This window comes from Homo sapiens, chromosome 13 (genome assembly GCF_000001405.40).
Source record: "Homo sapiens chromosome 13, GRCh38.p14 Primary Assembly".
Classification (NCBI taxonomy): Eukaryota; Metazoa; Chordata; class Mammalia; order Primates; family Hominidae; genus Homo; species Homo sapiens.
In genome coordinates, this window is record NC_000013.11 from 63,973,676 (window position 1) to 64,117,854 (window position 144,179).

Here is a 144,179-nt window from a genome sequence, read left to right on the forward strand (position 1 = left end):
CTTTATTTATTTTTTTATTTTTTGTCTACAAACTACAAACCACATCTATGATGTGCTCTTTGTATTAAAAATCTGATTTTTCTTCTTAAATTTTTTGATAATACTCTGGAACCTCAGCAAATGTCTTAAGTTCCATGGAATAAGCATCCCAAGCTTTTCATGCTATTTCTCATGAACTCCTGAGGTGCCTCCTTTTCCCATATAGTATACCTTAAAATTAAAACTCCAGAATTAATGATCTAGATCATAAGAGGTAGGGAAAGACATGTGACAAGATGGTGCTAATATGGTTAGGAGTAAAGAAAGGCCCTTCTGATACAGTGGCAATGAGCAAGAAAACGGAATAATGTGCAGGTGGGGGACAGGGAATAATTCATTCACATATCCACTGGCACAATGTTCTAGGCATTGCAAATGTCCATGTTTGGAGTGGCCTCTGTGTATTCCTGTTTTCAGAGGGTTAATACAGATAGAAATAGAGGGTGCCCTGATAGAGAGGGAGATAACTAGATCAAAAATAAGAACTCTTAATGAAATCAGAGAACACAAATAATGAATTGGAAGACAAAGAAAAAAAGAACAAGAAGAGTATGTGCTCAGAATGTGAAATAGTAAAAGTGATGATTTCACAGAGCAAATATGCTGCAATAACCAGTAGCTGCAATATTGTATATATACACAATATTGTGTGAGTGTGTATATATATATACACACACACACACATATATATACACACACACGAAGGGAAAACACTAGTCCTATATAAAAATCTGATCAAATATCACTTTAATTATTTTTACCAAAAAATTTTAATTAACAAAATGTCATTCCTTTTACATGTATATGACCAAATTAGCATCATATAGATCCATATTGTATTCTATAAGAAAGAATTAAATCTTAACATATTCTCCAAAGCATATTTCACAGAAAAGTTGGTTTCATGAGATTGTTGAAATGAATACATTGATTTTATGGTTAAATAATTTTGACAAATGTTGCACTCTATCTCTCTCTCTAAGATTCACAAAGCTTAAATATAACAGAAGATTTGATAAGTCCTAGAGTATTAGAAACCTGCTTGAGTTTGCAACATATTTACCAAAATTACTGGCCAAAGGACTCCTCTGCTATAAAGTAACAACTCTTTATATATAACTGAGGTTTCTTAAAGCGATTTTTGAAAATCACTGCTTTAAGATAAACAATTCATGTATGTATGTATTTATTGTATCTCAGAGGACTTATTGTTTTCATGTCTGAAGACAAACTTCCTCTTCTGGAAGTCATCTCTAAATATTAAATGCCTGTGCAGTTTGGTAGACTGAGCTACCCAACCAGAAAGAGAGATGCCCTCTAACCACATTTCTGTGGGAAGGTGTGGACTGTAGCTTCCCTGACTGTGGTTTAGGTTGAAAAGGTTACTCTCTCCTGCTGAGATGGATGGTCGGCTTCACCCATCAGCAAAAGTGCTTATGTGGTACTCCTTGGCTGGCATGGGTTCTTTGATTTATCCTAATCTAAGAACTGTCAATATTATCTACAGTATGAAATAGGCACAGAACTGAAAAGAAAAGACAAACGCATACAATTTCACTTTTCTAGATGTTTCTACAATTATAATATTGAGCCTGTCATTAAAAACTAAGTGGTTGCTGTCCTGCAGAAAAGAGCAGAATATGATCATGGGTGTCCTTTTGGAAGAGCTGATCAATTTCCTTGAGTAGTGGAACACAGTCACAAATAATACATCCCTATCATGTGGCCTGGTTTGAGAACACTCAAATTCTGCATGCCATTGCTGCTGCATTTACTTGGTCTGCAACCTGCATATGGAGACTATTCTTTTATTTTGGGAAAAAAAAACATTCAACTCTGCCACACTTTTATGCCATACCACGAATTATGCAGATATATATATATATATATATATATATATATATATTTTTTTTTTTTTTTCCCTTAGGAATGTTCCTTGTACCTCTAGTTCAGCCCAGGCTTACATCCTCTTAACAAAGATGATGTCACTAGTTGTTATCCACATTCACATTGGGAGGCTGTCTTTCTATCTCTGTTCCAGGTGAGAGATTCTTTGGGTGGCAGTCACAGAGACAGCCCAGGCACCATCATGACTGTCTCTCCTTAAGTGACCACATAATCTGCCACTGGTAGTGTTACAGTGATGGTTCCTTGCCCACTGCTGGTTGTGTTGGTATTGGCTTGCTGTCTGAAAAGTCTATGCCACTGTCAAAGTGGCTGCTGAGATGGTGGCTGTGACTCGCTGGAGAATGTTGCCATCTGCATTAACTGGCTGGTAGACCATGATCTGTCCTACTTGCTGCCCTTGGATAGCAATCTGCTTCTTTGTGTGTCTGGCTGGTGGTGAGGGCTGTCTGCACGTGCTGGATGACAATCTTCTGAGTCTGGTCTTGTTGGCCCTGAACCTGTAAAGTCTTTCCCTCTGTATCTCTATCCTCCACTTTTTTTCCCCCAGACCTCGATCTATTTCCACAAGACCAACTATATCTGCTACAAGGCTGTGTCCCAAACATAGATACTTGTAGGATGGTTTAGCCTTGTCCCTCAGGGACAGCTTGGACAATGATTTGTTGTCATTTGGTGTGATTTAACAGGCCTCTACTGACTTGAAACATCAAGGCATAACCCCTTTCCTGCTGCAGAATCTGTCCACTCTCTAAACCAGTATTCTGTGGTGAGGTATTGCTGTTTACTGCATGTCGCTCCATGTTCCAACTAAGTTGGAAGATCACCCACAGTGAGCCCCACAGAGATCCTAGAAGACTATGTAGTATAGGGGGAGTCTATGGCAGGCAAGCCCACTCTGGGCCTCAGCCTTGAAAATTTGGGCCTAAGGTTGGGGAGGAGGGGATGCGTTTTCCCCTGGCACTGACATATTGCAAGGGTTAAGACCTCTCAAGGTGCCTGCTCCAGTGGTGCCATTCCTGGGTGGGACTGGCCCCTCTAGGACTCAGACTAGAGTGCCCATAGGTGCTCAAAGGCTTTGGGCCACAACCACCAGCTATGCCAATCAGCCAGCTAGACTCAGCTCAATTCTAACAATTTATTTATATTCAACAAATATTCATGGGCATACTCATGTGTACACTGATGTGTACACTCATGTGTATTACTTTCTGATGGAGGTAGAGAGATGTTTGCCCAAGAATCTTGCACAAAAACCATGTGTTATGCAATAGAAAAGATAAGAAAAGTACAAAACTCAATGACAAGGCAAACTAAGAAATAATTAAAAGAGAGGTAGAAATAAATTTCTGGGGCATCACAATATCTCTGAGAATCAGTAAATACAGCAAAAAAGAGTGATATTTGAGCATGATCTTTGACAATTTTGACAATAAAAAAGTGGTGAATTTCTGGCAAACACACAGGGGTAGTGTCTTTCGAAAAAGTGGAACGCAGCCCAATTTGACAATAGCATAAGACACATATAATGGAGTTGAAATCTAAATCTTGTTTCTGTATTCTCTAAGTTTTGACTTTGTTTTCCTTCATTCTACCCCTCTGTATGCTACTTTTGTCTAGTATGAACTTCTCATTGCGACCCTTTAAGTCAGCATTTCCCAGGTATCTGGCCTTGAACTTCTCAATTTACACACTCAACCTTACTGCTGACATTCACAGAAATGACTTCATGAAAAACGTAAAGGCTGATGACTCCTATCCTAAACCAGTCTCCTAAACTCCAGATCATTTCACCAAATGCCTTCTAGAAATCTCCCAATGAATGCCCCATAATAATTTTAAAGCATCATGTTCATCATTTTCTCACAAATCTATGTTGCCCCTGAGTTTCCTAACTTAATTTATAGCAATAAAACACTTGAGAAAAACAATAAGGAGGAATCCCTAGGCAGCAACAATAATCATATAATGCCACATCTGTAGACATTTTAGAATATCCCTCAGAAATTTTCCACAAAGAGGAAATGAGAGAGAGAGTAATAGTGATTCATCCTAAAGATAGTTTTACTGGCAATAGAATTTTCCTTAGATGTGCCTCTGTGGGGAAGTGGAAAAAGAGAGCAAAATAGATTTTTAACTTTGAAGGAAAGCATGCATGACCGGCTGCATAATTTGCAGAGCCCAGTGCACAGCGAAAATGTGGGGTCCCTTGTTCAAAAATTAAGAATTTCCACCGAGCAATAGCAGAGCATTAACTCAGGTATGGGCCCTTTCCAACTGTAAGTCCAGGGGTACTGTACAGCCCCCAAACTCACGAAGTGTTTTCCAGATGCAAGTCTTAACAGCATGATGACACTGGTAAGTTATAAAGTACTTGGGTTCACATTCAAGGTTCACAAAGTTATATTAAAACTGAAAAAAAGTATTCATAAAACTGTTTTTGAAAAGAATTAAAAGAGAGAAGTGAGCTCTTAATGAGGAAAAATGTCACAGAAATTTTCACTGTCCTGCACATATTCTGTTCAGCTCCACATGTAATTACTACAGGGATGATGATATGAAATATTTTGTAAATATTTATACCAATTAAGGACTTGTGCTTTTACTTTATCAACTCACTGCCATCTGCATTCATAACTTTTCTGAAAACTGTGTTTGACTTTGATTTATGTATTTCATGATCAAGAAGTCCTTATTGTGTCCATCAGCATTTGTCTTAAACTGCATGTGTTTATTTTAAAGAAAATATTCATGCTGCTTCTTTGAAGCTTTCTTTTTAATCCAGACATCTTGTCTGCAATTTTCTTCATGATAACCTCAGAAAGAAACTTATTATTTTTCTACATATTCTATTCTGTTATTATTTAACTTCTTTCATTATCCCCTGGTTGTCCAGAGTCTTCTATTATGGATCATATTATCTTTCAAGAAATAGTGAAAGAATCTTCTGTTGTTTTATTCGCTTTCAGTACAGTACATCATCTACCATCAACTGTGCTTTTTTAGTCAATGTATTTTACTCTTTCAGTTTTACTTCATTATTTACTCTTTTCAGTGCATGAAATATTTTCCCAGATTTAAGCAAATTAGGCATTGATGCAAAATATATGCCTAGTAAAACATATATAAAGAAATTCTATGCATCTCTGGGATATGTTTGTGCACCTTCTTTGACATGTAATGCCCCTGCTGGTCCAGTTTTGATCCCTCCTCATTGGAGCCTGTCAATCACTCTAAATTGTATGTGGATTTTATAATATGAGGATATTTCCCAGAGGCTACAACAACTGAAAGCCTTGGATAAGTTGAAAAACAAACTAATAAATAATGAAGAAATTCAGCAAAAGGCATAATAGAATAAGCCATTCTGTAAATTTTTACTATTTGGATTTTTAATACTGCCATACAGAAAAGATGAAAAATTATCTTCCTAAAATTCCTATGGTAAAATGGTTTGTAATTTCACTCTCTTTTAAGGAAATATATAAGGTAAATAAAATATCCTGGGTGATGTCAGAGAGAGAAACCTATTTCATACTATCAATTTTGTATAGCTGGTAGGCTTTTATGTTTTCGATAAAGGAGGCACATAAATATTTTGATATACAATTTTAATGACATCTATAGCAAATGAGTGTTTCTATAATTTTAACCTTTTTAAAATTTTCTCCTATTTGAGTCATCTGCCACTTTCCTTTTCAGTTTAGTTACATCCAGTCTCTCTTTCTGTCCCATTTAATGGTAATGAAAGAGGAAAAGCTTACAGAACGTGTGTTTAAAATTGTTATAAAAGGAGAAAAGCTTTAGAGAATATGTTTTGAAAATCTAAAGACAAGTTTGTAAATATCCACAGGTAATTTTCCTTTTTTTAAATAAATTAATTCTTGTTAGGTGTCTAGTGTCTACTATCACATTACAAATTTCATAATGGGGCAAACTATTCAGTTCTACATCATATACACAGTTTGTGCATAGTTCACAATATTTTAACAGTTCAACCCATAAGTTCCAAATTCACATTTATTTTGTGTTGTCAAAGAAATAAACCTGCAGAGTTTTGTAGTAACAAGTGCAATCCAAATTATAAAATATAGGAGTATTTGTATGAGTTTATTATTATTGTGTTGTTTTTGCTTGTTCTTAGTTTTTGAGAGTGAAATCACATATAAAGTCTTATTTATTTAATATTCTGAGATTCATGGTTCACTGAAAAATGAACAAGGTCGGAGATGTGATGTGCCAATCACATTTCCTGCACAATCAAATTTTTACCACAGGGACTGGTCTTCAAAATGATAGTTTCTCCTCCTCCCATACCTTTGATAATATGTGTGCTTATCATGCTGTTTGGGAATATTTGTGTAAGATTTGGCATAATCATGTCAGTGAAAAGCAGACAACTTGCATTTACCTAAAGAATACAACCTCAGAGGATGATTCATTGAATAGTGGGGGGATTCTTACATTTCTGATACTTTGAATTGAACTTTAGCATGAGGGTAAGATATTAATTGCCAAAATATCAAGAAAATAAACAGATAAGGAAATTCAAAAACAATACTGATTTTACCCTGAGAGGAAGCTGCATTCTTACTAAGAGGAAGATAAACAGTAAGAGGAAGATAAACACTAAGAGAAGTCCAAATTTCAAGATATACAATGCAATTTTATCTACTTCACAAGCATGAAAAATGAACACTGTTAAAAAAATTTGGCATGCCAGTAGACTATTATGATTTAATGGAATATATTTTATAGGTTGGATATTAAGTTATATTTACTTGGGGGTTACATTAATTAAAGTCAAGGGTAATTAATTTGTGGAGAATCTCCCAAGCTAGAGTATGTTACAAGTCAGATTTCCATTTGCTTATATCTTTGGATCCAAATTACTGTATACTTCTGAAAATAGCTATTAAACTGACCAGAATAAGGCTATAGAGATGTGCATTAAATGGAACTGGACTGTAGTTTAGGCCTATTAAAGCAAAGATTTTCAACCTTGGAAAGCACATTAATAGTAGATCCAATACTACTCATACATTTGAGGGAAAAAAATAGAAAAAATATCAGTTATATTTGTCTATATTTTGGAAGAGAGTAGAAACTGAAAGGAAATATGAAAAGGCTTCTGAGAGTTTTGATCTAGGATGCTAGTTACACAACACAGTCAGTGTTTTAAAATTATTTGACCTACACTCTGATTTACTTGCAAGTATTTATATTATACTTCAGTAAACAGCTTTAAAGGCAAATTTAAAAAATCTCAAAAATAAGGCCGGGCATGGTAGCTCTTGCCTGTAATCACAGCACTTTGGGAGGCCGAGGCTAGTAAAAATACAAAAAATTAGCCGGGCATGGTGGCAGACACTTGTAATCCCAGCTACTCGGGAGGCTGAGGCAGGAGAATTGCTTGAACCTGGGAGGTGGAGGTTGCAGTGAGCCGAGATCACGCCACTGCACTCCAGCCTGGGCAACAGAGTGAGACTCCATCTCAAAAACAAAAACAAAAACAAAAAATCAGATACAATTTATACTCAAAAGTACATGCTGAGCATATTTTCTTTCCTTCAAATAGAACCACAAACAGAGAGGGAACTGCTAGAGAAAAGAAATCAAATAGATTGTTCTTCTATTTTAAGTGGTAGTAGGGGTCAGAGGTTGGGAGGCAATATAAGTACAAACGCAGCGATTTCATCTTTCCATGTTCCGTTTTTTTGTTGCATGATTGGGACTACTTTTGGTTACATTAGGGTAGGCATGGCCACGTCTACCATCACATTTTTCCTATATTAGAAGGCATCAGGAAAACTTTTCACCCTGCTTGCAATGATTCCACTAATTTTACTGTTGTCCTTAATAATTCTTTATGTCAAGAGGCATTAGCCTCACCCCATATTGACACTAACCCCAGAACACTTGCGTCCTCTATAGAATATAGAATGGCTTAATAGGTGGGGGTGGCCCTCATGTTCAGCTATTGTCAGGCATATGTGCTCTGGTATAGCATTTGCTACAGTATCTGGGCTCAAGGGATAGATTAAAGTATGCCTGAGAAATGACCTAGATACCTTCCCTCTTTTTCATTTCCTGCAACTACCATATGGACTGATTGCATTTGAACAGAGTGAAATCTCCCTTCCAAAATTCAGTGCTCCACTTGTGACTAATTATGTAGGTAATAGGATTATAAATCAATGATAAGTGGCAGACATAGAAGACTCAGATGAAAGTAACCAAGCTACAGTGTCCCCCTCAGGTGTCCCAAATTATAGTACAGATGAAGAGTCATAGTCTCCTAACCTGTACAAATCATAAGCCATCTGTTAGTTAGGCAGCAGCTGAGGCAGGATGCTGCAAGGAGTGTTGAGGAAAGAGTGAATGCAGGAGCAAGGAGGGACCACACCTGGGGAGATCTATCAGTAGAACCCAGCCCACCTCCAGAGTTCCTAATTCTGAAACCTTCCAGAGTCCAAAGCTTCAAACCCTCCCTTGGGTTTGAATCCTAAACCTTCTTCAAATTGCATGTTGTGCTCAAGAGAAGATCCTAGAGACCTGGCTGGCTTTCTTCCAGAGGCCCCCCTGCTAGAGGTCTGTCAGAATGCTCATTTATTCCTTAAAACAAAACAAGAGGGGATTGTGCCTCATATTTGTTTTGATCTTTCTTTTCTCATTTAAGCCACTAGGCTATTTTCTCAATCTTCTACAGCTATTTCAAAGTCTACAGAGTACATTTATAAAACAAAAATATTGGTCATGGCTTTTTGTGTATGTGTGTACATGCACATGGGTTAGTAGGGATATAAAAAATAAAATCAAGTGATCTTTTACTAGAAACTAGATCAACAAAATGTGGAGGAGATACTATGTAATAATAAATAACATTCAGAAAAGTCATCATAAGCAGTCCAGAAGGTCATTAAAACTCTGCCCTGATGCCTCACTTTTTCTCTAAGAGGATGGCAAAGGGCTTGCCTCAATTTTATAGGGCAGCATTAAAATAGAAGAGTGCCTCTTTTGAACTTGAAGTGTCTTCTTTAACAAGGAAGACTGTTATATCTCCTGCCCTACATAAGTATTTGTTTACATGGATACAGATATGTGCAATAAGTTGTTCTATGTAAAAATAACTTGTACAGCTGGACAGTGTCTCCACATCTGGCTGTTCAACCTACGCCTGTGATTACAGGTGTGAGCCACCATGCCTGGCCTAAATTAAATATTATAATAAAGTGAGTCACACAATTTTTTTGGTCTACCAGTGTATATAAAAGTTATGTTTATATTTTAGTGTAATTTATTGTGTGCAGTATCATTATGTTTAAACACAATTTACATAACTTAATTTAAAATACTGCTAAAAAATGCGAGTGATCATCTAAGCCTTTAGCACGTTGTAATCCTTTTGCTTATGGAGGGTCTTTCCTCAATATTGATGGCCGCTGAATGATCAAGGCGGTGGTTTCTAAAGGTTGGGATGGCTGTGTGAATTTCTTAAAATAAAAGAACAATGAGGTTTGCCACAATGATTGACTCTTCCTTATTTAAAAGTTTTCTCTGTAGCATGTGGTGCTGTCTGATGGCATTTTATCCACAAGAATGTTTTTTCAAATTTAGAGTCAGTCCTCTCAAACCCCACCATTGCTTTATCAATATCCCAAGTATTATGGAATACTCTAAATCCTTTGGTGGCATTAAAACAATATTCACAGCATCTTCACCAGAATTAAATTCCATCTAAAGAAACCACTTTCTTTCTTCATTCATAAGAAGCAGCCCCTCATCCATCATGAGATTGGAGCAATGCAGTCACTTCTGCAGGCTCCACTTCTAATTCCAGTTCATTTGTTATTTCTACCATATCTTCAGTTCCTTCCTCCACTGAAGTCTTGAGTTCCTCAAAGTTATTCATGAGGATTAGAATTAACTTCTTCCAAATTCTTGTTAATGTTGATGTTTTGACTTTCTCAATGAATCATGAATGTTTTTATTGGCATCTATAGTAGTGAACCCTTTCCAGAAAATTGGATTTACTTTGCCTAGATCCATCAGAATAATCACTAGCTTTGAGAGATATGCCCTTACAAAATACATTTTTTAAACAATAAGACACGAAAGTCAAAATTGTTCATTGGCCCACAAGCTGGAGAAAGAATGTTGTGTTTGCAGGTATGAAAACATTAATTTCCTTATACTTCCCATATAAGCTCTTGGATGACCAGGCACATTGTCAATGAGTAGTAATACTCTGAAAGGGATCTTTTCTTCTTAGCAGTAGATCTCAACAATAGGTTCCAAGTATTCAGTGATCCATGTTGTAAATAGATGTGCTGCTACCCAGGCTTTAATGATCCATTTATAGAGCATAGGCAGAGTAGATTTCATGTATATCTCAAGGGCCCTAAGATTTTTTGAAAGATAAAAATGGTAAATAAGAACTGTCTTCAATTTAAAATTACCAGCTGCATTAGCCCCTAATAAGAGTCAACCTGTTTTTTGAAGTTTTGAAGCCAGACATTGACTCCACTGCATCTACAAAAGTCCGAGATGGTGTTTTATTCCAATAGAAAGCTCTTTCATCTACACTGAAAATCTTGTTTAATGTAGCCACATTTATTAATTATCCTATCTAGATCTTCTGTATACTTGGCTGTAGCTTCTATGTCAGCACTTGCTACTTCAGCTTGCATTTCTATGTTATGGAGACAGCTTCTTTCTCTCAACCTCCTGAACCAACCTCTGCTAGCTTCAACCTTTTCTTCTGAAGTTTTCTCATCTCTCTCAATCTTTGTAGTATTGAAGATAGTTAGGGCCTTGTTCTGAATTAGGCTTTGAGTTTTCTGGCTTGCAGAACAGGCAAGGCTTATAACTCTTAGGCTTTGTGGCTGGTTTGATCGTCTATCTGGACCACTCAAACTTTCTCCATATCAGCAATAAGGTTGTTTCATTCTCTTATCATCTTTGTGTTCACAGGAGTAGCACTTTTAGTTTCCTTCAATAATTTTGCCTTTTCATACACAACTTGGCTGTTTTGTACAAAAGCCTAGCTTTTGACCTGTCTTTGCTTTCAACATGCCTTCCTTACTTAGCTTAATTATTTCCAGCTTTTGATTTAAAGTGAGAGACCTGTGACTATTCACTTGAATGTCTAAAGGGCATTATAAGGTTATTAATTGGCCTAATTTCAATATTGTTGTATGTCTGTGAATAGGGAGGTCTGAAAAAAGGGGTAACAGCCAGTTGCTTAAACAGTCAGAACACACACAACATTTATCAATTAGGTTTATCATCTTATATGGATCCAGTTTATGATACCCAAAAGAATTACAATCATAACATCCAAGATCACTGATCACAGATCACCATAACAGATAAAATAATATTTAAAAAGCTTGAAATATTGCAGGAATTACCAAAATGTGACACAGAGACAGGAAGTGAGCACATGCTATTGGAAAAAGGCACCAATCCGCTAGCACGACACAAGGTTACAACGAACTTTCAATTTATATAAAACACGCAGTATCTAAAAAAGCACAATAAAGCGAAACAAAAATGAGGTATGCCTGTATATATGTGTGTGTATGTATATATATATATAAACAATTATGTCTCACTTAACGATGGCGGTACATTCTGAGAAATGGGTCATTAGACTCTTCAGCATTTTTTGAACATCATAGAGTGTACTTACACCAACATAGGTGGGATATCCTACTATGTACCTAAACTATGCGGTTTAGCCTATTGTTCCTGGCCTACAAACCCATATAACATGTTACTTTACTGAATGCTAAAGGCATTTGTAACACATTCATAGGTATCTGTGTTTCTAAGCATAGATAAGGTAGAGTAAAAATATGGTATTTTAATCTAATGGGACCACTGTTAAATATGTGGTTCATTGTAAATGGAAGCATTGTTACGTGGTACATGACTCTGTGTGTGTGTGTGTGTGTGTGTGTGTGTGTGTATTACATATAATAATTTTTACATTCTAGCTCCAGTTAAGCATCCTAGCTATACCTATGTATTTTAATTCATACCTTATTATTTGATAATCATGTATGAAACCTCATACTTGTAAACTTTCTTTTATTATGCTAAAATACATTCAGAAACCATAGATTAAGGAACTTGTAAGATTAGAATTGTGGAAGAAATTATCTCTATTTCTTTTCTATACTGGTTGCAAAGAAATATTATACTGACCTGATCCCAAAAGTTAGCATTCCTGTATGATTTTTGACCAAGAAAATATGAGTGGAAATAATATATGTTGTCTCTGGGTGAAAGAATTTAGCTAGTGCTTGAGTCTTTCATTCACTCATTCTCTGGCCCACAGAAGTAGAAAGTTCTATATTCAGATATATGTCTACAAGATGGTTAAGCCTCTTTTGGTGTGGCTTGTAAAGGATAATTGCTCTGACGACCACCTAGATTTGCAAGGAAATTTACTTAAATCTTAACTTAGATTATCCTAAATCTTAACTGATATGGGAGACTTGTTTGTTGTCACAGCAAAACATCATCTAACCCGACTGACACAGAATCTTTCTCACTTCATTATGTTTTATTATCCCCTGCCTATTCCCTGTGGCAATGAATATTTCCTTTAAAACTAAAAGAACTTGCAGGTTTATTTGTAGACATTAAGGGAAAGAGCTAGCTAGTCCTGTTGACCATTACTGCAAAAAGATCCACCAGCAAAAGAGTGGGCATAGAAAGCGGGTAGACAATCATTTTTTCTTGGTCTATTCAGCTATTGATACTTTATGAAACATGTACAATAGTTACATTCTTTCAAAGTAAAAACTATAAATCAAGTTACACATAAAAAAATAGTAGAGTGGGTAGAATTTCTTGGACTTGTAACTAAGGTTTCCATTCCTTATTCTGCTCCTTCTTCAGTGGGCTCTACCTCTTCTGGCAGGCAGGAAGAGGGAAGGATGGCAACTCATGGACCGTTCTTCCTCAACTGCTTATATCCTATTCCTCCTCATACAAGCCAGAGCAGAGTGAGTTCTATTTTCCTCAGGAAAGGAATTGCTTCACCTAGCTTCATCCATGTCCCTACAAAGGACATGAACTCATCATTTTTTATGGCTGCATAGTATTCCATGGTGTATATGTGCCACATTTTCTTAATCCAGTCTATCGTTGTTGGACATTTGGGTTGATTCCATGTCTTTGCTGTTGTGAATAGTGCCACAATAAACATACGTGTGTATGTGTCTTTATAGCAGCATGATTTATAATCCTTTGGGTACATACCCAGTAATGGGATGGCTGGGTCAAATGGTATTTCTAGTTCTACATCTCTGAGGAATCGCCACACTGACTTCCACAATGGTTGAACTAGTTTACAGTCCCACCAACAGTGTAAAAGTGTTCCTATTTCTCCACATCCTCTCCAGCACCTGTTGTTGGACAAAAAAACCAAACACCACATGTTCTCACTCATAGGTGGGAATTGAACAATGAGAACACACGGACACAAGAAGGGGAACATCACACACCGAGGACTGTTGTGGGGTGGGCGGGGGAGGGATAGCATTAGGAGATATACCTAATGTTAAATGAAGAGTTAATGGGTTCAGCACACCAACATGGCACATGTATACATATGTAACAAAGCTGCACGTTGTGCACATGTACCCTAAAACTTAAAGTATAATAATAATAAAATAAAATAAAGAAGTGCTTCACCTAGTGGTGTAGATAGCATAGTTGTGAGCCAAATTATATTAGTCAAATGTGGTTCAGTGAGACTAATTGTGAATATGCCTGTGAAGCTTACCTCAGGCAGTTACCAAAAGCAAGATGCATTCAAGCATGACATTTCATTGCAGTCCTGTTTTGCTCCAACACAAATCCTCCAATATCCTAACTCACTCAATATCTGCCCCAGGGACTCCACTTTTCTTCTCCTTTCTCTTTAATTGTGCAAGAACATCAAAACTGTACTCTATTTTTCTTATAATTGACAAGAATTATATATATTTATGGTGATCAGCATGATGTTTTGATGTTTATGTACATTGTGTAATAACTAAATTAAGCTATTTAACATATACATGAACTCTTATTATTCTTTTGTGATGAGAACAACGAAAATCTACATTCTAAAACGCAATGTTCAAGGGTACAATATATTGTTATTAACTATAGTCACCATGGTGTATAATAGATCTCTTGTATATTATTCCTGAATTTTTGTTTTGCCAAATAAGTTGTTATGTATGCTGAATGGGATAGGGCAACTTTTGCATACATATATGTGCCCATTTAGTTAAAACACAAAAAATTACATACCTTTATGTAGTAAATATTAAGCTAATCAATGAATAAGTATCTTCTAATTGATATTAATGGGACAGTTTAATGAATGAAATTTTTAATGATCTTTGCTCATATTGATCATTTAGTACTTGTAAACTAGTGACCCACACTCTGTTTTGGTAAATAATCAACTTTGAGAGCAAAAGTTATTTAAATAAGTTTAATCTATGTGAAGTTTTTTGAGTTTTAGGCTCATGTTTAACATTTTTTCTGGGCATTAGAAACTTGATATTTTTCATGTCATTTCTATTCATCACTTTATTCTCAATATGCCATTTATAGGGCATTCTATAACATACATTTTTTGATACTGAAGATGGAAATGTTGCAAAAACATAGCTGAGCAGAGTAAGTGAGAATAGGATAGGTCAGGCTCACTCTGGCAAGAAATTGGATGTTAAAATGGATCCAAATTTATTTTGGGAATTTGTTATAAACCATGAGATGAAAAACACTATGAAGTTAAGGAAATGGTCTGTGAAATAAAAAGAGCCTGTGATAAAGGGGAAGGGAACTGATGAAGGATTTTAATTACCTAGTATATAGCCAAAATATGAAAAAAAAATTGCTTCAGTACTACCTAATATTGCTTCATATTCAATCATATTGCTTTCATTATTTTTTTACACAAATTGAGAGGATTTCTCTATAATTTCAAACTATACACGTTTTCAAATTATCTGTTTAGTTTTGCATTACTAAAACTTGTTACTTTTACTTATTTGATATGTTCTTAAATTTTTATTAATTTGGTTATTCACTAACAAAAGTAGAGAAGATGATTAATAATGATTAGACAGACATAAAATCAATTTGTCACTTTTGTAATGTTTTTCCTGCATATAATCCAGATTGAAGTTGATTTTGTAGCTTTTTTTGACTTAAAGTAACATTTTTATTATGACTAAAAAGCAGATAACAAAACAGACAAGAAGCATGTTATTTTTCATAAGAAAAATGAAATTGAAAATATATTAATATGTGTAATTCAAAAAGGAACCATGAAGGTTCTGCACATTTAGAATGCAGAAAGCACTGGGAATCTTTCTAGATATATTTTGGAATACCTACATAGTTGCGTGCTGAAAGAAAAAACAAAACAATAAAATGTCCAAGATATATTGTTGAATTTTAATGAAAGCACTCCACCTAACATGATCAACTGAACTTGAACTGAATATAAAATTATCACCAGTATGTTCTTTACCTGAATTTATTGCTGTGCCACTTTATTTTCAAGGCCAAAGAAATGAAAAGGAAGAGTCAAAGAAAGTGCTTACAACCAACCAGATTTCCATAATTCTAGATTGTATCGGCTAATTGGTATGACTACCTGGATAGGTACGTTTTATTATTATATGTTGAAACCTTTTTTATGTAAGAAGATTTTTCTTTAGGTCACTGAGTATCTGGACTTCTATAGGAAAAGTTCTAATCTGCATGGTAAGAGATATTATTTTCACTAATTATTATGTTTCAATAGTAACTTTATAGCATTTTTGATACATGCATGAGAAATAAAGGGCCTCTTAGTGTGTTAGGTTATACAATAAATGGTTTGTAGGTGAAGTCAAGCGTACTACTTTCTCATCTTCTACAAGTGTGACAACCTAGGTTCTAGAAAATAGAGTTATTTTACTTTATCATAAAATATAGCAAAAGAGCTACAATATTATTGTTTTGTTTTTTAATTCATCACTTGAGACCTGACGTACAGTGTGGCAACAAGAAGATAGGACATTATTCTTGAAAACTTGCTCCAGAAATGTCGTTTTTTTCTTTTTCTTTTTTTTTTTTTTTTTGAAATCGAGTCTCACTCTGTCGCCCAGGCTGGAGTGCAGTGGTGCGATCTCTGCTCACTGCAAGCTCCGCCTCCCGGGTGGATGCCATTCTCCTGCCTCAGCCTCCCAAGTAGCTGGGACTACAGGCACCCGCCACCACTCCCGGCTAATTTTTTGTATTTTTAGCAGAGACGGGGTTTCACCGTGTTAGCCAGGATGGTCTCCATCTCCTGACCTCATGATCCGCCCGCCTTGGCCTCCCAAAGTGCTGGGATTACAGGCGTGAGCCACCGTGCCCGGACAATGTCGTTTTTTTCTGATAAGATTAGCATAATCTATTGTTTAAAACTCACTTTTCCGGAAGGTTGAGTGGTTGGGTTCATTGTCCAACCCTGTCACTTATTAGTCTAACACTTTGGGCAGCGTTTCTTATCTGATGGATGTCCCAGTCTTCTCATCTGGAAAATGAGGAGAATAATGAAACTTACCTACCTTATACGTTGATTGAAAGAGTCAAATGAGGTAGTATGAAATACTTAGAACAATGCCTAGCACTTGGCAATGTGAAAATTGCCACATAAAAGTGAGCTTTCCTTACCTTCATGCTGCTATTTTAGTTTGAAAGAGACAAATGTTTCCATTTAAGAGTGCATATTGTTTCACTGAAAAATTTAACATGACCCCTTGGGACTGGAAAAGAAATAATATAATTGGTTTTCTCTTGGGTTATTATTATGTGGAAGGTCTGGTGCTTCTAATTGTATAAATTTATATCCAGGGACTTAGTAGAAAATCTGTGTAACTCAGCTATTATTTTGGCATTTCATGGTGATTCAAACACCGTATCTTTTTCCTGGATGGTGTGTATAACAATGTTTTCTCCTTGATACAAAGTTGAGGAAGATTAAAAAAAAGATAGAACTAACACTAACTTTATGATATAGTCTCAGGATTAAAATATCCCCTGTGTTTAATATGCAGATACTTTTTGTTTTGGAAAATTAACCTTGCCAGAAATAATAGTAATATTTATTTTATTTTGACAAACATCATGAAAAAATGATATTTCTCAAGCATTTGTTATCAATTATAATCCAGATAAACTAATCACAGCTAACCTTATTCTTTACGATTACCATGGTTGAGGAGTAACATATAAACCAAGACAGAGAGCAATGAACATAGAATATAAAAATATATATTCTTCCTGAATATTTCCTACACCATGTAAATCAGGATCCATATCAACCCTATTCCATGTTTGCAGATTTCAAAGTATTCCTTAAAATTCTTCAATTACAAGAACTTCCAAAGTTGACTTGTGTAAATGTCACTTCCCTTAGAAAAAAACACTATGAGCTTAACCACGTCTATTTGGGATGATGGAATTGGCAGGCGAACTTAAGAAATAGACTGCTACTAACAGCATTGTCTTTTTGTATTGGAATGCCTCTGACCTGAACCCATCCTTTGAGCTCTTGGAAATATAAGCTCTTTGTGAAATGCATACGTCTTGAAAAAATTGAGATGTTTTGACACCCTGGGACCTACAACAAACTCCAGAATTACTAAATATATATTTCAGATTTGTTTGAGAGTAGTTGTGGGTGAGACTTAAATGAGCCATGAGCCTCAAGTCCCAATTTCCTGATATAGAATATCACACACATTTAAAGCCAATCTACTTTAAGTAATTGCGAACATTTTTGTTCCAATATTTTGATCTCCTTCTAAATAACATTATGGCAAAAGCCCATAATTTCCTCAAGTTCAGATAAGATGATAGTTATAAGCATCTTATGTTCTCTCCCTTCGATACATATAAAAGAAACATATTTCTTAATTAGACATAAGTGTTGTCTAAATTTTGTTCTTGAATATTACACTTGGGAATTGCAAAAGTTATCAACAATTGCAGAAAGACACTTATGACCTTTAGCCACCAGTTCAATTGGTGATTTCACTGTGGACCCCTAAGATAATCATAAAAATGGTTCTTCTACTTGGGTAGAGATATAATTCACAGAACAATTCAAGAAAATATTTGGATCTTTCTTTCTCTAGTATTGAGAGTCGGAGATGTAAGGCTGTGAAATGGCAACACAAAAGTGAAACATTTATAATATAGAAAATAATTGCATATAATTAAGCACACAGCAATTTCATCAGAATAGAGGTAATTATCTAGATTCTTCATTGTAAATCCCAAAGGTAATTTTCATCTGTCTTGTAAAAACATGTGAGGCCACAGTTTATTTCGGAAAATGAATGCCTTTATTTTTGCATTTTACCTAAGGATGATTAAAATACTTTTTAAACATACGACCCTAACTTCCGTGAGCAATCACAGTATATGTACTATTAACTTGAAATATTTACAGTCATATGAGAGGACTCAAAATATTTAAGAAAAGTTTAGAAAAAGGATACAATATTTTGGATATATAATTAATATTTTGCTATTGAAAATTCCTCCTATTAAATCTATTATAATTTTGTCCTAATACTTCAGTTTCAAAATGGTTAATCTAATAAAATTGCATAACAAATTGTTTAAATATTAATAAATAACAATACAAGAAGTATAATATTGCTTATTTTCATAATATATGTAAGATAAAAAATAAAAGGAAACAAAATGTATGGACTAAGATTCTAGGGCAGTTTTTTTTTTTAAAAAAACAGATCTAACGCTAACTATTATGATAGATTCTCAGTAATAAGAATCTTCTTTTGTTTGACTTGATAGGAGTATCTTCTAACAAAAGCATATAATGTTCAAGGGTACCAATTATTTTCTTAACAGAATAAATAATGTGCATTAAGAATATTTTGTCTCAGATAGCAAAATATAAAACCACAGAAGAACATTCAATCATTTTCTGGGTGTTAAGAGATCAATTTGTGAAATCACTTTTGAGAAAACTTCAGTTTCTGCCATGAGCAATACAGTAGTTTCCTTCTACCTGCATGTCGCATAATCTTAAATTTCACAGGAGATATGAAAGAAAAAATATTGTTAGATCAGATGAAACTCTGGAATAGGAAAAGTTATATAATTACAAAATAGCCTTAAAAAGCTTTTTTGTATGATTTTCACAAACTTAAAATGTAATTTGAAATAATATGTGCACATTTCCCCTAGGAATTGTTTTACATTTATGATTATTTTATGCCTAACACTATTCTCTCTTTCAAATATGAACATAGGATTTGATCCTCAGCAAGCATCTCATGAGTACATGGTCTTAAATATTTGGGATAAATGTAATGTTTAAATTTAATACATTATAACTACAAATATTAAAAATCAAAAGATAATTTTAATGAGAAAAAAGTTCATTATTGTTATTATCCCTATTGTTTTTGCCAAAGCAGAATTTAACTTTTTAATAAGATCAATACAAACAATGCATTATCAATATTTATTAAGTAATTAGAGACCTGAGCTATTCTATGTAGGATGAAATCATTTCTTTTTTCTCCTCAAGAACTTTCAAAGGATAATGTTATTTATTATTCATTATTTAACTAAAAATGTTTGACCTATTAAAGTCTAAATATTTTGTCAAAGATCACAAAGACAAAATGACAATGTCTAATTTTTAGTGTAGGTCTTATCTCTGATTCTAGTCCTTGAGTATTAAATAATATATTTAAAACATCTACCTCAATATTCTCAATAATAAACGCTGTCATATTATTATTTTTAATTTTTATTGTATAATATTTCATACACAGGAAGAGGATAAGTAGCATACATACTGATAATTGTAAGACGACAAATACCACTGAAATTAAAAATAAATTTTACACATTTTTCTGTGACACAGAAGAAATCAATATCCTGGCTCTTATGTAGACCATGACCTTACTTTATGCACACACTCACATAAACATACACATACACACATGCACAGAAGTCACAACTGCAGAAATTCCTAAAAGAACAAAATACGCTACTGAGTTTTAGTTGACTTTATAAGGAAGATGTCATGCTGTATGCACTTTTTGGGATTTACTTCTTTGAGCATTTTATTACTAGGATTCATTCATTTCTTTTGACTATTGTGTGATCTCTGATTATATAAGTATGGCAATCATGGTGGTAACAAATCTACTCATCAGATTTTTTTCTTAAATATTTTATCATTTTTATTAGGTATAACTTAATACAACAACACTGACCATTTTTAGCGCACAGTTCTACAAGTTTTGAAAAATACTCAGTTGTGTACCCATCAGCACAAGCAAGACAAAAAACAGTTCAGTCACTCCAAAACCTCTCCATGTCAACTTCATATTAGTTTATAGTCAACATCTCCTCAACCAACAGCCTTTGGCAGCACTGATGGTTCCTGTCCTTATTGTTTTTAGTTTTCCACAAAGCCATATCGATGGAATCATAATATGCATACACTCTGGAAGTTGGGTATTTTCACATAGCATCATGCATGAGATTCATCCATATTATTTCTCTTTAACATGTAAATATGCTACAGTTTATTGATTGATCAGTTAAATGACATTTGAATGTTTTCCAGTTTTAGGTGATTATAAATAAAGCCATTATGAACATTCACTTACTGGGTTTTATTTGAACATAATTATTTTATTTCATTGAGTAAATATATAGAAGTGAGATTTCTGGAATTTAAGGGTTACTTATCATTGAGCTTATAAAGATGCTGCCAAACTGTTTTCCAAAATGACTGTACTATTTTACATTGCCACCAGAAATATATTACAGATCCAGCTGTTCTTCATTCTAGCCAAAACTTGGGATGGTCAGTGTTGTTTTTGTTGTTCTTATTTTTTTTAATCTTAATATTTGTGGAATGATATCTTACTATGGTTTTAATTTGCAGTTCCCTTTTGACTAATAAAGTTGATAATCTTTTAAGTGATTTTCTAGTTTCTAATCCATACATGGTGCATTATAGGCATTCAAAAAACATTTTAAATTAAAAAAATACTATTTATGTACTGAAATCATATTGTACCCCAGAAACATATGCTATTATTATTTGTGCATTAAAAGTTAAACTTAAAAATAATATTCTCACAATTTTTAGAACATTTTTCTCAACTTTACCTATTATAAGAAAGTAGTATTTTTTCCATTTTCTCCACAGTGAGTCAACACTTTTCACAGTTTTGTACTAAAATGAATACCAAAATGCCATTAGTCAACTGTAGTGAATGTTGAAATAGTAGATCTCACCGTAGGAAGTATTCTAATGATATTCTACCAAATGTATTATTAAATACTTTAATTCCTAAAATTGCTATTTATGAGAGAAATGATTCATTCATTGATTAGAGAAAAATACCACAAATAATCAAGAAATAGAAAATATCTTAATAAACCTGAAACTTAGAATACTTATTCAAAATCAACAAATTATGTTCGTTGAGCTATGGTAACATAGGGAGCATTGTAAAAATTGAATTTGTTTGAATTACACTGCTGTTGAAATTTTAGTATCTAGTGTTAATCTCCAGTTGGTAACTATAGCTATATCTGATATTTTCAAGTTGTTTACAGCCTGGAACATAAAATAATGCCCTATAGACTAATTGCATCAGAAGAACATTTAAATGCTATAAGTTCTGCTAGTTCAAGTTTGACCTACATTTAGCCCAGCAAAACTAATCAGCCACAGAAACTTAATCAGTGAATCTAAACAGCAAAGAACTAGGCTATGCTTCTACACACTAGACTCTTTCACCAGAAATATGAAGTCATATTTTAAGTGAGTTATAATCAAAAACAATAAAATCTTTTAATAAAACTTAATCTAGTATTAGCCCATCCTCTAGAGTCTGACACCCATCAGATAAGAGTCAACCATATTAATACATTTTAAAAGACGTTACAAACTATTCTGTTTATATTACACATTTAATGTATACACTATCAACCTGAGATGTTTTGAGAAAAACAGTGTTATTATGGAAATAAAGTGGTATTTGTTTTGTTGCTTTTTCTTGAAATATATATCTCCTCAGCCACAATGCATTGCATAAATCAAGTGAAGTAATTGAATTACAAAAGAATATTTTTGCTTCATTTCCCCTCAATTTCATTCAACTCTAGTCAAAAAAAAGTCTCTTGAAACTAAATGATGAATTATTTGAGGGTATAGAGATAAATTAGTATTTAACAAGGTAGAAAACTACTAGGTTTTAGATAAAACAATGTCAGAGTTTCACTCTTTATGTTCATAGAAAAATCATGTACATATAAGCATACTTAAATGCAAAGATTGGCCACATCATCATAAATTCAAGGTAAAAATATTTCTTCCATATTTATCATGAACATGAAAGTGTATATGCAGCCACAGTACTTGTTATAACTCATAAGCCAATGGAGTCCTAGATAGTGAATGGGTCTAGTATAGAAAAGTACATAGTACAGTGATATATGCAGCAATATCACAAACTTAACAGCTTCATGTTGTCTATTATTTAGTTCATTTTGCCTCCTAAACTTCAAAGGGCAGATGCTACATTACAAAAATTAGATTTAAATATATAGTTTTACTAGTCACTGCACAGTTTGAAACATAGCTGGCACAATAATTTGCAGAGTATTTGCTGAAATCAGTGGTAACATCTATTGGCCCAGAAAATGTATAAACAGAGGGAAGCTGCTGAAAGTCTGTAAGTGTCAGAATTCAAGTGCACACAGTTTACCACGTTTCTGTGAATTGACACTTAATAAAGTCCTCTTGTGTATATCAATATATGACAAAATATTTCCAGCAAATACTGCTTATTTAAATCATAAATCTTCTGACATATCTTGCCAAAAATGTCTATTTACTATGGAGCCATTTCAACAAACACTACATCCCTAGAAACATATTAACCACATCATATATGATGAATAAGTTCAGGTCTCAATAGAATTATATTAGAGATTTTTTTCAATTTTCAATTACACAAGTTGTAGTTATTTATCTGCTTGCACATAATACTGAGTGACAAATATAGTCATTGATTCCAGGTAAATCCGATTACCAAAATCTGTGATTTTCTTACTATGCTACAATATCTTATTTTAGCCTACTATCTTCAAACACAGTGATGAAAGAAGTTTTTGTGCAACTTGAAAAGCATGAGGTTGCAGAGTATGAAAAAAAATTTTGAGTCATAGTGCCTGGATATATTAGGATTTCTCAGAAAAACCAAATAAATACCAACAATGTGCGTGTGTGTGTGTGTGTGTGTGTGTGTGTGTATAAATTTATTATAGGAAATTAGCTCACTGGTTATGGAAGCTGAGAAGTCCCCTGATCTGCCATTTGCAAGCTAGAAACCCAGGGAAGTCAGTGGTTCCAATCTGTGTCAAAGGTCTAAAAATCAAGAGAATAATGGTATACATTCTAGTTCAAGCCAAAAGGCATGAGAGTTAGTAGCATCTATGATGTAAATCCCATGTCCCAATAAGACCAATGTCCCAGCTGAGTCATCAGGGAGAAAGACAGAATTCATCGTTTGTTGGTCTTTGTGTTCTATTCAGTCCCTCCGTGAATTGGATGATACCCACCCCACGGAGGAGGGTAATGCTCAACGAACTCAAATACTAATCTCTTCCAAAAACACCCTCACTGACACCCTCATAAATAATGTTTAACCAAATATCTGGGTATGTTGTAACTCATTAAAGTTAACACATAAAATTAACCATCACATTAGGTTAAAATCCTGCTTCTGCTTCTTTTTATTTGTGCAAGTTATAAATATGTAGATAGTGAATTAAAAAGAAATTTCTTAACTTGTTTGCACCTTACATTTTTCATACGTAAAATGGAAGTGATAATGAAAATAACCTACCACAAAGTGTTGTTGTAAAGAATGGTTAATATTTAAGTAATTAAAACTGCTTTATGAGAGACAGATTTAAGTATGGTAGTTTGAGTAGCTCTGTGGACATATTTCTCTGATAAACTGATAAAATTTATATATACTTTAAAAAAACTAAAGTCTCTGGAAATTTTCCTTAGTATATACAACAAACAAAGAAGCATTTATTCAAGAATATTTACTGCAGTTTGATAAAGACAACAAGAGTCTGTGCTACTTGAACTGAGACCTCTCCTCCTTCCCCTCCCACTCAGTGAGACAGAAACTCCACTCCATACTGATGCAGATCCCTCTCCCCCAAGTAACAATAAAAAGACTATCTTTCCAGGAGAGACAGAATTTCAGAAGTTTTCATCCTGGCCATACCTACCTGTTGCTGAAGCTATATATACAAATAATAAGGAGTATTGTAGTTACAAATTAATTTTTATTTTTAAATTTATTTTTAAGAGACAGAGTCTCTCTCTGTCACCTAGGTTGGAATGATCATAGCTCACTGAAGTCTTCAACTTGTGGGCTCAAGTGACATTGCTGCCTCAGCCTGCCAAGTGGCTGGGACTACAGGTGCACACAACCACACCTGGATATTTTATTTATTTTTTATTTTCTTTAGAGACAGGGTTTCGCTATATTGTCCAGGCTAGTCTTGAACACCTGGCTTCAAACGATCCTCCTCCCTCAGCCTCCCAAAGTGCTGGGATTACAGGTGTGGGCCACTGTGCCTGGACCAAAATAAATTAAATAATATAAATGTAACAGAGAAAGTTATTTTTGTATTTTTTTAAAAAAAGCTAGTCCTTTGAGACACACAAAAAATTGACAAACTAGATTAACCAAGGAAAAAAGAGAGAAAACATAAATGACTGGAAAGAGAAATAAAAGACAGGCCATTACTCCTGACTTTGGAGAAATAAAAGTAATAATAAAGCAATAGTGTGAATAATTATATGTCTCAGCTTAAAAAGTATAGATAAACAAATTTCTAAAAAGATAGACATTATCAAAATTAAGAAAAAGTAGAAAATCTGAATATAAGTGTGACAAATAAAAAGGCTATATGATTAAACAAAAACAACACACAAAGAAAAGCTCAAGCCCAGATGGCTTCACTCCTGAATTCTACCATATGTTTACAGAAGAAATAATACCAATTCTTCATAAACTCCTATACAAAATAAAAGAGACTAGTATCACACTGATCAACAGAGACATCATTAGAAATGTATAGTCAAATATATCTTATGAATATGGATGCCAAAAAAATTAAATACCAGCAAATGGAATCCAGAAACATATACATAATTATATATCAAGATCAATTGTTTATCCCAGGAATGCAATTCAATATACAAAAATCAATTGTATTTGTATACACTTTCAATGAACAATCTAAAAACAAAACTAAGAGAAAAATTCCATTTACAGTAGCATCAAAAAAAGACAAATAACCCAATTAAAAATGGGCAAAGGATCTTAACTGACAGTTTTCCAAAGAAGATATACAAATGACCATTGAGTACATGAAAATGCAACATCTGCATTTATCATTATAATGTAAATCAAAGCTACAGTGAATTATCACTTCACATCCACTTAAATGGCTAGATTTACAAAGTCAGATGAAAACGAGTTCTGGCAAGATTACGGGGAAATCACAACTTTGCCATGCTGTTGGTGGGAATATAAAATGGTGCAGGCCCTTTGGTGAACAGTTTGGCAGTTTCTGAAACAATTATGCATAGAGTTACCATATGTCTCAGTAATTCCACTCCTAGGTATATGCCCAATGGAAATGAAAACATATGCCCACACAAAGGGTGTACATGAGTATTTATAGTAGCATTATTTATAATAGCCAAAATGTGGAAACAATCCCAATGTTCAGTAATAAATAAAGAAAATAAACAAAATATAGTATATCCAAACGATGTAATATCATTTGGTCATAAAAAGGAATAAAGTACAGAGACACATTACATGCCTTTGATGCTTACAAACTTATGCTAAGTAATAGACATTGGTCACAGAAAACACACATTATATAAAATATTCAGAATAGACAAATCTGTAGTGATGGAAACTAAATTAGTAGTTCCTTAGGATGGAGGGGAAAGAATGGGGGGATATGGGGGTGATAGCAAAAGGGTATGGGTTTTGTTTATATGATTAAAATGTTCTAATATTGACTGGGATGATGGATTTACATATGCACAAATATGCTAAAGACCATTTAATTGCATATTTTATTATATGAATTTTATGATATGTGAATACCATATCAATAACTATTTAAAAAAATAAAACTGCTTGACTGCCAGCAAAACATCTACAAGCATTAGCTTTTGTTATTATCTGTTCCTTCTGAGATGTAGCACTTGACACCAACCATTAAATCCTATATCCAAGTCTTCTTTGAATTAAAACCATATGCCGAGAGTTTTCCCTCTTTGGGATTTTGCCTGTTTAGTAGAGTCTATTAAAAAAAATTCAGCACAGCATATAACAAAAAAGTAAGTGTAGCTTTTCTCTGCCATGTGGAAAGGCAATTCAAGGTATCTAGGTTGCAGTTTTTGAATAAAACAATGCAATATGTACAGACCTGGCTTTTGAATTATGTAATACATACGCTAAATGTTTCAGTTTCGTCAGGTGGAAAATAATTTCCAGAAACTATGATCCATAAAACCATTATGGGTTTTATGTTTGTCTAAAAAGGCAGATTTCCTCTGGGAAGTGAAGTGCAAGTACACATACTAAAAGTTTACCTTGTATAATAGGACACGGACTTGCTTATCTCTACCAGCTCTTCCACTTATAGACTATTACTCCTAGAGAGGAAGTGGTGCTAAGTAAAAATACAGCCGTTATTTGGATTTATTCATAAAAACTGAGTGGGCAAGTTGACAATCAATGTGCTCACAGATAGTTGAAATAATCTTTTTTTTCTCCCTTAGAGCAAAATAGACACTTCTTGAAACTACACAAAGATTTTCAAGCCATTTGACTTAAAAGCTACAACCTAAGAAGTCGTAGCTGATCTATTTGGAAACAAATCACAGTAATTTCAGTATTTACGTGGAAATTGCTGGATTACTGCATATGAGCATTTTTAACATGACTGTATTTATGTATAGCTATGAGAAAAGGGAATAAAAAATAGAGGAAACAGAAAGCAAGGTGGTTATTACACAACCCCGGTTGTCCAACAATCACCATTCAAGTGTTTGCGAGAATGGCTATCATTGGGCTGGCTACAATTTGTTACCATTTTCCTTGTCTTCCTTTTCATTTACTCTTTTATTTTCTCATCGATATACTCAAAATTTAGATTCTTTAAAAAACACTACTTCATTCTCCTGCCAATATTTTTTGTTATATTCATTTACATTTTTGATGAGTTGCTCTGAATAAATGCTTGCTCCTTATTCTGTGTTTAGATTTCTGTTCTATTCCCATTGCCTTTCCTTCCCATGCTTCTGTTGTAGACAAGCTGACAGTAACTCTGCAGTCTTTACAACACAAACTTGAAATTCCCATAAATTGTATCTCTACCTCTGATTTTCTACTCTCACCAAATTACATTTTCTCACATACTCAAGATTATACTCTCCTACTCATATATAATAATTGTCCCGACCTTTTCAAGTTTGTTTTGTCTCTACACGCCTTTATTTTTATTTTCAATGGTTTTATTATTTTTCTCTTTTTTAACTACATTTAAATGTTAACTTTTGTTGTCTTTCAATATGTGCAGATTAGTATTCCATAACAACTACCTGGATAAATTCTAATTGTTCTTCTGTAATACAGGTAGTTTTGAGTTTTGATGAACAAACTTATAAAATTGAATTGATTTAAATGTAAATTTCACACAGCTGTTTTATCAATATGAATCCTGGTAAATTTTTTTAAAAACTTTTTCACCCAATTACGCACACAACAGAATATCAAGACTGTCATTCAATCCTTAACTGTTACACTGATTAACTGATCCTCTTTACACCTACAAAAGTTTATTTGTATTAAATAAAACACAAATATCACTGAAGGGAGAATTACTTTACATTAAATTGAGAAATGATTGTTTAGTATGGGAATAAGACATTGTAATTCAGGTCTTTGTATTTTCTCTTTATTAATGTGTTAAAATAATCAACTGAGGATAATCAGGAACTCCAGAAAGAGTAAAAGTATCCAGATTCTAAACATGGAATTTATTTTTCTGTTAGGGAATCTTATTCAGTAAGAAAATATATTTAAGTATAAAATTAAAAGAATATACATTTTGGAGCTTTGAGAAAAAAAAGAATTTCAATTTGTGGTGACCAACCCAGTAGCAATGAGCATCTTTCAGTATCCAGTCCAGATCTGATAGAAAATAAGCATGGTATCAAACTTATCACACTCTGATGTCATGTCAAAAGGATTTAAAAGTCAAATTTAAGTGAGGTCTGCTAGCAAAAGAAGTAATTTGAGCTTCAGGAAGAACTACAATGGATTGAAACTCACTCAACAAAAAATGTTAAAATTTATAATTTTGTAATAATATTAAGAGAATAACAAAACCAATTGGTCACTTTCTGAGATAATATGGAACAAATCAACTATCTGGAAAATTTAAAAAATAAAAAAAAATCAAATATTTTTTCCTTTCCTATTTCAACTTTATCACTGGGTAATGAAATAATAGAAGAAAATAATTATCTTATAATAATATTCAAGCTAAAAAAGAAAAGAAACCAATAAATTGATGAATAAAGGACTTACGTTTGAGCATCAGTGACTGCTAACACTATAAAAAAGAAAGGAAACCATACGTTACATATCACCAGATAAAAGACTAAAACATGACCAATGGTCTTGTTAAATAAATACAATTATATCAATCACAACTCTAAAGCCAGCTTCCAATTTTCATTAAAGATAGAAAACAAAGAAGCATGAAAAATTCTACACTGAGGCCAGGTGTGGTGGCTCACATCTGTAATCCCAGCACTTTGGGAGGCTGAGGTAGGCGGATCACTCGAGGTCAGGAGTTTGAGACCAGTTTCTATTAAAAACACAAAATTAACCTGTAATCCCCCAGCTGCTCAGGAGGCTGTGACAGGAGAATCGCTTGAACCCAGGAGGTAGAGGTTGCAGTGAGGCAAGATCACGCCTGTGCACTCCAGCCTGGATGACAGAGTGAGACTTCATGTCAAAAAAAAAAAAAAAAAAAAAAAAAGAATTCTACATTGAGTAATCTGCAAACTCCAGACTGTGGAACATTCTAAAAATCAAATAACCTGGATGTTTCAATAACTATATTATCCCCTGCAGAAATTAATTTTGTGACGGCTTTTGCTTTATGTTCCAAAAGGGGCTGCTGATCTTTAAAGCCCAATAATTCCCCTAGTATAGAGTAGCAACCCCCCTTATCCATAAGGAATATATTTCATGATCCCCCACTGGATGCCTGAAACCACACATGGTACCAAACTATATACAATATGTTATTTTTTTCCTATATATACATATCTGTAATAAAGCTAATTAATAAATTAGGTTTAGCAAAACATTAATAAAATAGCCTGTGGTTTGTGGGGTGGCAAACTCCTGTAATTCCAGCACTTTGGGAGGCCAAGGCTGGTTAGATGGCTTGAGGCAAGGAGTTTGAACCAGCCTGGTCAACATGGTGAAACCCCGTCTCTAATAAATATACAAAAATTAGCCAGGTGTGGTGGCACACACCTGTAATTCCAGCTACACCAGAGGCTGAGGCAGAAAAATCGCTTGAACCTGAGACGCAGACGTTTCAGTAAGCTGTGATCACGCCACTGTACTCCAGCCTGGGTGACAAAGCAAGACTCTGCTTCAAAAAAACAAACAAACAAAAAACATTAACAATGATAATAAAATAGGATAATTAGAACAATATTATATTTAAAAGTTATGTAACTATAGTCTGTCTCTTTCTCAAAATATCTTATTATTACACACGCAAATTTAATACCTTTCCACTTAACTAAGCACTTGTCATATACTGTGGCCACAACTTAACTTTTGTAGTTTGAGTTGTGACAGCAAAGCTAGCAAGAATTTATTTTTCCTTCTTCACAATTTTTGAGATAGAAGATTCATGCATACTGTAGATCTTAGCAACCACGCCATACATTTTTTTCTTTGCTTATTAGGTAATGAACTTTCACCTTTTCAATTGAAGGAAGCATTTTATGGCTTATCTTTGGCATATCAGAATTGCCAGCATCACTACTCTTGCATTTTGGGGCCATTATTAAGTAAAACAAGGGTTACTTGAATACAAGTGCTGTGATATTGTGACAGCTGGTAACCAACATGTCTATTAAGTGACTAATGGACAGGCAGCCTAGATAGCATGAATATGCTGGACAAAGGAATAAGTCACGTCCTGCGAAGGATGGAGCAGAATGGCAGCAAAATATTTCATTACAATACTCAGATTGGTGTGCAATTTAAAGCTACAAATTTTTTGGTAATTTTTATTTAATATTTTGGGAACAAGGTTGACTGAAGGTAACTGAAACCATGGAAAGCAAAACCTCAGATAAGAGGGGGGTTTAGCAAAAGGGGTTCCAGCAATATCCTTCATGAAGACAGCCAGGACAGTACCTGGTGCAAGACTCCCCCTTAGCCACATCCTTATTCCCTCCTCAATCTCGGGGTGGGTGTCTTTTGATTCCAGAGCTCATTGTTGAAATCACTTATGTGCTGTTACTAGAGGTATACAGATGGTCGAAGTATAACCACAGGTGATTTGTAAGGCATAGTACAGTTGACCCTTGAACAGTATGAGTTGTGCAGGTCTACTTACATGCAGATTTTTTTTCAATAAATACAGGTAGGTCTCCATGTCTGTATTCTGCATCAGCAACAAAAGGCAGATCAAAAATACAATACGATAGGATGTAAAACTTACAGATAAGAGGGCCTACTTTTCCCATATGTGAGTTCAACACGGCCAGTTGTGGGACATAAGTATGCCCAGATTTTTGTATATGAGGAGGAAGGGGGAGTAGGGATCAGGAACAAATCCTCCCTCCATGAATACTGAGGACCTAATTTAGTAAGTGTCTCTAAAAGATGGCAAAATTTGCATTCAGTTGCACTAGGCCAACATTCTGGAAATTATTTTTGCTTTTCTTTTCTGTCTTGAAGAAAATGCTTACATCCATATCTATAAGACAAAAAGAAGAGTGGTATTTTTCACAATGTCTGTTATTTATGACTTTATGCAAAATTATTTTTTTTCTGGAAATCTCTCTATTTACTGACACTTCTATTCTTGCTTCCAATTCCACGCTTGTGGAATGGCATACAATTGACTGAATGACACGCATTAGATCTCCTTGAATTGGTTCCTGCACCCCTGCTCTCCCAGAAATCTAGAGTTGTGTGTTGCATGTCTTACAGTCTAGTTTGTCCACCAACCAGACTGAAACCAGGAATTGAAACAAGCTCTCAAATTGGATGACTGGGAGTTCCTCTGCTTACTCTTTGGCTAAAAGTCTGTCTGTCTTGTGTCCCCTTCTGTCTAATGAGTGGAAAATTTTATAGAGGTTGCTGACTTCAGACAGCACCAACTAAAACCAAGTTAAGGCTGCAGGAGGCAGCATGGTTGTGTGGTGACATGGGTTAGGGCGTATGTATGATTACTTTTCAAGTTGTGCTATTGTTTAGGAAAATATCCTGATGAGTAGTAGTGCTTCAAATAATAATAACAAAATGTTTCACAACATAAGACAAAAGACAGGTCTTATTAAATACTCAGGCAAGATAGTCAAATTTTGGAGATGGTGATTCTCTGTGGTTTATGGTTCATATTATTGGGGACTGAGCCCCAAGTAAAAATTTAACTCTATTACATAGTTTAAATTACAGAAAAATTCAGCATAATAGAATTAGAGTGAGAGGATATATCTCACTATTCCATATGTGTTGTTTATTAAAGCACTAGTCTAGAGAGATTGTAGGTCAAGATAAAGTTTAATATTTTTGGAGACAGAATGTCATTGTAAACATTTTACTTAGACTTTGTGTATTTCTATGAGAGTCTTATTTTTCTTTTCAATGAAAGGAATAATCCTGCAGTTGGAACTCTTCTGAAATCTAAAGCAGGCAAAGAGCACTTCACAAGCCAGAAGTACTGCTCATTTCATGTGCATTTGATTCTGACATTAATTAAGACTCATTCATATAATTTTCATTCAAACAAAAAAAAGCCATGTTTTAGTCAGTGCTCTCTGCTCTCTAATTCATGCAAAAATAGTTTCAATATTTTAAACTTTGCATACATTTCACCCCTTTGATGGTGGATCTGTTCCATTTAGATTACTCTATAGTGCACACAAATAAAAGATTTATATGGCCAATTAATCTTCAAAAGTTTTTAAAAGGAGCCAGGCATAGACACAAAAGTGGTATAATTGAAAGTTAACTGTTGTAAATCTTCCTTTTTATCTTCTTTCTTAAAGAAGAGAAAGGCTTCAAAAAATTAGTCACACACACACAAACCACAGAGAGCCATCTGCCTTAGTTTATCAACTTCAGCCACTGATTAAATGTACATATAGGAACAATTGTCTGCATCTCAACAAAATTCACCAGTCAGTTGCAGCAGTTTCACGGTGGGAAGGTTAGGGAGACATGAATAAGTTTCTTGAGACGTTTCTTGAACCAATAGCTAATTTTCATTTCAGAAATAATTTTCTTTTTAAAATTTAGCCCTTTTTAGGTGATTTGAGTTCACAGGAGTGTGCAAACAACACAAACATTAAGAGTTTTAGAAAATAGGTTACACACAGTGGTTGGATATGTAATATGAGCACTTTGTCATCTTTGCATTAGGTAGAGATCACAGCCACATATCTTACTAAATTATGTCCTTATGATATGGGGTCATAGGGAAGGTTATCTAAAATATCAGGAGATATTAGAATTCTTAAGATGAACAAACTGAGAGGATAAACACAAAGATACAACCAGTGTTGCTGCCACTTGAAAAAAGCCCACATGGTCAGATAATATAATAAAAACCAGCCTGTCAACATTGCTCATAAAAAACCAAAAATCAAAATGATGCACATTTACAAAATAAAAACAGACTTGGCTGGGAAACAAAACAGCTTCAGAAACAATCAACAAGAATAAATGATCTTCATTGCTTGACTAGATATACTACAGGAGCCAAGAAAAGTGGATCTAGGTGTGAGACATAAAAATTGCATTTTAGAAGCAACACAATTTGTTTTGTTTTATTGGGTAGATCTGCCAGGAAATTTTAATATTACCTCTATCAATGAAGGAAAAATCTAGACAGAAAAATGTATTTTTATTTGCAAAGTTTTGCAGGAATGTTCAAAATACTATGAAAACAAAAAAAAAATCTTAAAACTTTAAAAGGAATGAAAAACACTGTAATGAATGAACATATAAATATTTTCATATTTATAATTATTTCAAGGGCAGTTGATTGATAGAGCAAAAATAATAGCAGTGCAATGTAGGATTTATAACTTTTAGAAGTAAAACATATGACAGCAATTATACAAAGCATGCGTAGGAGTGAAAGGAATTACACTATGGTAAGCTTCCTACAAATTTGAAAAGTGATATACTATTTAGTAAAGGATTACTATGAGAAGTTCAGGATACATATTATAATATCCAGATCCACCAAAATTTCTAATTTAAAAATTCATTAGAAGATATTATAGAGAATTCCAAAAATATTCAATTAATCTCAAAGACAATGGGAAAAGAGGAAGAACAAAAACAAAACCATAAGAATAAAATAGAAAACAAATGCAACATGGTAGACATAGGTTTTAAGGTTATCCCTGAATGCAAAGCATATTTTTTTCTCTTACTGAGGTATGTGATGTGTTTAGCCATAGTGGTTGCAGGAAAGTTCCAGTTTTGTTTTTTAAATGAGAAGAATGTATGAATCATTGCCTATCTGAAAAGCCAAAATAATTCTTTATCTCTTTCTCACACGTCATGTTTTATCTCTCATAATAGATTTATATTTTAGTTAAATGTAAACTTGAGAATCCAAAATAATTTTCTCTTGGAAATGAAAAGACAATACTTGCCAGGCACAGTGGCTTATACCTGTAATCTCAGCTATTCAGGAGGTTGAGGCAAGAGGATCACTTGAGCCCAGGAATTTCAGGCTGCAGTGAGCCATAGTTATGCCACTGCACTCCAACCTGGACAGCAGGGTGAGACCCCATCTTTACAAATAAATAAATAAATAGACGGTGCTTAATTATTTTCTACTTTACAGATGTGCCAGTCTAATGACCACCTGCTACTTGTTTTATGGAACAAGTTCATAGATATTTTCAACCAGAAGACTGATGACTATCATCAGTTAACAAAAAGTTTCTTCTATTGTTTTGGATGATTTATTTCTTTCCACTTTTTTCTTTCCTATACCACTGGACATTTTATTATAAAGATGTGGGTATGGCTCTTTCATCTGATATTTTCTGTTTTCGTACATTGTGCTTTACATTCTAGAAGATCTCCGCAGCCTTACACGCTAAATCAGTACATAATGTACATTTTTAGCTGCGAGAATAATTATTATTAGAAAGGCCAGGTGGAAATTTTTGGAAGTGTGCTTCACTATCAAAAAAGTAAACCAAAGACCAGCAAAAATAGAAGTACTTATTATATTACTACAGCGCCTAGAATATTTTAAAAGCCAAGTAAGAAAGTTCTTCTACATTCCCACTTAATCATCTTTTGGATTTTTGCTGTGCATCTTAAAGAACTGCCATAAATTAATGTAGGCAAAATTAGGTAGTGACTCCAATTTCAACTTATGTTTCATATACAGACTCTTTGGTGGGATAAATCAATAAAGCTAAGTATCTGGCAAATAACCAATGATTTTGTAAATGACTTCTGTCTATAAAAATACACAGGAGAAAATAGAGGCAATCTCTTTTCTCATGGACAATGACAACAAAGTACCTTCATTCAAAGCTATAACTTTGCTCTGGCCTTTATCACTTTTCCAGCTCTGCTTTATGTGCAAGGGTCTTCATTATGCTGACCCACAGCACTGGTGATCTAAAGATGAAAGTATCATACATAAAAATTTAAAGCCCCCCCACCTCATTGAAACGTCTGAGCTGCAGGTTTCTGAGGCATGTTAACATAGCTCCTTCAAAGTGAATAACAAATTGATTTGTCCTGAGCCCAGTATCAATAAGAAAGTGTTACAAGACAAGTCTCTGTATTTTGAGTCAACATGTACCGAATTTGCATGTATTGCTCTAGTTCATTCATATAATGACCATTAATAGTCTCAGCATAAAGAGATACCTAGAGCAAGAAAGTGTTCTCCAGCTTTTCTGGGATGCAGTGCTAACAGAGTTTTAATTTAGCCTGGAACCAACTGTGCTTGAAGTGTCTATTGCAGACGGTATGCTTTATGTAACCTTAGGCACACACTAATAGAAGAAACATAGAGTAGGTTCTGATAGTTTTAGAGCAAAGCAAACAATATCATCTTAGAAAATGAATATTTCCTTTTAATTAGGTAGTGAATTCTGGTAATTTGAAATTGCTTCCAGAAGTTAAGACTAGAGCCTGCACTTCCAGCTATTCCAAAAAAGTTTTAATCACCTGATGCTTGCTTATGTATCCCTGTCTTTCCAAATTATCTATTCTGTTATATACCATGAAATCTGAACCAAGAAACCATGTCTTTATGGTGCAGCTCAAATTCCCACTCCTATAAAAGGCACATCTGAATTGACTCAATTGGAAATTTTATCTTCCTTGGTCAGCTATCACATAGTACTTAAATTCTACCTTTCAAAAACACTTATTATATTATTCTCATGCGTGTTAGTGTTCTTATTTTATTGAGATGGTGAGCACTGCTCCTAATAGAATCTCCTACATAAACGTAGTCATATTAGTTCAGCATAATGATACCCAATACTGTATCAAAATATGTCTAATTTCATATATATGAATTCCCAATTCAGTAAGTAATGTTAATAAGCTTTCTTTTAATATCCTAAATTGTTTACCACCAATTAGATGATGAAATAAGTTTTCAAATAAAACTACATTTTTTAGGAAGGGGAGAAAGAGAAATCCAAATGTTCTCCCCAAAATGCCTATCTCGTCAATAAAATTAGATATAGTGAGCCTATTTTCCATATTAAGCATTATTTATTTTTTTAGTTTAGTAAAGATAAAGGAGCGTGATAAACATTATATAATATTTATCTTCCTGAAAACATCAATTCATTGATGTTAAGGTATAATACTGAAGTGTGGTATATGTTGAAAAATTAACATGCTTGGATAAGCATCCAAATATTTTATGTTTAAAAGTCTCTACCATAAGATGTTTTTGCTATTAAACAATAGAAATAATGAAAGAAAATTTTGTGAGTTACTTGATTCTAAATTCTTAAAATAAAACAATTTGTCTGCATATTTTGCACATTCATTCTAAATCTACCACTGTAGTTCACACATAGAAGTATTCATAGTAGTGGTGAGAGAATGGGTCTCAGGATTGCAGAACCAGTGTCTTGAGTAAGAATGATAAAACCTGGAAAAACAAAAGGATTAGACATTTTTAGATGTGCTCATTAATTTGCAACCCATTCTGCTCAGGAATTTTAGAATAGCTCTTGATATTTAGTGAATGGTGAAGTTATGTAAGAAAAAAAATGCTGATCAAAATCGACCCTACTAGAATTTATTTTTATTGCTCTCTCTTCTGCCACTTGCTATAGATGCTGAGCTTGGAACAGGCACATCATCTTGAGTATGGAAAAATGGCTGCTAAAGCAGACATATTCCAGGATTATTTTAAATTTTATTGTCTTTGTGAAGGATGTACAAAATATGAAGCTTTAACATCAAATAAGTCACTTATTATATTAATATTGAATAATAATTTTCAAAGGACCATAAGATATTGATGACATCCTCCTGTTAAAAAGGCTTTTGTGATTCAAAACACTGAAATTTTACCATTCATCACTTTGAGATGCCAACTTCAAAGATTAAGAAATCCTCCTCATTGCCCTTAAGTATGGGATAAAAATACTATTTAAAAATAGAAATGTATAATTTTTATACTGTGAAAATTTAGAAGTACATATTCTGAGCTAATAATTGGTAGCATTTTATGTACCATTACCTACAAGACATTATAGGAAACACTTTGTGAATCACTATTTTGATTGCTTGGATGTTGTCACAGATAGGATAAACTGAAATAAACATTGAGCAATTTATGAGGACTAGTGAAAAAAATATCTTTTTGGAATTAATAGAAAGAAATAAGAGTATTTACCAAATGATCTTGCAGTCAACTTTGTGGTTATAGGATGCTTAAAATCTACATCTGAAAAGCATATTAAAATTGAGTGCTCTCATTTTGTGTACTAAGCCCTTCTGCTTCATTTAATTATTTGTACTTACATTTTAACTTTGAAATTATTCTTTCATTCATTCATTAGATTTCATGTATCATTGAATGCTCCAATTATTTCTTCTTCACTTCGTCAAATGTCACTTAATGATTAACATATTGACCTAGTCAATGATAATACTTACTGACCACTATGTGGTAAAAACGTTAAAAATATAAAATTGGTCAAGAAGGTGTATCAAATATTACAAATGTACTACTTTCACTCAAATGCATGATATTGCTTTTACTGCACACTCTGGCATTTTTGTTGTCGTTGTTGTCCCTATACTGGATATCTACAGGAACTAGTCCAGACATTCTGACACATCTGCAAACCTGAATGTGGAAAGAGTTAACAGCCCATGAGGATCTCATGTTTTAATCTCTTGCCACTTTTAAGTTCTTGAATAAATGATCATTTATTTTAAGCTTATTTTAAATGGAAAACAATCTGTATTTCAATTCATATTCTTAACTCCTGCTTAATTTATTACGATTGTCAAACTCATAATCTAGTTATTTATCTTATCTGTATTCCCACCAGACCTCATATGGAAATAAACTCCAAGGTGGCAAGATATTAGTCTTTTTGTTAATTTTTGTCTCCTTACTGCACAGAAAATTTCCTGGTATATAAATATTCAATAACTATTTGTTGAATGAATTAATAGAATAATATTGAAATGGCAAACACAGGAGGCATAAGTATTTGAATGTGAAGACAGGGGATATGAATGAGATAAAATGTTGAGTTTTTGGCCTGATGTAAGATGCTAATGGGAAGGTGGTTCTGAGTATGAGCAATCATATCTGGACGCAAGATAAATATTTCAAAATTCATACCTTAGAAATATTCATTAAAGTCATTGGAACAAAGTAGATAATTAACCATAGCGCTACAATGGGGAAGAAAGGGAAATGAGCTTCGAACTCTGAAGAATGCTATTATTTGAAAAATCCATTGAAAAACTGCTTACAACTTTTCCACAAAGGAAGATAGCACGATATTATAAAATTCAATTAAAAAAGCAATAAAAGTCTATCAAAAGCTAAGAAGCAGCATCACCAATGCTGTTTGTCAAAAAAGATAGATTGTGAACAGTCAAGTATTTTGTAAAATGTTCACCAATGGGGAATTTTCTGATATTTTTCCTAAAATTAGACTTGGGTTATGGGTTTTTTGGAGGAACAGCATTGAGGTCAAACACTAGTCTCATCACCATCCTATCAAATGTACGTTATGTAAACATTACTTGTCACTGTTGACGTTAACCCTGATCTCCTATTTGAAATAGTGAGTGTCATATTTCACTACAATAAGCTATGTTTTTCCCCTTTTCCAAACAATACTCTTTGGAAGAAAGTCATTATGTGTAGCCCACAGTTAAGAGTAGGAAGTTATGCTCCACTTCTTTGAAAATAGAATGTCCTCATAAATTACTTGGAATTCTTCATGGATGATTTCTATATTCTGCTTCATTTATTTTTTATTCTATCATTTATTTATATGAGTATGGACTTATGGATATTTATTTTATACTTTTGGTACAATCTAATACTTCTATATTTATTTTGCTGCTCACATTTTTCCACCATTGACCATGGGTAGCACTTTTACTTAGCCCTTACATCCCTTCGACATGCACTCATCATTGTTTTGTAGTTGTTCCTGCTGTCACTATTTATTTTAGTGTCTGCTACAAGATCTTTATGTTTATTTTCTATATTATCTTGTATATTTTCTGTTCTTGTCCTATAATCAACCATGTATCCAAGGAATTTTTTTTTTAATTGAAGAATGGTATTAGGGACTAAGATCTTCATCCTCTTTGCTACTGAGGTGGCTTTGTTTCTAGGCCTTCTCAGCTGACACAACAAGGAAATATATAAATGTAAATGTATATATAAATATAATTGTGTGTGTATATGTGTGTATATATAGATAGAGAGATACATCTATATCTATGTTAAGCAAAATATGAGTTTAAACTAATGTGTTCAGCTCTAATTCATTACAATATGGATCATTCTGGACTCTTCTCCTTGCTTATGTGTAACCTCCAACTGTCTACTAGTGAGAAACCTAGCTCCTGCTATCTGCCATTCTTTTACTTAATTGTTCAAAACCAGCAAGTATCTATAGCGGTCTCACAGTTGTTTACTGCACTCCCATTGGAAATAACTTTATCAATTAGAGTACACTGTTTAAGAAGAGTTTCTTATGACTTTAGTCACAGACTCAGTCCATTTCTAAAGTTGCTTAGTTCAGCATCTCTTCTTTCTATCCTGTTCAGCCTGTTCAGTGAGATTATTTCAAGTGTATTTAATACAGTTAGATTGTTTTGTCACATTCTGCATTTAACTCTGCAATCTACCCCCGATTTTAAATGATATTTTAATATTGCATAAAATGTCTACTCTTTGTGTAGTAAAGGTCTATAAGTTTTGGTATATGCATAATATCAGCTATTCAAAATTACTGTAGCATACAAAATAGTTTCATCACCCTAAACAATCTTCTGTGCCTCGCTTCTGTTGTTTTCCCCACCCTAAACAGCTTTCAGCCACAGATTGGTTTATCATCTCTATGGTCCCTAGCTGTTTTTTAATAAAATAATATTTTTGCATTTTTGTTTATTCTTTCATAACATAAATTCTCTAAATCTACAGCAGCAGGAGCCAAAATGCCATTTCTGAAATATATTTTACACAATATCCCTTTATGATGTAACATATTTTCTACAAATAACACAAATTTAAAACAAATCAGGGATTTGCCAATGAAAAGTACCCCACTTATTTTTAAATTATTCACAGGCCTTTTACAGCCTCTGAACTACATACAAATCACGAGTCATCAGGAATACAGATTAAAATACTGAGAAATGTAGGAGTGACATATAGCTATAGCACATAATTATAAAAATTGGGCCAGGCATGGACTAATTTCTGTAATCTCAGCAATTTGGGAGGCTAAGGCAGAAGAATTGCTTCAGGCCAGGAGCTCAATACCGGCCTGGGCAACATAGTGACATCCCCATCTTTTTAGCAAATTTAAAAAAAATTATCCACGCATGGTGGCGTACGCCTGCAGCACCAGCTACTCAGAAGGCTGAAGCAGAAGAATTGCTTGAGCCCAGGAGTTTGAAGTTGCAGTGAACTATGCTCGTGCCACTGCAATCCAGTCTGGATGACAGAGCAAATCCCTGCCTCTAAAATTAAAAATAATAATTATTATAAAAGTTAGAAGAAAGACACTAATACTGGGACTGTGTGGTTTTTAATATCCAAAACCAGGAAATATTGGACTATATACAAGACATACAGGATTTTATCCAAATATGAAATATCAAATATTCAGAGTTAACATGAATATGACATTAGTATAAACAAAGAATAGTTTTAACAATAGAAGATTGTAGCAAATTTGATATATGAAAGTCAGGAAGCAAAATTCCAGAGCATTATGTCAAATACTTATGGCTCAAAAGTAGGATATAATCTTTGTTTATTTATAAAGGCATCATTCCCAAAACAGGGCATTTGTGATGCTCCAAGTGAAGAAAAGATGGAAGAATTAATAGAACTTTGCAAGGGTTTTCTAAGGCACTACCCAATTCTAAACTTATTTCAGTCTTTTTCTTTCTGGGTTAATTGTCTTTAAGAGGAAGCCTCAATATCCTTGAATCAATTGGCATGCCAATGAAGATTCCTGGGATAATAAAAAATTCTTTGTTTTATATGGAGTAAAGAGGAGAGAGTACCAATCATGCATAGACAAAAAGTTACTGATTATCAAAAAAGTGCCATGAATTTTGCTAGGCACAATCCAGATTTAAAAGACATATTTTCTGCTTTTAAGAAATCACACACAAATTGTTATGGCAGGAAAATAAATTAACAGTTACAAAATAACATAATAAATACCATGCAAAAAGTACAGTGAGAGCACTTAGCTTAGATAGACCTTAATCTAGGAAGGTTGGATACCTTTAAATCTGAATTCGATATTTTTCATACTGGAGGATATCTATGTTTCAAACATGCATGCTACATTGGATTTTCCAGGAAGCAGAATAACTACCTCAACCATAATTCATGCTTCCTGATTTAACTGAGGCTGTTGGGATGAGGCTGAGGAAAAACAAGAACAGTCTTTATTATTATTGCACCAGGTGATTATAACTGATGATTAACTATTGGATCATATGTAGGAGATCAGAGAGAGAAAAAAAGCGTGTGAATATTAGCTCAGAGTTATTCTGACCATAAAATGAGGCAATTCTGAAAGCAAGTTGAAATACAATGAAATATAAAGTACTATTTTGTAAAAGTTTACATTATGCATTCACAAAATTTCTGTTACCTGACACTTAAAGGGAGTGGAAATGAGTGCTAATGAATAATTTAATATTTCTACAGTTAATTAATGTGTCTCAGGTGTTCTGCCTAATATCTTTTTCCTAGTTCTCCTTCTTATGATGTACAAAAAAGAAAGTATAAAATATTGTTCATGTAGTCTCCCACTACCTGTAAAAGCTTTCGCCAAAAAAATACTCTGTAAGAAAAATTGAATTATCTTTTTTCTCTATTAAGAAATGGAATTATTTCTGATGTTTAGTAATGAGTTACACTACTTGCCTTTATGTGGACTAAATATTGTTATTTTTATGTATATTTAAAAGTTGGACTAGGAAAGATTTGCAATGAAAGTTTAGGGTTGATGCTTCTAACAATTTTGTACTACTGTTTTAGTTATATATATATATATATATATATATATATATATATATATATATATATATACCATTAACAACTGTGGTGTCAATTTATTCATGTCAGTATTTATTTTAAATAATAAAATTTCATGTTTGTTTGTAAGTGAAATAACTGAGATAATAAAAATACAAGATTATAACACCAAAAAAAAAAAAGAAAAAAGATAAATTGTAGGGACATTTTTTGAAAGAAAGCCTTTTAAGGGGAGAAGATGGGAGCCAAATAAGGGCTGAAAAATAAACTAGAGGTATAATGTTTGCTATTTAGGTGATGGGTACACTAGAAGCTCAAACCTAGTCATTATGCAATATACCCATGTAACAAACCTGCACATGAATCTACAAAAATTAAAAAAAAATCTTATGGCCCACATAACCTTGATTTTCTCTGCTTTGAACATTTGAATTGAGTAATTTAGCAATATTAGACTCCACTCTAATGTTGATAAATGTCAGAACTTCACTGTTTTGTTTATACTCAAAAATGGTTTGTGCCATATTTCCACATATATTCTGATTTTGCCCCACATTTAATTGGGTACTTTTTGTTGCCCTGTTCTTTAAGAAGACCAAAAACAACATGACTGCCCTGACTGTAAAAGTGTTAGTAACCTTGACAGTTATAAAATATCTCTGTGCTCTTGTGTCAGGTAGAAGTCCAAGGTTTCTTTCCAGTTTTATACATTTCAGCAAGAAACAGTGCTCAAGTAAAATTGCAGAGAAATGGTGTAATTTATTATATTCCTGCCGGACGTTAATGATGTGCTAGCAAGTAATAGCACTTTTACTCATGGCAGATGAAGATACCAGTCTAAGATTACCGGTGGGAAGAAAACATGATGAAAAGGTCTATTTCAAAATAACATATCCAAATTAGAAATCCTTTCAGTGATATATAAGGCTGATAGTATAATGGTAGAATCTTTGGTTTTTTTTTTCCTTTTCAGTTATGAGATTCAGTTACTGAAAGAGCCTTGGTAAGATTCTGAAATTTTAGAGTTGTTGACTTATCAGAGAACCACAGCTTATCATGTAAATGTAATGCATGCAAATTTATAAAGATAAGAGACAGGCACTTTTATAATCTTACTGAAAGAGATACTTGCTAGGTAAAATGAGAGCACCCTGAAACTTGTTTCTATTTATCGACTCACAGTGAATGTAAAGAATACAAATAAACTTTACTTGGAAATGAAGCAAATAAATAGGAACTGAAGATTTTTCAATCCTGCAGGAAGGAAAATTCTCTTCAGATTTAAGAAAAAAAATATCCTAGAGGGGCTGGTAAAGAGAACAAAAGGAATAAGAAAGTAGATGTCATATAATTTTAGGCCCTTTTCTGTCAGAGGAAAAGTTAAATGAATTAATCACGCAGAATTGAAACTGTCACTTGCTCATCTTTGACTATTGACCTGGCCAGGTATTCTTAGATCTGTTTCCTAAATTGTGCATCCTCCATTTCAGCAAACTTCATCTCCATTTCAACAACTAATTCCCCACTTTAGACCTTGTTATCAATATGAACTCTTCGAGGGTTGAAATATAAAACTCCATACTTCTCTTGTCCTTGGATAGGCTTACGTATCTCTCAGTTTCACTATTTTTGTGCTCATATATTATTATGCTCTTCTAGTCCCTTAGCTTTTCTTTCCCCTTGCTCTTATGTTTCTATTCCCTCTGCCCTTTTCTTTCTTTTCTCCCGACGTGTACACTTTGAGGCATTGCTTTAACTAAGATCCTCAGCTCTGACTGTCAACTCTCCACTCACACATCTGAAAAAATAATATTGTCCACATTTGTGATTATTTCCCTGTTCTGTTGTAAAGTATTCCTAATGGTTAGCATTCTTTAATTTCAAAATCTACCTCTAAAAAACTATTCTCAAGGACTATTTCCTTGGGGAAATAATGATCATCTCTCATGACACTAATCAATTAACTTTCTTTTAGATATTGAATTACTTTACATCTTTGTTCACAATTATCTGTTTTCTTATGCAGAAAGGACTACCTCTTTCCAAGGACATCTTTCTAGACAGCTCTCCAGAACTTATCTCGATTTAGATGCTAAGAGACTTCTTAAACTTATTGTGTTTAATGCTGAACTTCTGATTTTCAGCTATCCTCACCCAAAATCTCCTCCACCCACAGTTTTCTTATTCTCACTAATATCAATGCTATTTTTCCATCTGTTTAGATAAAAAAATGCTGGTGTCATTTTTGACTCCTTTCTTTTACTCATAATCAGTTTTAATTTGGCAAGAAATCCTGTTGACTCTACCTCTTCAATATATCCAGAGATGAAATTAATACGGTATCAAATACAATTTCATGATTTTGATTATTAAGCCCTGATTATGTAAGAAAATGACTTTGTGTTTTGGAAAAACACATGGAAGTATGTAAGGCACAGTGTCATTATATCTACAAATTATTCCCAAATCATACAAAAAGAATAATGATAACATTTGTATGCACATGTAGATCAAAACAGATATAGATACAGAAAAAAGAGGAAGAGAGGGAGAATGAAAGAAAATAAGAGATGAAGAAAGCCCAGTAAAGTGTTAACATTTGAGGAATTTTGCTGAAGTTTCAGGGCAATTTTTGTACTATTTTTAGAACTTTGAAAGTCTGAAATTATTTCAAAATAAATATTTGAAAAATAAAATATATTATCTTAAGGAAACAACAAAAATGTGTATATATAAATATATCCAGAATCCATATTTTTTCTTAGTCTATTCACTGCTAACCGTCTTGACTAAGCAATCATCACTCTCACAATTATAGCAATGGTTTTCTTACTTGTTTCTTCAGACCTGTTTATCCTTCCCCGACAATTGCTACAGTTTATTATCAACATAGCTACCATAATGATCTTTCAAAAGTATAATTGACAGCATGTCAACCCTCTGCAATAAACTGCAATGATTCCCCCATTTCATTCGGGTGAAATTCAAAGGGTTACAATGACTTAAACCATCCTGCATAATCTCATTCCTCATTCTCTCTCTGATTCCATCTTCTTCTGTTTTGTGTTTCTCTGAATCTATAGGAAGCTCAGTGGTATTGCACATAGAAGTGGGCTGCTGGGATGGCAATAGCTATGTATCTTCTAAAACTATCTTACATATCCTAGTGCGAGTAGTATCACGCTGTAAGAAAAACTACATAAAATTGTTACGCAGGTGGATATCCACATTTGGTATGGCCAAATAAACTAATATATATTCCTTGAGTACCCTGTATTTCCCAAATCATGTTATTTATTACACTTTTGTGTATTTTTAAAATTTATGTGTCTACTCTTAATTTGTAAGGTCTTCGATACCAGGGGTCTAGGAAAGTATTGTACATTACAAGGATCAAAATGTTAGTTTACCTAATATCCCACTGTTTTACACTCATATTCTTTCTTCTAAACTTCTTCAGACTAATGAATACTTTTTAAGGGCTCTTCTTGAATTTAGATTTTTTTTAGACATCTAAGACTACCTTCATAAGCCCCTATTTACAAGACTCTGAGCACAAATAATAACATCCTCTCCTCTACTTGAAACACTGCAATAGATACCACAACCAATCTAGGTTTCACTTATTCAGTCCTAAGTGATTTAGAAATAAATATTACATCTACTTGTTTAGGTTCCATACACAAATATCCAACTATTTCTATGTATTTCACATTGAATAAAACACCAACAAAAACAAAAAGTGAGTATCATGGGATGTGGCTGATGAGAATAAGAATTTTAAGTGTTATTAAGAACGGTAGATATTATATAAAAAAGATAAATTATTTAACGGGGTTTCATGCTGTAACTGCAATGTGGGAAAGTATTGTTGGAAATCAAAATTTGAGGCAAATGTGCTATATGGGAAGTTAAAATGCAGTAGTTTACACAAGAATTTATTGTAACCTGAACCAGGTTTTTGGGATTTAAAAAATGAATAAATAAATGTGAGAGATACTTAGTATATAGTATTGAGACATTGCCATAATTAGTCATAGGGATGAGAGAGAAGTTAAAGATGGATTTCAGTTCTCTAACTTTGTGCACGTTTGCATTCAATGAAGAGTGAAGATGGAGCGAATAGCAAAGTTTTTGTCATGAGTGATGATATCTGCTTTTATTATTTTCTTTAATATTAGGCCAGTGAAAACAATATCTAAAAGACAATTTTAACAATATATCTGTGGCTCAAATATATGATCTGTGACTAATATATTAGATTATGGAATTCTAACACACATATGGGATCTTAAGCAGTGAGAATGAATGAGATGTTTGGGGAAAAGTGTAAATTGAAGTTCACAAAGCCAGATGACTACCCTGGTTGTTCAGATAATGAAAACAAGCTTCCCAGATGTAAAAGTAATAGGGACGGTTTGAAAGCAAAGACCACATGCCTCATTTAATGAAGCCAGCTGGTCTTTAACACTAGGGAGTTACCAGAGCATCAAATTTTGAAGGGAAGCCAGGAGTCTATATTTTTTACATAAACTGTTGTACGTTGTAGTCATTCTTTCAACAGCAATATAAATGGTCTCTGAATGTCTTACATGAACAGAAAAGTTTTTGTAATTGTATATATCTTCACATAACTTATGAGAGACTAAAAAGTGTTTCATCTTAGAAAGTAGACAGGAATCAAGGGGTCTAAGGAGGTTTGGCCAAATTGTGTGTCAGGACAAACTTCATACACAATTTGCTTAAAACATCTTCAACATACTGTTGACTACAGCTTAGATCCATTTCTACTCACCCAAATCTGTATTCAAAGTTCCAAAAAGGGAGAGAGACTGATTAGGGCCAATATCCTCTGTCTCATATGCTGTGAGCAAGAATAAAGTGGATTCACCTACTTATGATTGTCCCCGTTACTTTGCTGCAATTTACATGTCTCCTTTCTGGATGGTGCCAAAAGCACTGCATCCTCTTACCACTACATAGTAGGGAAAGTCCCTCCAAGAAGAGTGGAGAATCTGCCCTGGACAGCTAAATATCTTTTCTACAAGAAAAATTCAAGCTTTATTTTAAAAAATGTGTGTCAAACACATATTTCTGGCCCAGTTATGATTCACAGGCCACATTTTGTAGCATTTTATATTAGAGGGAAAGAGAGATACAGAGAGAGAGAGAGAGAGAGAGTCAGAGAGAGAAAGAGGGGGAGAGTGAGCGACTGTGTGTGCGCCTTGGACTGATAAAAACCAAGATTGAAGAAATATGTCTAATAAAAAGCCTTCACATCAGACTACTATTCCTTGCAAAATTTAAAGAAAAATATCTGGTATTAGGAAGCCTAACGTGTTACTCAGTTGGAAGAGGTAGACCACAATATGCTGAAATGAATGATTACCTTAGATCAAAATGTGTGTTTTGGATTTAGTAACGTGGCGATTATTATCATAGTTCCAGGTGTACAAATCAAAATGAAGGAAGGTAAAAAAAATTAAAAATATGAAAATATGTGGAGGACAAATATAGACAACTTTCGGAAATATTTGTCTGTAAAGTGAAATAAAAAGATAAAGTAAATGCAGAATAGGTTATCGACCTCATTCTCAAATGTGAGAGATTTGGACAAGTTTAAATGATAAGATGGCACATTTAGAAAGGGATAGATTAACAATATAGAAGTAAGGAAAAAATTATTAAACTGTAAGGCAAGCAAAGGAATGGCCCAATGGTGTAGGTAAAGAGATTAGACCTAGGTAGGAGGGTCAATGACAGTTTTGGTCAACTGGTGACGGAAAGCCAATAGTGTTTCTTCCAACAAAGTGACAATCTGAAATAAAAGCGAATGTCGCCTCCTGAGAGTTAGGAGATGGAGACTAAATCCAAGTTTTGAGGAGATTAAATAATATTTAAAATAGTTGTGAGAAAGAAAGGATTTCTCTTTTTTAACATTTAATAATATGCATTGTCTCGGCTGTCAATAAAAATTGGGAATCTTGTTCATGATTATAAGTTTTCTCATCACTCTCTTCCAATTTGTGTCCTTGGTTTCTAAATTCTGTCAATACCACCAAACAAATATCTCTCAAATCCACATCTTTGCATATTTCATACCATAATATTATTTCACAGCATTCTCTCATGTGGGCTTTTACAATATCTTGCCAACTGAAATCATCTACCATTTCTTTAACCCTTGCAATAACTTTTCATAATGTTTTCAGTTATCTGTTAACAAAACTTATCTAATTGGTCCATATGATAAAGTAGAAAAGTATTAGCATGAGAAAGCCTATGACTGGTACCTAACTAGATTTCTATTCTAATCTTCCCCATACTCAAATAGCGTGCACAAACTGAAGCTCTCAAGATTTCCTTAATTGAAATCAAGATGCCCACTTAATTGTTAGTTCATTTGTTGTTTATATTTTACAATGTACTTATTTTCTGTCTTTATTAGTGAATTTCCGTTCTTTAAGGTCTTGGTAAAATATCTTCTCTTTGGTCAAACATACTCCTTTCTTCCTTTATTTCTTATGTTTCCAAGAATTTTCCCTTATGTTTCCAAAATAATTTGTACATATATATTATATTGTGCTTATCCTACTAAATGTTGCTTAAAATGTTTAAGTGTCTATCATTTTTATTCCAATGCCTGTTACTTGACCACAGTCATTAACTTCTGAGTAGATATGTTATTTTCCAGTAAATATTGTAATATACATAAAAAACATAACAGTAAATATTGTTATATATATATAAAAAACATAACACCTTATATATGTGTGTGTTTGTGTGTGTGTATAAAATGAAATGTAAGATTTCATTATTCTGATTTTGATTTTTTTAATTCATTAATTAATTTATTTTTTTGAGACGGAGTCTCATTCTGTTGCCCAGTCTGAAGTGCAGTGGTGCGATCTTGGCTCACCGCAACCTCCACCTCCTGGATTCAAGTGATTCTCCTGCCTCAACCTCCCGAGTAGCTGGGATTACAGGCGTACACCACCATGCCTCACTAATTTTTGTATTTTTAGTAGAAATGGGGTTTCACCATGTTGGTCAGGCTTGTCTCGAACTCCTGACCTCGTGATCTGCCTGCCTCAGCCTCCCAAAGTGCTGGAATTACAGTTGTGAGCCACTGCACCCGACCTATTTATTTTTGAGACAGAGTCTCACTCTGTCTCCAGGCTGGAGGCTTGTCTTGAACTCCTGACCTGGTGATCTGCCTGCCTCGGTCTCCCAAAGTGCTGGGATTACAGGCATGAGCCACTGCGCCCGACCTATTTATTTATTTTTGAGACAGAGCCTCACTCTGTCTCCAGGCTGGAGTGCAGTGGCACGATCTCGGCTCACTGCAGTCTCCACCTCCCAGGTTTAAGAGATTCTTCTGCCTCAGCCTCCCAAGTAGCAGGGGCTACAGGTGTGCACCACCATGCCCAGCTAATTTTTGTATCTTTAGTAGAGAAGGGGTTTCACCATGTTGGCCAGGATGGTCTTAATCTCTTGATCTCGTGAGATTTTTAAAATATTATTAGAAAACAGCATAAGTTTAGCTTTATCCTATCTGTGGCCTATAGGGCAAAGAAAGATTCTTTCACGTTAGTATTGGTTTTCTTTTCTGGAAAATTGATGTCAGGGTAGAATACCCTAATCCATTACAGGTCAGCATATAGGTTGTGAATGCACAGTTTTTCTACAAATGTTTTTACCCAAAATATTTAGATATTTGAGCAGCCCTGGGGTATATTTATTCAGGTAGAATCATTATTCCTAAAATCTCATTCAAAAGTGTATTTACAGACCCTGAGAAACATGTAGAAAAGTGTCAATGTCAGCAGTGGGATTAGCTGCTAGGTACAGTTTGGAAATTCTTTAAATGGGGCAAAAGCTCTTGAGTAGAGAAAAATAATGTTTTCCCGTTTGCTTTCTTAGAGTTAGTTCTCATGGAGAAAATATTAGTCTAGACATGGTTAGATAAATTTTAAAATCATTCTGGATAAATAATAAATTGATTATTTTATACAGCTAAGTGGAAGCTAAAAATCAATCTGTAATATTTAGTGTTACCAAATGTTTCAGAATTTTAAAAATAGTAATTTATAGATTAATATTTATTATAAATAATAAAAATTATGCTTATTCATTCAAACCATTCGATACTACGTTTCTGTTATTTAAGATCAACTTATAATCTTAATGATATCAGAAAAAGGAAATAATAAAAATTATATTAATATCAAATACAGTATTTACTCACACTTACATTGCTTCAATAAAGGTTTTGCTTTGACATATAGTAGCTAATTGATAAGTCCATAGAAGTGTGTAATAGTGAGTTAGACAAATGAGTCACAGGGTACAGCTTCATCTTCACTCCGTGCCTGTTTTTAGACACTTTCCCCTGTGAAACAGTCTAGTCCAAATGTAACAACTTCTTCAATTTTCTCAAGTATTAAAGAATCCTCTGGTCATTTTCAGTTAGAAGACTATTTGCCATCTAATAAATAGGTCTAGTCCAATACAATAACTAAACTCCAAGCTTTATTCCAAGTTAAATCTTTGCGCCTTGTCCAGCATGAGCACAGTGCTAGTCAAACCTTTTGGAAGGAAAGGGATCTGGACCAGTTTCTTCTCTGTCAACCTATTTAATATCCTATTCCTCCTTCCTTATTCACTAGGCTGCTTCTGGTGATCTCGGAGTTGAAAGAAGAGAGCAAAGCTGAAGAGGTCAGATGCAAAATGGTCCTCCTTTCCTGGCATCAATGTAGTTAGGCTTTGTTACCTCTGGTCTTGAAGTCACTAGGCTAACGCACCCTTGGTTTGGCAGATAATAAAATCAAGCTCCTTTTTTTGGTCATGGGGTTATGCGGAGGAGCTTATTTGTGAGTTCCTCAGAGATACCCACTGGGGATATTTGACTAGACTTTCTTTGACATGCCCATTATATTTTCTTCCTGGTGATCACTTACAAATCTCCTTTCAGCCCTGAAAAATTTGGCATTCTAGCCACCTTCTTATGTATTTGTTTAGGGGTTGACGGGTATTCCCTCTCTAAGCAATATTATGGGAATCATTTAAGATGCCTATAGGTTCCCATTCTCTGATAAGTGACATGTATTTGGCAAGCAAAGCAAATAAACAAACCAGGAAGAATAGAAAAGAGAAAAAAATAAGAAAATGTATGCATTTTTTTCTCCATAGTCAGTGAAAATATAAGCTGGAAAGGGTTGACTCTAATGCAAAATTTAAATATAGAAACCCTTGCTTTGAAAAAAATAAAAAGATTCTGTTAGAGGTAACAAATTAATTTTTTAAAAAAGAATCTCCTCTTCCACAGTCTCTCTACCTGTCATTTTTTTAAAAAATTGCTGTTTAACATTGAGCTCCCTCACACATGGGGATACTTATGGAATGCATGCAGATCCTCACAGGTACCTGGGGGCCTGCAACACAACTCAAGGAAAAGCCCACTGCCTGCTGGCTTTCCTCTCTTCAAGCTTTTAGTCAGATACACAGTGTGCTGGGTTGGGATGGACCCACCACACTACCCAAGGCTGACAAGCAAACCACCAAGGAATTGCAATCTCTATACCAAGCTGTAATAAAACCTTGGATCAGGGGTAGATAACAACTTGCCCCTTCAAGTCAATGTCTGAATGCACTTTGGCACTGACAGCCCAGAGCAGGGATAACTGCAGCATGCCTCATCCCAAGATGTCACAGTATGTGTCCACCAAACCCTGCAAATTTCCATGAATGTGTTCAAGTTACCTATTAAGGCAGACAGCAGTGGAAGACCACAGGGCTTCCCGTGTCAATACAAGCTGGAGTTCATTCTGAGCAGTCAGTGACAGTGGAAGCTGGGCAGAGGTGAAAAGTGGTAGGTAAAAAGCTAGCTACCAAGAACCCATCTCAAGCAGGCATTGGAAGGCAGGGCCACATGTGAAGCTCCAGAACCGCTTTCCTAGGGACTTACCTTTAAAAACATAAATGTCACTATTAAGAGTTTCAATATGTCAGTCTCACAGCATTAAGCCCCTGGTAGTTCAGGTATCTCTTGAATGTGGAGCCCTGTCAGACTGCGCTGGTTGTCACCCATGAAGAGGCCCCTGACTATGGGTATCTCTCTCTCACGCATGCTCTCAGTCTCTTTCTCTTACTCTCTTCTCACTCGCTTTCACTCTCTTGCTCTTTCTCATTCATTTTTCTAAATTTCTTCTGACGCCTGAAGATGAGTTTCTTGTCTTTAGATTGCCTAAGCAGGTATAAGTTCCTAATCCAGTACATCCCCTGCCAACACTATAGGGTTTAACACTTTACCTCAATAAGGGATTTGCTTAAGCCGCTCTTAAAACACCTATGGGAAGGAAAGAAGCAGGATTAGTACTCACCATCCTTCCCTCATGAGAATGGACTGAGATGGTGGATAGACAATAGACTCAGTGAACAAAGTGAGTACGATGCAACATTGAGTCCAGTGAGGGCAACACACTGAAAAATCTCCCCAAATAAATTCCTCCCTTTAATTTCCAAATTGCTCTTCCAATTGTAGATCATTGATGTGTAGTCAAATGAGTGATCATACTATTAAAAAGCACCTCCTTTCTAAGACTACAATGGTCATCGCCTATGAAGTGGCCTGTGACTGCAGGACACCTCTCTGTCTGTCTCTGAAGTCACTTCATACAAAATGGATATACTTTTACAGGTGGACACATATATAAGCAATCATAAAGTAAATATAGATATGTGTGTGCTGCATGTTTTATAACCATAAGCTAAATTCTGCAATTTAAATAATAATCTCCTCTGGAAAAACCACTGAAGTTTGCAGGCACATTCTTGAAAATTCAAATAGTTTTTGTGAGGCTATACTCAGAAAAGCTAACAAGCTTACCGATTTTCCTAATTAACCTTAAATTATCAAATCAAACATCAATGGCTGAAATAACTTAGAGAAATTCGTTAGTGTGTATATTTTGTTCTATTTTATTTCTAATGGCAGAAGTTATTAGACATTTGTTTAGTCTGTGTTTTTGGTTTTTGGTTTGGGTTTTTATTTTATAGATGGGTTCTCATTCTGTCGCCCAGGCTGGAGTACAGTAGTGTGATCATAGCTTACTGTAGCCTGGAACTCCTGGTCTCAAGTGATCCTCCTGCCTCAGCCTCTCAAGTAGTTGGAATTACAGGGTCGAGTCAAAGGCACACCCAGCGCATTTAGTCTGTTTTAAAATGAGTGGCTGTTTCAACTTATCTTGATAGGAGGGCTTCAATAATTCATTATTTCCATACACCTTATACATCTGTTTTTCTGGCTTAAATTTTCCTCACCTAGTTCCCTATTTCTCACTTTCTAATAAAATTCATCTACTTTCAATAATTCAGTTTAAATCTCTTATTTTTTTTCCAAAATCTCTATTATCCTCTCATTGTGTTCATTGTGTAGTATTTCCTTCCATAAGAATTCCTAAAAATACCAATATCTAAAACTATCATTTAGTACACAATAATTGTGTTGTGGACCCACTTGAATCACTGTCTTAATTTTATTTTATTCTTAAGAAATGTGAGGCTGTAAAATATTTTTCTCATTATAGGTCACAATCTCTTTGATGGTAAGTGCTATAAGTGATTATTCTGGGGAAGTAGGAGGGAAATGGAGTTACGGAATGTAAATAAACAAAAATAAACAGATAGATGAATTGATAGATGATTAAATAAACAAATAATTTCAGGAGTTTCACATGGTACCTGCTGACAATATGGCATAAACTAAGGATAAGGATTTATTCAAATTTTCATACTTGGTACCAGAATGCAAAATGAATTATACAAAAAAGTAAAAAAAAAAAACAAAACTAAATCAATAATTTGTTTAATTTTCAAAATAAAATCAAGAGGAAGAACAGAAGGATTTAATTACTTTTCTCTTTTTCACAAGACCCTTAAAGCTTAAAACTTCAGGCAATGCATGTGATTTTGTGTTCTATTAGTTTAAGAAATGTGTCTTTAGTTATCACTCTTTCTGGCTAGAGGAAGAAACACTAGCTGCACATTCTTAAACCTGGCAAGATTAGAATTGAGAGAGCATTAAGAAACACAATAATGAACCAGGCACTATGTATGGGACAAGAACTGTGAGGAGGGTCTCTAATACATAGAAAAACAAGGCATAACCTTGCCAAAGAAGGCATCAAGGCGAATATAGATAAAATAAACAAAGATTATTAAAAATAGTAAGTGGAAATCACAAGTGGAAGGAAATGGAAAAATAATAAGTGGAAAATAATAAGTGACAAACATAAAGGATAGGGCATTTGTGAAGAATTGCTTTTTTTGTCTCCTGGTGTCTGCAAAATATTTGTTTGAAGATTGGATGAATAAACTCAAGATTTTGTAGAACTTCTATAGCTGAGAAGATGCCATTTCTTCTTACTACTTTAGGTCTACTGCTTAACATACATTAGGTGCTTAATAAATATGTGTTAAATAGGTCAATTTTTTTCCAGATAATTGAATATTGAATAAGTTAGTCAATTAAATACTTTTTTAGGTTTTTAATTAGAGACAACTTAATGAAATATGTAATTTTTATTATGTATAATAGAATGTGAAAATAAAAAATAAAGATCTACACTATACTTATTTACTATATTTACTTACTCAAAAGATCCTACAGATAAAAAAACATGCATCTTTAAAGCTCACATTAGGAGGGCTTGACATGTTTAAACAACTATTGCTGGCTACTTCTTATTTAAATGGTTTTTCCCTGTTGGAAGATTTTTAAAGATTTTATACAAATTGGAAGCTTTTCTTTCTCTGTTTCATAAAACAGACTCAAGTATAAAAACACAAAGACTAGAGAGTATTCTAAACAGTGAGATTTGGAATTCATATAGCCCTGGAGATGCAACATAGATAGAAGTAATTTTCTGCAAAAATTGGCAACCATAGCAACTGTACAGAACATATTAAAGAGGAATACAAATCCTTGTAAATCAATGTTGTTTAAATTAAGCAGTATCTAGAAGGAATAGTGCTAGCTGGAGCTACAAAAATATAATTAGTAAATCTCTCCCCTTAATGTGTGAATTTAAGAAAACAACATGACAATAATTTGATTAAAATGTATTGATAGAAAAAAGAATTATATTGATACATATTGATAAAACTTGAATAAAAGTGTGTAGAATTGTATGAGAAAATGCATAGAACATAGACATATACAAATAATTGAAAGTGATAAAAGAAGAGATGTTCAAATAAGATTTGGGTCAGTTATATAGAAAGAAAAAAGTAATTCAAAATTATGAAACATATCATAAGCTATTCAGAAATTTAGATTCATAATATTAATATGGAAGGGAAGTGTTGGGAAGGGAAGAGTGTGGTCCCTTTAAAAGATACGGAAGTGGGGAAGGGAAGCCCTGGGTAGAGAAGTGTATGGTCCCTTGCTATGGCTCCACCTTCACAGACCTAGGTGAGGACAGGCATTTCCTACCCAAATGTTACATTTCCCAAGACCACCCTGGCCTGCCAAGCCTCCATCCTGTGCCCATAAAAACCCTGAGACCCTAACAGGCAGGCATACAGGTGGCTGAACATTGAGAAGAGCACATAAGCGGAGGAACACACAGGCAGCTGAACCTCTTGACAGGTACCTGAACCTCTTGACAGGCACGTGAACTTCTTGACAGGCACTGGCATGCCGGCAGGCCACCGACGAGCAGGCCACTGACCGGCAGAAGCAGAACGAAACAGAGTTTAGCTGGGCAGTCAGATGAGAGCCCAAGCCGCTGAGTAGCCCAACTGCAGGGAAAATCCTTCCCACTCCATTCCCTTCTGACTTCCCTTGAGCTACCTCCATTCAATAAGACCTTGCAATCATTCTCCAAGCCCAGGTGTGATCTGATTCTCCCGGCACACCAAGGCAAGAACCCGGGATACGGAAAGCCCTCTGTCCTTGCTACAAGGTAGAGGGTCTAATTGAGCTGGTTAGCACAAGCCGCCTATAGACGGCAAAACTAAAAGGCATCCTGTAAGACACGCCCACTGGGGCTTCGGGAGCTGTAAATATTCACTCTTAGACACTGCTGTGGGGTGGGAGCCACACAGCCTGCCCGTTTGTGTGCTCCCCTAGAGGTTTGAGCAGTGGGGCACTTAAGAAGCGACCCACATCCCCATCGCAAGCTCTGTGAGGGGCACAAGGGAACCTTTCCCGTTTCAATACTATCAAGGTTCTAAAAGGAAAAGGATGGCAAACTCTTAGTAGTCTAATGTGAATGGAGTTTAATTACAAAGCTAATTACTTACAAACATATAGTTTTAGGGGAACCACAAAGACACTGTAGTAACAGAGCTGGTAACAATAAGGTATTATCATCTCCCGATCCAAAGGAAAAGGAAGGGGAACATATTTAAGAAATCAGATATTACAACATATCAGAAACATGCAGAAGACAGAAGAACAGAACATTAAATAGGGTCAGGGGTCTTGAGATAAATGTAATTTTTGCCAGGTGTAGAAGTCAGAAGCTTAAAGCAACTTAATAGGAAGGTAGACGAGAAAATAAATACTCTAACTTCATCTTCTGCCTCCCTACAATCTCCTAATGAGGCTTTCCATAGTCTGACCCCAGCTGAAACCAGAGACACAGAGCACTATTGATGAAATACTACAGATCAATTTCCTGAGCCGGAACCCAAGGAAAAGGCAGACAATGAGGGAAAATAGAGGGACATACAACAGATAGAACAAGCAGCCACGCTTAGGTTGTTCAGTGAATCTTCACCATGGTCATTTCATGATACTTTTTCCTAAGTATTCCTTTTATTTCTGTCATTTTTCTTTATTTTCTTGATAAACTCCAATGGTAAAGTATTCTCTCAGGTCCAAATAACATTGCCATTGATTATTCTTGTGCTCCTATTTCCATAGACCAGTAAACCATACCCTATTCAAAAGTGTTGTTTTGTATCACCTTTTATGCTTTGGAAGTACATGGTGTTGGATTCCTCAAAAGTTTTGAATCTGAGACAGGATTTGAGATAACGTGATTTGTGAAGGCAATGCTCCCACAGAAGAAACAGGGAAGACGGTGAGAGAATTAAGGCAGAAAAGGGGAACTCTTCCCGAATAGAAATGTTTATGAAATCAGTAATTTAGTTTCTTAACTGAATAAACAATGCATAGGGGAAGAAATTTGAACATTGGAGACACAAATACATTAGTAATGACTTTAATTATTACAACATATTCAAAAACCACTAAGATATGTCTGATGCAGAAAGAGCTACATTGTTTAACTTTTGAAATGTAAGAAAAAAAGAGAAGAAGGACTTTTTAGGTCATCTTTCATTATAAAAATATCCCTGTGTTTTCTTACTCTTTTTAGAGTGTGACTTCGTTACTTACTCAGCACTCTCACCAGACACAAACACAGCCTTCCTTCAAAAATTTCTCTAAATTTTCCATTTATTTTGCCATTGTAAATTGGGAGAACAGATATCAAATTGCATTTGAGTTCAATTTCAACTAAAAATTACACTTTGTATTAGGCAATTCGAGAGTGGGAGGGCTACACTTAAGAGCACGGGTTCTCTTGTTCCATCAGAATACATAAATGTTCTGAAAGAAGTGTCCGCCAACTTTCCCATTGAATGATCAAGTGCAAAACAATCCAGCAAGATAATTTTATGATGATTAGTTTTGGAAGATTAATAACTTTCTCTTTTACCTCTGCTCTTTCTAAGATGTTAGAATTGACGTTCTCATTTACAGACACATTAAAAATATTTTACAATGTATTAAATAATCTGCTCAATTTAAACATTTTGGAAAACAAGAATATCATAAAGAAAAATATGTAAATTAGCTGAAATTGTATCTCTTTGATAGATCCATGTTAAAATTCCCTTGAACTATTTTTTTTTTAGTTTGAGGTATAAAGATATCTCACATATCCACACATATACATAGGTGCATATATATGATTATACACATATTTTGGCCATGCTATATAAGGAGACTTTTAAATTATACCTTATTAATTTAAAACTAAGTTGCAACAATTTTTATTTCAACTCTAATTATGCTTTGCTTTAAAAAAAAAGGCAACAGTCCAAATGTGGGGTCCAAAATTTCTATTATTAATTCAGGATAGATTCCTAGAATCACTTGGTTAAAGGGAATACTTTTTTTTTTTTTTGAGATGGAGTCTCACTCTGTCACCCATGCTGGAGTGCAATGGCGCAATCTAGGCTCACTGCAACCTCCATCTCCCGGGTTCAAGCAATTCTCCTGCCTCAGCCTCCCGAGTAGCTGGGATTACAGGCACCTGCCACCATGCCTGGCTAGTTTGTTGTATTTTTAGTAGAGACAGGGTTTCTCCATGTTGCCCAGGCCAGTTTAGAACTCCTGAGCTCAGGCAATCTGCCTGCCTCGGCCTCCCAAAGTGCTGGGATTACAGGCGTGAGCCACCATGCCTGGCCAAGGGAATACATTTTTAAGGGCTTCTGATGCTTTCTTTCCAGAGAGTTTTTTATCCTAGAGAATAGTATAAGACTGATTATTCCGCAGCAAATTTCCAGCAATGAAGATCATCTTTGTTGGTTTCCCAATATTTGTCAATTTTACACACACAGAAAAAAAATGGTACATTACTATTTAAACATGCAAATCTTCTATTTCTAGAATATTTGAATATTTTTATTAGCAATTTATATTTCTTCATTTAGGTCCTTTGCCATTTTTCTATTGACATGTTAGTGTTTTTCCTTTCCTTATTAACTTTCATAAAATAATGACTAATATATTAAGTCTATGTCTCTCATTTCTTTACATGTATATTTTTACAAATATCCTATAGTATAACATTTTATGAATATTGGCAATAACGTAAAAATGTTTGGTACTAGTCAAAAATATAAAATGTTTACTAACAGTATCCAGAACTGCTGAATTTTGCTCTGCTCTCTAGCAGTTCAGCTGTCACTTACAATTCATATTCACTTGAACTTTGTATATTCTAAATCTATTGTTACCAGAGCAACTTCAGGAGCTTGTGCCAGGCCCACTTAATTTCCCTCCACATGTGTCTACCTACTTTTTTTCTTGAAAAGCCTTAAAGGATAGTCAGGGTCAGGCCAATTAAACTAAATGTTATCTGGGAACTAGCAAGAGGTTAGAAAGTTGTTTGGTTTGTTGATGACAAAATAGATTGTTTCCTTCTTTAATGAATACACATAATGGCAAGTACTTTAATGAATCCATATCCTACCAGCAAAAGCCAAGAAAGTTGCCTTAGGGAGGTCAATTATTTTCATGTCTTTTTAGTGCTCATTTTATGGATTTGTATGGCCAAATTAATTAGCACCAGGACTATGTAAGAAAGTGGCATGAAAACAGGCTCTTTTACCTAATGTGAGTAAGCATGACAAAAAATAATTAAAATGGAGTCATTTCTTGAGGGTTTTCAAATGTTATTTTATCTATTTTGAAAGAAAGCTTAGCTGCAAAATACAAGATATTATTAACACACATTAGTAAACCTTTGTATATTTACTTGTCAAAACTCCACATTTTCTTTAGTCCTTCTGTTTCTTTCCTATGTGTGGTTGTACAAGGATGTTTTACTCACTTTCTTTATTATTCATATAGAAAAGATATAATAAATCTCTCATAAGTTTTTCCCTCAGTAACCAAGGGTGACTGGTTCTAGGACCCCCCATGGATACCAAAATTTTCAGATGTTCAAGTCCCTGATATGAAATGACATAGTATTTGCATATAACCTATGCACATCCTCCTTTATACTTTAAGTTATCTCTACAGTACCTATAATACCTAATACAACATAAATGCTATGTACATAGTTGCCACACTGTATTGTTTAGAGAACGATGGCAAGGAAAAAAGTCTGCACAAGTTCAGTACAGATGCTTTTTTTAAAAAAAAATTGGTGATCTGTAGTTGGTTAAATTCACGCATGTGGATCCCAGGGATAGGGAAGGCCAATTGTGTTATCACAGTATCACGAAAATTCTACTAGATGTAAAGTTCAGGTCATCTAATCCAGCCCACTTTTTAAAAAATGAAAAATTTGATATGTCCATTGAAAAAATCCTATGAACTAATTGCTCCACTTTATAATAAAACAATAATTAACAGTCAGTAACCACTTTCGGTATCAGAGGGTGTTCTTATTTGTAAGCATTTCAAGCAACTCTTGCTGGGTTAAGCAAAAAGGGAGTTTATTAAGAGGATATCAGGCAGCTCACATAATCATTAGGAAGGCTGGGAACTAGGCCAGATGCTAAGCAGTAAGAAAAGTGCCACAAACCTTATTTTAATGACCAGTACAAATATAATGGTATATCTTGGTTAATATCAACATTTCCTGTAAGAATATCCCCAAAATAGTTTCTGGTAATGGATGTGTTCCCTGTTGCTGCTCTTCCTATTATAATAACTTTTAAAAACATCATTTCTCATTCCTAACCTTTACCTGTCAGTGGCTCCGAATGCACATTGGCGTGATACAACTGTCTGCAATGCTTGGGTCCTGTGCTTGCTTCCTGTTGGAAGTGGAGGGTGGAAAAGCAGGCACCAACACTGTGTGCCCCTGTAGTGGGAGGCAGTGTTTGCTGCCAGCTAACATTCATAGCGTAGAGAGTTTCCCAAACAGCAAATGGAGGCCTAGTAGAACAAAAAGCAAAAAGCCAAACATCCATCAGACTGTCTGTGGGGCAGGCATTGTGGCCAGAGCTTCATAGGATAAATACGATTCACTTTTTTGTATGAGAGAAAATGGAGAACAAAAGGAGCTAATAACTTGTCCAAGATCACAAGGCTAATAATTAACACTGTCAATATTTAAACCAAGATTTCCTAAAGGCTTGGTTATAAAATCTCTCTTTTATTATGTCTTTAACAAACAAAGACATAAATTAGGTTGAATGTAATTGTTCTTAATAGCAATATGTATTATATGACAAAAATATTTACATTTTTATTTAACTTCTAATTATTTCCACATGCAAAACATTAGAATATAGGTACAGAGGTTTCAAGGCAGCTTTGAGGGTAATGAAAATAATCCATATAATCCTAAGTTATTAAGTTCATTTTGAGATAATTTTTGTTTTTTTCCCTGATTAGACACATCAGTAGACTTGTAGTTTTTAAAGAAATCAAACATTTATTTTACTAAAAGTAGAAAAACTTTATACTTGTAAAATTATATTATTATATAAGAAATGCCCTAAATTAGATATATGAAATAATTCCCAGACTAAATTACTGTTCAACTGTTGCAGGTCATCAAATATTCATACACATTTGCTCGTCCAAAAATTATAATAAAATCATGAAACACCTCAGAAACTATCAGAATAGTATAATTAAAGTCCTATTTATATTTTAATGATAACACATTAGATTTGCAAGTATAGAATTAAGGTTAAACACAATGCAATGTTGACCTTTAATAAAATGCAGTGTTTCAAATGGTAAACAAGTCATTGGTCTGTATTTCACCGAAATCATTCTCTGTAACTATATAATCTCCCCTCCCCTTATTATAAGGAGCATTACAAGAGAGTATGCAGGAGATGAAAAGTGAACATCTATAGTAAAGGTAATGATCTTTGAAAATTTTTTCTAATGAGAAATTTGTGGCTCAGTGGATTTCAAGAGATTATTGGTTTTGGAAATGGATTCTATCAACTAAGGAGATAATGAAAATCATTAGGGCTGAGTAAAATAAAATAGCACATTTGTAATGAACACAAGCATTCTGCAAGCTTCTAGTTGCCACACAAGTTGAAAGCCTTGTTTAAAAACAAAATTATAAAAAATTTTCTATGTAGGCCAAAGCATTTCTGTGTAATACAGTATACTTACATTTATAGCAAGGAATAATACTACTTTGAATGTTATTTTTTAATAAAATATTTCAAAAGCCTTCAATTTAGGATGTTGTTATATAAGAGCAATTCTTCTTTACCTACTTGATATTAAGTAATCAATTAATTTACATATAGATTATATTAAAATAGTTTGACCCAGGGTATTTTTCATCATATACTCAATATAGCAATAGCTCCCAGTATCATTTCTGCACAATTTGCCTGACGTTCTAAACCAACTCTTCCAAACCAACTGTTCCTTAAGCTTTTTAATCTTCCTTTGTTGTTTCTTGTCTGTTTTGTCTCCTGTTGTATCTTCAGGACTTAAGTCAGTGCTTCTTACAAATGATTAACTCACTTAAAATTTGTTGAATAACCATTTAAATTAATAATACATACTCATAAAGATAAATTACAAAAGTTTTGAATAAGCCGAGCATGGTGGCTCACACCTGTAATCCCAGCATTTGGGGAGGCCAAGGTGGGAGGATCATGAGGTCAGGGGTTGGAGACCAACTTGGCCAACATGGTGAAACTCCGTCTCTACTAAAAATACAAAAATTAGCTGGACGTGGTGGTGCACACCTGTAATCCCAGCTACTCAGGAGGCTGAGGCAAGAGAATCACTTGAAACCTGGGAGGCAGGGGTTGCAGTGACCTGAGATCAAGCCATTGCACTCCAGCCTGGGTGACAGAGCGAGACTCCATCTCAAAAAATAAACAAACATGAAGTTTTGAATAATATAAAGTTTAAATGTTTAGCACCACAACAGCCTTGAAACAGGTTATATGTAATTGTAGTAAGTTATGAGATAATAAAGAGATTATACTAATGAAGACAATATTTTTAAAAGCTTAGTTTAATCATTTATAGCAATTAGGTGGAAATCAATTATTAATAAGAACCTTGAAACAGCTTTACAGTTTGTAAATATGTAAAAACAGATCTACTTAGCTATTTGTTTTAAAAAACAAAAATAAATGAAGTAAATGTCTATCTACTTCATATCGTTCATCAAATTTCAATAATTTCTTTCCATTACTTTTTCTCATTTATGAGCACTGCCTTAAAATCAATTAAAAAGACTTCCTTTATTCTCATTTTGCAATGCTAAGTGTTCATTGTGAATGCTAACAGTGTATGATATTGACAAATATATAAGCAAGCTGTGCATTTGTATATGCTGATATAATGAATTTCTAGAGTTTTAATTATCTTCATATCAAAATTGACCTGCTAGAATATGAAAAATATTAACAGCTCACTAAAAGCAAATATGATATTACTTAAAATAATACTTTATTCCTCTAAAAGGACATATAAACATCTAGACATAGACATGGTCTTCATCACATTCGTCTGCTATGTAGAAAAATAATGTAAAAATAACATTAAGTATTCAATTATTTACAATGTTTTATGCAGTGCATTTGTAAAAAACAAATATTAGAGTCCAATAAATGCCCTATATCTTATTCATATGAACCTATTCTTTTAGTATATATATTCACCTACTTCAGCAAAAAGGCACCGAATAGTACAACTCTGCTTTTGTCATATGGATATGAGTTGAAATAACAAATACTCATTCTTAAAAAGGCAAGAAGTGAATGAAAACATATTGCATACTAATAGTACAATAGGAAACAAACTACATGGCTCTGGAGCAGATATTTCTAATGGCTCTGCTGCCATTAACCCCTCTTATAACATCACTTTACCATTTGATTAATAGAGTGATGCCATTGTATCTTATAAGTTTTCTGAACCTTGAGTAAAATCCGTTCTACGATCTCTCATAACATGAAGAAACTTATATTAGCCCCATTTTTAGTTCAACTTTTGTTAGAAAAGATGAGCATAATTATATGAAAACAGAGACATTTTCAGAAAAAATTAATTCCCAACATCTTACTTGTGTCTGGACAAAGAAAATTTGAGGCATTATTTTCTTAGTAAATAACAATTGACACCAGTTAAAAATGCAATGACATCTTGCACAAAGTAAAACCAGGTCAGCCATAACTTCTAAAATCTATAGCATTCTTCCTCAAAGTGTTTCTAGTAGATTCCACTTTTAATGTACATTGCTATCTGAAGGCAGATAAATCACTACTATAAAACTTTAAATATAATTATGTCCATATTCCTGAAAATTAAAAGGGGTAATATACAGCAATACTTTCAAGTACAGCAATGCTTGATGTGCTAATAACTACAAAAAAATCAGAGAACTATCTAAATCCTAATTCAGGACAAAACAAATAAGTAATACATCAATCAACAAATAGTTTTAAATCAAAGTTTTATCAGACATGTGATATTTGATTATCAGCAAGTCAGATGACAGGTTTAAAACATGACCCTTCTAAATCCTATATTCCATACATTTATGGAAGCAGAGTAGAGTGTGAGTGTCAAAAGAGATTTTAATATAGCTAAGTACTAATTGTGTGACTTCATCTGGATTCCAGTAAATTTTTTAGTTATTTTGCTTGCATTTCTTCATCGCCTATTATTGATCCCAATAAGTTACAATCTGCAACTTATACTCTGATGAAAATTTCATCTGTCTTAGTATTAAGGATTAAGGAATATAGGATTTAGAAGGGTCATGTTTAAAGTCTGGCATCTGACTTGCTAATAATCAAATATTACATGTCTGATAAAACTTTGATTTAAAACTATTTGTTGATTGCTGTATTACTTGTTTGTTTTGGTCTAAATTAGGATTTAGATAGTTCTCTGATTTTTTTTGTAGTTATTAGTACATCAGTCATTGCTGTACTTGAAAGTAGCCCTGCATATTACCCCTTTTAATATTAAGTCAGATGAAATTTTGTAACTACTTTGAAGAAACTTACATTGATTGTACTTTTCTCATGTTAAGACATAGTTCTGGTGGTATATATATGCCTGCCCTAATATATAGCAGAAATCTGTACAAAAGTTTCAACTCCTTCTTTCTAGAGTCACAGGAAGCATTTCACAGACAATAAACTCTGATCAAATTAAGATGTATAACATATCCTTTTGTATCACAGAAGATAATTCCAGAGACATACTCTACAAAGTCATTATGGATTGCCAATCACGAGTCTTAACCACTACCTATAAAATATAAATCTAGGATTTATTTGCCACATGCTATATTCTTCTATAATAAATTCAAAATAAGATGCAGTTTGGGCTATCATAACTTGCCATGTCTTTATTAAACAAGCCCTAGAAATATCACATATGTGGGGACCAATATGAAATGGTGGGGTTATACCTCCTACAGGGATGTATCTATATCTAGGGAGGAGGGTTATTGGGATACAACTCTCACTAGAATCGCTCATGTTCCTTTGTAACAAAGGCATTTAGAAACAGCATAAGAATTATATATTGAGACTATCTCCCTTACCAAAGACATTCCAGGACACTAAATCCTCCCCTCTCATCCCAGAGAAGATTTGCTTACATTTCACGGTAAACAGATATCTCCGATCTCTGCTTCTAATCTTTAACTTCTACTTCATATAGCCTTCCCCTTTGTGTAGATCTCAAGTCTTCCTCTTCCTTTCTTGTATTAGTGCACACTATTGGATTTAGGACTCACACAGATAATCCAGGATGATCTCATCTTGAGACTCTGAACTCAGTTACGTCTGCAAAAATCCCTTTTTAAAATGGACCACAATGACAAGATCTGGGCAGACATATATTTGAGCAGGCCACTGCTCAATTTTTTTTTTTCTTTCATTGATGCCAATGTCCAAAAACATTGGCATCAATGAAAGAAAAAATGAATTTGGAATATACTAAGCATTGCTGTAGAATTTTTAAGAGGTTATGGGAATTCTTTAATGTACTTTCATATCACCACTGTAAAACTGATAACTACATCTTTTTAAATGTTTACACTAAAGGCATCTATTCCCTTTTAATCTACTGGGGAAAAAATGGCAGCATACTTCCAAATAGTTTGAGTTAAATGCTATTTCTGGATAAACATATACCTTGAAACACATTTCAAGTGATTATTTTTCGTCTTCTCACCTATGTAGTCACCTACAACTGCAACTGTATTCATTTAACCAGCCTTTACTGATAACTTTTGGTGTCTTTCCTATACTTATTAGAATGGGACACGCAAAGGAAAGGCAGGACTACAAATTCAGTCTTTAAAAACTTACAGTACTACTGGGGAAAAAAGAGACATACACATTAGACAACAAAGAAATAATGACAAAGTGAAATCCACTGAAATAGAGGAGACACTTATGTGCCTTCATGATGGTCTGCAGTTTTCTTGAAGGCAAAATATGTATTTCTTCAGCTGCCTTTATTCTTTTTCCTTTTAGATTATATTTTTTATTGCTAATCTTTCTTCTTGTCCAGCCATTTATATTCACAGCATGAAGTTAGTGAAAATGATTGGCATCTCTATTCATTTCTTTTTGTATGAACAATTGCAGAAGTCTTGGGACAAGAAAAACCGGTAATAGTTTAGCTCCTATTTTTTTCTTAAAATTTTCTTGAAAATTATATTCTACGTTCATATTGTTAGTAAATGTCATTACTACACCATAACTGTGTATAAAATCCTGTGAGAAATATCAGTAACACATGAAGCTTAGTTTATTTTATAATAATAAAATGAATACTCTGTCAATTAAATACCATGTGATAAGAGTTTTGAAATTTCCCTTTTTCTAATTAAGAAGCCCAGCTTTGAGCAGCTATTGCCATATTTAAAATTTATACTTTGCTTTTTCTTTATCAGACTCCATAATTTTTTCTAAATTTGTTGTAAAACCAAGTAGTAAAGTCATAAATATAAATAGGCCTAAGTTTTTTGGAATTGTCATGTTTCACTGAATCTCTAATTTTCTAAATTTGTAGGAAAGACCACTTATATTTGTCAAATTCAGATACAGTATTTCAGAAAAAATACGATCTTCACCTTCACCCTTTGATATATACCCACTTTATCACTCTTCAGTGAGTACCATATTATACAGTCTTTTTCTTTAACCTAATGAAATGGATAAATTAAAGGATTAGGATTCTTCTTAAATTACCCCTTGTACAAAAAGTAAATCTGCTTTGTATTTTAATTCACCAACTGATCGCATATAATACAAATGTGACTTGTATTCAGATAAATCCATTTAACATAGATACAGAGGTTACTTATAAAATACAGGTAAAGAAAGAATATTTCAAAAGCAAGTTCTTTGGATTCAAACGAATCCTTCAATTATTTAGAGAAAAATGTTAAATTATTGTTATTTTATGTTTATTATATTTGGGATTCAAAATTGGATGAAATAATATTTTGCATTTGCAAATAAAGGGGGTTAAATTTAATGCAAAAATGTCACACTAGATAAATGAGGGTGAACCTAATGAGCTTACAAAATGTAAGAAACTTACAGCCAATAGTATTAAGGGCTTTCCATGTGCCAAAAATTGGGTTCAGTTACTTGCTTTATTGTCTCTTTAAAGAACAGAAAATAAATAATATTAATTTTGGAAACGAGAAAAGCTTAGAAAAAAAGTAGCTTGACCAATCAAGATAACACTGCTTTTGGATGAATCAGTTAGAGCCAGATTCTCAGGTACACTCTATCAGTTATTAAAGAAAGCTCCAATTCATACTCCTGCATTTCTCCCTAGCCAGTTTGGAGTAGAAGCAGGCAAGCAGCTGAGATCACTTTATTCAGAGTGCCAGTAAGAATTACCAGGAAATCTGACTGTGCAGCACAATTCAACAGCTGGAAACTTTCAGTCCAGTTGCCACTGTCATTCTAGATATGTATGCAATTCCGTAAGTTGGGCTTAGGTTTCATTTGGAGCTGCCTTCAATATTTATCGATAATTCTGTAGCATCATTCAAATCAAGGAAAACTCCACCTTGCCTAGTCAAACTCACATTACCTGCTTTTTGAAAAAAGGAGAGAAATTCTCTCTCTTCTGACATTTGTTCTTAAAAAAAAAAATATATATATATATATATATATATATATATATATATCAAGAAACCTCTTTCTTCTTTTTGTTGTTAAATGTGGTTGGTACACATAGTAGAGGGAGGGTATACATTTCATGTTGCATTTGTGCCTAATTTACTAGCTACTATATTAATAACCATTATTAAAAATACTTTTTTGAACATATTACTTGTTTTTACAAATTAACTTACATTATATGGTTAAAAAATGAATTTTCTTAATGTTGTTTGACCTTGTAGGACAACACTTTTTACTGCTCATTGACTACAGGTAATGAATGACTATAAAACATAAACATATATATTTATGCAAAAAATCACAAAAATTAGCAATCACAATTTAATTCTTTAGCCAATAATATCTGTAGATATGTAGATAAAATCTTTATTTAAATTATTTAAATCATCTCCCTTTATCTTAATTTCTGGTTTTCTATAACCATTGGGACTAGAGAAATCATATACATGCTGTCATAAAAATTATAAACTCCATTATACAATCTTATGTAAATTTATCTTAGAATTATATTGATGTAGCTCATTTTACAAAATACCTACAGAATCACACTTGTGCTAGAAAACTAAAATATTAAAAAAGGTTTTGAGTTCTATCTTAAAAAATAACAAAATAGGAAAAGAAAGAATAAAAAGGTGGAAGAATGAGAAAATTATAAACTATCCATAATAAACCTGTATGACAAGTCAGTGGTATATATGCTCTATCACGAGGGAAGAACTCTGAAAAGATCCTCATGGGTTTTCTAAATAATTGAGGGTTATAAGAAGAAAAAACAATGAGTTTTTTCTTACTATCTTTATTAAAATAAAAATGTCTGCATAAAATAAGTAGACTAGCAGTAGTTGATTTTGTTTGAGGTGTGTATGTGTGTGTGTGCGCACGCACATGTGTGTAGGTGTGTGTGGACTCAATTTTAGATTCAGGGATAATTTGAAAGAATATTTAATAAAAGTCTTAAGTCTTTATTAAAAGTTTCTGATTGATAATGCTTAAAATCTGAAGAGCAGATAGGAATAAGGACAAAGTCCTGAAGAGGTGCTTTTCTCATTTTTTCCCTGTTTAATTTTTAATGTTTCAATGTTTTCAATTCTCCATGAGGGAGTCAATTCATGAGTGTCCATTATTTGAAGGATACTCTTATCTATGAGAGGGAGGTGGATCACCTGAGGTCAGGAGTTTGAGACCATCCTGGCTAACATGTTGAAATTCTGTCTCTACTACAAATACAAAAATTAGCTGGTAGTGGTGGCATAAGTTTGTAATCCCAGCTACTTGGGAGCCTGAGGCAGGAGAATCACTTGAATGAGGGAGGCAGAGGTTGCAGTGAGCTGAAATCACGCAACTGCACTCTAGCCTGGCCAACAAGAGCGAAACTCCATCTCAAAAAAAAAAAAAAAAAGAATGCAATAAGAAAATTAAAGTACCCTTGCTTTCAAGCAGTTGACAGTCCAATGTAGAACCCATGCAAGTAAATGGAAAATTATAATACCTTGGTCTTGCGAAGCTACGGTTATAAAGGGGGGCCACAGGAATCCGTAGGGAAAAAAAATCTTTTAATAGTCTTGAAAGATGAGGAAACATTTCTTGGAGACAGTGATATCTGGAAAATAAGCAAGAGTTCTCTACACAAATTTAGCAGGATGAATGCTGAGAAATGGGAAAAGATTCCAGATGGAGGAGTACTATATTAAAGAGTTGACAATTGAACTGTAATTGATTTTCCAAACTTGAGGAAAGAAAAAGAGTTCAATTCCTAATAATAGCTGAGGCAGAAATATAATCAGAGGCTAAGACACAAAAGTTATTTTAAGCCAAATTTTGAAGTTTGGACTTTATGCTGAGGAAAAGGTTTCTCATAACTTAGTCAGATTTGTGTTTTAGAAAAAATAGGCAACAGGCATATTTAATTAGATGATAACAAGACCATAGGCAGAAAGGACTGTAAGAAAGTGCTTTCAAGTAAACTGGGTGAGAAATTGCTGGTGGTTTCAATGAGGGTAATTTAGAAGGCACATGCTGATATTCACAAGAAAGTTATTATCTTTTATCTATCAGATTATACCTTTTAAAATTTCACTTAAGACATAATTGTTTAATACATAGCTATATATTAGGATAGTTTTTCTTTAATTATTTAATACAAAACATTTTAGAATCTTTGAGTAAATATGTTGTACATTGTTGATATGGCATAAAAATTACACTATAGCTGGTGCTATTTAAAAGTGTTCTCTGAAAACCAGCATCATTAGCATCAATTAGGAAATTGTTAGAAATGCAAATTAATGGGACCCACCCCAAAACAAAACTACTGACTCAAAATTCCTGGATTTGGGCCCAAGCTATCAAGGCTATTCTGATGACTACTTGGATTTAGATTACGTAGCCAAGGTCAAACATACTTAAAGACAGAATAAATCTAAGGAGAAAAGTAATGCAAAAGTAATGCATGGCCTTATGTTCAAAAACTACAAAAAATTGTAAAGTAAGAGGGAAATATCAAGTATCGCAATTTTTAATAAAATGAATGCAACTTTGTTGGCATGTTTATTGTATCATTATTTTTAAAAATATCATTTCAAACTGTGTAACATATCTGATAACCCAAATAAAATATAAGTATTTTGTACAGCACATTTAATCTCTATTGACCATGGTGATCTTATTAACTTGTAGAAGCAAGAATGAAAGAATCTCCAGATTCATGTATTTGATCATTTAAAATTCTGAAAAAAAAACATGTTCTGGAAGAAGTATTAAAAATTGCTATGGGTCAAGGCTGGGTGCGGCGGCTCACACCTGTAATCCCAGCACTTTGAGGGCTGAAGGGGGTGGATCATGAGGTCAAGAGCTTGAGACCAGCCTGACCAATATGGTGAAACCCCGTCTCTACTAAAAATACAAAAATTAACCGGGTATGGTGTCTGTAATCCCAGCTACTCAGGAGGCTGAAGCGGAAGAATCACTCGAACCTGGCAGACGGAGGTTGCAGTGAGCTGAGATAGCGTCATTGCTCTTCAGCCTTGGTGACAGTGAGACTCTGTCTCAAGAAAAAAAAAAAAATTGCTGTGGGTCTGATATACAGGATTGCTTGAGGCCAGGAGTTGGAGAGCAACCAACCTGGGCAACATAGGAAGGCCCTGTTTCTTAAAATAAAAATGCCATGTAGGAGATAAGTGTTGCTATAAAAGGCATAAAAATTTACATTGCAATTATTATGGCATTCCTAAAATTGAAAAGTTTAATGAAAGTTTTCCTTCATATTTTTTTCTTATTTGAAATAATTTTTGTCAGTGAAGTAAGTGTAGCAGTGACAACTTTATAAAGACACAAAGAAGACTAGAATAGTAAGAGTGACATATTCAACACGATTTTTCATTAACAGATATATCTTCATTAACTCTCATTATTGTTGGCTGAATTTATGCATGAAAATTCCTACGAACCACTTTAAAAATTGTTAAAGCCTTATTAAATTTGCTTGTGAAGCTTGAAAGTTAAAGGCAATAAAAGTGGGGAGTGAAATAAAAAATGCAATAGTAGAGTCTAATTCAGATTATTCTATGTAAAAAGTAAAACTATTAAGCCATCAAAGATTAAAAACCTAGTCATAGAAGATGATGCCTGGTATTGGCATCAGTTGCAAATATTGACCAGATTAAACAGGTAATTGTAAAATCTCTATGCAAACATACAGTCATAATTATAGCACTTGTACTGACATACTCCAATTATATGCTGAAATTTTTGATTTAACACATTTAGAAGAATCTTTTTACAGAAAAATAAAATTTCTCACCTTATAGTCTATAAAAATTACAAAATTGTTTGTTGAATGATGCCTGCTTGCTAATTTACTTAATAGAAAACTTTCATCCATATAAGAATATTTGGAAATAATCTCAATGTGATAAATGGCTTCTATGAACAACCAATAGCCGATATGGTACTTATTGGTGGAATACTGAATGTTTCTCCCTAAGATCTGGAACATGGATGCCCAATCCCATCCCTCCTTGTCAATATCTTACTGAAAGTTTCCTAGATTGTACAAGGAAAATAAACAAGAGGAATTGAGATTATAAATAAAAATAAAATTCAAAAGTAGTCAAATATTTCAAAGTGAGACAAGCAAAGATAAACAGCATAACAAAAACACAGATTGTACAAATAAAAAATAAATACTGACATAAAAAACCTAAATTTCAACAAAATTAAAGTTACATTTCCAAAATTTCTAACATATTGAAAAGAGTTTCATCAAAATAAAAATGTATTCATTGACTAAATTATGTATGGACACAATGAAGTTCCATGCAGCTGTGTAGTTCTATACAGTTGACCCTTGAACAACTCAGGCATTGGGCCACCAACCCTTGTACAGTCAAAAATCCACATATAACTTTTGAGTCCCCCAAAACTGATAAAATGGACAATTAATACATATTTTTTAGTTACATGTGTCATGTACTATATTCTTACAATAAAGGAAGCTAGAGAAAAGATCATTTTCATGTTATTAAGAAAATCATAAGGAAAAGGAAATATATGTACTATTCATTAAGTAGAAGTGAATTATCATAAAGATCTCCATCCTTCTTTTCTTCATGTTGTTTAGGCTGAGGAGGAAGAAAAAGAGGAGTTTGTCTTGCTGTCTTGGGGGTGACAGAGGCAGAAAAAAATTTGCAGGTAAGTGGATCCTTGCAATGCAATAATGTGTTGTTAAAAAGTCAGCTGTAGTACTACACTGTTCATCTACTCCACTATCTTACCTTTCATTGGCTATAAACATTTTGAAAAATTCTAAATAAAATACCCTAGGTGAGTCGTTAATGTTAACACAGAAAATCCTAGAGGATTTAAAGTGATTAGGAGCAGTATAAATTGCCTTTTAGAATTTAATTAAAGAAATTTCTCAATATTTAAACAAAATCTTAGTGAAATGTGTTCACATCTCACAAAACTCATTACTTACACAAAATTATGTTCTTATTCAAAATGCAATGAGATTATGCCTCCTTGGTGTTTGCAATTTAGTTAAAAACAAAAGAAATTTCCACTTTGCTCATATCTTTCCATGTCTTTTTAAGCAATATTTATCATTTTTTCTTTTACACATATTTATTTTTATTTACTTTTTATTGTATATATTTAGAATGTGCAGTATGATGTTTTAATATAGATATAAATAGTGAAATGATAACTATATTTTGGTAAGCCAATAAATATGTCCATCACTTTCCACAGTTTCGTGTGTGTGTGTGTGTGTGTGTGTGTGTGTGTGTGTGTGTGTGTGTGTATTAAGAGCACCAAAACTTACTCTCTCGGCACATTTTCTATATACAATACAACATAATTAACTATAGTTCTCCTGCCATACATAAGATCTCCAGATTATTTATCTTATGTAATTGTAAGTTTGCACCCTTTGAACTACTTCTTCCTATTTCCCTCCCCTCCCCACCCTGGTAGCCGCCATTCTACTTTGTTTTTATATAGTCAATTTTTTTCTTTAGATTCCATATGCAAGTGAGATCATGTAGTATTTTTCTTCTGTGTCACTTCTTTTTTATGCATAGACTTTTTCAGTTCACAGTTCTTCCCTTTTTGCTTTGAATTGCATGCTTTCCATGATTCTTGCCACTCTTTGAGGCAAAACACCATTTGGTAACATTACAATAACAAAGAAGTGCCATACATTTTTTTAAATGACCATACTATCTTAAATATTTCAGCACAAGAAACATCATAGTAGGTCTTTGTTTAAGGAAAAACTCTCTCAAACCATGTTTTTCCTCTGCTCTCACACCAAAGCAAAAACAATCATCAACACAGAGGAAGACTTCTGTAACCAAACATGTAGTGGTTTTTCCCAGACACCAAGCAGCGGACACAGGCTGGGTGTCCTCCAATTCAATTCTGGCACTGCCTGGAGATAGAGTCAAAGGTTAAGGGCTCAGTCTTCTTAACCTGACAACAATCGAAAGTCAGGGCCTCAGGAACTTGTGACAGACTGGCTTCAAGTTGGGGTTTCCATGAGTCCCTCAGTGGGTTTGATTAATTTGCTGGAATGGCTTACAGAACTCAGGGAAACACTTAAGTTTACTGGTTTATTACAAAGGATATTGCAAAGTATACAGATGAAGAAATGCATAGGGTGAGGTATGCTGGAAGAGATGTGCCCTCCTTCAGGAGGCTCCACATGTTTAGCTCTCCAGATGCTCTCCAGAAGACTCTATCTAAGATTATGAACCACAATCAGAAAGTCTTGTAAAGATTAGAGTCCTTCCTTGGAGTAGGTGAAAGAAGGGCAGGAGAAGGCCAGAGAGATTCTGTTTTCTGAGGCCTTCTCCTGAGGCCTGTCATACCCATATTATAACAAAATATTGTAACAAGAGGTGTGGGAGTTATGAGCCAGGAACTAAGAATGAAAGCTTACATATATAAACCACACTCTCCAACCAGATAACTATATAATTGGATCGATGTAAATTATTCACACCTTACTATTTATTAAAATGCATTCACTTGTGTACCTTTTACATGACAGTATTATTATCTGGAGAGCATAAAAGTAAGAATAAAGATTTAAATTTTATTTTCACAGCAATTTAGAATTATTACCTGTATAAGTGTAATATCGAATATCAATAATTTGTGTTTTAGGATTTTATAGCACACATAAACTTTTTGCTTTTTATTATAATATCTTCCTCATTCTAATCTCTGCCTTTGAACTGTGGAATTATGTTAACAAGTTCTCTTCCTGAGCTTTCCAAAAGAAGTAGAGAGTTTCATATAATGGTCTAACACACTTATTTAATAAAAGTAGAAACTGCATTTTTTGAGACTTTTAATGCTTGTCTTTGTAATATAGATTTCCAAGTAGACAAATATATTATGGATACTTGCTTTTATGTAGAGAGATAGGTTGAAGCCTCAATTTTGTTCATTCAGTATGGCAACATGGCATAAGCTGGGTATTTTTATAACTTAAATTAGTCCAAATAAATATTGTATTCATATGTAAGCATTAACGTCTAAGAGTGATAAAGATGCCTGCCTATTCTCACCCTTTCCCCTTTGTGATCACAGCACTTTAATTGCCACTGAGGATTGAGAGGAGTTCTGTGTGTTCACAGACATTGACAGCTCTATAATGAAGATATGTTAATAATAAAATGGCAAGGCTTTCAGGGCTGTATATATTATGAAAAGGTTAATGAGTAGTGCTACCCACAGCGCCCTGTTTAGCTGACTTTGAAATTTTATTGATGAGAAAACTTTTGAGTTTTTCCTCCTGAAGAATATGTTGGCCGATGATTCTTATTAACTTCACGAGGGAATGCACACATTTGCGTCTTTTTTTTGTTAATCCAAATTGCATTAGTCTGCTAGCACTGCCATAACCAAATACCACAGACTGGGTGGCTTAAACAACAGAGCTTTATTTTCTTACAGTTTTTGAGGCTAGACCTTATGAAATAAAGGTGCCAACATGGTTAGGTCCTGGTGAGAACTCTCTGCATTGCAAAAAGTCACCTTTTTTTATTGTTTGCTCACATGATTCACATGTGCATGGAAAGAGAGAAAGCTCTCTGATGTCTCTTCCTACAAGGGCACCAGTCTCACCATGGGGACCCCATCATTGTGACCTCATGTAACTCTACTTTCTAAATTATTATCTCCAAATACCACTGTGTTGGGAGGTAGAGCTTCAATACATGAACTTATTTAGGGGGCAGGGCTACAAGCATTCAGTCCATAGTGCAAATAATTTTTAAATTGTGGAAATAAGAATTATGATTTCAAAATATTTATATTTTCTAGTGGCTAACCTACTTGTTGTTAGATTAAAAAAAAAGAAAAAGAAAAAAAGAAAAAAAAACTTAGAGGCCAAGGAAAAGCTTCCCCTTTGCTCTCTGAAGTTTTGCTGAAAAGTCAACTCACAAAAAGAGATCAACAGGACAAGTGACATAGAAATGTATTAACATGCACACAGGGCCAAAACGTAGAGTGTTTTCCCCCACCACCTAACGGGGTCTAGAAGTTTATAGACCATTCTGAGGTTACAGGAAGAATGGGGGCTTAGAGTGTGGCAAAACAGGTTCTGCTGGGAGGGGGAAAAGTGGAGACCTGGCTAGTAAAGGTGGTCTTGTTACATAGGTGAAACTTCACAAGTAGCAGCCCTCAGAGAGAATACATATGTCTCTTTCACACATTTAAAGGTGTCAGACTCTAGATTAATCTTTTCTAGATCAGGACAAGGGAGGGCCTCAGATAAAGCCTAGCTGCATCAATGCAGATTTTTTCTACTGATAGAAATCTTCCCCACAAAAGACTACTTTAAGTGGCTACTTAGGTTTGCAGGCTCTCTGAACAGCCATCTCAAAATATGCCAAGGTGTATCTGGGAGTGATACATTCTGTTTTCGGGGTTTTTTTTTTCAAAAACTAGGGGAGAATTTTTGCTATTCTTGCTATATTCTGTTGTATTTTTTTTCTTCTTCCCCTTATATAAAGGCTGAAAAGCAATGACTAATAAAGATAATGTTAATAAAACAATAATAAAAATAAAAATTTGTATTCTTGGTCACAGCAACAGAAATAGGCTCTGGCTATTTTAAGCAAAAGTTTTATGTATTGGATGTATATTGAGGGACCACGAATTGATTGTAGGCTGGAACTGCACAAAAATGAAACTATCAGAACACTTAACAACAGGAAAATGTTCCCAGAAAATTTCTAGAATTTCTAACTTCACTAAACATTGTTGCTATTGCCAGTATCAACAAATTTAGACTTTATTTTTATTCTTGCACCAAAATTTCTAGATTCAAACTTTCAGATCTGAGAATTTGATTGACTTAGCTTCACCACTTCAAGCTTCTGATTTAGGAGCTAAGTTATTACCGTCCACAATATGGGATTGGAATCTATTGAGAAAGAGGTTGTTTTAAGCCAAATAGCAAAAGTGGCAAGTGATCACTATATTTTATTACTTTTGCTGCTCAAAACCAAAATTCTCTTTTCTGTCCATTTTTATATGTCTAAGTAATATAATAATATATCTATCCTTGTGAAGATATTATTTTACCTAACAGAAAAGAACATTAAATATTATCCATACTCATCTAGTTCTAATTAGAAGAACTTTGGGTAGCATTCTGAAGATTCATTGTTAAGAAATTGAGATGTTTTAGCAGTTTAAATTTTACCAAAGTAAATGGAAAATACAAAGAGTTTTGTCTATACTCTGTCATCTCCATGCCTCCCACACCCAGTTAACCTTATTCTTAATATTTTGCATTAGAGTGGTATATTTGTTACAATTGGTAAGTTGATATTGGTACAATATCATGAACTAAAGTAGATGGTAACATTATGACTCATTCTTTCTACAATACATTCTATGGGTTTTGACAAATGTATATATCAGTATCATATACAATAGTTTCACAGCCTTACAAATTCCCTGTGCTCCAGTCATTCATCTCGCCCTGTTTCTCCCCAAATCTGTTAAAATCACTGATTAATTTTCACTACTCCCACAATGTTGTCTTTTTCAGAATGTGACACATTTGAAATCATACAGCAGATAGCACTTTCAGATTGGTTTCTTTCACTTAGCAATATGAATTTAAGCTTTCTTCATGCCTTTTCAAGACACAATAGCTCATTTATTTTTATTGCTGAATAATATTCCATTGTATGGATGTACCACAATTTCTTATCCATTCCATATTGAAAGACATCTTGATTGCTTTCAAGTTTTGGCAATTATGAATAAAGTTGCTATAGATATTCAGGTTTATGTTTGTACATGTTTTCAACTCATTTGGGTAAATACCAAGGAGCATGAATGCTAGTTCATATAGTAAGAGTATGTTTAGTTTTGTAGGAAATTTCCAAATTGTTGTCCAAAGTGGCTGTACAATTTTGCATTCTGACCTGTAACAAAGAAGTATTCCTGTTGTTCTACATCCAAATCAGCACTGGGTATTATCAGCGTTTTGGATTCTACCTTTTCTAATAAATGTGTAGTGATATCCCATGGTTGTTTTAATTTGCAATTCCCTAATGAAATTGTATTATCTTTTTATATGCTTATTTGAAGATTTGTTTTTATCATTTCACTTATAACTAAATTGTGCTAATCTGCAAATTATGAAGTCAATGTTAAAGTTGTCCATGATAAACACTGTATGTATAATTGTTCCAAAACAAGGAGGAAATATTACAAAGCTGGAAATATAATTAACTCCACTATTTTTCTTCTACCAACTCCTCATGTTTACATATCAGCATTTATTTATTTATTATTATTATTTATTACGGCCCCTGAAAATTTACTCACATAATTGGGATTCCTTACCCAGTGGGTAATTCAAACCCTTATTTTAATGGTTGTGTTTTTTATTGTTATCCCTTTTGAAGGATATATTATCTGTTGTGATATTTAGAACTAAAAATGGGAATATGAGGAAGAAAATGAGACCTGGTGTTGCAGGACTTTTCCTTAGTTCAGCTAAAGACAGGGTTCTTGCCCATCCCATGGCCATGAAAATTTAAGCTCTCAGATAGCTTAAAGGGTGAGTAAAGCAGGATTTTATTGGGTGAAAAGAGAAAAAAAGGGGGGAACAGGGACTCTCGCAAGGCCAGAGTCCCTCCACTAGAGCACTTCCCACTGGGCAGTTTGAATCCTAGTTTCCACCCAGGAAGAGGGGCCAGGGTCCTCCCTGCTGCAAACATCATGAACTTCCCGAGGCTCTACTCCAGTGAGCAGGCTGACTGGAGCTTCTTCAGGGACCCCCTCCTACCTGGCTGTCTCCTTCCCCCATCTAAAGAAGTACATCTAACTGCTCTTAGATTAAGGATAAGGGCCAAGACCTATCTTAGCTGCTTCCTGCTGATAGGGGCTGCTGTTTTGAGGAAACAGCAGTCAGAACTCCCTCAGGGGCCTATCTAAGGGTTCCCAGCAGATGGGGCCATTGTCAGAGGCTCTGATTGCATGACTGTTTGGAGTTTGATGGCCTGAAGGCAAGAACAGACACAGGGTTACTACAAAACTTGTATCAAAATGAAACAAAGGGAGAGGTAAGGACAGCTCAAAAATTCTGAGGTCTTTTACCAGTTTGTACAGGGAGAAGGAGGCCAAAAGCCCGACTAGCAAAAAGGAAACTTTACCCTTTTGCTGGCATGTTGGGCTTCTGGGTTCCCTTCCCTGGAGCCCAGTCCTAAGTCAACCAGTTTAAGATTTGGGAAATTAACTCCTTCCAGTTTGGAGGATGCATCTGAGGGGAGTGTCCTGTAGTACAAAGACACAATTACCTATCGGTGAAGAGAGAACTGAGGAGAAGAAAGGAAAAAGCAAGCATTTTTTAAAGGAGTCCAAAGGGTTTAGGATACATTCGAAAGGGGTACAGACTGAAGATGATGGCTACCCATCTAGCAAGAGGTAAGCAGGTGTCCCTGGTTCCCTTCTCTTCCTAGCAGATACCGGGGTACATGAGGGAGAGAGAGAAGAGCATCCTCTTCCCCTCTTCCATCCTTGTATTCCCCAGTTTCGGCAACCTCAGCAGGTGCCACCATGCGCGTCAAAGTGGCTTGCACCCATGAAGCAGGGATAGCCTAGAGAATATGAATTATTTGCTCTCACCTCTGTCTCTTTCCCACCTACTGTCAGTGGCCTTCAAGTTTCCTAGACCTCATTTATGCCATGGATATTAAGGTGACCTTTATCCATGAAACAGGAAGCTTGGGGTTGGCTTAATTGGCAGTAATCAGCCACACTGGCCTACACTGTGCCTTTTAACCTCTGTTGCTGTCTTCCTCTGGATCCCTTGGATCCATTTTTCTTTCTAGGGCTTTGATCCAAGGCTTGGAATTGAGTCTGGGACAAAAAATGTATCTCAGGGGGTTTGCATGGACTCCTTATTATAAGCTGAATGCTAAGGTGAAACTGTGGAACTGAACCCTCCTCCAACAAGGGAGAGGAAAGGATGTCTTGTGACTACACCCAGATAAGTGGTGGCTATAGTCATGCTTGCTACGATTTGGGTGCATGGTGCTTGGCTTTGGTTAGCTCCCTTGGTCTTACTTTCCCAACAGTAAAACTCTGAATGATAGGCATCCTATTGATTCCCATCACCTGGGAAGAATTTGCAGGATAATTGCTTGGAACCAGAATATTAATCCAGATTTTTACATTACCCATCTCTCATGTTTTTGTTGAGATGCAGCCACAGATTGCTGATTGGTTAACAGTAACAAGCAGGGTTAGTCTAAAACCAGGTGAAAAATTAAAACAACTAATGAGTTTAGAACTTAATGACAGATATATGATAAGTTTTGAAACATAATTTCTCTCTCCCCAGTGCTCAGTTTTGTTAAAAAAAAAAATCATCATTGGACTGAGTGGGTTGCAAAATGGACTTTAGTCTTATAATTGGCCAGATTATTTGCATAAAGTACACCATGAATAATTTTTTCTCCATAGGCCTTTTATATTGGCTTTGATGGAAGACTGTTGCACAAGGAATCTCAAATAAGACCTTTTAAAGCCAAGCCCAACCATGGGTTTCTATCCTCAAACACCTGTGAGTTGGGTGACTCTCCCCTTCTCTCCTCTTAAGGTCCCAAGATAAACTTGGATCCCTTAAGCCTGTTAGAAAGTGACATTTTTTACTAACCACAGGTCAGGAACCCTGTACAGGAACTGCATACATGAGGGTGTGAGGCCAGTTTCCCCCGTGGGGCTTTTACTGGCTCTGCAAGTTCAGATTAACTCCTTAAAAAAAAGCATATCCTTCCTGTCAAAGCCTTGGTAAAACAACCACTTTCTTCAATTGTGTTCTGTTGCAAAAGAAAAATGGATTCTTACTGTACTGATGCAAACAACTATATTGCCATGAGAATACTCACAGATAGTTTCTAAATTTTAGAGGAACCAGGCAGAGAGAAACAAACATGCTTCAAATTTTGATCATAGGGAGTATATCTTACTCAATTATTAAAGTCTGTAAATAGTTCAAAGTAAGTTTCCTTGACTCTGAAAAACAAAACAAAGATCAGCAATATTCCAAGCAAAAGTCAAAAAGATTTGCTTCAGCTTTCTGAGTTCAGTCCACTTAATTAACTCTTTTTTTGCTTGATATTCATGAAATTTTCTGCTCTTCATGAGTCCTGTACATTTTCCTTTATTACAATGTTACAATCTCTAAAGTTGGCACAAATCTGTATTTGAGAGTACCTGTCATATATATGTGTGTACATGTACTTTTTCAAAATTTAAAAATTTATACTCTGGTTGATAAAAATATAGACATAAGAAGAGATAAATTGAAATAAGTTTTTTCACTCAGAATTTTTAAATATACATTCTGAGAGGTTTTTTTTTACTGAAAAGAAAAATAAAATTTTCACTTATAACACTTGGTATATTTTTCAAAATTAAGATTTGAGAAAGTAAGAATTTTGTTAATTTGCTCAATAGAGAAACAAGATATATTGATAAATAAATGAGTGAATAAATACATAATTCAGATTCAACATATAGTCATTTACATGATTAGTGTTATTAGAAAAAATTGTTAGCAAATGTGTGGAACATTTTGGTGGTGAGGTTGCTAGCAGAAAAAGTAATATTTTACCTATAAAGCTCAGAACTGAAACTATTAATAATTTTAAATAATCACTTTTAGATTTGACAGGTAGGTGGCATGTGAATACAGTGGATAGCTAAAATATAGCCCAAATCTAAGGTAGTTAAAATTGCAACCAGTCTCTGGTTTCACAGTGAAATTTAAAAATTCTATATTCTCAGCCCCAGGGACATGTTAAATACCTATAAAATGATGGTAAATGTCAAATTGTCCAATATAACAAAATAGAAAAATCTTCTGAAATCACACCAAGACAATATAAAGCAGGTTTCAGGCAACACATCCTGATGTATGCTTAATGTTTTGTAAAACCTGAAAGAAAAACTAGGAAATGAACCATCAGGACAACTTGCCAGCTCAGAGCTATTTACACCACAAACCTCAAAAGACAGGGCCAACGAAGAGTAACTCTGAGGCTATGTAGATTCACAGCAAATGGTGAATTATTATTGACATAAAACCACTGTATACATGCTTTCTCCTTGTAATAGCAACAAAGTAATCACTTCAAGCAACAATGTTGATATAATTGCTTATTGAGAATTATCTTTGTGATTGGTGATTTACATAAGTTGTTATATTTATTTAGCCCATACTCAACAGTAAAAAAAAAAGCATATCATGATTGAAGGCCAGGGAGGATGCAGAATATACTCCGGAAACTTGCACGCATGGGGCACCCACATACTCCCTCTACTGCAGGCATTATGTAGACCTTCTGCCTACTACCAGATGTTGGAAATGAATGCAGGTAGAGAAGATACAGGCCTGATAGACACTGTTCTATAATGATCCATGATCTTTTTTTAATGTTATTGCTTTGGTTTTTTTTTCAAATTATCCTGGTGCAATTAAACCAGGGAAGAGTGATTTTTCCCATCAGACTCTATTCAACAATAATTTAATCAGAATGTTTTAGATTAATATTCTCATTATCTAGAGAAACTATTTTCTTTGTCCCAGATAAAAGGCAGTGAAAGAGTATTGATCTCAGGATGTCATCCAAGCAGAAATGGGCTAAGTTCTTCTCTGTGTTCCAATTACAAACCTAAGCTGGCTGCTAGAGTGCTCCATATCATTTCCTATCCTGCTTGTCCTGACGTAAGCACCTCTCTGGAACATCATGTTGCATAGAAATAAGTGGGTTTTGTTTTCCTGTTTATCTGTTGGTTTAATTTCTCATATGAAGTTATCATAAACATCAGTCTATTCATTATTCACCTACCATCATATTTTCTAAGGATGAAGCTTGATAAGAATAGATAGATAGATAGATAGATAGATAGATAGATAGATAGACAGACAGACTGTTCTGTTCCCAGCATTGACAGAATCAGGATCAGACTAGTCATCCCAATATTAAAAAACCTTAACACTTATTGACCTGAAGAAAGAAACTAAGGCAAAATTAATATAAGTAAAGAGTTTATTTGGGACAAATTTGAGGACTGCAACATGGGAGACACAGGTTGATGTTATGCTCTGATTAACAGCAATTGCTAGTAGGTTTTAAATGAAAAAAGAAAGGACAGTTCCTAAATCAAACATAAACTATCAATTGGCTATACATCATTCTTTGTATTGCAAATTCCAGGAACATAAACATAATGGGTAAGACTCACATTGTACAACCTATGATGGAATTTTAAATAATTTATCAGTTAGTCTAGAAACTCTGAGTAAGGGAAGAAATGTCTTTAAATAATTGCCCCAATTTCCCCAAGGGCATGAGTTGGGGGTAGGCGGTGAAGACTCCTTCTCTTGTTTTCTGGGCCTGAGAAATGTTGTATACCTCACATTTTTCAGACCGCTCTCAGCTACTTTTCTTTATCATAGTGTATGAAATACATAAGTTAATTCATTTTAAGCCTTGTAGAGGAGATAACCTCGAAGATTTTGGTCCTTAGGGATTAAAAATTCATAAATCAAGGCCCATGGTCATACCAGGTCTCCCTGGACACAGCTTCCTGACCACAGTGCAGTGAGCTGGAAACTAATGAGAGCATGACAGTACCACCAAGCTAAAAAAAGCAGTTATCAGTGACTGGGGAAGCTGAAGTAACCAGACTGCATGGGGCAGGTCACCAGAGAGAAATCAGCCCCATGGGGGTGGAAACAATCTACCTAGAAGTTAACCATGAGACCTTGACCTAAGACTGGGCTTCCAATATGGAGAACAAGAGTACAAAAGGTTTATCAGACAGCAGCTGCTAGAAATTTGAGAGGAAAACAAAGATAACTGAGATTAAGCAATGCTGGCAAATATTTAAGATCTGTCACTACTCAAGTACGCAAATTTGTAACATTTTTGTCACTCCAGTACTGAAACTGAGATGCAGCATGTAGCACCTTCTTCTCTAGACCTGCCCTAAGGAAGTCTAAATACAAGTTTTGAGAAGAACTGATGGGCACACAGTTTGGAAGTTGACAGTCTCACCATGTTACAGGGTCATGGAAAACATCATGAGCTTTATAGACACGTCTGCCCTATTTTTGTAAACCAAATCTACTCAAGTTCATAGTGATTAAAAGTAGATGACACATCTAACACTTTCTAGATGAATGTAACAGAGCACAGAGTTTCTACATATATTATTAGTAATGTTTAGTATACAAACAATCATTCTATTCATGTAAATTAATATAAATATGTGACCCAGTCTCATGAACAATGCAAAGTCAGAGATAACCAGGTCAACACATTTGTGTCTTTCCACAATGTTGGACTTTTACTGATGCTATTTCCATCATAAAAGCCACATGCTATTTGGAGTTCCCAAGGAGGCAATTCCCCTTAGTACTTCCCATTCACTTGGTACTCAGAGCCAAGGGTGCATAAGCCCAAGCCTTTCCACAAGTCAATCAATATTGCAAACCATACATAATAGTACATTTAATTAATATGTAAATGTTATAGATTATTCTACAAACAAACAAAGTTACATTTAACATCAAGGGAAGAACAGACAGAAAGATGGGTTAACAAATCAGACCAGAGAGAGTGATGAAGAGAAAAAAAAATGTCCTGGTCTAGGCCAGGCAGTCCCTGGGTCTTGCATGGAAGAGACTTTGATGTGGGCAGAGCCTTCAGTGGCAGATGTTGGTGCTGTTGAAGCCCTATTATCTTTATGGTCACAGAGTCCTCTGATGAGGACTGATAGTAGAAAAATGTGCTTGTTTATGTCCTTATCTGGTTGGATGCACTCTTTTTAATTATTTTATTAAGCAAAACACTTTATTCTTCTTGGCAAAGTACCCTATGAAGTAAAAGATGGAGTCTCTTTCTAAGGTGGGTTACTTATGTAACAGGTGCTCTATATACCCAGACTCGAATCAATCAGTCAGTCTATAAAAAACTGCCCCCAAAATGGTTAATTGTTTCCTTTAGGAAACAAAGATGTTAAATAAGTAATTATAAACATGTTAAAATAAATAAAGGGAGTATATCATAATGACTGGATAGAATCTTAGCAGATAAATGGGAAGAACAGGAAAAGAAAAAATCTGTGACCTTAAATAATGGTGAGTAGACATTTTCCTATATGTAAAGCAGAATGGGGTGAAAAAGGTTGAGGAAAAATGAATGGAGGTTTAGGAAGCTATGGGCCAATTAAACAGTCTAAATAAAGGTAATAAGAGGATGTATCTGAAGGAGGACAGAATAAAGATAGAAACATACAGACAAAACATTGAATATGTTAATGGCTGAGAAATACCAAGTTTGATCAAACTCTCCAATTATATATCTAATAACTTCAGAAAAACCTGAACAAGATAAATACAAAGTCAATCACAGTTTGTCACATCATGATCAAACAGGCAAAAATGAAGAGAAAATCTCAAAAATGTGAAAAGAGAAATGACGCATTTTATGCAGTGTATTAAAGATAAGAACGACAGCTGACCATATTAGAAACAATTGGGGTCAGAATATAGTACAGAAGATAACAGTTAACAGAAAAGAAAGCCAGTCCCTCAATTTTCGACATTCAGTATAAGAATATCCTTCAAAATACATGTTCAGGGGCCGGGCTCAAGGAGGGTGTCTCATGCCTGTAATCCCAGCACTTTGGGAGGCCAAGGCGGTGGATCATTTGAGGTCAGGAATTCAAGACCAGCCTGGCCAACATGATGAAACCCCATCTCTACTAAAAACACAAAAATTAGCTGGGTGGTAGTGGTGTGGACCTGTAATCCCAGCTACTTGAGAGGCTGAGGCAGGAGAACCGCTTGAGGTGGAGGTTGTGGTGAGCCGAGATCGTGCCACTACACTCCAGTTTGAGTGACAGAGTGAGACCCTGTCTAAATATATATATGTGTGTATATATATACGTATATATTTATATATACGTGTGTGTGTATATATATATATATATACACACACACACACACACATGCAACTGAAAGCTTAAGAAATTTGCACCAGGAGAACTACACTATAAAAATGCTTGTATGAATTTTATGCTGAAGAAAAATGATACTAAAGAGAAACTAAAATTTGTAGAACTGAACAAAAGAACATTAGAAATAAGTCAGTATATGTATAGAAGATCTTAATATTTTTTAAGATTAAATCAAGGGATACATGTAAAATAAAATGGTATGATGGGTTTTCACGTTTTAAAGCTATCAGGAAATACCTCACTGCTAAGAAACATTTTATTATAGGTCTAAAGTAAGTGAAGAAAAGTGTAATGAAGAACCAGACAGAAGATATCAGAGAGAAGAATTTTTTAACCAAAAGATAAGCAAAGACCTGAGGCAAAATCATGTTTGAGATATTCAAGGATCAATAAAAAGTTGATGTAGCTGGTACAGATGAAGGAAGAAGAGAGTTGTGCAAGATGAGTACCATATCATGTTCTAGAATATGATGAAAATTTGGCTTTTATTCTAAGTGTGATGAGGAGCTACTTCAAGTTTTGTACCATGAAGGGACATAGTATATTTGATATTTTAAAGGAATCGGTCTGGTTGCTGCAATGAGAATAGGATGTAGATAACCAGAGCAGTAGAGTGCTGGAAGTAGAGAACAGATGCAATGTTATCAAAATCTGAATATATTTTCAAGGAGAAGCCAACAGGAATTACAAATGAATTTGACACGAAGAGGAAAAGGATGAGAGAAAACAAGGATAACTTCAAAATTTTTTCCTTGGCAATTGTTAAATGCATTTGCTACTTCCTAAGGAGTCTGTAGGATGAAGACTTTGGGGGGTGTTTTGTTAGCATGCAGCAGAAAACAGATGGCATACTCAACTTGGGTAATTTGAAGAGAGTTTAATAAAGGAGTGAGATTATTTACCAAGTCTAGGAAAATCAAGAAAGATTTGTACAATACTCTGTGGGCTAATAACTGTGATTAGGGGGGTGATTAGCATTATAAACCCTAAGTCTGAAGAGACAAAGAGAAGGAGCGGTCAACACAAATGACAGGGAAGACATCCCTAAGTAGAACTGTCTGAAGAAAGCTGTGTTCTTCAATAAAGTGAACCAGCACATGCTGATCTTAGCAGGAGGGCTCCAAGGGAATAAATGTCCCAATCATAATCTCCTCTTACTCTCTAGACTTCATTCTTGTGCCTCTCATTATGCAAATTCAACTAAAAGCAGGAGGCAAAGGAAACTGTTGATTCTGTTAATATGGAATAAATTTTCTATGGTACAAAGCAAAAAGGAAAAATTGTGGAAAATGTATCCAAAGGAGTAAATTGAAGATATGCAACACAGGGGGAATATCAAGTTTGTTAGGTTTCTCCAGAACAGAACCAATAAGGGAGATACACACACACACACACACACACACACACACACACTTACTTTTATTTATAATAAGGAACTGGCTTACATGGTTATGGAAGCTGAGAAGTCCCAAGATCTGCAGTTGACTAGCTAGATAGAATTCCAGGAGAGCTAATGGTGTATTTTCAGTTCAAGTCTAATGGCCTGAGAACCAAAAGTAGTAATGGTATGAGTTTCAATGAAAATGTTGGCAGGCTCATGAACAAAAAAGAGCTGATGTTACAATAAAAGTCTGATGGCAAGAAAAGACCATGATCAACTTAAAGCAATAAAACAGAAGTTCCGTCTTAACTCATGGGAATTTCAGACTTTTTTTCTAGTCAGGCCTTCAATTAATTGGATGATATGCTTTAAAAAGGGCAATCTGCTTTACTCATAAATTGATTCAAATATTAATCTCATTCAATAACACTCTCAACGAAATACCCAGAATAATGATCACCAATTATCTGGGCACTCTGTGGCCAAGTTAATTCAACACATTAAATCAACACAAAGAATCAACTATGAGGTGGAAAAGTAGAAATGTTTAGTAGCTTGGGGTTGAAGAGAAAGGTTAGGACAAGTAATGTGAATTAGAGAATGGGCAGCCTATATGTGACACACAAAACCATGTGACAGGATGTGTATTTCTAATTAAAGACTCATGCCTAGCTCATTCTACGACTAGGTAAAAAAATGAAAAGAAACAAGCAAGTCTGACTGAAAATAATTACTTGTTGAGGTAGGAGTGCCATAAAAGAGTTTTACTTTTTGAGTCAAGTTAAGAGTGATTCAAGAAGGAGGGAATTAATCAAATGTGTTGAATACTGCTTGTAGGTTTATTGGGCTGAGACCTAAGAAATGACTACTAGTTTTGTCATTATAGCAATAATTTTACTGAACGGTATCCAGTCTCTGATCTGATCTTGCAAAACATTCCCAAACATCTCCAAAATTGTCAGTCCTAGGATACTGGATACTGGACTTGTACTTCCTTGCTTTTTTTCTTTTTTTTTTTTTTTTTTTTTTTTTTGAGTCAGAGTCTCACTTTGTTGCTCAGGCTGGAGGGCAATGGTGCAGTCATGGCTCACTGCAGCCTCAGCCTCTTGTGCTCAAGTGATCCTCCTACCTCAGCCTCCCAAGTAGCTCCCTGCAAACATGAGTATATGTATTAGTCCATTTTCATACTGCTATGAGACTGGGTAAGTTATAAAGAAAAAGAGGTTTAATGGACTCACAGTTCCACATGGCTGGGGAGGCCTCACAATCGTGGTAGAAGGCAAAGAAGGAGCAGAAGTACATCTTATGTGACAAGAGGCAAGAAAGTGTATGTAGAGGAACTGCCCTTTATAAAACCATGAGATATCATGAGAATTATTCACTCTCATGAGAACAGTACAGGAAAAACCCGCCCCCATGACTCAATTACCTCCCACCAGGTCCCTCCCATGACACATGGGGATTATGAGAGCTACAATTCAGCATGTGATTTGGGTGGGGACACAGCCAAACCATATCGGTGTAGTCTCATGGGAAATACCATATCGTAAACTGTCTTATGGAAAAAACAATATCATAAACTGTGGAGACATATGACTATTAGTTTTCTTCCTTTCTTTTGAAGTTTTGCATATGGAACATGCAAGCATATGATGGGTCTACAGTCTGCCTACTCATGCTTTGAAGGTGATTCATACAAATCTCAATGTATAGTCCTCCTATTCATCCTGCCACACGTCTTCCCTACTTATTTTTGTTTAATGGTAAAAGAAAGTGGAAATAAAATTCATTCTCTGTTAGGGCCAAAGCCAAAGTGGTATCTATGACACTATTTTGAACACTCAATTACATATATTAAACTAACTGTTGTGAGAATTATTCTGTATTTTATGGTATATAAATGTCAGTTACAAGTGTTATGCATAATTTTAAATTTTGATTATTTATAATGAGATCTCTCATGAGTTTTTGAATTCCTCAATTATTTTAGTAATTTTGTATTCATGAACAACTACCAAACATTTAGCTTATTCTCCATAATATGAAAAACTCCTTTCAAGACACTTATATTGGTGCCTTTTTTCCCCACAAAATCTGCAGCAGTTGGAAATTTTAATTAATATTTCAAGTCACTTTCTCACAATCTGTATGTATAGCAAACAAAGCAGTATCCTTCCTGATTGAATATTTAGATTTAGTCCTTCACAAGAAACTTATCCAAGGAAATTTATTTCTTCTTGGTCATACATTCAGTAACAGTTCCTTGTAACTACTATAATTGAATATCCCTCTTAAAATTCTGTGTTGCCTTTCTTAAAATTTTCAATCATTGGTCATGAACAACTCCAGGAGAGCAATATTACCTCTCATTCTTTTTTTCTGATTTGTCTAACTGGTCTCCTACTGATTCAGATTTTGATTTCCTTTCACTGTATCATGAATCCCCCTGGAAAAAAAGAGTATGCAAAGTTTGCATATTTGTTTCTATTCATCACAGTGCATGATTCAATTGTTTTGACAAGATACTACTCATTAAAAATAGGATAAATGTGTAAATTAGGTCAATCTACCACATTATAATTATTTATTCATTAAATGAAATAGAAAATATGCATTTAATGATGTTCTTTTTTTTAGTTCTAAATAGCTAGAGGTCAGGGATAATGTTTTACTTTGTCTTTTGTTAGAATATCTGATGCAGAGTTGACACTAACAATGTCAGTTGATTTCATTTGAATTCATCATACAATTGGATTGAAATTCTGATTATTATTCTCATGTAGTCCAGATAAAGAAATGGAAGGAGTATTTCTTCTATTTCTTTTCAAATATATAAAAAGTGCTGATTTGGGACTAAAAAGCTTCTATTTTATTAAGTAGAAAAAATTTAAATCATGCTTCAACATCTTCTACAGTAGTGATTATAAACTTCTTAAGAAGTCACTGATACCTTGGAGGATGTGGCACAAACCTAAAGGCCTTCTCCCTTATAAATATAAAGTTGGATTCCAGAGCCTTCCCAAACCTTAACTTCTAGTATCCAAGGACTATGAAAAGAATCCTGATCTAAAAAAATATATAAAGTGATCCAGATATGTTATTTCTATCTATAAATGAGGAAACCATGTTTCAGTGATATAATCCTAATAATCCCAAAGCTTACTAATAGTAATTATTATTGTTACGTCTGTAGTATGGTGTAAGGTAAATAGTAATGAATTTGAAGTTATTTTTCCTACATTCAGTTGAATTGACACTGTTTAAAGACTTTATTCAATGCTAAATGATGAGTTAATGGGTGCAGCACAACAGCATGGCACATGTATACATATGTAACTAACCTGCACATTGTGCACATGTACCCTAAAACTTAAAGTATAATAATAATAAAATAAAATAAATAAAAATAAATAAATTTAAAAAAAGGCTTTATTCTTCTTTGGCTCAGATTATTGTCCCACATATTAGACATTGCACAGATAATGGCACATTCTATGTACTTAGAAAATATGTACATTCTATTATTATTTTCTTAATTTCTATAAGTGACAGGTTATAAACTAAAATTACTAAGTTTAATAATTTATTGATTAATAACATTTTCTCCTAGTTCAATGTGTGTATTTCAATTTTATTTTCAACTTTTGTTTTTTTGTTTTAACCTAATTTTAGATTAATATTTTAAATATTTAGCTTCATATGTACTATATGATTAGTGAGATTCATTATTGGGATTAATAAATTACATGACTATGCTTAGGACACAATTCTATGTCATTTACTTTTAAAAAACATTTTCTTCTCTCGAAGTTGACATTAAAAAATTATCAGGATCATACAACTTCAGGCAAACAAAACTAATTTTATTAGTTACTTATTATTATTTTAATTTTTTCCTGATAATACATAAGCATTTTTGTGATTTATAAATTCATATATATTTTCAATATTTTTGTTTTTATTTTTCCTCTTTGTCCATAATTAAAAATCAAGCAATATTGAAAACTTAAGATATAGTAATATAACATTTTATGGAAATCAATGATACTTACAATAAAGTTTAGACAGTATGCAAATTTAGATATTAAAGACTAAATTCTACACATACTATATTTTTCTAATTATTTTCATATGAAAAAATAGAAATATTTACATGTTTATCAGGGTTACCCTAAACATGCGTGATTATGACCAAACTGTGGCTGTGCAAAGATCAAACACATAATTATGCATTACAAAAAATTGGGTGAAACATACAGTGTGATGTTATATTATATATATATTACATTCAAAATTATTCAAATGTATACATAACGTGATAATCTACAATAAAACATAAAAGACAAAAATTTGGAATATCTGTGAAAAGTTATCAAGAATATCAGTATCATTCTTGAAATTAGCTTTAGTGTGTATATTGATGTTTGTTCTATGTCTTTATATTTTACATATGCATCAAGTATATTCTTTGTTATGCATGAAATATATTATTAAAGTGTAATAAAAAGCTGCAAAAGCTCAATTTTAAATTGAGACAAAATACATCTCATGTAAAACTTCTTCCATATGCACAGCAATATATTTGGAAATTAATTGTATTTGGCTCATACTTAGTGTTTTTGTATTTATCAAATTAAATAAAGAATAACACTTAGGTATAATTTCAGTATTGTTTTTGTAAATGCCTGCTTTCAATCATATAGAAAATTACCCCTGAAAAATTCCTATGATTTCCAATGCATGTTCGTACCAACGAATTTTTCTCTACTCAGGAAATACACCTTTTCACAACATTATTATGTTAGTTTAATTATCCCTATACATATTATTATAATGAAAACCTATTTTAAAAGGTTTCATTTCTTTGAAGACAGCCACTTTTTTGAAACACTGTTGTCAGATTATAGAAAAAGATATTTTCTTTTTAAATGTTATACTGTACACTGAATTTTTATCATGTTAAATATTAAATTAATTAGTTTAAAGAATATTTAAATTTTTACTAATTTTAATTTTTTAATTATAAAAAAGTTCATATATGGAGCAAATGGATAGCAAGTTATTTCTCTGACCGTAACAAAATTGTAGAAAATCTTGACATATTTTGGAAAATAATGTTTTTTCCCTTTAAAATATAATGTGCAGAGATTTTCTATTTTATTTAAAAATTATTTGAGAGAATTAATTATGTCACTGCAAAACATGGGCTTTGTTTGAAGAGTACTTAGAGTTTTGTTAATTTAAAAATTTCTACAACTTAAAAAAATCCTTTTTATCTATGCAAGCACACAGTTGGCAGGTCTAGGTAAATGACAAGATTATGTATAATGTTTAAAATGCATTGTATTGCAAACAAAAAAAGGTTTCCATTCATGTAATTATGAATATCTAACTAGAAAATTAAAACTCACTCAGCATTTTGACAATGTTCTATGCATGTCACTGAGGAAGATATGAAGATTGATTAAAAGAATTAATCTCTCAGAGAGTGAAATATTTAATATAAATTTAAAGTGCCTCTAAATGGCCCAGTGATGTTTGCCAATCATTCTATTTATTCGTATTAAGCTGCATAGTTTCCACATTAGTACCTAATTCAAACCTTTTATCACCACCCTTAAAAGCCTACTCCAAGTCTTTTACTTTAGCATACAACTTTAGTTCCTGATTTATTTTTGGGTGCAAAGTAATGATTTATGTTTACTCAACTTCCCTATTTTCTGCCTAATTTTTTTGATACCTTACATCCATCTTGTAATTCTGATACATCTTCTCTTGTCTACTTTCTCCCTAGGCTTTTAAAGGCGAATTCTTTTACTATTTTAAAAAATCACTTATCACTTTACCCCAGTAGGTTTTTGATTAGATAATTTTCTTTATCATGGATTGTCCTTTCTTTCTATTGTATCTTTCATTCTAGACAAAACTCAGGCCCTCATGTCTACAAACTCTTCATATTCCTATGTGTACAAGGTGCCTCCACACATTTCTCATCTCCTCTGTAAATCACTATAAGCTATTTTCTTGTCCTTATTTTCTTGCTAAAATTCCTGTCTTATGAGCTACAGCTAAGTGTGTGAAATTAAGAAAAAAATGGTGGATATATGGATGATGAAATGGAGAATCATAGACAATAAAGGTGTCTGAATATTTATTATGACAAATGTATTAACCAAATATGCATTCAGAAACTAACTCCCATGATTTCTAGTTGGGCGAAGTAAGCTAAACCACAGTTTCCTTTTCTAAAAGAATAAATTAATACTAGCTACTTTGCTGCTTTTTTGTCAGTTAATTAAAACAATGCATGTAAAGATCTTATCACAGTGCCTACCAAATAATAAGCATTATTTCAATGTAGTTGATCACATATATAAAACATACACGTGTGTTGGCTGTATATATGTGTATATATATTATATAGTGTGTGTGTATAATCTTAAGACTATGGAATTTTTAAAACATATTTTGTTGGTATTACCTAACTGAAATGAGAACTTATTTAAGTTAAAAGCACAATATTCATTGTCTCCAGAATAAATAATAAATACATTTGTTTCTATTAATGCTTATATTAAATCCGCATTTCTACATACAGAAATAAGTTATTAACTGTTATTGGGAGAAAATCATATCTTTTTATCCATATAATAAACAAACTTAAATGCTGCCTTATTGTGTGATTTTCAAGAATGGTAAATTCCTGCATTAACCTTTTTTAGAAATTATGTACCATGTTTTTATATTTTATTGCTGCATATAGTTATGAATGAAAGGATTTCTTGTCAAAAAGAGAGAAATACGTGAGAATTTACATTTAACTAGACATATAGGTGTTAATTTTTTTAATTTTTAAAATATTGATGCTGTATCCTCACTTTATTTTATCATTAAGGAGAATATGTCTCTATGACCATAATTTTTCCTGCATGTAAGATTATAGCAGAAAAGGCAGTTTCCTATATAGGCCAGTGGACAGGGTAATTGCAGTCAAATATTACAAGGTCACGATATGGCACTTCTAACACAGGACTCATTATTTACAATCATAATGAGTCCATCTGCAATAGTCATGGTATTATATTTTCCAAGTTCCATTACAGGCATGTGTATTAAATTCCATAGGTACATCATAATTTAGAAATCTAGTTTGTAATATGGCAATGTAGAAGAAAGGCAGTTTGTAAGTCAAATTGTATGAATTATTATGAAAATTTATTTAATCTGTGACTACAGTATTACAAAATGATACATGTCTTGGTACCATGCATTTTGGCTTTTATTCATAAGTGTTAGCTATACTAGTAGAAACAAAGAAATCAGGAGTTAGTGTCAAATCATCCATGGATTCTTTACTATTTTGGGATCACAAAACTGTGTCTCTCATAAAAGCTATCTATAATCTTTGAATTAAAATTCAGGCATGCATAAGAAAAGATAGTTTTCCCCAGGCTGGCATAAGCAATGGTAGAAAGGGAACCACAGAATTTTATGTGCACCTAGAACCTCTCCATGCATAAATGCACAGATGCACACAAACATACACACACACACACACATACACACACCAGCAATATTTTCTGCCTTAAAGATTTCCAGAGCTAAAAGCATTCTCCCTTTCCTTCTATTTCTGGTCATATCAGTCAGCACAAAAACTTGAGCTCCCTCCCATTCATGAGAATCCATTCCCACATGACTTTTGGTCAAGTCTTCACTTTCTCTCTCCTCCAAGAGTGTCCAAACTGCCTTCCCTGTAAACAAGATATAAGAAATAATCCTGCCCCACAGTGAGGTTGTAGTTTTGTTCTTTTTGTGTAATACAACCCTCAACATTCTGTGTAACTCTTCTGTGTAGTAAAGTCTTTCAAAGGTCTGAGGATTGGCTGGATAATTTGCTATTTTATTGATCTCATAGGCCATACAGCCAAGTGAACTCATCCTGAGAATTTTACTTTACTGAAATTGGGTGCCATTAAGCCAAAGGTTAGTCTTTGTGATTGTTTTCATTGAGGATTTCCTGTTTTCTAAATACCACCTGAGGGTCATGCCATAATTGCTAAGATTAGTTTTTCATTTCTAAGGCCTTCATTTTGATGACCTGATGCCCACCAGTAAGCAGAGAAATACAGTCTCATTTTTAGAGAAGATTTTATGGACAAGGGTGGAGGCTCTCATTTCAAGCAGAAGCATTGTAAGGGAAGCTACATTTATTTAAATTATAAATTTGAATTTCATTTTGTACTGCAACAGAAGCCAATCAATCTTCACAGGCAACAAAGAGTGTGAAGTGTATATGATGGAATCAGCATTTAAATGTGATGCAGTTTTATAGAAGCACTTGTTTTAAGAGCTCCGAAAGACTGATTAACTAAAAGCGCTTTATGTGAAAGTATTTAGCTTCAGTAAGTTTTACATGGGCTACAATCTACGTATTATATGTGCTTAAGAAAGCAAATTTGACAGATGCATAATAAAAGATATTGTAAAATGCATATTTCCTTGTGATAGAATCTAACGCGGGTTATCAGAAGTCAGCTTATTATCTCTAAACAAAGCATAAATATTGAAAATTATTACAGACTACAAAGTGGAGATAATTCATTTTTCTATATATGCTGTACAAAATACATAAAATAGATTATGTTTTAACTATGCAATTTCTTTGCATAGTTTTTTTCTGAATTAGCTTTAGTCTCTTAAATCTGGGTAGTGAAGCCTTGGAGGCCATAAGGACCCAGAATAGTCAATCAAAATCAGATATGAAGTTGCATGGTACCCTCACACTCAACCTCAGGCTCCACATGGAAAATGACCCTCTTCCTGTGTACCCAGAGCCTGGAAATAAATGCAGACAGAATGCAGCCTTGGTAGACAAGTGAAGTTTAAGTAAACAGGAACTATTTACCTGTCACTGAAAAGCCATGCTTTTTTTTTTTTTTTTGTACTATAGGCAGGTCAGGACTTAGGATTACAAAAGTTCAATCAGTTATTACAATTAAGGATTTCTAGTATTTCGATCAACTGGACACTATGAGTGAGAATGTATCCACTAAAACAATTAGTGTAGTGTACTTAAAATGTAAGAGTAAAATTAAATTACAAATTAACATTGAAATTAAAATGTGTGTTATTATGAAGCCAATGTTTACCCTTAATTATTATTATAATTTTTAAATATTAATTTTCCTACTCCAATACATTACATATATGCTGAATTTTAGGCACCATGCTTGCAGCAAATGAGAATCAGGCATCTGAAGATTGCCTTTATTTCTCATTACTACTTAAATGGCTTAAGGCAAATTACTTAACATTAATCTGAACCTCAGCTTCCTCATCTATACCATGGAATGACAATAATTATAAAATAAATAAATATATTTAAAATTAAATTTAAGTACTTATGAGGTACTTAGCATACAGACTCCTCTGTTATGTGAGGAGCTCTCATTCTATAAGTTTTGACAAAAGACAGGGACCAACCTTCTTCCAAAGAAGTGACATCAAACCAGTTATTTTTTTCTCCACAATCCTGGAATCTAAGGTGTGAGTACATGCATTAGTTTTGATCTTCCAGATATTTACACCTGGGTGGGACTTTGCATACTGAATGTCAATGACTCAGGAGCAAGTTAGAAAACTCTTACAGTGGCAAGGACTGTGAGACATATCCAGGAGGAGCTGGAGGAGTGGACTCGGCAATCCATCTGTGACAGAAGTGGTATCCAAAGTTGGGTGCCTTTTGGTATGATTTTTGATCCTCACGCTGCCTCACTTCTGTTAACTTCTGTATATTTTCTAAGACTATTCATGAATCATCTAATGTCCTTCAAAAAATCATTCTGCTAAAAACCTTCAAGTCTATTCCTGTTTGCAACTATGAACCATAACTGACATATTTGGTCTTCAGAGTGCAATGAGAAAGATAAAAGATAAAGAAACTCTTAATACTCTTTGATATGATTTTATGTGAAATATTGTAGTTTTATTTTAAACAGTTTTGTTCAACTATAACCCGTCTAACTTCTTACATTTAGTGAGTTTCTCCCCTATTTAGAGACTGTGTATTAGTTTTCAATAGTTGCTGTAACAAATTGCCACAAATTTAGTGACTTAACACAAATTTATTACTTTAATTTTTGAAGGAAAGAAATCTGAAATGCATCTCCCTAGGCTAAAATTAAAGCATCAGCAAGGTTGCATTTTTTTCTGGAGGTTGTAGGGGTGAATCCATTTTCTTCCCCTTTTCAACTTCTAGAAGCTACCATATTCTTTAGCTCATTAACCTCTTTATCCATCTTCAAAGCCCAACTACAGCAGGTTGAGTTCTACTCACATTTCATCACCCTAATTTCCTCTTCTGCTCCTTTCCTCCACATTTCAGAATCTTTGTGATTACATTCAATTTTTTTCAGATAATTCAATATCATCTCCAAATTTTAAGGTTAATTGACTAGCAACTTTAATTCCATCTGCTACATTAATACCTCTTTATCATGAAAAGTAGCATATTCACATGTTCCAGGGATTCGAATATGGATATCTCTGGAGGACCATTATACTGACTACTATAAATAACACTCCAATAAAATATTTTTTGTATGTATATATGTATGTATGTTCAATATTACATGAACAGATATAGAAGAGATGAAAGATATAAGGCAGGTTAAAATATAATATATTTGCTTAGTCTATAACTAATAATTTTAACCAATTCCAAATATCTTATTCATTGGGTAGAAGATTTTGTGTACATACTTTTTTTAACTGAAATTTATTTTGAAGATTTGTACATAATTTTTACAAGTACGACTGAAAAAATAATGTCATTTTGTGGCTTTTGAAATTGAAGTAACAGAGATAGGAGTTGTAGAAGAGGTGGGATCTTAGGAATTATGTGCCTGTAGATAATTTCTCCTTTTATTTAGTAACAATGCCAGTAGAAACAGAGGAATACAGAGGAATAAGGTGTTTTATACCAAGGGAAAAACAATGAAAAGCTATTTTAGGGCCAAATAAGTTGAAGTCCATTGAAGTAAATGCATATGAAGTCAACTAGATATGTAGCTATTGAATCTGGTTTCTGCTACACACAAGAAGCATATTGTGAAATATGAAAGAATATATGAAATTAAAACAGTGAAACATTTTGCGTTATCAAACAGGAAACTGAACATAATTATTTATGAAAAAACAGCTACTTTATCATACAGGATTACTGAATAATATGAAATGTAACAATGTTTCTCTAACAATCATCTTAAATATTTCAAAATCACATTTCATGTTTTTATTTTTTTATTTTGGTTCTTGTCTAGGTTCTACCAGAAAAATTCCTTTGTCACTTGCATTTCTGTTTGTGAGACAGTTTTTTTAATGGTTAAAAATTATACCCATTTCAAAGAGAAGGAAAACAAAGTGAGTTTGAAGCAAAACTAAGTCTACCTAATAAATCATTGTGTTATCAATGCCTAAAGTACCTGAAAGGATAACTAATATTCTTCACAATTTCATAAACAGTCTCTACCCTTCTTTGAAAATGTTTTTTATAAAGCAAGGCAATAAATTAAAAGAAAATATTGTATTTACTGTGCTGTTTTTGATAGTTCCACAAATATTAGAATATTTTTATTGATATTAATATATTAGTATTATGACTATATTTAGATTTAAATATACTTGTGTAATTGATCTACAGACTTATGTACTTGTGTAATTGGTCTACAGATGTAACATTTTGTATTTTTAATTCCTTGGAAAATTTTCTGTACACTGAAAAGAACAACAATATTACTATAAAAATTAATTTATTTGTTTCTTGGCAGTGATTGTGATTTTTGCATTGTGTGTATTATGTGTGGTTTTTAGAAGTCCATTTCTCTTTTAAACATTTTAATATTTATGGTCAGCACTTTTCAGATTACCACACCTTAGCACTATTTAACAATTGGAATATTTATTGATATTTAAAACCGTAAAATCCTACAGCAGCAAATTATGCAAACAATATTAAATAAGGAAAAATATGGTTCAAAGGAAATTAATCTATTGGAATATTAAAATGAAATGGAAGCCATGGAATGAGATTATGTGAGTTTCAGGTTTAATCTTTTTGAACATATGTGCAGGTTTTCACTGGAGGGCATTCCCCTTTCCCAGAAGTCTAGATCAACACAATAGGTTAAATCAACTGACCTCCTCATCCTAGTTTCCTCTAGGTGATTTTATTTTCTGCAGTATTCTATTTAACCTCTAATCTATTTTTCAGAAACTCTTTAACCTTCTCCAATAAATTCACAAGCCTTTAGGGATATTTGGAGTTTGTTACTATTTGTTTTTAATTGATTGGTATTTTCTTTAAATTAAAAAAAAAAGAAGAGAAAACAAATTGGTGCGAGCACTCTTTACACAGTACATTGAGTGGTCAGTAAAGGTTAATTTTACTGTGTTCTGTACTAACCAAATTGTTTTAAACTAAACTACTAATGAAATTTGTTGATAGAATTTGAAGTCACATTATCAACTGAGAAGAAGAAATCAGGATATTAGGCTGGAGTAATAATAAGCAATAAGGGTAAAGAGAAATTTAGAATTTATAGCTGCAATTTTAAATAGAGATGATGTATAAGATGAGATCACAGAAAGAGTAGATTGCTAAATGGAAGAAATAAATGAATGTTGTTTTTCGAAGTGCAATTTTTACAACCACTACTACCAATCTTTTGTGCTACTGCATAGAAGAAAACGTTCTTACAATTTTCAAATATAAGCATTTATAACAATCTATCAGATAATTTTGTCAATTTAAAAAGGCCTAAAACATGGGCCTATACTATATATATATATATATATATATGCACATATTATAGTATATATACACTATACTATATATATATACACTATACTATATATATATACACTATACTATATATATACACTATACTATATAGAGAGGCCTATATATATATATATATATATATATATATGCACATATTATTCTATTAAGAAAACAAAACAAAAAAAAGAAAATATCATCTGTTGGTTGCTACTTAATGGTGAAATGATAGAATGCATTCCAAAAGATAAGTTTTATAAAGAGAAACTTATACGGGTAAGGAAATGATCACACAAAAAATTATGACCTGTTTGCATTTAGTTTGTAATACATAGAACTATTGCAGTCCTTTGTTAAATTTAACTTTCATAGACTGTCATCAACTACAAGCTCTTCAAAGGGTGTTGTCTCATGATTAGTGTGCCTGACATATAATAAACTCTAAATAAATATGTGCTAAATGAGTTCACATTGTAACTATTGTTGCCATAGTAGTGAAACAGAATGGCTTAAAATAATAGCATGGGCTTAGGTTTTTTGTTTTGTTATATTTTGTTTATGCTATAGTTTCTTGCAAGAAGGTAAAACACCTGTAAGATATCAGACATTTAGAAAATTACTACATGAGATGAAATTATTAATTGTAATTAAAATCATGTGTTAGAACATATTTCATTTAAAACAAATCTTTTGAGATATATATATATATACACACATATATGTATAATTTTCAAGAGACATTAATCTCATTTGAAATGCAATGAATTTCTTTATATAACTAAGTTTTCCAATTAGGATTTATATTGAGAACCAGTACAGCTTTCCAATTATATATGCATTATAAATGTGTGTTTAGAAAATTGATATTGTCACGGGATATTTGATGTGTCACTTCACCAGCCGGAAACCTCTGTGGCTGTCGGTGCCTTTGCCCAAGTTTTGCTCAGGCCCCATGAGCTCATTCCACCCACCAGGCCTGGCAGGCTGGGTTTGGCTCACACTACTGGCCCAAATCTCACGCCTGTAAGGGTGAGTAAGGTGCAGAGCGGTGATGGGTATGTGAGCAAGCAAGCAAGCACAAGATCTAGCCATTGTGCCTAGCCAGGCATGCCAGCTGCAGTGGGGTGGGAAGCCCCAGGCACCAGCATGGACGTTGGCTTACTGTGAGGCTATTGGACCAGACTTACCACAAGCAGCTTCCACGACTGGCACCGGGGAAAGCCGAGGTGCCCAGAAGCTTGGAGACGCCAGGAACCACAGAGCCCCAGAAAGGGTGTCACAGTCTTGGCTCTCCGATCTCCTAAGTCTGGGTTTGCCGAAGGGTCGCAGATCTTCTCTCCTTTCTTCCCTCCCTCTTGTCATCCACAATGTGGCGAGCAAGGGGCATGTTTCAATCCTGTTTGTGTTACAGCTATTTTAGCTCCACCATACCGGCAAGTCCCAAGTTCTTGTCCTGTGTCCAGGATGAATGAGGTAAGGCAGACAAATGGAGGGCGAGTAAGCAGAAGAAGACCTTTACTGAGCGACAGAACAGCTCAGAGGAGACCCAGAGTGAACAGCTGGTTTCCATAGGCAGGGCGTCCCAGTGAGTGTTCAGCTCTCAGCAGAGACGAAGCCCACAGTGGGTAGCTCCTCTCTGCAGCTGGTAGTCCTGATGTCTGCTTAGCTCTCAACAGAGAGGAGACTCTGGAGTGCGTAAGGGGCAGGAGGCAGAGGGCCCTCCCAGCTCCCAAGAGCACAGAGACTTCCGGGACCACAGCCATGGCTGGGCAGCTGCAGCTGCACCCAGAAGGGAGAGGATCTGCTCCTGCTCGCTCTGATCCCCAAGCACAGGGATGCCTGGCTCCAGGGCTGCGGCTCGGTGGCCACAACAGCAGCCAGGGAACAGGAGGCTCCCGTCCTGCCAACTCACAAGGAGGCAGGGTTTTCACCTATTCCCAGCTCCCACCAGCTCTGTGGAGTGCACAGCCCTAGCTACACGTCTCACACTGATGGCGTCACGGCAGTGGCTGGTCCAGATGGGCTGCCGCTGCCATCAATCACATCTCTGAAGAGGTATATCTAACTGCTTCATGCTGACAGGGGGCCTGGTTTTGGGGAAAATGACAGATCTCTCTCAGAGTCCTATGCATAGGTTCCCAGTAAAAGGGAAGTCATGGAGTCATGGAGGAGAGAGAATCTACAACCATGTTTTCACAGACAGAGAGAAAGAAGCCAGAGGTTCAACTGGTAAGAATTCTTTTTTTTTGAGCCGCAGTCTCACTGCACCCAGGCTGGAGTGCAGTGGCGCGATCTCGGCTCACTGTAACCTCCGCCTCCTGGGTTCAAGCGATTCTCTTGCCTCAGCCTCCCGAGTAGCTGGCATTACAGGCCCGTGCCACCATGCCCAGCTAATTTTTGTATTTTTAGTAGAGACTGGGTTTCACTATGTTGGCTAAGCTGGTCTCGAACTACTGACCTCAGGTGATCCGCCCGCCTCGGCCTCTCAAAGTGCTGGGATTACAGGCATAAGCCACCGTGCCAGGCCAAAAATTAAACTTTTATGCCTCAGAGGGGAGTGTCCCGTGGTGCAGAGACATGATTACCCATCTGCAAAGAGAGGACAGGGGAGGAAAAATGAACAGCCTGGAGGAACTCTGCAGTGGGTAGCTCCTCTCTGGAGCTGGTAGTCCCAAAGTCTGCTCAGTTCTCAGCAGAGCAGAAACCACGGAGTGGCTAGCTCCCTGTGTCCGGAATTGGTGGGTTCTTGGTCTCACTGACTTCAAGAATGAAGCTGCCGACCCTCAAGGTGAGTGTTACAGTTCTTAAAGGTGGCGTGTCCGGAGTTTGTTCCTTCTGATGTTCAGATCTGTTTGGAGTTTCTTCCTTTTGGTGGGTTCGTGGTCTTGCTGGCTCAGGAGCGAAGCTGCGGACCTTCGCGGTGAGTGTTACAGCTCTTAAGGCGGCGCGTCTGGAGTTGTTCGTTCCTCCCTGTGGGTTCGTGGTCTCGCTGGCTTCAGGAGTGAAGCTGCAGACCTTCGCGGTGAGTGTTACAGCTCTTAAGGTGGCGCGTCTGGAGTTGTTCCTTCCTTCCAGTGGGTTCGTGGTCTCGCTGACTTCAGGAGTGAAGCTGCAGACGTTCCCGGTGAGTGTTACAGCTCATAAAGGCAGTGTGGACCAAAAGAGAGTGAGCAGCAGCAAGTATTGCAAAGAGCGAAAGAACAAAGCTTCCACAGTGTGGAAGGGGACCCCAGGGGGTTGCTACTGCTGGCTCGGGCAGCCTGCGTTTATTCTCTTATCTGGCCCCACCCACATCCTGCTGATTGGTAGAGCTGAGTGGTCCGTTTTGACAGGGCACTGATTGGTGTATTTACAATCCCTTAGCTAGACATAAAGGTTCTCCACGTCCCCACCAGACTCAGGAGCCCAGCTGGCTTCACCCAGTGGATCCTGCACCGGGGCTGCAGGTGTAGCTGCCTTCCACTCCCGTGCCGTGCGCCCGCACTCCTCATCCCTTGAGTGGTCGATGGGACTGGGCGCCGTGGATCAGGGGACGGACGGCACTCGTTGGGGAGGCTGGGCCGCACAGGAGCCCACGGACGGAGGGGAGGCTCAGGCATGGCGGGCTGCAGGTCCCGAGCCCTGCCCCATGGGAAGGCAGCTAAGGCCCGGAGAGAAATTGAGCACAGCAGCTGCTGGCCCAGGTGCTAAGCCCCTCACTGCCCGGGGCCGGTGGGGCCGGCCGGCCGCTCCAAGTGCGGGGTCCGCCAAGCCCACACCCACCCGGAACTCGCGCTGGCCCGCAAGCACCGCGCGCAGCCCCGGTTCCCGCCCGCGCCTCTCCCTCCACACCTCCTCGCAAGCTGAGGGAGCTGGCTCCGGCCTTGGCCAGCCCAGAAAGGGGCTCCCACAGTGCAGCGGCGGGCTGAAGGGCTCCTCAAGTGCCGCCAAATTGGGAGCCCAGGCAGAGGAGGTGCCGAGAACGAGCGAGGGCTGTGAGGACTGCCAGCACGCTGTCACCTCTCATGCCTTCCACAGCTGGTAGTCCAGACTCTACTCAGCTCTCAGCAGAGGAGAGCCTGGAGTGAGTAGCAACTCTCCGCAGCTGGTAGCCCGGAAGTCTCTCCATGGGCAGGTGGTCTAGTTGTCTCCTTGAGTCTGGCTAGTTCCGAGGGGTTTTATGAGTTCAGAGGGAAGGAAGTGCATGCTGATTGGTTCATGGGAGGCCATAGACAGGCCCACAGAAAGCGTCATAAGTTCACATCCTTGTCCATCAGCCCAGCCCTCAGGCTTCACGCCATCCTTGGCTTGAAGGTGAGGCTTCAAAGGGGACCTGATTCTTTTCACCCTGGAGTTTATCTACCTCCTGCCATTGCCTAGGTTGTTTGTGCTGAGTGGTATCTGCAAGCCAGTGCCAGGTTGCCCTCAGCCCCCTCTGTCAGACTCCCTCCTGTGGTTGTCGGTGCCCAAAGTCTGAAGGGGGCAGAGGCGGCAAGGGGCGGGCATGTCAATGCTGTCTTGAGCACACGCACAGCCGGCCAGGTCGTGACAGCGCCTGGGCTCAGCCTATATTCTGCTCCAAGATCAGAGTGGGTGCTGGGAACGGAGAGAGGCCAGACAGCCGGAGCAGGCACTGCCAAACCTACGGGGGCAGGGGGGATTCTAGGCCCCTGAAAACACAGAGACACCCCGGCCAGCAGCTGTGGCCTGGGCTGCAGCTGCGCCCGGAAGGGCGGGGCTCCTGTCCGGGCTGGGCTCCTGACTGTTCCTGGCCCCCAGGAGCACAGAGATGCCTGGGTCCCGAGCCTCGGCTGGGCGGCCGCAGCTTTGCCCGGGGAGCAGGAGGCTCCTGCCGTGCCAACTCGAAGGAGACAGGGATTCCACCTTTTCCCAGTTTTTGCCAGCTCCCTGGAGCACAGCCCCGGCTGAGCCTGCCCCACTGCAGCCGGCATCATGGCAGTGGCTGCTCAAGACAGGATGCTGATGCCATCAATATTTTTCACAAGGTAAGATTTTCTCAATGTTAAAATTTATGTTGATTAAATACTTGTATAACTATAAATTAACTAGAAAATGGGCGATGTGTTTGCTCCTGCATCAAAAAATTTAAAGCATTAATACTGTGTTAAAGTGCACCTACCTTACGTAAAATAAATTATGATTCCCGGTTGTATGCCCCTACTTTTCTGGCTTTGTCCAATTTTGAGTTTAAGTTCAATGGACTTAACATTTTTAAGGGGATTAACATTATTTTAAGATTTATTTTGAACAATAAGTAGTACACAGTTTTCAAAATTACATAAAGTTGAATGCAGTTCTGATAATGCAACCTTATAGGCAGTTTAAACTTGGAATAAATTATAGTCCTAAATAAAGATTATGTTCTATAAATCAAGAACGTTTTCCAGAATATTTCTAGAATACAAGGTATTGACAACTGTTCCAAACTGCTATATATATATATATATGTTTCTAGGGAGATGAGTATATGGGACTATCAGTAATTTCCCTTCATACCTAGTATGATAACATTAAAATGTATATCATATTTCAGTTTTTAAAAAATGTATATTTTTTGCAAGTATTAATTATTTTCCTTAACCCTCAAAACAGTTAAGAAATCTAACTTCATGTAAAATTTCTGTTTATTTTCTTTGTGGTAACTACAAAATGGCAATCCTGAACCTGGGTCCACTGGATATTATAGATTCATATGTCTGATATTTATACCTTCCTAGGGAATAATCTTAAAAGTCTTTTCTGTATGTCAGACTATAATTAAGAACTTTTGATCACCTAGATTTCAGAATGAAAGTGAAAGCCAATAATTTTTTTTTTTTTTTCTGTGAAATGGAATTTTGCCCTGTCTCCCAGGCTGGAGTGCAGTGGCACGATCTCTGCTCACTGCAACCTCTGCCTCCCAGGTTCAAGTGATTCTCCTGCCTCAGCCTCCTGAGTAGCTCGGAATTCAGGCACCTGCCCGTATTTTTAGTAGAGATGGGTTTTCACCGTTTTGGCCAGGCTGGTCTCGAACTTCTGACTTCACATGATCTGGCTGACTTGGCCTCCCAAAGTGCTGGGATTACAGGCATGAGCCACTGCGCCAGGCCCAAGAAATTTTTATGGACTGATATGTGACACATGCTTTGATGTGACATGACTAATATCATTATAGATCCGATTTTTGAATACATATAATTATGTATCTTTGCTGTAAAATATATTTAAAACTGTAAATTAATCTCTTTTAGTACTGAAAGTTTTTGTGAGAAGAAAGGATTGCTGATTAGGAGGTGATATGGTGGTTGAATTAAGTGCCTTACATGCTGGTAATATTCTACTTCTTTTCCTGGATGGAAGTTGAATGGTTATATGATCTTTGTAAAAATCATCCAACTGTATAATTATAAATTTCTATTTATAAATTTTTATCAAAATAATTATTGAACTTGTGGAAAAATTTGCTTTACAGTTTTCTTTCTCATGATTTTTATCTTTTAAATTTTCCAGGCAGTTTTTAAAAGTATTCATTATTTTTAGAGCAGTTTTAAGTTCATGGAAAAACAGAGAGAAAGGCACAGAGATTTCACATGTTCTCTCTGTCCCCACACATGCATAACTTCCCCCATTATCAACATCCTCCACCAGAGTGGTATATTTATAACAATTGATGAACCTACATTGACACATTATAATTACCCAAAGTTCATACTGGTTTGGACAAATGTATAATGACATATTTCCATCATTATAGTATATAAAGAGTATTTTTACTGCCCTAAACATTTCCTGTGTTCCCCCTATTCATCCTTCCCTTCCCTGCACCTCTAGCAAACACTAAACTTTTTAATGTCTCCATATTTTTACCTTTTCCAGAATGTTATATATTTGGACTCATACAGTATATGGTCTTTTCATATTGGCTTTTATGGCTTGGCAATATGTATTTAAGTTTTCCGTATGTCTTTTCATGGTTTGACAGCCAATTTACTTTTAGTGCTAAATAACATTCCATTGTCTAGGTATATACCACACTTTATGTATCAGTTGCCTTACTGAGTGTCTTGGTTGCTTCCAAGTTTTGGCAATTATGAGTTAAGCTGCTATAAACATCTATGTGCAGGTTTTTGTGTGAACATAAGTTTTCAACTCTTTGAGCAAACATCAAGGACTATGACTACTGGATTGTGTGATAATGATATGTTTAGTTTTGTAAGAAGCCACTAAACTGTTCTCCAAAGTAGGAGATTTCTGTAGATTCCATATATTAGCAATGAGAGTTCCTCTCCCTCCAAGTTCTCACCAGGATTTGTTGTCAGTATTTTGAATTCTGGCCATTCTAAAAGGTATGTGGTGGTCTTCCATTGTTGTCTTAAATTCCATTTCCCTAATGACATATGATGTGGAGTATCTTTTTATATGCCTACTGTTTTTTAAGCTTCGCCTTTTATTTTAGTTACTTGGGGTACCCATGCAGGTTTGTTATATGGGATTATAGTGTGATGCTAACATTTGGAGTATGATTCCGATCACACAGATGTGAACATAGTACCTGATAGGTAGTTATTTAACTCACTCCCCCCAAACCTTTAGTAGTTTGTAGTCTCTATTGTTTTCATATTTATATCCATATGTGCTCAATTTTAGCTTCTACTTATAAGTGAAAACATGCAGTATTTGTCTTTCTGTTCCTGTGTTACATTACGACTTCCAGCTGTTAAAATTATGGCTTTCTTTTCCTGTGTAATATTATGGCTTTCAGCTCTATCCATGTTGCTAAAAAAATATGATTTCATTGTTTTTTATGACTGCATAGTATTCCATGGCATATATGTACTACAATTTCTTTATCCAATCTACCATCGATGGGCACCTGGGTTGATACTATGTCTTTGCTATTGTGAGTAGCACAGCAATGGACATATGAGTGCATATGTCTTTTTGGTTGAATGATTTATTTTCCTTTGGGTGTATACCCAGTAATGGTATTGCTGGGTCAAATAATAAGTATGTTTTAAGTTCTTTGGAAAATCTCCAGACTGCTTTCCACATAGGCAGGACTAATTTACATCCCCACCAACAGTACGTAAACATTCCCTTGCCTCCACAACCTTGGCAGCATCTGTTGTTTTTTGACCTTTTAGTAATGGCGATTCTTACTGATGTGAAGTGGTATGTAATTTTAGTTTTCATTTGCCTTTCTCTGATGATTAGTGATGATGAGCATATTTTCATATGTTTGTTGGCCACTTATATGTCTTCTTGTGAGAATTGTCTGTTCATGTTATTTGCCATTTTTTAATGTGGTTATTTGATTTTTGCTTGTTGATTTGTTTAAGTTTTCTGTAGATTCCATATATTAGGCATTCGTTAGATGCATAGTTTACAAATACTTTCTCCCATTTTGTAGGTGGTTTGTTCTGTTGATGGTTTCTTTTGCTGTTTAGAAGCTCTTTAGTTTAATTATGTCCTGCTGTCTATTTTGTTTTTTGTTGCAGTTGCTTTTGGGACTTAGCCAAAAAGTATTTGCCAATTCCAATGTCAAGAAGGTTGTTTTCCAGGATTTTTATAGTCTGAGGTATTACATTTAAATCATTAATTCATTCTGAATTCATTTTTGTACATGGTAGAAGGAAGGAGTCCAGTTTTATTCTTCTTCATATGCCTAGCCAGTTATCTCAAAATCACTTACTGAGTAAGGATTCCTTTTCCCATTGCTTGTTTTGGTCAGCCTTATTGAGATCATGACTGTAGATGTGTGACTTTAATTCTGAGTTTTCTGTTATGTTCTATTGGTCGATGTGTCTATTTTCATACTAGTATCAGGCTGTTTTGGTTACTGGGGCTTTATGGTATAGTTTAATGTCGGGTAGTGTGATGCTTCCAGTTTTGTTCTTTTTGCTTAGGATTGTGTTCTCTATTCAGGCTCTTTTTTGCTTTCACATGAATTTTTGAATAGTTTTTTCTAATTCTGTGAATAATGACATTGGCGATTTGATAGAAATAACATTGAATCTGTAAATTGCTTTGGGCAGTATAACCATTTTAATAATATTGATTCTTCCAATCCATGAGCATGGAAGGTTTACCATCTCTGATTTGTCTCAGTAGTGCTTTGTAGTTCTCCTTATAGAGATATTTTTACCTCCTTGGTTAGCTGTATTCCTAGGTATTGCATTTTTTGTGTGCGGCTGTTGTAAGATCCCACCAAAACACAAAAGATCCTCAGAGACTACTATGACCAATTCTATGCACACAAATTAGAAAATCTAGAGGAAATGGATAAATTTCTTGAAGCACAAAATCTCTCAAGATTGCATCAGGAAGAGATTGGAACCCTGAATAGACCAATATCAACTTTTGAAATTGAATTAGTAATTTAAAAAACCTACCAACCAAAAAACAAAAAACAAAATGCCCTGGACTAGCTAGATTGACAGCTGAATTCTACCAAGTGTACAAATAAGAACTGATACCAATTCTACTGAAACTACTCCAAAAAATCAAGGAGGAAAGCCTCCTCTCTGACTCATTCTATAAAGTCTTCATCAGCCTGGTACCAAGAGCTGGCAGAGACACAATGGGAAAAGGGAAATTCGGGCCAATATTCCTCATGAACATAGTCATCATGAACATAGACACAAAAATCCTCAACAATATATTAGCAGCAGCACACCAAAAAGTTAGGACAACATGATCAAGCAGGTTTATTCTTGGGATGCAAGGCTGGTTCAACATATGTAAATCAATAAATGTGATTCACCAGGTAGACAGAATTAAAAGCAGAAGCCATATGATCGTCTCAATAGAGGCCAAAATCTTCTGAGAAAATCCAACATCCTTAATGAAAAAAACCTTAACAGACTAGGCATTGAAGCAACATATCTCATAATAATAAAAGCCATCTATGACAAACCCACAGCCATCATACTGAATGGTCAAAAGCTCAAACCACTCCCCTTGAGAACTAGAACAAGACAAGAATGCTCACAGTCAAGACTACAATTCATCATAGTACTGGAAGGCTTAGCCTGAGCAATCAGTCAAGGAAAAGCTATAAAAGGCATCCAAATAGGACAAGAAAAATCCAAACTATCTTTCTTCACTGACAATATGATTCTATACCTGGGAAGTGCCAAAGACTCTGCCAAAAGGCTCCTAGAACTGACAAACAACTTTAGTAAAGTATCAGGATACAAAATCAATATACAAAAATTAGTATACGACAACCTTCAGGCTGAGAGTGAAATCATATGGCCTATTTTCTCTCTGTATAGCTTATTTTGTTAGGTGTCTGCTAAAGTATTGGGCTCATTTTTAAATGGAGTTGTTATTTTCTTTTTTTTTTTTTTTTTTTGACTTTTAAGTGTGCTCTGTATATTTTGTGTAACAATCTTTTATTAGATGTGTCTTTTGCAAATAAGTTCTCCCAGTCTGTGGCTTATCTTTTTTCACTCTTGATATTGTGTTTGACAGAGCAGAAGGTTTTAATTTTAATAAAGTCCAGTGTGTCAATTTTTTAAATAGATTTGCCTTTGATAATGTATATTAAAAGTCATTATCATATCTATGAGTATCTCGTTTTTCTCCTATGTTATCATCTAAGAGTTTTATAGTTTCACATTTTATATTTGGTCTATGATTCATTATGAGTTACTTTTTCTGAAGGGTGTAAGGTCTGGGTCCGTATGTATATTTATTTTGTTTTTGCCTGAGAATGTCCAATTCTTCCAGCACCGTATGTGGAAAAGACAATCTTTGCTCTGTTTTATTGTTTTTGCTCCTTTGTCAAATGTTAGTTGATTATATTTATTGAGGTTACTTCTAAGATCTCTATTTTGTTTCATTAATCTATTTGTCTGTTCTTTCTCTAGTACTACACTGCCTTGATTACTGCACCTTCTTTGTAATTTTTGATGTTGGGTGCTGTCAGTCCTTCAACTTTGTTCGTCTTCAATATTATATTGGCTATTGGTCTTTAGAATCAGCTTGTCAATATCCACAAACTAGCTCACTGGTATTTTAATTGTGATTTTATTGAGCCTAGATATCAAGTTGGAAAAAGCTGATATTTTAACAATATAGTCTTCCTATCCATTAACATAGAGTATCTGTTCATTTATGTTTTATTTGATTTTCTTCATCAGAATTTTGTGGTTTTCCTCATTTAGATTTTGTTCATATTTCGTTAGATTTCTATCTAAGTATTTCATTTTTGGTGCTAATATAAATGGTATTTTGTTATTAAATTAAAATTCTACTTGTTCATTGCCTGTATGCAGGAAAATGATTGACTTTTCTGTATTAACCTTGTATTCTATAAAATTACTACAATAACATAAATTTTGGAAGTTTTTGGGTTTTTTTTTTAACTTCTCATACAGATCATCCTGTCACCTGCTATCAAATACAGTATTATTTCTTCCTTCCTACACTATATACCTTCTACTTCCTTTTCTTAGTGCATTAGCTAGGACCTCCAGTATGATGTTTAAAATGCATGGCAATAGAGAAAATCCATGCCTTCTTCCTCGTTTTGGTGTGAATGCTTCCTTTCCTACCATTAAGAATGATGTTAATTGTAGGTGTTTTGTAGATATTCTTTATCAATTTGGGGTTATCCTCTGTTCCTGCTATATACTGAGAGTTTTTTTTGTTTTTTTATTTTTATTTTTTTTAACCATGAATGGGTGTTAAATTTGGTCAAATGCTTTTTCTGCATATATTGATATAATCATTTGATTTTTTAGCTTAATGATTCATGAACTTATAAAAATCTGGTTTCTATAGGTGTGAATATGGTGACATCATGAAACACTCTTATGCTAAAATCTATACCTTGCTTTCAATTTAAAAACATGATGAGTTATATAGTAGAGTTTCTATTTCTTCACAGTGAAGGTAAAAGACAAATGGCATGAACCTCCCTGCCCAACCCCCCGCACCCCCCAAAAAAAAGAGAAAAGAAAGAAGAGACAGGAGTCAAATTTTGGAACATAGCCATAAGCAAATAGAATAGTATTAACTCATTACAGGCAGATAGGGTAGCTCAATTGGGAAGGGCAAAATCAGTATTATATAAATTATGGAATGGTCCAAAATCCTGAGAATTATAAACATCAAGAATGTTGAAATAGTAGAGGAGATGATGTTAAAAAACAAGAGAGTTGTTTAAAAGTCTTTTTAAGAAGCAACATCTCATTTCCTTTTATATAGGTAAGCATCTTTTCCCCAGCAAGTAGAAAAGTAGATTGGTTTTGTTTTTGAGGGAGTACAAAATATAGAGTTATATATGAAAATTAATGATTTTTTTTACTCTTAACCTATGAAAATACATAACTTTGATGAATTTTAAAAATAATAATCGTAGGCCGGGCACAGTGGCTCACGCCTGTAATCCCAGCACTTTGGGAGGCCAAGGCAGGTGGATCACGAGGTCAGGAGTTTGAGACCAGCCTGGCCAACATGGTGAAACCCCGTCTCTACTAAAAATACAAAAATTAGCCAGGCATGGTGTCGGGCGCCTGTAATCCCAGCTACTTGGGAGGCTGAGGCAGGAGAATTGCTTGAAACTGGGAGGCAGAGGTTGCGGTGAGCCGAGATCACACCACTGCACCCCAGCCTGGGTGAAAGAGCAAAACTCCGTCTCAAATAATAATAATAATAATCATCATCATCATCATCATCATCATCATCATCCTGCTGAAACAGAATTGGTACTAGGGAATTTCTCTGATCATTTTCTACATTTATCAGAGCAGACAGATTATGCCCCAAACAGTTGGCGCATTTCTTGTAGAACAATATAATGGCCAAGCCAAGATAAAGATAAAAACATTTGGACTACAAGGAAGGTGCTCTTTTTCTACAGAAAGTGTTCTCTTTCCTGTTGAAAACACTCAGTTTCCAGATGTGTGTAATTACTGGACTCTTTTGTCCAGCTATTAATATGAAATACAAGTAATCCAATTTTACTACATGATATATTGCAAATGTATGTGCTTACACCTTAAAAGTAACAAGATAACAACCAGAAAGATAAATCTATCTCATATAGAGAACACATTGTAGAATTTACAAGGATGAAAACTTTGTGGCTCAAGTTGGCTCCGTAATATTGACTTCCATAAACTTTCTAATTTCTAGTTAAATCAGCCAAGGAAGTAAGGAGCCCGTTGTGGAAATATGCAAAACAGCATCATGTAGATACTAAAAACAAGCAAACATTTGTCTTCGATTGTACATACTTGCATGCACAGAAAATTTATATTTTATCCTTAGAGTTTTATTTTATTTTTCATCTGAGGCTTGGTGTTGCCAAGGTGGTAAACAAGAAAAATATAATCTCTGTTTTCCTGCAAAGGTAAATCTTTCAAGGGATGGTGCTTAATTTTATTCTTACAGTATCATCTTTGCTTAGATTTTTCAGTTGAGGATTAGCAAACCAGAACTTGTGGATATATCTGGATTCAGTGAAGATAAACACTAGAATTAAACATTGTATCATTTATTGCTGCTTACCTTGAATGTTTTAACTTTTAATATAATGAATGGAACAGTTGGGATCATGATTTAATGTCTTGAAGGCAGCCTTCAGGGCCAGCACCAAGGGTGTAGAATTTTGTTTAAATTATCTTAGATCATCAAGGAGAGATTATTCAGTTAAAAAAAGGAAGAAAGAAAGGAAAGAAGGCAGGAAGGAAGGCAGGAAGGAAGGCAGGAAGGAAGGAAGGAAGGCAGGAAGTCAGGCAGGAAGGCAGGAAGGAAGGAAGGAAGGAAGGAAAAAAGGGAGAAAAAGCTTAAAAACTAGAGCTTCCCATGATTTCCTCAAGTTTTGTAAAACGTCAGTTTCTTTCCATTGAATGAGGAAAGACTAGCAGGGAGAAGGGCATGGTTAAGGATAGAACTTTATTATAGAACACCATAAAGCATCTAAACTGTTATTCAACTTATACAACCTTTATTGCTAGTAGGAGCAAGTTGTGACAGTCAGTAAAATGTTTAAATGAAATGGATTTAAATGGAAATCTGACTTTCTTTAGTTAAGAAAAATTATGGAAAGAGAAAAGCACTATTAATTTGGCGAAAGAATTGTTTTTCTTTCTTTAGATTCAGTTTTTTTGTTAATGGTTTGGTCTTTATTAAAAGCCAATATATCATTCAGAAATGATAATAGGCTTTCCTGCCGGGCATTATTAATTTCTTGAATAAAGTGTGTTTATTTTAAGTCTAAGAATTAATTAATTGCATTCTATGCTACCCATAGTGTAGAGGTCCACTTTACAGAAAATTGTCTCTCTGATAAATGAATAGGCAGCTGTAATTTTGTCCTTGGGAAGTATTTCCTGCTATAATCCTGTTACTAGGGGAACGTTCACATTTATAACTAAAAATGATATCCCATTTCTTTCAAACAAACCATGACACTGAAATGTCATAACCTGCCAGTGAATAAAGAGAGTGTCGCTGTTACATATATTTGCAAAGGTAATAACAAGTGATAGTACCTTTCTTTGAGAGTCACAAATATTAACACACTTACCAATTATAGCTCATAATGAAGAGAAAATTACAGTTCTGCACCTTGAGACCAGAAGTTTTTTCATCAGTACTAAGGTTCATTCAGGATGAGCTAAAATAGGCTTTCCCCTAATGAATTCTACAGGCCAATTCTCCAACAGCTTTAAGCCTTCTGGGCAATACTTTTCTTCTTACATATATTCTCAATACTCAGTAGGAAACTAGGGCAATAAATATGCGGAAATTGTTTAGAAAACAGATTACATATATGTGTGTATATATAATATATTATAATGTGTATAAATGTATGTAATATTTTAGGCAAGTCACTTCAATGTTGGTGATATTCAAACTGTCATTGCTTGGAAATTCAAAATGTGTTTGACTTTTTAGAGTTTTGAAGACGAACATCATTTCTGCTTATGTTGTTCTAGTTAACATGAGCTAACTCTCTTCATTATGTTTATTGTTCAAAACAAATTAAAGAATGTGTGTAACCTTAAATGGACATACTTCTTCACGTAATAAACTTGCCTGTTTCTGAGAGATGTTTTGAAGTAAAATTGTTACAGTTAAATATCTTTTGATCTTAAATAAACCTTCTTGACCAAATTTAAACAATAAATATAAGGTAATTAATCCACAGGAGAATGTTATAGACCCCAATGTTGGGCAGAAAAGAGAATAATTCACTGGACAAAGTAACCAGGGATCTTTATACATTTTAGGTTTATCCCTGTAAATTAACTTCATGTCTTTTTCTTTTTGTGGATTCATATTCTGAGTAACTTAACTCACAGGGCAGAACATGGATAATCCAAATTTTCAGAATTTATATGTTAAAGCTATAAACTTCTAACCACACAACAACAACAATTAAAAAACAAAATCAAAAGCTTAAATCTTGAGTCTATACATCACCTCATGTTTTTAGGAGATAGATTCTAATTGGCTCAAATCGTGTCCACGGTCTGTCATTGCCAAGTCAACTGTAGTCAGCGGTCAAAGGCATATTAATGACATGTGATTTAAGGGGGTTCAGTGCTATGAGTAAAGGTCATTTTCCACACAAATAGGATGCATTATAAGCCAGGTAAATATTCTAGTAGGTCTATAGTATTGTCTTGTTTTCCATGGCTTTGATATCTTACAATTGAAAATTATTTGTTACAACAAATGACCAATTAGGGCATATAAATAAGGTACAAAATGTTTTGTACCTTAAATAGCAAGCTTCCACAGCAAACTTCTAATGCCAAAAATTTGTTATTCATTGAGTTCACTTTAACTAGAAGAATGTTGTAGTGATAGGAATAATTTCCACTTTTAATTGGTTCTGAAGGCAAACAGAGAGGTGATATTCAAGTTTTATGAATGCTTGAGAACATACAGAAATTTACTATGTCCTCAAGAAGGGAAGAAAAAGGTTACAATTTTTCTCATTTCAAATTGTGATCTTAGCCATATGTAGTAAAATATACCAAGGGTTCACATCACAGATATTACATACAGCATCTGCAATATGAATGTCAGTCATAAATTGGCTGTCATAGAATTATTTAGCTATGCATAACTGAGTAAATTGTATGAACCAAAAACTAATATGTATCTAGATAAGCTATATTTTACAGGCTTTCTAAATTCATTTATGAAAATTCTATAATTTCATTAATTTTGTTTGGATGCATTTGATACATCAAAAGCATAACCTTAATTATCAGAATATTATTCCACTTTGGGGTGTACCTAAATAGAGTTTAATTTGAGGTCTGTAATACCAGTATGTTCACCAATTTTATTTTCTACTCCTAGAGACACTGAAAGATTATCTTCTTTATTCTTCCTTATAATTATGTGGGAGTCATGTAACCGGAGTCTGGCTAAATGTAATGTGGTCAGAAATCATGTGCATCAATCCAAACCTTGTCATAAAACAAATTCCAGGATCCTCCTTATCTCTGCTTTTGCACAGTAGCTGGATGAATGCAGAAAATTTAGAACAGGATTCTAAGGAGTCCGGAGGAGAGCAAGGGGCAGCATGAAACAATCGCTTTATACCCTCAATTGCCACTGAAGAGAAGTGTCCAGTACAGTTATGCAACCATCATCCACTTGCAACTTGAGGGAGAAATAATGATTTATGGCATTAAGTCTCTAATATTTGAAATAGTTTACAAACCAGCTATTACTTACTGCTTTGACTCATAATGGTGTATTTGTTATTATTATTTACATTATAAGAGAGCAGTCAGTATTTTAGGAGGTTACTCTTTCTGCCTGTAATTTCAAGTTTGTTAATAATTCATTTTTTGAAAAGAAGTTAAAAAACATGTTGTTCCTTCAAGTATTATTCTTATCCAATTTTAGATTGACATGCTTTTACCATTGCAAAATAGACATTATGTTAAGGGAAAGACGTATACTGTCAAAAGAATATACCTTTTAGAAGATATGGTTTTATTTGTAGTCCTACCATCTACCAGTTGTACGGCCTAAGGCGAGTAATTTTAAGTACTAGGTTTCAATTTCCTCATATGCAACATGAAAGCCTTAAAGCAGACCCCAAGGTCCCATCCAATTCCAAGATTTAATGATCTAGGAATATCCAGGGCTTGAATAGGATGGGGAGTTGAAGAACTATTAGAAAGAAGAAGAATATAAATATTATAGTTTGGATAAAATAGATGTTGACAAAGAGACTTGGCAGAGATTATAGAGTGTATTAGTCCATTCTGACATTGCCATACGGACATACCCAAGACTGACTTGTTTATAAAGTAAAGAAGTTTAATTGACTCACAGTTGTGCAGGGCTGGTGGGGCCTCAGGAAACTTACAATTATGGCAGAAGGGGAAGCAAACACGTCCTTCTTTACATGGTGGCAGGAAGGAGAAGAATGAGAGAAGGGAGAAAAAGCCCCTTATAAAGCCATCAGAACTCATGAAAACTTACTCACAATCATGAGAACAGCATGGGGGAAACGCCCCTATGATCTAATCACCTCCCACAAGGTCTCACCCCCAACATGTGGGGACTACAATTTGGATTACAATTCAAGATGAGATTTTGGGTGGGAACACAGCCAAACCATATCAGAGAGAGAAAACAAAATTGTACAATGACACAATTTATTATAGTTGTATAAATTCTATGTACAGAAATCTTCATGTATAGAGTTGTGTTTAATAGTTTAGGTTGTGAGATCAAATGAAACTGATTTCAAAGCCAAGCTCTGCTATGTGGTCTTGGACACATATCTAAATCTCTCTGCACTTCCATACCGAAGTTCATACATGAAGATAATAATAACTTTTTGTTTAGGTTAAAATTAATGTGAAGATGTGAGAATTGAGTGAATACATATAAAGCACATAAACTAGCATAAAATGCATGAGCTATATTCCAAAAATAGGATTTATTTATTAAAGTATTTATTAAATATTTTCATTTGTAAGTCAAATGAAGTTTTTATATCTCTGCTTGAGTTATCAATGTTCCTTTAATTTACCATGTAAACTTGTCAAATCATTTTATGTCTCCGTGTCTCAATTTTCTAATCTGTGAAAAAGAAAGTCAAACTAGAATATTTTAAATTATCTACAAACACTAAAATTATCTTATACCAATTTCCTCTGCATGGGTGAAAGCACCTAGAGATGGCAAAATATGTAAATTAGAGAAATGCTACAAAATTACTACTGTATTTTCCCTTTATTGACATTACAAGTACCTGAGGGAAAAAAGCATATACAGTAATCTTGAAAAGAATAAATATTTATCTTAATTTTTCAAAAATATTTAAAATGATTTAAATATTTATTTAAAGAAAGCCATAAATAACAATTGACTTTGATAGTAAACATAACACAACTATACTGTGAATATGAAAAATGAATTGACGTTTTCACAAATTTGCTATTCTTTATTCTATTAACAACAATAGCACTGAGATAAAAACAGCACATTCAAATAACCCTCAAAAAAGCTTATAATCTTAAAATTTAACTCAATTTAGGTTGTTTATATTTTGATAGTTAATTTGATTTTCATATACATAAGACAAAAGGAATTGAATTACTTTTAAGTTTTACTTAGGATAATACAAACAGGTAAAACAAAATGATGATTTTCATATTATTCTCACACTCTCTAACGGCCATTTTAATTGAATCCCCATTTCTCCCTTAACATTATTATTTGTGGGTTAATACATTTAAAGGCAAACTTGTGTCATTGCTATACTAATTTTGTTATGGATAATTAGTTAAAATTAGAACTTTAAACCTTATTCTCTTAACTTCTGTTTCTCGAGGATTACAGAGCTTATAAGGTATTGATTACAGATTTCTCAGATCTTAAATTCATAATACATGAAAAGAACATGAATGATTATATACATAATACATAAAATTAAATACTAATAATCAGTGGATTTCTAGGAAACAGCAAGATATTTAGGGAAAGGGGTTGGAGTAATTACCGTAAGGTTTTGGGAATAACCAAAAACTTTATGTCAATTTACCAAAAAGGAAAAAATAATATAAAATTTAATTTAATGTTTCGTCTCAAATATTATGTAATTTTCTAGTTTTCCTCCTGTCTTTTAAATATAAGTAAGATAATAAAATTAATTTCTATATTTGTCTTCTATTTGTTCTTGAGACCTATCTAAAAGGGGTAAAAAAAAAAACGATTAAAATGTCAAAGACCACATAAATAAACCTTGGTGTGCTTATCCAAAAGTAGTCTATATAATTTGTTTTCAGAAACAATTTTGGAGATTTGTATTTCTTGTAAAATGTTTACGTAGTAAAACTAGATTGCTTTATTTATCAGAGTTCAAGGTCTATAGATTGTGCTTAATCAATGAGCAATGATTAAAGAATACAAGTTCTAACTACAAATCTGGTAAGGAAATAAAGTGAAATATGTCAAGTAGAATAATTCTGTCTATTTAGTCCAAGTAATTAAAAATTAAATTGCTCATACTGTAAACCTGCTCATTTTATGTATTTGTATTATATGTCTATAAAAATTATGGGGTTCTATTTGTTTATTTAATTTCTTTTGAAAAATCAGTCAAGGGTTGTTAAAGGATATGAAGTAATACACTAATTTTCAATAGTAAAAAATTATCCAACAAATTTTCAGTTGTTTAAATAAATGGGAGAAAGATGAGTATTTATTAGCTTGGAACAATTGCAATGACAACCATTAACTTAACATCTATTCCTTTAATTCACTCTTAATTTTTTCGAGTGATTTTGCATTTTTAACCAAAAACAGAGAACAGTTATATACCCTTTTATAATCTCCGTAACTCACTAGTGTCTTATGCTACTTTCATTGTCAGAACAAGATGATCTAAAAAATTTATGACATTTTAGAAATGAGTACATCGTAATCACTCCATTAATTGAAGTGAGGCTGTATTCTCAGACATACTTCAATTCAAATATTATATATTGAGTATTAAGCCTCATGAAGAAGTAGTGTGTTTGTAACACTTCTCAGTTTTCTACCATATTCAATATTCAAACTTTCTAATATATTTTGGGGAAAAAAGTATTTTCCCCTGTGCAGAAACTTAGCTTTCTACTACACAAAGTGTTCCTAGCTATGACTACTAACTGCATTATGAGTTACTACTCCTGACCCTGTTGTAATTTCCTGGTGAACAGTCTCATTCGGCAGAGTGTGACTTTCTCTGTACCTGTTTCTGTGGGTGTGAAGATCTCTAACATGCCTCACTATTGTATTCCCAGGGTCTATGTGTTATCAGATTAAATTGAAGCATTGGAGTTTCCCAAAGCCCTTATAATGTGAGAGATACGAAAACTTTTCTCACATGACAGCCCTGTAATGCAAAGGAAAATTGTCCTCACTAATCCATCATAGTTCCTATCAAGTCCTGTATCCTCAGACCTGAACATTTATCAAAGATTACCTGCAAACTGCCATGTTGAAATATGCATACCTACCAGAGGACAATCCAACAATCTACCCAGACAGATTGTCTTGGCTATAGAATATATTACTATCCCCTTCTGACAAGCTCTTCCACACAGGAGAACCTTGCCATCTCCTGCAGTAAATTTCTCAAAGTCAGAGTCATTTAGCTAAAATATCAAAGTGGGGAAGGTTGAGAAAGATGTTGCATCTGCAAAATAATCGGAGATCAGCTTTGGCTTAGGGGCTTCCAAGCCAGCGGAGTCATCTAGAATGGGCTTGGTCTCAACAATTTGAATTCCCTTTGAAGTCTTCCAGCCATTATGAGGTCGAACAGATATACTTGTCTTTTTTCTAGATCATTCAGGAGTTGATACGTTAATCGTACACATGGAGATTAACTCATTGTGTACATATCTGTATGTGTCTTTATGTTTTAGAGCATAGAAAATATGAATACAGCAATGAATAAAATTGGCAAGAACCCTACCTTTATGGAACTTCCATTCTTTTGAGACAAGAGAGAAAACAAATTAAAAAGCATCGGGAGTATTGACAGAGAGATGCATTTCTAAAGAGGGTCTGGGAAGCTTTATAGAGAATGAGACATTTTAGAACAGATGGCAAGAACTGAGGGAGTAAATTACTTAGATGTGTGAAGCCAATAAATGGGCAAACTCCAAGGCCTGCAGAGGAATTCTTACAGCGCCAAAGGCAAATGAAAGAAGCCAGTCTGGCTATATTAGAGGAGGAGAGCATGAGAATTTAATCCCAGACAATGGAAGAATGGTATGCTACATTCTTTGGCTTTTATTGGGTGTGAAATGGAGAGCACATGAACATTTTTCAGCAGAGCAGTAATGTGATCTGAACTAAGGTTTAACAGAATCATGCTGACTGCAATGTTCAGAAGACACTGAAGAGAAGCAAAGATAGGGGGGAAAAAAGAATAGTTAGAAGGCTACCACAATAATCAAGGACTTCTGCCATGACCAGGAACCTACTAAACAACACAGTAATAAGAGGCTACTGAAATAATTAGGGAGTAGACGGGGCATAGTGGCTCATGCCTGTTAACCCAGCACTTTGGGAGGCCGAAACAGGTGGATCACTTGAGGTAAGGAGCTCGAGACCAACCTAGCCAAGACGGTGAAACCCTCTCTCTAATAAAAACACCAAAATTAGCCAGGCATGGTGGTGCATGCCTCTAATCCCAGATACTCGGGAGGCTGAGGCAGGAGAATCGCTTGAACCCAGGAGGCGGAGGTTGCAGTGAGCCAAGATCACGCCACTGCAGTCCAGCCTGGGCAAGAAAGCAAGACTCGGTCTCAAAAATAAATAAATAAAATAAAATAATTAGGGAGTACTGTAAAATCAGGAAGCCAAAGCAATAACCATGTGCTACTCCAACAACCAGGAGGCTACTGCAAGAATCAGGCTAGAGATGATAGTGCCTGGATAGGGGTTACAATGGAGAAACTGTGATATGATCAGACTTAAGATTTGTTTTGAAAATACGTCCTGCAGGATTTCCAAATACGGAAATCTCCATAGCATATGCAGCATGAGAATAAAGAAGGACAAAAGAAAGACACCAAGGTTTCTGTTTGTTTCTTTGCTTTTGCTAAGACATGAAAAGATGGCATTGCTACTGATGTGGAAGAGACTGTGGGTAAAGCAAGTTTGGTGAAATTGGATGAGAATTTCAATACTGGTACTGAATTGTGTTTGAAGAGCTATTGTCCAGAGTGTATTCTGTGTAAGTAAAAGCATATGATCTTTTCAGAAAATGTCAATTGTTTGTTTATTGGAAATATACTCCTCTTTGTCTCTTAAAAATATACAAAGTTTGGCTGGTCGTGGTGGCTCACACCTGTAATCCCAGCAATTTTGGAGGCAGAGCTGAGTGGATCAGTTGAGGTCAGGAGTTCGAGACCAGCCTGGCCAACAGGGTGAAACCCCATTTCTACTAAAAATACGAAAATTAGCCAAGCTTGGTGGTGGGCACCTGTAATCCCAGCTACTGAGGAAGCTGAGGCAGGAGAATCGCTTGAACCCAGGAGGTGGAGGTTGCAGTGAGCCGAGATCATGCCACTGCACTCCAGCCTGGGCAACAGAGTGATACTCCATCTCAAAAAAATAAAACAAAACAAAAAACAACAACTATCTATGTGTGTGTGTGTGTCTGTGTGTGTGTGTGTGTGTGTGTGTGTGTATATATATATATATATATATATACATACATACACAAAGGCTTTTAAAGTCCTATTGTCGACAAATATTTCACCTTTACTTCCAACTGTCTCAAATTTGTTGAAAGATATAAATGGTAAATGTCTGTGGGTTTTTGTTTTATAATTCATAATTACTGTAAGTGTCCTATGGAAGTGGAATTTTGTAGAACAAAGTTCAGAAAATCCTTATTGAGCAAGTGTCTTATTAAAGGCCAAAAATTATACTAAGGGTTTTAATTTTTTTTTTACAAATATTCCTCAGAAAGCATTGCAAAACAATAATTGGTATGGCAACTTTCAAATAATAATAGTGTGTTTGCATATAGTAATAATCAGTAAGTGTTTGCCATTTTCCCCAAGGGAAGGGAAAGATTTTTCACTTTTTATTTACTCACCACAAGAATCCAAATACCTTGTATTATGGAACTTTTGCTTAAGTTGACTGAAATGTTGTCTTTTAAGGTCTCAATTGCCCTATTTTATAGTGTCTAGATAATAACAATTGTTAAATATTAAGGTAAGGCCTAGCAGCAAAAGTCACATCTATACTTCTGAGTATCAGGGTAGCAATTTCTCTAATTCACTAAAATTAGAGATAGGCATCCAATAAATATTTATTTGTAACCATTTGAGGGAACCAATTTTAAAAGTTGAAAATGAGTTGCATTGGCATTAATAGTTATCCAATAGTCTTTACATTGTCATTAAAATACATTTCACTTTGTTAAGAAAAATGGCAAACATATTTTAAAAAATATTTTGATATGAATACCTGAGTTTAGCAAAAGAAATGCATCATCCATAATTTTAAGGTTAATTATAGCTTCTTCTTTTTTTTTTTTTTTTTCTTGAGACTGAGTCTCGTTTTATCACCCAGGCTGGAGTGCAGTGGCATGATCTCGGCTCACTGCAACCTCCACCTCCCGCGTTCAAGCAATTCTCGTGCCTCAGCCTCCCAAGTAGCTGGGATTACAGGTGCCTGCCACCACACCCAACTAATTTTTGTATTTTTAGTAGAGATGGAGTTTCACCATGTTGACCAGGCTGGTCTCTAACTCCTGACCTCAAGTGATCAGCCCACCTGGAACTCCCAGAGTGTTGGGATTATAGGCATGAGCCACCACACCAGGCCAGGTTGATTATAGCTTTTAAACGCAATGCAAATATACTCATTAAAATAAAACAATAATATCTTATTTTTTCTCAAGAAAAATCATCACATAATTATTTAAATTTAAACTTTTAATTTTCTATATATTTGTCTATATCATTCTATTGTATAGTTGCTTTATTCCTGCAGATTTAAGGGCAATGACCTATGAAGTAGAGAAGTTATTTGTCTCTAAGGGTTCCTAGATATGGTCCATTAAATACAACGCACAAATATTTTGTAAGTATCCTCAATAATATACTACCAAATGTGGGGAACAATGTGCTTTCAATCATTTCTATCACTTTGTTTACGATAAAAGCAGGGTTTTACCTGAGGCAAATTCTGTTTTATTGAGTGCAATTAAAGTTTATTTCATGGGTATGCTACTTTTGTTGATATGATAAACCAAATCCTTTGTTTAAAAGAATGCTAAAGATAAAATGCTAGTTATTTCATGCAGTTTTATTCTCAAAGGCATTAATAAATTATCAAGAATGTTTTAAAATACATTTGCTTCATTTTTCCCCCTATTTTAGATGCTTGTATTTATATAGGTATACATGTTTTCATCTTCTCTTACATATTTATGAATAATATAAACAGTTATAGCTCATATTAAGTATAAGCCTTATACTTTTGTCAGATATTTAAAAATAAGTATTTTTTTGCATTTATCTTAAAATTTTCAAATAGTTTCAAATTGTCTCACATAAGACCATATTTTCTAAGGGATTCAACAAGTGGCTCAGTGACTGATAACGAAGATTGATGAAGAGAGATAAAAAATTTTCCACTCTATCAGAATAATTTCTTTAGCACACAAATGTGCCCAGGGAATCCTCCATCTTAAAACCAATCTAACAAACAAGAAACAAAACCACTCTTGCCCCAAGTCCTGCTCCTGATTCTGCCCCATTCTCTGCTTCCCTTAAAAACAAGGCTATTGAGGAGATGTATATTGTTGATCTCCCCTTCTTCCTCACCTATAATTTTTTCTCAGTCCAAACCAAAGTGCATGCCTTCAGAGATTATTGCAGAAAGCTCCCAAAAAATCTACCTTTCAAACAACCTTTAGTCTTAGTTTAAAAATGTAAATAAGGACATTAACAAGATAGTGGAATATCTAACTGATACTGATCGCAGCCTTACATTATATGGATGTATATAATGTTTTTAAGCATTTCCTAATTGATGGACATGTTTTTCACTCCTATTTTCTTACTCCTAAATATATAGATGAATGCACTTTTTTAATCTGTCAAGTTATTTCATTATGTAATATTTCTTGATATAAAGTTCCTGGGTCATCTAAAAACATATTTAAATTTTAATAGTGTTTGCCTTTCAAAAATTTGCACATACATTCTCACCTACAGAGCATAAGGGTATCCATGACCTGGATTAAAATCAGGTAAATTGCTAAAATGTAAGCCTTTAATTTGCAAACCAAGTGCACAAGAAAGTCTTCTCAGGATTACTTTAAGAGTATATATTCTAATTTTTAATGCATTCTCAAAATCAGTGAAACCCAAGTACTTGGACACCTATGAGCTATTTCTAAGGTGTTCTTTATTATACCCTAATGAATAATATGATGTAAAACTTTTGACCATTGGTAGCTTTTGACCTTTGAATGAATTACTCATTACTGTACTTGCATGCAATTCACACTACTACTATTATCACTGCCTCCTTATTCAGTATTAAAAAATTTAAATAGCCAATGAAAACTTCCCATTTAATTCAATTATCCATGTATTAACCTTTAATGGCATATATACAAAAATCAGTTATTTCATGTTAAATTATAATATTCTGTTGAAGGATAGTAGAAAGCACTTATAATTTTCAAATATTGAAGAGAATTTTACTGTTTGAGCTGGATGTTTTGACGGCATAGTGAATTTAAACTTCTGCATATTAAGTATAGCTCCATAGTACACATGACATGACCATTTTTGAATAAGTGCCACTTTTCAAATTTTCTTTGGCACTTATACAAATATTGATACTGTATAATAAAGAGAGGAACAAATACCAAATATAATTTTAAAGACAATCTGTTAAAAGAATGGGAAGATAAAGAATGATTCCTTTATGTGGCAGTCAATAAATCAAATGATATTTGAAGAGTTCAGCTCCTGGCCAAAATCCTATGTGTGATTTTCAGGACAGACCCTAGGCAATAACAAAGTTACCTGGTAGGCCTCACAGAAAAAAACTACTCTCCTCACAGCAGACATGCTGTACAGCCGGTGCATTGCAGTCTCTGTGGGGAGCTGCAGTCAAAGACTCAGACCTCTCTTGCCTTTGATTCACATTCCCAGTGTGAGGGCATGGCATATGACTTTTCATTATATGGTTTCTGCCTGCTTATTCACTCTTTGTGAAGACTTCTATATATTTTGACACATCGCTATACACTATAGTTACAGATAACTCTTAGTCCCTTAGCTGTACATTATCTTTCATGTTATTTATATTTTTACATGATTATCATTCTTCTTGAAATGCTCTCCCTTCTCTTGATTCTTCAAGGTTCAACCTACCTGATACTTTCTTTGTAATTTCTTGATAACAGTACTAGATAGTCTCTACTTTAAGTTCCTTAAGCCCCTAATACATTTTAGTTATAGAACATGTGACACTATTTATTAAATTTTCTTTTTTAAAACTATCTCTTTTTTCTGACCACAAAGAAACTTTTTTTTTTAAATGTACTTCTTCAGTATGCAACATAACTCCTGACATGGAGCTTTTGCTTAACATTTCTTGACTTCATAAGAATAGGTTTCCAATATGTAGTTAGACCACATGCCAATTTCATTCTTTCAGTTATAATATCCTTCCCAATATAAATATTCATGAACTTCTAAATTCGTGATGTTTTTTCTGTGATTATTTCTATACTCTTTGATCTATTCCTTTGATGCTCAGCAGTACTTAAAAATAATTTCACATTATTTAACAGTTATTTATGATTTCTAACTCCACTGGCAACTGTATCACATGCATTGGTTCCTATGTTCAGACTGGAATATTATCTAGCTATGTATTTTACTATAAACTCAACTGAGACAAGATCACCTGCTTGCTTAGATTAGCAATAGTCACTGGTTGCTTCCAAAATCAAATTCAAACTCCACAGTCTAATAAAAAAAATCTACCAATTGAATTTTATGTAATCTAAAACAAACATGGCAAATGATAAATTTAGAACACTAGTTTGGTTTTGTCTCTTTGTTTTGTTGTGTTTTGTTTTGTTTTTTGAGACGGACTCTACCCTTTGATGCCCAGGCTGGCGTGCAGTGGTGCAATCTCAGCTCACTGCAACCTCTGCCTCCTGGCTTCAAGCGATTCTCCTGCCTCTGTCTCCCGAGAAGCTGGGTCTACAGGCATGCACCACCATGCCCACCTAATTTTTTTGTATTTTTAGTAGAGATGAGATTTCGCCACGTTGGCCAGGCTGGTCTTGAATTCCTGACCTCAAGTGATCTACCCACCTCAGTCACCCAAAATGCTGGGATTACAAGTGTGAGCCACCGCACCCGGAATATATGCCTAATTTTCTACACAGACAAGTTAATTAATAAACATATAGTGTTATTGAATATGATGATAGATGCTTAAAAATCCATACTGGTATATTTCAATTAGTAAATTGATGTGAGTTTATAAATTAATGATCTATATGTGATGTCATTTTTAGCATTTTTCCTCAGCTCCTTGTCAATAAATATGGCCATTTTGTATATTTACCAAAACACTTTCTTGATTTTATTGCACAATACACTTATATGAAGTAAAAGAGTGATTTGATGTCTGCGTGAGTCTACACAACTTCATTCTTTTTGAATTCCCAAGTCTATATTAAATTTCTTTTTATCCTCCAAAATACTGTGCTATATACTTAATAAGTATTTTCATATTGTTAGAATAGTTTATGAAGACAGTAAACATATCAAACTGGAATATATGCCTAGAAAATATGATCACATTATTACTGCAAAAGTTTTATTTGTTGACCTTATATTTATTTCCACTAGCATGAAATGTAAAATTGATACTATGTGGGGGAGGTTCAATAACATTTGTGCTGGCTACATATAACTTGAGATTGTATTTATAACTTTTCGGTATTTTGTTGAAATAAAAACTAACCAAATTTAAACACATACTGGAAAGAAATATTTTGTTGAAAAGTTCTTGGGCTTTCATAAACATGCTATAATTTTAATTTTTTACCAAATTATTTGATTGACATGATAGTAGTATTTGAGGAGACTAATACTAAAGTTTCCAAGTAGGCTAGGCCAGTCAGAAAGAGTAGGCATTGAAGAGGTTTGTGAGAGAGAAGAAACTAATGTATGCATTTACTGGATATAGTAATCAATCTTTCAAGAAAACTTTGGATTATAGTTATACACAAGTAACTTTAAATATTCCCAAATAACTCTATACTATTTTATTTTACTCTACAAAACTTGCCAAGCTAACTATAGGTTCAGTATTCAGAATACTTTTTTTTTAATAGGAGAAGTGACTTAATTTCCTTTCTTAATGAAATGTTGGTTCATTCAAATATTCTCAAACAAGAAAGAGACAGTTAGTAGTTACTACTATTGCTTGAGTTTTCTATGACTTGTTTCTTAATAACTATAAAGCTCACTTTATAAAAATTGCCCAACTGCTTATTTTGAAAAATATCTTGCTACAAATAGAAGATGTTTGTGATGGTTAACATTGAGTGTCAACTTGATTGGACTGAAGGATGCAAAGTATTGTTCCTGGGTGTGTCTGTGAGGCTACTGTCAAAGGAAATTAGCAGTTGAGTCCGTGGACTGGGAGAGGAAGACCCACCCTCAATCTGGTGGGCACCATTTAATCAGCTACCAGCATGGCTAGAGTAAAGCAGGAAGAATAAAGTAGAATGAGAGAGACTTGCTTTATCTTCTGACCTTGATCTTTCTCCCATGCTGGATGCTTCCTGCCCTCAAATATCAGACTCCAAGTTCTTCAACTTTTGGACTCTTGAATTAACAGCAGTGACTGGCCAGGGGCTCTCGGGTTTTTGGCCACAGGCTGAAGGCTGCACTGTTGGCTTCTCTACTTCTGAGGTTTTGGGACTCAGACTGGCTTCCTTGATTCTCAGCTTGCAGACGGCATATTGTGGGACTTCACCTTGTGATTGTGTGGGTCAATACTCCTAATAAATTCCCCATCATATATACATATATCCTATTAGTTCTGTTCCTCTAAAAAATCCTAATACAATGTTAAATTGACAATATATATTTCAGAGCTTAAAAATGCACTTAACGCATATAGTTCATGAAAACACAATGCTAACTCATTGCATTATTGCCTTTGATTGTTATCTCTCAAAGTCCAGCCATGTTCAAGGAACGTTAGGAATTCTAATACAATCAAAGATGATTCTTTCAGAAGCACACTGTTTTAACCAGTGGTATAAATTCAAATTTCCTTTTTGTTAATGTAGTGCATCACATATATGGATTATTGCTTAGGATTTGAGAAATTTTAATTTTCTAATATTGCTGTATTTGGTATATTAATGAGTTGCATTTTTATTTTTGATTTTTGTCTGCATCAAATCATCCATTAATTGAATTGTCTTTTGTGTTTATTGCTGTGGAGAGTAATGTACTGCTGTACAATCTAGAAAGGACAACTCTGTTTTAATGATGAAATTTGATATTTGTTTAATGAAGCATTATCTTCCATTTGATGACTTTTATTAAATATGTGATATGTCCAATCTGGTTCATTTACTAGATTTACAAACAGTTAGATCTAACTTTGATCTTACATTAGCAGCTAGCCTTTGCTGGCTACAGTGTTCTGTTTTTTTAATTATTTAGTGATTCAATAGCACAGGCTGCCTCCACAAACCCAAATGTTCACATGTAGCAACAAATGAAACACCATAATCTTAACAAGACTATTATAATAGTCATCAGAGAAGTTAAAATTATCTTCTTTAATTACTAGATTATAACCCCATTAACTCCTCTGCATGAAAAGTGGGAATTAGGGGATAGAAAAAGAAACCATAGCTGACAATTAAAACTCCAAAGCAAACTAAAGGGAGGGTAGGGAAAAACATCATACATAGCTTCAGATATTTCAGGTAATTTATTTAGTAGTGCATATTTATTGTAGATTATAATGAACAAACTATAACCATAGTAAGCATATTATTTTGGTTTTGAATTTTGTTTTTTCAGATTGGCTAAACAAGCAGCATTGAAAGCTACAAACTTAAAAGAAAACCCTTATTTAAATATGCCCAGAGCTGTAAATTAGTTATGTCCTAAATAAGTTATTAGAACAATATTGTCACTGATGCATTATTTATAGGTAGTTGTTGAAAAGTTTGTTACCAGCAGAAGTACTGAAGTGACATTTCCAAAGACATTAACATGAAAATGAGTAGAATTTGAAGAGAAAAAAATCATTCAGTGTGCAACCTCTTACTAAAATAGTCTTCAATAATGTATACAGCAACTACATATTTTTACTTCTAATATACACATGCCATATTCATAGGTCTGCACTAAAGCTTTCTCCAAATTAAGTTTGCATGTATAAATGAAAAAATAAACACCCCATGACAGTAAAATTTATATGATAACAAAATTATATCCAAACGCTGTTACCACATGCACAATAAATACACTAAGAACAAAATATCCTTCAAAGTTGTTATGGACTATGCAAGTTTAAAAATAAATACTTATCCACTTTCTTACTGTGAAATTAATATTTTATATTTTAGATATGCCAATATAATTATATTAAATTTTAGGTGATCTGTACCTTTTGATGATTAAATAAAACAGAAAACAAGTGAACACATTATATTCAGTGAAGCATGTTATTAAATTTCAATATAGCAGCATCTCAGTTGTTTATATCTTAGAAAAGAATAACATTATGCTATTGTGTGGAAAGATCTTACTGAAATTAGCTTCTGACAAGAAATTGTACGGAAATAATCATTGAAGTAATTTAGAAAAAGAAGCAGGTATTGCTATAATCACTGAAAGAGGGATTATGAGAAGTAAAGATGAGTTCTCAAGACATTTATTATGTATTCAATTTTAAATCTTAAATGGTCAAGCCAAGAGCTTTAGATAATGCATTATGCATATTGTGTATATTAGGAATAAAATCCAGTCACAGTTCTCCAGGATCATACATAACTCAAACAGCCATGAATAAAAATAGTTTTTGTTACTATACATGGTAGTAGTATTTATCTACTTCAAAATTTCATGTACTTTTCCCTAATGTCAGGAGATGGGTATATTAAAATAAAAAAAAAGTATATCATTCTACTTTATACTTTCAGACTTTTGAACTTCATCATTTGATTAACATTCCCAGGAAGGCCAAGGATGGTTTTCTTTATCTTATTTCATGGCTTTTGAATATATCTTTGGGAAATTGGGAAGATTTATTTATATCTGGATTTATTTTGAGGTGTATTGTTTAGGTTGTTCTCATAATGTGATACTCTATGGTTTCTACTGACACAATATATACATTAGCAAACATTGGTACTTTCCCATTCATATCTACTCCTTCTCTCAATTTGGCTAAGAGAAACTCAGTTTTATCCTGTCACCCTTTGTGCCTACTCAGTTATCAGAAACAAACTAAACGACTCTGTTGTCACCTCAGGGGTAAATCCTAATTCATCTAAGCTATTATGTAGTTGTATTCTTATGACCAATGATTGTTTTAGGTACTGGTTTTAGCCAAGCAGATGTGAAGTCAGTTGTGATGGCATAGACCTAGGAAATATTTAACTCTTAAGAAGGTAATGGAGGTGATAATACTGGAAAGTATGAACACCTAAAAGCAAAATGAGCAAACTAAAGTGCCAAAGAGAAAGGATAGAAAGACCCCCAGTCCTTGAGTATATAATTTGGTCACTAGCCCCTACCTGAAACTTCTTGTAATATAACTTATTTATTTATTATTTAGTCAGAATATTCAGTAAGTGTCTATGACTTCTTAATTGTCATCAATGTTACTTAAAGAGAACACTTTCAATGCTAACTACCAGCTATTAGAAGCCAGATAACTATGTAATATCTTTGAATTACACAAATAACAAAAACAATCACTCTTAGAAGAAAAAAATTTAGTTGTGGCATTTCTCACATACTATATTTTTGCTTTCTGGTAGCTAGAATTATACAGAATTGCTTGTTTTATAATATTTTAGAAGATATTAGCATCATCTGAAGTTTATAATTTTTTGTAACTCTGTTACTATTTTATTTTACCAAGTACACTTGCAAGGGCAGACTCTGAAATGAGTCCCACCTCTGTGCTCACCATTACAGATAATTGTTGGAGAAAGACAATTATTGCAAATGAAATGATTAATTCAAGTGGCAATTTTAAAAATGTTAATTTAAGAAATAGACCTATAAATCTTTGAAGATGTATCCAGATAAGAGAAGGCATGGCAAATGGAATGTTAATATGTTTTATTTGAAAAGAAGTAAAATAAATGGAAATTCTTTCCATGTATATACAGGCATACAGGTGTATTGTTTGAATTTCTAATTATGAAGGAGCCTTTTTCCTCTAGTCTCTCTAAAAAATTATTTACTATTCATGTCTACATTTAATGTGCCTGAAGAAGGTACCTATCAATTTCTTTTTATTTAATTTACTATTTTTAGCAGAAATATTCTTAAACAGCCATTACAGAATTAACTTTTTAAATTTCTTTTTAAATTTTATTTTTATTTTTTGATACATAATTGATGTACATTATTTTGGAGGGCAATTAACTTTTGACGCTAAGATTTGGCCCCCAAATATGAAAAGTCACTTTGAGGTGAATACATATATGCTGTACTTCAGTCCTGGCCTATGTAGAATTGATAATAAATTTGCAGCAATTTTCTTAGCAACCACCCAGTGGGGGAGGCTGAGATGTCTAGTCTTGCTCCTTTTCCCTTTCTTTTGCTAGCAAGTTAATCCTAATAAAACCTATTATTTTATTCCATAAGCATTTATTGTGTCAGTTATGTATCAGACACTGGCTTAGAAACAGGTGTCAAAGATGAAAATCCCCACACCTTTCCCTTCCGGTGGAGGTTGCATTGTTACTCAGTGTTACATTACAACAATAGAAACATGCACCTTATGCAAGAGCAAGTGGCTAGGAGGAGAAATGGTAGAGATGGCTTCCAGGAAGAGGTAACTTTCAAGCTAAATGCTGAAAGATAAATGAAAGGGGCTAAGTGAAGGAAGGGAAGAACAATCCAAGAAAAGAGACCAGCATGGTTGTACTAATAAAGAATGATACTTCATGAACTTTAATGAACTCTAAACATGAAGCAAAATAAAGCCTTTAGCAATAAATGGATTCTATTAGGTTGATGCAAAAGTAATTGTGGTTTTTGTCATTATTTTTAATGGCAACATACCTAACAGTAATATTACTTTTTAAAAACATATTCCATAGGAAGTAGGTTAATGGATTTGAAGCAATGCTTTTGATATCTTCTGACAAGGCAATAAGAAAGGCCAGTAATTAATATGCATCTTGAGGAAAAAAATATATATTGGATTATGGGGTAGAGTTAGAGCTACGACAGGGAACTTAAGTTTATTTGAACTTTCTGTTAGTTATCCTAACATAACTAATAAAACACAAAGGACCAGAAGACTACATTTAAAAATATTTTAAGCTATTAGGTTGATGCACAAGTAATTGTCGTTTTTGCTAGGGAACAACAGATGCTGGAGAGGATGTGGAGAAATAGGAACAGTTTTACACTGTTGGTGGGACTGTAAACTAGTTCAACCATTGTGAAAGTCAGTGTGGCGATTCCTCAGGGATCTAGAACTAGAAATACCATTTGATCCAGCCATCCCATTACTGGTATATATCCAAAGGACTATAAATCATGCTGCTATAAAGACACATGCACACGTATGTTTATTGCGGCACTATTCACAATAGCAAAGACTTGGAACCAACCCAAATGTCCAACAGTGATAGACTGGATTAAGAAAATGCGGCACATATACACCATGGAATACTGTGCAACCATAAAAAATGATGAGTTCGTGTCCTTTGTAGGGACATGGATGAAGCTGGAAACCATCATTCTCAGCAAACTATCACGAGGACGAAAAACCAAACACCGCATGTTCTCACTCATAGGTGGGAATTGAACAATGAGAACACATGGACACAGGAAGGGGAACATCACACACCGGGGCCTGTTGTGGGGTGGGGGCAGGGGGAGGGATAGCATTAGGAGATATACCTAATGCTAAATGATGAGTTAATGGGTGCAGCACACCAACATGGCACATGTATACATATGTAACTAACTGGCACATTGTGCACATGTACCCTAAAACTTAAAGTATAATAATAATAAAATGAAAAAAAATGAAAAAATAATAATAATAAAAAAATAAAAGTAATGGCAAAAACCGCAATTACTTTTGCACCACCCTAATAATTTCTTCATATTAACTTTTTTTCACTTTGTTTGAGTCATTTATCCATTTTCCAATTTGAAATAAGTATTTTTGCACTGCATTTTCCTACCTAGTAAATTATGAGCTTCTAGCACAGACAGATTACTCAGTTAATGCCCTCTGCAAGAAGTTATCACAGTACTTCATATACAATTTGTATTTAACAAGTATTTATTCAGTTGAATTTTTTGCTTTTCTAATACATTGTTTTCCTATGCAGAAAACTGTTAAATCAATACATATTACTAATGTATTATGTTTTAAAGCTCTAAAGCACAGTAAAACTGGCACTTTTATAAAGACAGATTTAATAGCCATATATGTTCTCTTGGGTGCCTTAAAACATGACATGTATATGTGTGTGTATACATATGATAGTTTCTTTAAAACCTACAAAGGAAAAGAGCACATATTTTCTGAGGTTAAAATGGAAGCAAATAAGGTTGATAGCATTTATATTTTCTTTATCACTTAAAACCTGTCATAGTAATTTAACAATAGGTTTTTAGATTTTCACGGTAAAATGTTTAATTATACTGCCCTATAAGTTTATTTAAGGGCATTATTTTAGTTACTTAACCCAGCTTATCCTATAAAATACGATCCAAAGTTATTTACCTGCACATATTCCATTATGTGTCTCATAAAAGCAAAAATTTTAAACTATTTTTAAAGTTAAAAATAAAACATCAGAACAGTAAGTTATATACCCTAAATATATACAATTTTTGTCTATTAATCCTCAATAAGGCTGAAAACAATTCTTACATTAAGTCATTGTCTTTTTGCCCTGGAATATTCAAAGCCATCAGCCAACAAAACAAAACGTTTTTATCTCGCTTTGTCTTACAAAAATGTTTAAGTACCAACATAAATTAGAATATATCTTCTCTCTTCTGCTTAATCTTTCACATGACTTGGCTTCAAACTTATGGTCAGACTCACATGCTTGTTTGAAGCTAATCTGCCTTTCTGCATCTGATTCACGGTTTGTCTACTTTAGCTGGTAAAGTTATCCCAACTCCTCCAAAGTTGCAAAAATGTCAAATTTATTAAATGCCACTTCCTTTCAAATTTCCAAGGAATTATCAGAACATGTAAGATTACCGCATTATTAACCCTATGCCAAGCAATTCTAGACAATACAAATATGCTTAATTACTAAATATGACCTGTGCTTATTTTTTATGTGAAATATCATGCTCCCTCAGAATGTTACAATATTGACTCAGATTGCTGTTACAAATCATCTGTCTTAACTAAAAATTAGTGCTGTCAAAAATGAGTAATAGATTGAGAAAGAATAAATTTTGTGTAATTCAACCAATTCATACTGGTTGTAAAGACTTAATACACATGAAATTAATTATTTGAGAATACTTATCATCAGATCACAGTTTATAAAGCCAATATTCTCATGTATTGGACTAACAACCACGTGTACAACTTATACGGTTAGCCTGTTCTCAGTTTATGGATTCAGAAATGTTTTCTTCAGGTACAAATGAGAAATTTGTCATGACTACATTTCTGGTCTATTGGGTTCCATAAGGCATCATATAAATTTAAAACTTTTGACTTATCTCTATGTCTTCTTTTGCTCTCCTTTCTTACTATGCAAATACCATGTTGAGCACCTGGAATATTGGGAAACATTAGAAGCAGGAAAGCATGTGCGAAACTTTACATTTATGAAAGTCAAATTGAATGCAAAATATGAGCTCTTTATTCTCACTGTCATTCTCTTGACTATGATTTAAAAACATAGTGAAAATAGTAAACCTCAAATTATACGCCAACAGAAAACACTAACATGGAAGTTTTGCATAGTTTAAGGAAATCATTTTTTGAACGTACAAATAAAACTATCCTCCACAAAAATTAGTTTTTATTCATAGGATTTTTTGCTTGAAGGATATGATCTGATCTCAGGTCAATACATGAAATGCATTTTCTGTTATTTCTTGATTACCACTACCTACACCGCTTAAGAGGCTCTTGCTTTATTTAGGACTTTAACATGAATAGAGAAACTCTCTTTCTCGTAGTTTGAAGTTTCAAAAAATGTCTTCATTGGCTCTTGAAATATAATTCTGTTTAAGCAAGTACCTGCTATCAGATCCCCCCTTATTGGGAGAATTACATTTTATTTTTTGTCAGGAACCATGTGTAAGACATGCAGTTGCTCTCATATTTTGTGGTGCAGAGTAAGGCCTATATTCCACAATTGACATGTGCAATATTCTGCATAATTGTCTGCTAAATCATGCTGATGTTGGTAGTATCCCATTGCAAAGATGAATATAGTTATAGTCAAAATACAGTATGTCTGGTCATCCACCTCTGATAGGATGTGGATTTCACCATCTCAGCTGAAAACAAAGAATATTATGTTCTACATGGAGAGGGATTGCATGCATGCCAGTGAATCCAACAGGTACAAAAATGGCAGTTTTTACCTGATACCATGATGATACAGAGTCCTCTAAATTCAAGTCATCAAAGGTGAAGGAATGAGGTGCAAAATCTTCAGTGTGATTGAAACTGGTAATTTTACTAGAATTATGAGGCTAAGGTACAAGCAAAACAATAGATTTTATACCATAGTCAGAATTGAGAATCAAAGTAGAAACTAAGTTTATTCATAGAGAATTATTTCTTAAAGTTATATCTTGCTCATTTGAGTTTTTTTTAACTGTGAAATTCATATCTCCTGTGTAAATGGTTCATCTATTTTTATATTGTCTCTGTCTCCCATTATGCTATAAGGTCCAAGGATCATGCAGATCCTCAATACTTATTTGTGGAAGGAAGGAAGGAAGGAAGGAAGGAAGGAAGGAAGGAAGGAAGGAAAGAAGAGAAATGATATATAATGATTAACTTTATAGGAAGGATGGAAGGAAAGAATAGAAATGATATACAATGATTAACTTTATAGAGAAAATGAATGCATCTCTGAATTAGAAAGATTTAAATATTTTAGATTAAGAGTTAGAAAAATTTACTTAGTACTTTGATATTGTCTAAATATGCAGTGAGAGTAGTTTGGATCTATGATTAGCAAAACAAATATGTTCCTGCTCATATAAAATAGCCACATAGAAGGCAAAAGAATGACATTCAATTTTCAGAAACTTTTAAATAAAAATAGTACTCTAGTGAACCAAAAATACTTATTTACATTCAGGAAAATGGAACTCTTTATTCTTCTGAACTTCAGTTTTCCTTATGTATTTTTATTTTAAATTTACCACTAGAGTTTGGAGAGGGAATGAAACACAAGAAAGCTACACACAGACACACAGACACACACACACACACACACACACACACACACACACATTTCCTTCAAACATAGATATACAATCAATTCAAATAACACATTTCTGAATGTGATTGAATATGTCTCTCAATATATTGTCTGTGTTAGTCTTTTATTTTCTTATTTTCTGAGTTGTCCCAGGATACCTATGTTCGTAAAAACAATATGCCATGGTCTTGGCTGCACTTAATGTACCTCTCTGTTTTTGTTTTACATTTATCCTTTCTATTTATTATCTCTTCTCTCCTCTCCTGAGAGATCATCTTACTAATCTACCTTCTCTATTACATACATTAATACATATATCTTGAATTTTAATTGCTCTTTCCCTTTTTCTTACTCTTATTCTCATCACTAAACTTTATAATTTGGAATAAATGAATTAAAATTTTGCGTCGCCTCAAGGCAAACTTTGGTTTGTGGTCCTTAGGAGTGGGAAATAGTTCTCTTCACATTGAACAATCTTAGCTACTATATGAGGCAAAGGTTAAGCAGCCACACATGAAAGAGCATTAGTATGACATATCTAATAATTTGAAATTTCTAAGATATTTTACAAATGATAAAATGGGTTAATTCTGTTTGAATTTTATTGAGTTACAACTATATGAAAGACTTTCATTGGCAGACATACACAGTAAATGTTTACATTATTTTATTATTAGTTATTTCAAAAAATTGTCACAGAATTTTAACCCTAAGAACACTGTGAAAAATTATTCTGAAAACGGTGTTTTAAAGAACAATAAAACATTTCTATTTCCATATTTTATCAATAGGATATTAAAGAGCAGCAACTTTCAGCAACTACATACAAATAAACACAAATAAATAGGAATAATACAAATAATACAAATACAAATAAGTAGGAATTACTGCTGTGTTACTTGAGAATATAACACAAATAAATGTGAATAGGCTTCATGTTATTTATACTTTAAGATAAATGCATTACCTTTATAAATTTATAGTAACATTCATCAGAGGCCTTTAAAAGATGTATATTCAGTTAAAATTCTCTTTTCACAAATTCTTATTGTGCACTGCATCTATGTCAGATCCTCTCTTATGGCTTGAGAATCAAGAAGATTAAAATGAGAGCTTCTGTTCTCAAAAAGTTCCCATGGCTAGAAGTAATAGAAAAATGGTATTTCAAAACACAAGTTGCAAATATATTTGCATAGTATGTGTTTAAGATATTATTAGATTGCATAATGAGTTAGTAGTAAGAATGAAGAATGGCAAGAATGGATGAGAATAAAATATATAAAAGTTACATGAAATGTTTAGGATACAGAACCAGAAATCTAGTATCATATTAAGGCATAATTTCTTGATTCTACACTCAAAGAAGCTATAAAATGAAAAAAAATGGAAATGTTATTCTTTATTTTTCAAGTAAAGTCAGTCCACATTATATTAAAATTATCATCATGTAAACTTTGCAGTAAACTAGATAGAAAATGCAATGGGATTTGGCATTTTTGATAATTGCAGATTTGAGCAAATGTTATGCAAAAGAGAAACAGTAATTCATACAAGTGTAAAACATAAGAAATAATGACTCAAGAATACTTAAATATAATAAACTTGAAATATTTGCATTTATTGAAATGAGATGGCAGAGTTTTAATTGTTTATCTCAAAGCCAATCATTCTATACAAAAAGGAAGTTAAGAATAGTTTATCTTCATTGAATTTGCTTACCTCTTCCTAATTGCAAATTGAGGTTTAAAATGACAAAATTTACGTTAACATAACTTGAATTTTTCTCCAATTTTTATATATAAAATATATGGTGAACTCATAGGACTGTGCTAATTCAATACTAACAGTTCTTTTTAAGAGAGAAAACAAAGGAAAAAATTATTCTGCATTATTTCTCAATTAGCCTATGATGCCACTTTGCACAGTGTCTTATCCATTTCAATAAAGATTTAAAAAATAACAAGAATTATCATTTTCTTAGTATTCCGCCAAGTAAAAAAACTGGGCTTACCCATAGGAAGAGCTTTTTGTTCCTAATATCCACAAGCTTTGATAATAAGAAACATGGTACAGTTCAGAACAAAATGATCATGACTGTGGTGCACTACCTCAACCTGTTAGTGCAACAGATACTTGAAGATTCAATAGGTTTTGTAACTACCAGGAAATACTTCAGACATTGTAAGCATTTTAGTCCTTTGAAGAAAACCCACCTAACTCTTAAGAAACAGAAAGGTTCAACAATTTTCTGTTTACAAATTAAATGAATAAATGTTGTGATTTCTGGAATCCAGCCATGCTTGCTCTTGCTGTGAGGGGGATACTGAAAAGAAAAAAAATATTGAGAAGTTCTACATTGAAATTCATTCTAGATAATATTGTTTGGCATGCTGTGTCAGCATGAACATGTACAGATGATACAGAGAATGAGTTACTCCAAAATAGTAGCATAATCTGAAAGTATAAGCTGATTTTAAAAGGGCTGGGTAATTTCATGGATGGTTGATCCATAACAGGCTGTCCAAAACAAGAAATCTCTTATGTGTATACTCAGCCTTTGAGGCTAACATTGTTGAAAATATTAGTGCCAAAGATAGACTCAGAGGTTACTGAAATTTGTGAAACAGTGGTCTTATCTGAGAATATTTAAACTTACAAATATAGACTTTACACTTTGAAGCAGCAAAGTGTAAAGTCTGTGCATGTGTGACTATCATCTGCATAGTACTTTGAATACTGTGATATATTAATTTTAAATAATAGTATAGACATAAAAAGACAAATATTTGCCATGTTTTAAAAACCTACATTTTCAAGTATAAATAGTAGTACTGATGATAAATTGCACAAGAGTGAAGTATTAAGCAAAAATATATGGTAACAGATAACTGGTTCTTCTTTATTTTGGCATCTCTCTCTCTCTCCCTCAACGCCTCTTTCTCTCTTAATGTTTAATCAGTTTATTAGGTAGAAAAAAGAAAGACTGATATGGAAAATGTCCAATGCAGCAACTTCCTGTTTATGCCTTGTGGTTTTTTTTTTTTTTTTTTTTTTTGGATGGAGTCTCCCTCTGTTGCTCAGGCTGGAGTGCAGTGGCATGATCTTGGCTCCCTGCAATCTCCGCCTCCCAGGTTCAAGAGTGTTTTGTTTATTTATTTTTTATTATACTTTAAGTTCTAGGGTACATGTGCACAACATGCAGGTTTGTTACATATGTATACGTGTGCCATGTTGGTGTGCTGCATCCATTAACTCGTCATTTACATTAGGTATATCTCCTAATGCTATCACTACCCCCTGCCCCCATTCCACAACAGGCCCCATTGTGTGATGTTCCCCTTCCTGTGTCCAAGTGTTCTCATTGTTCAATTCCCACCTATGAGAGAGAACATGAGGTGTTTGGTTTTTTGTCCTTGCAATAGTTTGCTGAGAATGATGGTTTCCATCTTCATCCATGTCCCTACAAAGGACATGAACTCATCATTTTTTATGGCTGCATAGTATTCCATGGTGTATATGTGCCACATTTTCTTAATTCAGCCTATCATTGTTGGACATTTGGGTTGGTTCCAAGTCTTTGCTATTGTGAGTAGTGCCACAATGAACATACATGTGCATGTGTCTTTATAGCAGCATGATTTATATTCCTTTGGTATATACCCAGTAATGGGCTGGCTGGGTCAAATGGTATTTCTAGTTCTAGATCCCTGGGTAATCGCCACACTGTCTTCCACAATGGTTGAACTAGTTTACAGTCCCACCAACAGTGTAAAAGTGTTCCTATTTCTCCACATCCTCTCCAGCACCTGTTGTTTCCTGACTTTTTAATGATGGCCATTCTAACTGGTGTGAGATGGCATCTCATTGTGGTTTTGATTTGCATTTCTCTGATGGCCAGTGATAATGAGCATTTTTTCATGTGCCAGTTGGCTGCATAAGTGTCTTCTTTTGAGAAGTGTCTGTTCATATCCTTCACCCCTTTTTTGATGGGGTTGTTTGATTTTTTCTTGTAAATTTGTTTAAGTTCTTTGTAGATTCTGGATATTAGCCCTTTGTCAGATGAGTAGATTGCAAAAAATTTCTTCCATTCTGTAGGTTGCCTGTTCAGTCTGATGGTAGTTTCTTTTGCTGTGCAGAAGCTCTTTAGTTTAATTAGATCCCATTTGTCAATTCTGTCTTTTGTTGCCGTTGCTTTTGGTGTTTTAGACATGAAGTCCTTGCCCATGCCTATGTCCTGAATGGTATTGCATAGGTTTTATTCTAGGGTTTTTATGGTTTTAGGTCTGACGTTTAAGTCTTTAATCCATCTCGAATTAATTTTTGCATAAGGTGTAAGGAAGAGATTCAGTTTCAGCTTTCTACATATCGCTAGCCAGTTTTCCCAGCACCATTTATTAAATAAGGAATCCTTTCCCCATTTGTTGTTTTTGTCAGGTTTGCCAAAGATCAGATTGTTGTAGATGTGTGGTATTATTTCTGAGGGCTCTGTTCTGTTCCATTGGTCTATATCTCTGTTTTGGTACCAGTACCATTCTGTTTTGGTTATTGTAGACTTGTAGTATAGTTTGAAGTCAGTTAGTGTGATGGCTCCAGCTTTGTTCTTTTAGCTTAGGATTATCTTGGCAATGCAGGCTCTTTTTTGGTTCCATATGAACTTTAAAGGAGTTTTTTCCAATTCTGTGAAGAAAGTCATTGGTAGCTTGATGGGGATGGCATTGAATTTATAAATTACCTTGGGCACTATGGCCATTTTCACAATATTGATTCTTCCTACCCATGAGAATGGAATGTTCTTCCATTAGTTTGTGTCCTCTTTTATTTCATTGAGCAGTGGTTTGTAATTCTCCTTGAAGAGTTCCTTCACATCCCTTGTAAGTTGGATTCCTAGGTATTTTATTCTCTTTGAAGCAATTGTGAATGAGAGTTCACTCATGATTTGGCTCTTTGTTTGTCTGTTATTGGTGTATAAGAATGCTTGTGATTTTTGCACATTGATTTTGTATCCTGAGACTTTGCTGAAGTTGCTTACCAGCTTAAGGAGATTTTTGGCTGAGACAATGGGGTTTTCTAAATATACAATCATGTCATCTGCAAACAGGGACAATTTGACTTCCTCTTTTCCTAATTGAATACCCTTTATTTATTTCTCCTGCCTGAATGCCCTGGCCAGAACTTCCAGCACTATGTTGAATAGGAGTGGTGAGACAGGGCATCCCTGTCTTGTGCCAGTTTTCAAAGGGAATGCTTCCAGTTTTTGCCCATTCAGTATGATACTGGCTGTGGGTTTGTCATAAATAGCTCTTATTATTTTGAGATACGTCCCATCAATACCTAATTTATTGAGAGTTTTTAGCATGAAGGGCTGTTGAATTTACCTTTTCTGCATTTATTGAGATAATCATGTGGTTTTTGTCTGTCATTCTGTTTATATGATGGATTACGTTTATTGATATGTGTATGTTGAACCTGCCTTGCATCCCAGGGATGAAGCCCACTTGGTCATGGTGGATAAGCTTTTTGATGTGCTGCTGGATTCGGTTTGCCAGTACTTTATTGAGGATTTTTGCATCGATGTTCATCAGGGATATTGGTCTAAAATTCTCTTTTTCTGTTGTGTCTCTGCCAGGCTTTGGTATTAGAATGATGCTGGCCTCATAAAATGAGTTAGGGATTATTCCCTCTTTTTCTATTGATTGGAATAGTTTCAGAAGGAATGGTACCAACTTCTCCTTGTACCTCTGGTAGAATTCAGCTGTGAATCTGTCTGGTCCTGGAATTTTTTTGGTTGGTAGGCTCTTAACTATCACCTCAATTCAGGGCCTGTTATTTGTCTATTCAGGGATTCAACTTCTTACTGGTTTAGTCTTGGGAGGGTGTAAATGTCCGGGAATTTATCCATCGCTTCTAGATTTTCTGGTTTATTTGTGTAGAGGCGTTTATAGTATTCTCTGATGGTAGTTTGTATCTCTGTGGGATCGGTGGTGATACTCCCTTTATCATTTTTTATTGAGTCTATTTGATTCTTCTCTCTTTCCTTCTTTATTAGTCTTCCTAGCAGTCTATTTGATTCTTATCTCTTTCCTTCTTTATTAGTCTTCCTAGCAGTCTAT

The 144,179-nt window shown here is 34.4% G+C and overlaps 1 long non-coding RNA gene and 1 pseudogene across 1 annotated transcript, besides 1 other annotated feature; both read right to left on the reverse strand.

Moving 5' to 3' along the window:
• On the reverse strand, positions 2,105-2,748 carry NFYAP1 (nuclear transcription factor Y subunit alpha pseudogene 1; annotated as a pseudogene).
• LINC00355 (long intergenic non-protein coding RNA 355) lies at positions 12,696-102,336 on the reverse strand. The gene is made up of 6 exons (NR_145420.1): positions 101,567-102,336; positions 60,672-60,862; positions 29,673-29,790; positions 28,710-28,734; positions 16,421-16,525; positions 12,696-13,364 (listed from the first exon to the last, which is right to left on the reverse strand). It is a non-coding gene; the product is annotated as a long intergenic non-protein coding RNA 355 (long non-coding RNA).
• Positions 80,681-80,975: a silencer, noted in NCBI's record as "tiled region #7190; K562 Repressive DNase unmatched - State 9:DNaseU". NCBI's record gives its function as "represses a minimal TATA promoter and a strong SV40 promoter by Sharpr-MPRA in K562 cells {active_cell/tissue: K562}" and the evidence as "EXISTENCE:reporter gene assay evidence [ECO:0000049][PMID:27701403]".
• Positions 102,337-144,179: the final 41,843 nt, after the last annotated feature.